Source organism: Anopheles ziemanni, chromosome 2, assembly GCF_943734765.1.
Source record: "Anopheles ziemanni chromosome 2, idAnoZiCoDA_A2_x.2, whole genome shotgun sequence".
Lineage (NCBI taxonomy): Eukaryota > Metazoa > Arthropoda > Insecta > Diptera > Culicidae > Anopheles > Anopheles ziemanni.
In genome coordinates, this window is record NC_080705.1 from 91,047,336 (window position 1) to 91,164,038 (window position 116,703).

Genomic DNA, 116,703 nt, shown 5'->3' on the forward strand with positions numbered 1-116,703 from the left:
CTTTTTGTTTTCATTCGCCCCTGGGCGAATGTGTGCGTGCGTGCGAATGATGGCAGATACATTTGAATTTCGACGCAACAAGTGAACCGGGTGTTCGCGATCCAGGAATGCGAAAAGGGATCGGCGTTCGCCAAGGATCCAGGAGAAGCTTGGAGATGTCTTGATGAGCATTTGGATTCTTGATCCTCTCTTTCTTTTGGCCGTACGAAGTAGTTTTCGATTAGCTCATCAAGTGAGAATGTTTTAAATAATCCCACATTTCAATTTCGAATACCTTTTACTAAATTGTGATTTAAAAAATAAATAATTGCATCATGGTAAACAATCAATTAGGTGGCAGCTTTTTTTTTACAACCCATTCATTAAATTTGCGTTCGTAAAATATTGCCAATAGCGATAATAAAATGGTGGAATAAAAATCGACCACAACACCGATGTACGAAGCACTCCAAGCCAAAACCCATCCACGTTCAACCCGTCGTAATGACAGTTAAATTTTGCCATAAAATCTTCCCAGTTGGACGCTAATCGGCTCAATCGGCTGATGGTCGGTTGCTGTTGCTGCGACGTATGTGAGATCAAGCACCCCCTCCCTCCCCCACCCAACGATCAGGCGCACAATGGTCCACCCTGGGGGGAAGGAAAAAAAGGGGGGACGGGATGGAAAACGCGCGAGATGAGCGCGTGTCAACGAGCGAACGTTCGCCGCGGAGATGCTGCTCACCCGTCCGAACGAACACACAATGTCACGAGCCCGGTGAGCCGATCGTTCGAAAAGCGGCCCGATGACGGCTCAGCGCCGGAACGGTTACTTAATGTCATTGTCAAGGATTTTTGCACCCTTCCCAAAGCCCACCCCTCATGTGATCTGTTCCTCTTTCGTCGTAAAACAGCGCGGGGAATGGCTCGGGGAGAGCAGGGGACGGAGCGCAACTACCTTATAATTTGACTCATGCTCAACACGAACACGATCGTGCCGGCGCAAAGTGTAGGGTGAAGAGCTTTATTACCACTCTGATCGTATGTGAGGTTGAGTTGGATTTTCTAAAACTTTAAACTCCGGGAAACCTTGAGGACAAACAAACATTATTTTAATGTCAAAAATCGTAATTGTAAGAATCTCCAAAATAATATAAGGTAGACAGAAGAGATACTAATAGCTTCAGTTCACATCAGACTGAACTCCGTATGAGTATGAGTCAACATAGCTGCTGATGAACGCGAATTAAATGTTCGTAGAGTAAAACCTAAAAATAAACCTATAAACACCAAGATGAGTCTCTCGCTCACCGCTCGATGTCTCACTCGTTGCACTCCAGTTCGCGCATCGGTGATTCGACGGTCGATACGCCCGGGCTTATGTCTCATTACGGACATCCTCCTCCCCCACCCATCACCCCCGGCTTAGTTTAGAACTCGCCACGTGCGCATCGTTTTTGTGCTGGTTCCCTTTTGGTTCTCCCCTATTTGCCACTGTGTGTTGTGTGCTAGACTTGTTTGTGTTTTGTCTGTGTCTTCTAGGGCCTGTAATGCAGCGTACAACTGGCGTTAATAGGCTGTTTGCTGTTGCGCAAAAACCGGCAGCAGTGGCCAAGAACCCCCCGACTCTCAACCCGACTGACCGGCACGAGCGAACCGAGATTGCAATCAGTTCCTGTATAGCCTCTAATCGTCGGATAACACTATGGTGGAAGGAAGGGAGAAGTTGAGTTGAGTTGAGAACCGATTTCCGGATGCGCATGGTGGAGTTAGAACGTACCACGTAATCGGGCTCCCAAACGCCGACGCGTAATGGGAGAATCGAACCGGAAAGTGATACCTCCAGGGTGTGTTTGGAGGAGGAGAGGGTACACGATATCGAGGCTCGGTCTATGGATCGGGTTACACGCGGTCGCCCCGCGAGAGGATGGAACCTGATCTTGTGCGCCGCCAATTCATCGGGCAGGAATGTGTGGAATGTAGTAGAATTCTTGGTGACACATTCAAATCACATGTCGTTGGACGTTCGTCGCCATAAATGTTCTACCTAATTAATGCCTATCAATTATATCCACCTCGACAACCAATTCTTGTTCCGATAGAACTCTGAAACCACCTTCGGAAGTCCGAAACTTCTGTGGAAGAAGACTCCTTAAGGATGGTGGTGTAAAAATTAATTAAAGTAATACACGTGTTCGTGTTTTCCCAATTACCCCGCGGCATAAAGCATAGAACAAGCCCATAGCATGGGCCAGTGTTGGGGGAAAAAATAAATCATCGCATGACGTCGACGTCGAAGCGAACGGACCGAGAGAATCGGCAGAACTCGCAAATCATCTTCATCCGTGTCGGGCTACAGAACCTTGAGGCCTAGAACTTCAACCGAACCAACCGATCGGTGCGGTGCCGTCATGCCCATGACGCTCGGAGCGCTTCCCACTTGGCCCGTTCTTTACTTGACCCTGACCGAACGGAATTGGACCTCTTCAGACACCACGTCCACTAGCAGAAGAACTACACGGGGAAGGCAAACAAACAGCATGTTCTAAGTAGCAGCTAATGATGGCGGACTTGAGCGAAGATGGGCGCACTGATGCAATGTTTGCCCGAGGTGTGCGAGGGAGTTGTTTTTCGCCTCGTTCACTTACCGCGTAAAGTAGTGCGTATACGGGATGCTGATGTTTGATGATGATGATGGTGATGGTGGATGATATCACACACCGTCGTCCACGTGGTAAATCCTTCAGTACGTGATTATTATGCACATGCTAATTGCTTATGTTCTTCCTCGTTTACCGTCGCTGTAGGACACACGAACAACACGGTGATGGGGACGGCAAAAAGGGCCGAAGGTTGCGATGATGATGATGTCGTCGCTATTCTCCACTCGTTGATGATAAACGTTGCACGGTTGCACGATCACTTCACCACTTCCTCTCAATTGCGTTCTAGCGTTGTTCAAAAACTCTGGCATTCGATTCGTTTCTGTTTCTCTTCGGTTTTAACTGCTTTCCACAAAACATACGAAATTTGTTTTCCACCTCACTTGGGGTTAAATTTCATCAACACCTTTTCTTTCTGCCTTTTCCACCCTCAAGGTTGCGTCAAACGTCATCCTTCAAACGTTCTCGGCACGCTCACACACTCGGCAAAATAATCACCTCCGACAACAACGAACGAACAATCAACAACCTTGCTCAACCACCTCACCACAAAACGCAAGGCAAGTTCCCGCGGGATCACTTCCGAAACGACGCACACACGTTTGGGCGCGTTTTATGGAAATAATATCCATAACTTCCCCCCCGGAGGGAGGGACTCGGGGTCGACGGGGGGAAAAACCTGCCCGCACACAAACTTCCCGGCCACAAAATCAAACACCGTATCCCGGTGTCGCAGGTGAATACGATCACGACGCGACCGATCTCCGATCTCGCCACTTTAAGTCGCAATATTTTCTGCTGGAACACGGCCGTCCATCCAGAAATTCCCGGTTTTGCGATGCAGCCGCTCCGCCCTCACCCGGAGCTGCCTCCGATGATGATGATGATGATGATGGTGATGTGTGCTAATCCGTGAGGTTTCCGCCAGGAACACCACTTCGTTCCTGTTTGACTTGTTTTGCTTGTAGCACTTCGTGCTGGCTCGTTCTTCCCGGATTGACGTATTCCTGTTTGGCACTTATGTCACTTGTTCATGCACATAAGAACGTTTAGAACTTACACTCGCACTTGTTTTTTTTTTTTTTTGCTTCCTTTGCTACTCCTCCAACGCTAAACACTCGGCGGCATGTGTTGATTGGCTTCTAAACTCCCGCCCTTTGGGTTTCTTGGTTTCGATTGAGATTCTTCCGTTTTTTTTTTCTGCGCAAACACACAAAAATTCATCACATAATATCACGACACGACAGATCACATGCACTGCACTGCCCTCCTGCTGCGTCCGACGGTGTTTTCCCACTGCTCGGCACGAGGTTCGCGTTCTAGGCGCTCGCGCAAGTCTCCGGTGCGCATTCCCCGTATCTGCACTTACGTAACGATTGCAGGCGTACTATCGGTGCGTCGGGGCAAAAGTTTGTTCAACTCGCCGTCCACTGCTGCACGTGAAAAGAAAAAAAAAGCGCACCAAGGGCTCACCAACGCGTGCTCACTATGCGAAAAAAGCGGGGGGAGATTGATCGATCGATGATCAGCTCAGCATCAGCGATTCATCTGCCACTGCCATTCATCCCAGTGAACACCACGCGGCGCTGCAGCGGATCGCGATCGCGCGATGTCGTTGCTCACACTCAATCTCACGCTTCTCACGCTCAAGCTCACTCGGTACCACAAAAAAGCGGAAGACGACGCTGCGGGTTTTGCGACAACGACGTCCTGCTCGAGGTTTGGCTTCGGTACGACTAAATCGCGGACGGGCCCGAAAACCACTGCTCGCTCCGGCCTGTTGGCGGTCAAGGTACGGGCCGGCCTTCCAACACACACCCGCTAGGGGGTGCTTCTTCAAACGCACACACCCGCACGCCGAGAGGAAGCTTTTTCGCCCTTCTTTCAAAGCCCGAGCCAGGACAAAGCTCTCTCTCCCTCTCTCTCTCTCGTTTGCTATTCACCTGTTGTTTCTGTTGAAAGAACCGATCGTACCGACCCAGCTGAGCGCATTGAGGGTGTGTTAGTGTATGTCTGTGTGTGTTTGTAACACACGAACACACACCCACACTACCACCAGCACCACCACCACCACCATCGAGCAGTCGTGGGAAGAACGAACGGTGAAAAAACGCGCCCCAACATCGTCAGGTTCAGGTTCAGGGTCTCTCTCTCTACAGAACAGCCACTAGCGCGCCTGTGTTGGTAAGGGGGTAGTTCCCACAACAATGCAACCTTCCGTGAAGCCTCTTCTTCCGGTGCCTTCATGTTAGGGGTTGTTTTTCGTGTTCTCTCCTTCGCTCGCTCGGTTGAGCGTTTTCATTCTACTTCCTTCCCTTACACACGCTTACGCTTGCGCTGTAGTCTCGATGGTGATGTGTGCGCACGATCATGCTACGGGCAACCCTTAGTGTTCCGTCCCTTTCCTCCGCACGATCATTGTCTCTCTCTCTCTCGCCCTTTCATGCCTTCGGCAGAAGAATTCATCCCGAAAATAACGGTACAGTCCGGGGAATACCTGTACGCTTTTCTGGACCTTAACGTGTGTTTGTGTTTCGGTGTGGTCCCGGGGTGGTAGGAGTTGATGCTTTTGTTCTTTGTGCAGCCTTCCCCACACCCCGCCCGAGAAACAACCCGCTCGGAGTTAGTGACAGTGCGTGTTTTATGTAGCATTGAACACACTCTTTTTCACTCTCTCTCTCTCTCTTTCTCCCTCTCTCTCTGTGTAGCATTTTTGTCAAAAACAGCATAAAACATCGCTTGTTGCGTGATCGCACAAGCGGAAGCGGGCGCCGTTATGCTCGATGACGACAGCATGACGACGAAGTTCATGGGAATTACCGCATAGAGGGTCGGTATGTTTTCGCTCCGTGCCCTTGTACGTGTGTCATGTGCCTTTGTGACCTTTCTCCACCTCCTCCCCTTGTTGGGAGTTGAAACCCTGCGTCCCGCTCTCGCACGCGGATTCCTATTGTCAACACCAACCCCCAGCGCGGGTTTGAAATTATGAAACCCATTGTTCCAAAGCAGAATGCGGTAATGGCAGCGTGAAACAGTGAATGAACCCCCTCCACCAGCTGTTCTAATGCCTGCCCTGGTGGGGGCCTGTCGCGGCCGCCCTCTTCTCCCCCGCCGTGAAAACCGTGACGGGAACGGGTTGGGATGCAGCGGTTAGAAGGGATCTAAATTATCGTAACGGGATTACTCGGCAAAGGCAGAGAGTCACGTACTTTTGCCACCCCGGTCCGTGTCGGATGCGACACATTCGCCACACACATGCCAAACACCCCCCTCCCGGGTTCCTTCGGACAGCCGTCCTAAACAATGGTCAAATCAGATGCTCTCCCTACGGAACCCAATCGGAAGTTCCCGATCTAGCGCCGTTCTGGATGGACCCGTTCGTGTGACCCATTGTGCCCATGTTCGGCCCATGTTCGGCAACCCAGTGGTTGGGTGGCTTGGGCTAACATGATTAACGGTCGCACCGATAATCGGTCACACCGGGAGCCGTTTCCGCGGTTCGCTTGTGCTGTTTTCGCATTGTTCTGGCTAATTGGATGGCGGATGATGTTCGGCGGGTGGAGGAAGCAGCAGAACTTGGATGGCCGACCTATACATCGACCGATAAGAATGACAGGTCCAGGAAGTACGCCGTGAGAGATGAGAGTGGTTCTAAAATTTATCATTGATAATGTCAACTCCCAATGAGTCGTTAACGAATGCTTATCATGCTGAGATTTTCGGAGAACTGATGACAATGTTTTTATCTAGTAAATCGTGCCTTTTATTACTGCCTTAGTAATAAGTACTTTTGACATTTTATATAAAAATTCTCTTTATTGTACAAAACAAAAGTAATGAAATTAAATTTTTCATTTTGTTACTGCTAAAACGATAGAAAGTTGTAAATACAAAACAACCATCAAGCGTCTTGGAAATGTCGATGCGCGTAAATAGTTCCCCGAAACGAGTCAATCAGAAACACTGACACGAATCTTAATGGAGCGCCTTAAATCACCCAATATCGTTGTGAGAAATCAATTTGGCAAATCATCATCATCAATATCGCACACGATCGCGCAAAATCTCTTTAACCCAATACCCATTTCTTACCCCCGTGTGGGGTTCCGCGGCTGGGTGGGTGGGTGGTGTGGGAAAAAACAGTTCAATCTTTATTAGTTCCATTCGGTCCGGCTGCCACTACTTTCCCCCACCAAGCCCACATCAACGCCCGATGCGACTTCCGAGCGGTTTCGCACTCTCGCTGCCCGCGCGAGAAGAGCTCCATCATCGAACGATGTCGCTGAAAGTGTACCCAAAAACAATCCCGGAAGAAAGGCAGGAAAACCCGCAAACGCACCCGAGTTGGGTTCAACAACCCCTCTGTAGCCACACACGGTACATGGAAAAACTGGAGCAGCGCGAGGTTCGGTTTTCTTACGGTCGGCCGTTCACCTTTTTCCGAAAAAAAAATCTCACTCAGATGAAGTTGGGGGGCGCCCCAAAAGAGCAAAACAACGGCCGAAGAAAGTAACCCACTCGGTTCGCGCCCGGCGGAAAGCGAAGGAAATTCCGTGCACTAAAACGGGAGAAAAACCAAAACAACATCATTAACGATGGGAATAATAATAGAACGGATGAATTATGCGAGCGAGTGGAAAACCAAGCGGAGAGAGAGAGAGAGCGGGAAGGAAAGAGTGGCCATAAATTTTCACCCCAAAAACATACAACGGCCCGATGACGCGGGGCGTACGCGACCGGGCGCGCGTTTGACTGATTCATTCATGGAAAAATGAACGAGCGGCAACGAAAGACTTCAACAGCCACGCAGGAAAGGAACCTCCGCGCGGGGATTCATAAATGAGTCATAGAATAAATCACAGCGAACGTGTTAGTGACTGACTAAAATGGAGCACCTTTGAACGCTTCGTACCTCGTTAGAATAGACAACATTAGAATTCCTATCGTCGATGCACTGCAAAAAAAAACAAGAGCTTCCCTTTTTTATTTTTTACTTCATCCACAGCACGACCTACTGCGTTCTGTGTTCCGCATCGTTGTTGCTACGTGTGAGGGCTTTTGTTGCGTTGTAAGTTCTGGATGTTTTTTTATCTCTTCTTCTCTCTGTCTACAATTGCACTTCACAAATACTCCGCGTTTGTGATTCGATGAACGATTAAAAATGCATCGCGGACGTGCCGATCGGAATCGATAGCGGAACTAGCTCGAGGTGCAGCGAAGAGCTCAAGGCCCAATCGCACCTTCCGTAAGTTCTTCTCGTGTCTCACCCTCGCCCTCTTTACCAATCGGCCGTTTGTTCAACGTGGGAGACCTCAGGGGAGTCACGAAGAGGATCTGTTTAGAATTGCGATGAGGGATCGGGAATGTCAACCAGATGCACCGCGGGGACCGGCGATGGCGATGGTTGTCCGTTTTAATTAGGCGCAGTCGCGTTACATAAACTGATAAAGCCGACTGATCTCCCAGCGCTCAACAGACTTGGCGTTTGCAAAAAGTCAATGAAATGGAAACTGGTTCCGCAGCTCTTTGTTCGGTGCTGTGCAAATGTGCATCGATGCATCGGAGTGACAGTGCGAAGGAGTATGCAATGAGACTGCCTTTTCTTAAGTAAGAACTGCGACTCAAGCGAATAGAAGTTCGAGTAGCTAATGTATTCCGAGTATTCGTTGTGGGCATATGATACAAGATTTGTTTTTACATTATTAAATGCCGCATGCCTTTTATGATATGTTAAATTCAATTATTGCTAATTAATTAAATAAACAGCTTATTGTTTCCTTCTGTTCTTTCCTCCATAATTTCATCACGTCTTTGGAAACTGTATTTATTGCCGGAAATATTTTCTTTGTTCAAGTTGATACATTTTTCCGTTCGTTGAGATCTTGTTCTTCGAAGTTATACCATGAACTTTATTTGAAACCAGAACTCAACTTCCTTAAGTTTTGTTCTAATAAATCATCAGAACAAACTGTTCTTGTACGCAAACAACTTTCACGGCCGTGCCATATGCAAAGCGAAGAAGAAAACCTAGCATCCATTCGGGAGGAAGAATGTTTCTAGTCATGGCCTTTTCTCATACCCGCAGAACACTCGCCTCCCCTTCCGGCCCTCGCCCCATGTCCTCGACCCTTGCCGAGGGAAACCAAAACAGCGGAGGGAAGAAAATACATTAACTCGCCTCTCACGTCCCATGCATTATTTGCTGTCGTAATCTAGGCCAACCTCGTCATTACGTACGGTAGCTTCAAACCGGTGTCGTCGTCGTCGTCATACGGTCGCCCTCGCCCCCGAAGAATCCTCCACGATGACCGGCGGTGGCCTTTTGCAAGAAGTTTGGAGCCCGGAGCAAGCGCAGGGCTTCTGGGCACACACTGCAGCTCCGCCCGCCCGTTCATCATTATGCATCCGTGCGGTTGTAAACTGTGGCACGTTTTCGGAATGCAAAATCGCTCATCAGCACTTACAGCGCTGGCGTCGTCGCTGTCGCCGGCGGTGCAGTCGTGGCTTGACTGAGAGACCTACTTATGGCTTTGGGCAGGATGCGAGGGATGGAACGAAGGCAAGGCCTAGGAGGAGCTGGAGAAGGGGTGGGAGGAGCTGGGACGAATGGATTCATGATTTGTCAGAGTTCATGTGCATGGAGAGTCGTCAATATTGCGAACCGTAAAATAACACATATGACATAAATAAACCACGAACAATGGATTATATCATCCCTTTGTATGACGTTCGGAAAATGGCTTCCGATTTAATGCACGCTTTTCGAACACCGAACATGTTTGACGGACCCCCGAAACTCTCACGGCCATCGGAGCTGGCGGAGTTCAACGAACTTTTCAGCTAGATTCACCTTCTCTTTTTTGTGTGTTCCATTTATTTTCTATTCCACTTCCATCGCACGCTTCTTCGCAACTACTAACCGAAGTGTCTCTCTTTTTACCACCCCCCTCAGTTTTCCACCACCCCTTCACCGAACCCCTTTGGCGCTCGTAGAATGCCCACAAATCACCGAACGCATCTCTCTGTGTGCGGTGCGTTTTCTCTACGATTTTCTTTTCCTCGTCGTGCGTCGAGGGCTGGCGTTGCTCTGATTTTGCGCCAGCCCGCCCCTCCGCCTTCTCCTGCCTCGGCACTGCCCGGCTGAAGGCACGCAGACCTTTCTTTATGCTGGGGCTATGCTGGGACCCCGCGGAATAGCGAAGCGAGGAAGACAAATGTACCGTTGGTGTGTTCATTTCTCCACCTCGCTTCGGGCTGGTTCTTCGTGGTGGAGAAATAGAAATAGACTGACGACCGTCGAGGTTTCCTTGGGGGACAGAGAATGTCTTCTGGGGTCTAGAATTGAGGCTGAACGGAGATATCCGGGTTGCTAAAAAGTTGTGTGTAATAATTCCTTCTGAGTTGCAAAACGCAAGAAAACCAATATTATAGACAACGTTTATAAAAATGTGTATACAATTACTTTTAAAAGTAATGTTCAAAATGGTTTTTTGAAAAGAATGTTACACCCGATTTTCTTTATGATGATCAAAATCCCCCAAATAATCATTGAAAAGTCAGTTACGTGCGAACTGCTTGGGTTCGCTGATACACTCACCAACGGCAGACCTGGACCTAGTGCCTAGCGCGCCGGATAAAGGCCCACATTTTCCCAGCGCGCGAGTTCATTGACCGCGAGCTCGCGCCTCGGGCCGAGAGTAGGCTAGTAGTGTTGGTGGTGGCTGCACCGCTGCAGTGCGCTGTATCGGCGGAATTAAGCTGTATAACGTAATAATCATTTCGAAAGTATGACATGCTCACCCGCCCCGTCCACGTCGCTCCCCTCGATCGTTCGTGCAGCTGTCGATGTTTGTGAGGCAGTGGAAATTTACCGCGAGAGCCGGCCGGAAAGGGGGTGAGTTTAACGAGGAAAATCTCTACCCAAACGCGACAGGGAGAAAGAGCCTGAGCGAGCCTGGGAGAAAGGGCAAATGGAAAGAGAAAAGAAAAACCAATAGTTTCATTGTAATGCCCTATTTACCGTTTGTTTTATGTGCGCAAGCGCGCGTTCGGTCGCGTAGCATAAGCGCGCCTGTCCGGCTCTTGATGGCGCTCGGGCCACCACACGGTGAACTTCTCCTTCCGACCAGGCCATTCGTAAACGTAAGCGGTTAAAGCAAGCCGTTGGAATGTAAGCGAATATGATTGGCTACCCTTTTTTAAATGTCTTCAAAACCTGATAACCCTGATAAATGACAAGAGATTAACGCTGGCCACGAAAGTGGATGCAATCAGTTTTGCAGTAGTACGAATTTCGGCGGGGAGGAAAAAAAAACCCCACCGCGTTTACAAGCCAAACCTGGTTGGGAAAGTTCGTTGACTTCAACCACCGTGCGCAGTGTTCCATATATCAAGCCCGAGCCCATCGCCGCAGAAGTGGAGCAGCCCAACCTCCGCTAGAGATTGTTGCGCATTTGGAAGACCCAAAACAGCGCCATACGAAGAAAGCCTAAAAATAGGCTCCAAAATCCAGAGAAAATAGGAAGCAACGTACAACAAAAGGGAAAAAGGGGGTTGGAAATTCAAAATATGAAATCTTATTTTTTGCGATCGATTTAATAGGAAAGGTTCGTTGCCTACGGGATCATAGAAGTCTTTCGTTTCGATCGGGTGCTTTATCCCATCAGGCGCCGGCTATTTGGAAGGTCAATGACCCACCAACGAAATGAAACATTTTTTGAAGGACACGAAAGGGTTCGTTGTTGCTGTTGGATTCCTTTTGCAATATGTTTTTTTTTCCTTTTTCGGGGCTTCATCCCCGGAAAAAGGGTTCTTGAACATGAACTTGAAAAGCCCGAAACCCTTCCACTTGCTTCCAAGGAACAAGGATTACATGCATGGCCACGATGGTTGCGTGAGCTGTCACGGAAGTCACCTCCGGGGCAGGAACGTCCTCGTGATGGCGCAATCTCCTCTGCAAACGGCAAGTGGCCGGTCCCTCCAAACCGGCTGCGGAACGTTACCCCCTCCCCGGGAGGTGAAATAACAACCGTTCGAATGCCACCGTTGCGAAGGAAATGGCAACTTGTCAGCTGGTATGGGGAGGAAGACGGAACCCGCGGGGAGGGGGGGACCCACGAGGGCTGCGAGGGCCTGTGCGCGTGAAAGGCGAAGCACGAAAAGAAAGCATGATGGCGTCTCGAGGCCGCGATCGCGCAACATGAATGCGCCGTGGTCTGCTACTTCTACTACTAGCGCGGTTAAAGCGCTACATATGTACAATAGATTTAGCACTAGGTAACTGGTTCAACAGCCGCGAGTAACCTCGTCCCGATGCGCTGGTGTTGGCCGGCTAGCTCATGCAGGTCGGTTATGTTGGCGAGCTTTCCTTTTGGAGCTCTTTCTCCATCTTTCCTCGCATCGTTCGCTCGTTCGCCTTCCTGGTCGGCTTTCTTCCGTTGCTTTCGAGCTTTCTTTCGCGATCGGGGGGAGATTTGTATGGTGGGGGGCCTGTTGGAACGGTGACGCCGCTGGGAAATGGCCGGTGAAAGATGGTTTTTCTCACCCGCCTCAATCACGTAACAGATATACCTGTACTATTGGTAATTGTAATATGCTTCTTGAGCTTCGTTTTAACATGTTTTATAATACCTGTTTTTATTCATTAAGTTTTATTTATTTTCTGTTACAATGATCAATGTTTAATTGAGTTACAATATAACACTTTTTTTAACATACTACGATTTTATTTACTTTAAAATGTATGAATGTCTTTTTTGTGGTTTTAGTTTCAATTTCCACCAGTCATTTCTTTATGTTTGATTTATGAAAACTAATTATTATTCCAAATACGTTATGGGTGTTATCAAAGTATTAGGTTAGGTTTATGATAGTTACAAAACTCTTTAGGTTGCATTTACACTTGGTGTAAGCATCATAATCGTTGTATCCATGAAGTGAAAGCTTCCATACAACTCCGCCACGTCAGACCATACATCTCAGAACACACTGGCGCTAATAGAACGTACCTGCCAAAATGTGAAAGTGATAAAATTCTCCTTCTGCTCGCTTCGGCCATTCGGAATGTTCTTAAACCGGAGGAGAAAAGCTTCGCCAACGATATAAATACGGCGCATGGGCGAGAGAAAAGAAACGAATACGCACATGCTACAGAATAAGCCACCGAAACCGGCGCAAAAGCAAAAAAAAACCTTCGCGCAATCGAAGGTGAAAAAAGCATCGGCAAACAATCGAACGGCGCGGGGCCGAACGAAATGGAAGCAAGGTTCAATGGCCTCGCGAAAGGAAAAAGTAAGTGAGCGGGTTTCGCAAATGTGCGTATCGGTGGGCCGGGGTGCGTCCTCAAGCCAGCAAAACAACAGCAAACCGAACAACAACAAAAAAAAAAGGTACACACAAGTATGGCAAAGGAGCTTCGGCTCCCAATACTGCAAAAGCGGCAGATAAAAACGAGCACAAGTTTTGCAGCCAGGGTATTTTTCAATCATTTTTACCGCATGATGGGAGCCTGCGTGGACGTGAAGAAGTAATAAACATTTTCGAAACAAGATGCCAATTGAAGATGTAAAAGGAAAAATTATAGCTTTAGAGAACACGTAAAATGAACTGGATGAAATGAGATATTATTTTAATACGAGGAATCGTATATGAGCCCCAAGTAATGTGCGTCTCAAGACATGATATTTAAAGATATATCAAAAATGTATTCATAGTTCAAAATTTTGCATAAAATTTAAAATTATAATGAACAAGACATCAAATATGGACATCTATAATTGTATACGATTATTTCTACTTTGTATATCATGTGGACTACCTAAACAAACAATTGTTTAAATACTCTTTCAACCATAATTGTATCACAATTACTTTCTATATTTCTTGTAGTGTCAAACGGTCGAAGCATTATTTTTACTGTACTTTTCAAACTTCCCGTTTGAACCCAGCATCCAATTATGTTTTCTTCAAATTACCTGCCCCCTTTAAAGACACCGCGGGCGAAGGATGTCCAGCGCAATTGAGTTTAAGATAAATGGCTTCTATTACTTTGCCAAACATTTATCAGCTCGCCCCATCAAGCCACACACAAACACGCATGTGTCAGAACAACATGTGTCAAAGGAAGGAAATTAGCCTGTCACTGCGCAGCTGGTATCCATCATTTCGCTCCAACCCTAGCCTTTCCGAAGGGTTGGAAACTCTCCTCTCCCCGCATTTGCGAACGAGCATGCCATGATCTGTCTTATTTTCCAAAGACTCGCGACGATCGCCGGCTTGCGCGAAAAACGTTGCGGTGTTAGTGGGTCGCTGTGCGGCTGTGTGAGCGCAAAAGCAACTCGCGAGCGAATCGCAATCGCGTTGCGTCGTCGTCCGCTTTATTATACAACCGCGCGGCTCATTTTTCAAGTTCGTGGCCATTGCGCGGCCTCCGTCCATGGCCGCAACCGTGAACCAGTGTTCGAAAGCGCAACGGAGATACTCGCGATGGGGAGATACATATGTGTGCTCTCACAAAACCGCGCACAGAGTTGTGGAAAATGGCTGGCGGACATAAAGTGGGCCCCAGGGGGTGGTCTATTTGTAATTGAATGTAATTATGTTGATTTTGCATGTTGTTTTTCAAACAGGATCAATTGTTGTACTCTTCAATAGCATAAAATATACAATTTACTTTAACTTTTCATTATTTAATTCTACATTAATATTGATTTAAGAAGTGGAATTGAATTTTCAAAACAATTTATAATGGTTTTTATCAAACATATTTATTCATTTTATAATCCCCAGCAAATTACTGTTTTGCACCTATGAAGGATTATTTTAATATCAAGTCTTGTTAATAAAATACTAAGTAGAAACTCCCTAACATAGTTTTGCTCAACACCGAAACCTGTCGAGCGCACATACCACATTCTGCTCGCTCGAAAACTACTCGCGTAACATCACACAATCGCTCGCAGATCTTCGACTTTGGTAATACTTTGGAATGTGCCAGTGGTGTTGGTGAATATTAAAGTTTTTCAGCTACCCCTCTCGTTCTATCGTTCATCTACGGTGAAATAATCTGATCTTATCTTACAACCCCCTTGACTCGATGAAGTCGAAGAAAAAGCTCCCCCCCGAGCTAGGGGTAGGTTTTGAGTTTTTGCACATACATAAGACGTTGAGCTTTACCTGACTTACTCTCGCGATCTCTTGCCACCAGGAGTCTCTCCGTGATGCTCGTTCCTTCCGCGGGCTGGAGAATGTGTGTTAGGCCAATGACCGCTGCACGCCGGAGCTTTGGCTTTGTTTATGTTACGCGGTTCCTTCGAACCGTCGATCACGCGCCCTTCCTCGTCTCACTTTTCGCGCGCTCTCTCACTCACTCACCAGTTCCGACAGTAGCATTTTCGGGGGGAGGGTTGAAGATTTTGACCGCCACTACATATATATATATTTATCTTCTTCGATTCGTTCTCGCATAAGCTCGCCACGCAAGCTGTCTTCGGTTTTATTTTCTTCTGCTTCCCACTTCACAACTGACCGTCATCGGAAAGCGTGTCAGAGAAAGCATGTGTATATGCTCATCGATGCCGTTCGGTGCTTTCGTCGCCGTTTGGTTGAAGAAAATGGGTATCGGTGACGCACGGGAAAATCTGAAACCGAACGGAAACAAACAACGATGGACAGTTCTTTCCAAGCATTCCATTCATTGTTCATGAGTTCGAACATTCACATTCGAAGCAAATCCATTGCGAATTTGCAATTTATAGAACTTCTCAAAGGAACGTTTATGTTCATACCAATACAAGTATTTATTTTTGTATTTTAAGCCTAAAGACAAATTACTTTTCCATCATTCCGTTATGTGAAAATAATGCATTCAAATGGTTTCTTGTTTCCCAACAAACATATATTTGCACTGTGTTCATTTTAAACTGGTTATCATTTATCACATCTTTGCACTTTTTCCTGATTATCAGTCGTTTCGGAACCCCTCCCTCCCCGCTCCGGCACTGGGGCAGATTTCTTGGCAAAATTAATCGCAGTAAAAGTGGGTGAACGGGCGAAATTAGCCGAGCTCATAAGCCGAGCGAAAGGAACGCGCGAAGGAAGTCGGATCGCGAAAAATGGCGGAAAGAGAAAAACCTCCGATACGAAGCTGGGCGGAAAACTGGGGGGATGGAACAGGTGCGGTGATTGGCGCTAGAAAGAAAAAGACAGGCTCGTCGGCCAACATCCGCGCCTATGTTGCGCGTTGCGTGTCAGCTTCCACGTCAACCCCTTCGCGCTCCCCTCCGCGGCTCGCCTCGTATTCACGTGCTGCTGTTGAATAAGTGCGGCCAGGAGAAAATTGTGTCATTTCCTCCGAAGCACCGCGCGTCCAACCACCACTACCGCCACCCGGTAGGCCCCACACTTAGTGCGGGTCGATGAACTTTTTGTGGGTTTTGGTAGACCTTGAAATAGGAGATGCGGGGTGAATCGAGGTGACTCGTGCGAAGAGCATCGAGCATGATTGATGATGGATTTGGGGAGCAGTTTACCTTTTTTTTTCTCTTCGCGGTGGAAATTTTTTGGAGGTCGTACATTGAACCCGGCTGGTTGCGAAAGTATCGTTTGTCGGTGGAGCTCGGTTTTAATTTCTTTTCGTTTCCTCTCGTTCACGTTCATATGGTCCATTTGTCGCCATTAACATTGGTGAACATCGTGAAACGAATATTATGCATAAGTTGACAAGAAGTACAAGCTGCAAACGTCTGTAATAAAAATGTCCTGGAAAGGGTTACAAATAATCATAAACAGTAAACGAAAAGTAGAAATTTATGATTGTTATTTTAGTTCAATTGTAAAAGTTCGCCCTACATGTTACAAATACCGGGTCACCTTGGACAAATGGTCGAACCCGAAATATATTTACTATTCAGAAAATGCTAAAGCTGTAAACCCTTTCTATCTAATATGCAACAACCCTTAACCCTTCCCCTAATGATGGGATGTAAAGCTCGCTTTCGGAAAGGGATCATCCAGATTACCAGATATTTTCTGATCCCGAAGATTGATGCAATCGCACCCCCGAAAGTTGCTTGCATATTTACGACCTAACGGGACGACAGTGAACCTTTCTTGCGTTCGCCACCCCTCCCGAGGGCCGAACAGGATAACGGTTCACTTTATGGTGCAACAACGGAGGTTGCAAGATGTTTTTGAGCGTCCTTTCGAAACCCTCTCCCTCCGGGATTCTAAGTGCAGCGAATGTACCCGATATTGGACGTGCAGCAATCCTTCAAAATTGAGCCTTTCAAGATGTTTTACTCCCTCCCATCCCATGCTTCGTTTGTCTTTTTCCGCAGCAAACGTTCTTTCCTACCCGCCATCGTTTGCGACGGGTTATAAAACTTTCTAAAAAGAACTTCTGCCTTCGCCGAAATTGTGGGAGGTAGTGAAGCAAAAGGAGAAAAAAGAACCAAAAATCATTGCACAGCAATTGAGCCATATGTGTTAAAAAACTGCCTTCCGTCTCAAGGTTATGCCCCGGCGACCTTGTGTCAGAAATAAAAAACAACATGCCTTCTTGTAGCACGTAGGATTTTTATACTGCTCATAAATAAGCAATTAGGCAAAAAAACCGACGCACGACAGTTTTTCAAAAACCGTTACCTTGAGAATATGTTTTACTGTGTCGAATGAAGGCAAATATGTGCTGAATGTTTGCAACGGTAACAAAGTAACAATTAGTCATGGAAGTTGAGAACATTTCAATACGAAAAAAACAACGGATAAATTCCATGCAACAATAAGACATAAAAAAGACGACCCTTAGAACTTCCTAATGTTATGCTTTTTCAGCCATCAGTCTGCAGCAAAAGTGTTTAAAGATTAAGAACAACAAAGCACCATGTATAAGAAGGTTTTCCTTCGTCTTATCAACAGTCTCGTCAGACGAAAGAGAAAAGAAGTAAAACCACTGATTACTTTCTTCGAGGATCTTCGCCGAAGCGTTTCGCTCTCCATTGCGGCGGGTTTGCGTTCGTGTGCGAGCACCGGTGGTCGGCACAGTCTACTTACTATCAGACGACGCGTCAGTTTTCACGTCCGGAACGTTGCGCCAGAAAAATCTTCTCGCGATCCGCGCGCTTCCAGAACGCACCGAAGCGCATCGGCGAGACGCCTGTTTCCAGCAAAAGTGTTAATGATCACTAGGAAGGAACGAAATTTCACTGAACCACCACATGCATACGTGCAGGCTTAGTGCATCGCGGCTCTAATAATGGCACCGATAGAGCGAGCTGCTGCTGCTTCCGATCGCAATGTTCCTATTTACTTTTCCAGCCTCGCCCATTCGTCCGTGGACGGTGTTTTCCACACGGATGGTCAACCAACCACTCCACCGCAACCGAGATTTCCCCCTCGCTAGATCTTGCTGCACTCTCACTGCAATGCCTTTCTTGCCCACAAACCTTAGCCGGCGCGGTCAATGACCGCCAAAGAAGAGACGCGAGTGATCTCGCCTTCTCTTTGTTTTATCTCCCAGCTTTTCATCCCCCAAATTCGCCAGCTTCCTCGCATTGTTTCCGTTTCGTTCGCACCTCTCGTTTCATTTCGATTGCATTGGTTTTAATTGATCGAGCGGTTTGTTTTCGGCGAACGTGATGGCGCGGCCGTCGGGCAGGGGTGCCGAATAGGGGGGTGCCGGTGATGAAACGGGTGTTTGGAAAATGGGCACAAGCGCGGTGGACCTCAGCCAGGAGCCCACCCGGTTCGCCGTTTCTCCGGCGAATGCTTCCTGCGAAGAAAGTGCAACGGTAAAGCAGTGAGTTTTTCAGCAAGGAAAATGAGAATACTATTTTTGCTGGTGGAGGATTGCGAAAGGAAAACTGGGTGAAAAACGAGTGATAGTTTGGATAGGTAGGTAGATTTATTTTAAAATAAATTGATGTGTATAAATGTTTCATCAAAAAGAATAAAATGGCTTCCCTTCGATAAAATGATTTTATAAAATATCAACAAAAAAGGTTTTAAAATTATAACACGCTGTAAATTGTCAAACTAAAATACTTGAAAATAAATCTAACTAGATCACACTAATTTCAATATGATTGAAAAATTAATCCGATCCTCAACTCCTACTTGAACCCTTTCCAATTTGACCTATTTTCAAAAATGATGCCGTTACTCCTTGGTTATTAACAAAGCATACCATATCCTGCTGGAAAAATCGGTGCATTAATTTTAAATATCGAAAAGTTCGAACACTCGAAAGGATTGATTTCCTGTCCCGACCGCTACAGGATGCGATAGCGAGCATCTGCCGCCACAAGGTGTTCATTATTATTTCAATCAGAATTCAAAGGCAAAATGGCGTGAATGGCAGACGAATGCACTGCTTCATTTCCATCTCGTTTATGAGTGCATCTCAAAAGCGTTCTGCTTCGATGCACCTTTCATCTCTCCCTTCACGAGGCTGCAGGCAAAATTTGTTATGTAATTACTAGCTCGTCACATCCTGCCCCGATCGATCGGATGGATCGAAAATCGTTCGAAAAGAAATTGCAGCTAGCAGCGCGATCGAATATCTTTATCGCGTTTGCACCCCAAAGGGCACTCCCATTATGCAACGCCAAGCGAAGGATCGAAAGGATGACGAACGGAGCAACATGATACCGAAAACTAAAGACACACACCGTTACGTACTTCCTTCGTGGAGGAGGAAACCCCACGACGCGAGAGGAGCAAATGCACATCTGCGAAAGTGGAAAATCCCGTTGCGCACGGAGCGAAAGCAGACGTCCTGATATCTGATTCGTGCCCGAGCGGGATCGTTATTATCGGTCCGATCGCTTCCTGCGTTCCGTATCATATTCTTCGATTGCCTTTTTTGTACGTGCGGGTATCGAAATTGAAGCAGGTACGCTTGATTTCCTTCACAGGATGCGCTCAAGCTGCATGGATTGTTGGACTTCTGAGGTGGAAATGGTTGATGGGTGTATTATTCTATCGGTTGCAACTGTTTCTCTTTTTTTTCGCGAACCACTACAGCATGGGAACACGTTGGATGCTACACACCATCTGCTGCTTACAGTTATCATTCTGCATCCTGTAAGTTAAAAAAATATTACATAAACGACTGAAACTTTGATTTAATTCATGGTTTTACAAGCGGCAATTCCAACAAGAATATAAAAATAATAAAAGAAAGAAATAAAAGCTTGAATGAACACCAAAAATGTCTAACTGCCCATTGGAGTTGAACCCCATAAAACGAAAAACCTTATACCGAATCAGAAGGCTTAAAATAAAGGATGTTTAAAAGCATTTATTACTTTGAAAAAAAAAACAATGTGAAGCAATTATTTACAATCATTTCCGCTCCTTTTTTGTAATCCTACCTGTAATGGACGATTAAAAGTCGTTCAAAGGATCATTCAGTCAAATTATACACATCTTCTGATTTCAACATTTGTTTGCCTGCGTAGAGGACCCCGAACCAACGGGTTTACTCACGGACCGGCGACTTCCAGCTAAAGCTTGGCTCAACTGCTTCCTGCTTCCCACCAATCAGTTTCAGTTCCATCATTAACGGCGCTTCTATTGCCGTTTGACTTTCCCACGGCTTATCCCTCGGGAGGGCACCCCCGACAATGTCGACCAGAATTGACAGAAGCCAAACACCGAATCAGCAGGCAAAAAAAGAAACAACCATCCATGAAAAAACGGGAAAATCGAAAGCTACCCTTTTTCGGTTGGTATCTACCCTTTTGAACTGTAAATATTGATGCTCGCCCCGGAGAGAAAAAAAGGATGAGATGTTGTAAACAGAAAAGGATTCGGTTTTCTAACGGTACCGGCAACGTGGCTCACGTGTCCCACGCATCGCTTTCCGCTTTCCAGGACAGTAGGGGTTTGCCGACAAGGACACAATGTACACATCCCGTTGGTCCTTTCGGGGTTCGATCCCTTTTCACGGTAGGTGACGAGGGTGTTAAATTGACGATCGAATCTGCTCGTTCTGCTCGCCGCATGTTACGGCTGGAAGTGTGATATGTTGATAGCGTCCCACGGATCTCACGAACGTGGGCAGCATCCGTTTTCCCACCGGCTTTTCATCTTGTGCTACGTTACATGCGCAATCAGGAACCATCGTTACATCATCAGATGTCGATCAGAATGAAGGAAGTCCACTTTTTCTTTCTGTGAAGAAGGAAGTCCACTTTTTCTTTCTCGAGACCGCTATGTCCTTTCGCTTCGAGACATGCCTGCTCACCTGTGAGATTTGATCACTGTTGGAAACAATGGAATTACCTTTTCATGAGCTTTTTTTGTGATGATGATCGTATCTTAAATATTTATAAAGGTAGAGTTTAACAAACAGGAGCTTGATTTTTTATATCATAAATAAACGATGAAGCATTTTATGCATCAAAAGTTAAAAAAAATCGAATATACACAGCTTAGAAAAATCATAAATCTACCTACAGAATATTACTCAACATTGGAATAATGAAACTAAACAACAGAATTGGAGTAAAAAAGTTTCATCGGTCATAAATGTCTCTGGAGAAATAAAATATATCAAGAAGTTGATGACTCTTTAAAAATTCATAACTTCCAGATAAATTATTACGAATGAAAACTTTTCGTCTGATCAAGTTAATCCATAGATAAGCTAATTTTCAAACCTCAACCTCAAATTTTGTACTTACATACATACAGAGCCATGCTGTTCAGCAAAGTACCGTTAGTTCATTCTTCATTTCTTTCGTGAAACATAAATTACCCAACGTCCTTTCTTGCAATCAAAACTATTTCTAATCTTTCTGTATCCTCCAATTTCACACTCACTCACAGTAACACTTGTTTCCTTGTTGTTTTTTCCCTACAAATACGTCCTCCTCGAGGTTTTTTTTCTCTCTAATTGCCCTTCGCTCCGCTTCTCTAAACCCCGAGGAAGGAGGTCTAAAAAATAGATTCATGTGGGATGTTTTTAAGGCCACCAATCCTAGAAGAACTTCAACATAACGACAAGCGAGAAACCCTCGCGCTTTCGTTCAAAGGTGAACGGTGAAAAAAATAAAGGTCTAGGAATTTCGAGCTCTTTTTTCTTCCTTGATTTCATTACATGTCCTTCGTTCAAATTACCACAACTGAAGGCACCGTGGGATGAAGGAAATCGAGAGGAATCATCGAAAATATTGAAATGAAAATGAAAAAAAACCGAATCAAAACGAAAAGACCGAATCAAACGCGACTGCATCGGGTTCAAATGTGCCTCTAGGTTTTTGATATCGTTTGATAGCTCGATGAAACTTGTTTCCCAGGTCGCCTGGCTGAAGCCTACAGAAAGAAAAATCTTAAAGAAAAGGGACACGGCAACATCAGGATTTTTTCCTTCCTCGATTGTCTAATTGCTAGGAAGAGCGCGAACATAACAACAACCGAAAAACTGGTTCGACAACTTCAATTTTTAATTTCGACCCAAACCAAAACCTACTCCCGGTGGCCCCTTTGCTATTAGTTTCCTTTCGTTCTTTCCACGGGATTCTCATCTACGGTCCATCGCGGCTAGGCAAGTGCATCCTTGGTCCGGACGAGGAAACCTCAACGCGCTAGGATCTAACATGTTCCATTTCATCTTTCCCCTTTCCTGCCGTTCTTGCGTTCTTGGCTCACTTCTGTAGCCAAGGCAGAGGATAATTCCATTAGAACCGGTTTTCTCGCTCCTAGGAGTTGATTCTGTATGCGCTGTCCTGCGGATGAAGCAATGGCCAAAGGGTTACCGAGCAAGGCACCCGAAAGGATAAGATAGTAGCGGCGCAGGGCTTAATGGATCCGAGGCTGCGGGTAACATTCTCAAAAGGATGGAATGGTGGAACAAATGGAAGAACCGGTATTTAGGGAGAACCTTTTGGGAGGTAGGTACCGAAAAAGGATGACGGAAACAATGTGGAAAATTCACTTTTGACGGTTTATTTTCGGATGAAACTGAAAGCTTTCGAACTGTAACATAGAATGAATTTGACGATGAATAAATGCTTTATTAAAATTAACTTTCAACCAACAATTGATATTTCATAATTTTACATTCAAATTTAGATTCATCCATCTGTTCGTCTGAAATGCTGAAAGACATAAGCCTCAAAGAAGAAATAATTTTTCCTTCACTTCGTTTCACTTAAAACTGTTTACCGATCATCGCCGGACGCCGGGTTGTTGTTGTTTTCCCAAAACCCCCCACCCCTATTTTGTGGCGCGTCTAAACGCTTTTTCCGCCACGGTTTGGATATTAAACTAATAACCCGCACCGTTATGTCACGACGTTACACAATCTGCTTCCTGCTCGGTGCAAATGGGCCTACGACACCGACCCTTGCGCTATGTCATCGGCGTACCATCTGGAAAACAACCATTATCGTCGCGTTGGTTTTCCTCCCTCCAGCACGTACAAATCATTAGAAGTTCCAATGTGCGGCCCCATTTTTTCCGTCCTTACTGTTCTTTTCCAAAGAGCTTGAAATTGAAGTTTAATCCCCAAATTGATCGAAAAAATACACCTCCGGTGAGGACGGTTCAATGGCGACCCTTGACAAAAAGGGGGTTCCCGATTGACCATTGATCTTTTAATGTAGCTTACTTCTGACCACCTTCCCTGGTGCGTCCCTCGTGCTCTTCTTCGATCTTTTGTCGCTTTGATGCCAATCCGTCAAACCGTTCGAAGTCGCTTCTAAGTTCCTTCCCATCACAACAAATCGTGCCTTCCGCCGGGCCACCACAACAACAACCAGCTTTACCAGTGGCAGTGGAGCCGGTTTGTAGTTTTTTTTCCTTCTCCAGTATCCCCCCCCCCCAAACCGCGACTTGCGAACAGTGGTCCGCGCGAGAGTGGTGAACCTGAGTTCATTGTTCCAGTTTCGCGACCGACCGAGGTGAGCCGTTTTTCTTGTCTCTCCGCTTGTGCTTTCTTTCCATTAGAGGCACACGGGCGATTGGCTCCCTCTTTCTGCTACCGGCGAGCAGATCGAGAGACCTTAGCCTTAGCCTCGGATAAGTCAAACCAAAACCCCCCGCACGGGCTGGCGAAAGGTATTCCAGCGACAACGGGCGGACAACCCCATCGAGCACTTAGCCTAGATGGGGGATCAGTACCCCAACCACCCCAACACGACAGAGGGCGAGGGTAGTGTAAAGTGACTTGTGCATTTCCTCCTCGACTCCTAGCTCGTAGTTCATGGTCCACGGTCTCGGTCGTTGTCATGTTGACTTACATTCTTCGGCTCTTTCTGCCCCGCACACATACGCCGAGCGACTTGTCGAGGGACCGCCGCGCAATGACTCCTAGTTACTCCCAGCGACTTTCTATTATGTAACCGAAGTACCGTTAAGTTCAAGTCTGCGGGTCTAGTTGCCGCCTAGAGTTTGCCTGCCCGGCAAACACCCGAGCTCTCTTGGTACTTTCGTGCAGCTGCAACGCCGTTCGGAAGCGACGGGCTGCACAGCTTCCCCGTAAGCGAAAAAAATCCCACCCCTTATGTGTGTGTGTGTGTGTGTGTTAGTATGTGGACGGGTGGGTTTTCGCCCGGTAAGGAAACTTGCACCGTGATCGAGCGAGTCGTTATAGGATTATAAAATGGTGAATTATATAATTTGCCTGGACGAAAGCCGGTCAGAGGACTTCTTTATGCCATCGGCCATCGGAATCGCGAGTCGAAGAAGGCGCGATCGAGACGAAGAAAGGTTTACCGTAAGCTTGGGAACGTTCGGTAGACACGCCGTTGTAAGAATTTATTGTCGGATCTTTTAAGAAAATGTTTACAAACAGAAGCGGATTAAGCAATCAGTTGAAGGCCCCAAAAACATGCAATCCATTTACAATTCATTTATATGTTTCCAAATTTATAAAATTTCAATTCTGATAAAACCACACACTATTAATAAAGAATCGAGTTTAAATTGAAGTACAATTTTCCTTAACGTTATTTAACTAAAATGTTTTCATCGCCAAAAGGTTGATTTTTAAAAGCATTATTTCATAACTAATAAAAAAAATGAGCAGGACATTACTTTTGCCAAGCCATGTCCGTTATACTTAATCAATCTTATATTTTAACCCAAAACGTCATCACGCATTTGATAAAACAAACAACTTTTTTGCAAAATAATAAAAATAATTTCAATATTGAACGAAAAAAAACAATGGCCCAATAGAAAGGGGCCCCCGAAAGTTCAGGGCGAGCGAACGAACCTAATGTAATAATTTTAATCAAGAATAAAAAAAAATCAATCTGTATTCGAATGAAACATATCTTTGACGAAACATTCCTTATACCTCAAGAAGATAATTATTTATGCGAAAAAGAAATGCCATTTCAAACACCAAACCGTTGATTAAAACTTTAACTGCAGAACGCCGACCACATGAACCTGCACCAGTGCCCGTAATTGTCGGTGCAGGTAAGTGCATTTTATCACGGCCCGAATGTCTCCGTGGAGTGCGTAGCGTATGGCCAAACCAGAGGCCAAATTAAAACAAATGTTTCCACGAAACTGCCATTTGTCCAGCGCTCATTAAATGTCATTTTCTCACGCGTCCATTCTTTCGTTGTTTCATCATCTTATGCTCCGATAGGAATGTGTTTCCCGGGGACAGATATTTTCACCCGTTCGCACACTGATCGCAAAAAAAACACCACCCGGTGCCCGGAACGTGGCGCAGGTCGATGAACCCATTAATGTTGCGTTATTTTCACTGTTCAATCATTAAAACGTATTTTAAACGCTGCCGCCGCCTTTTCGCTTTTTCCATTTCTCCCAATTTATCTATCTCTCTCTCTTTCGTGCCGCTTTTGTGCAAGCTTTTTCGTCAGTTATCTTCCAGTTTCGTAGTGAGGCAGCATCCCACCGAGTAGCAACCTGCCAACCGACCGGCACACCGTACCGGCATCGTATTATAATTTGCGCGAAACAAAAGGGAAATGCATAACATCTTGTGGTTGGGTTCTAGCGTCGCTCGATACCGTTCAATTAGCGGCCAAAGAATCCCAACTGAGCAGCGGAGCGAACGGTAATGTGAAGCGTGTGCCGATGAAAAACGGGCCCCAGAACGAAGCGGGGTGGGAAAGGATCCCGCAACCGAAAGGTTGCCCAGCCAAACAGTTAGAAATTTCGATTTCCGCCGAAAAGCATCACGCAGGGAAGGGGGGGGGGGGGGGGGGGGGGGGGGTATCAGGGGAGGGGAAGCTGTCGAATAAACAGAACCGACGCGTTGGTTGGGAAAAGAAATGGAAGGCATTTGCGCGCTTCGGAGGATGCCATAAAAATGCAGAACATCTGAACGTGGCCATTCTTGCTCAACCAAGCCTCATATCCCTTTCACGCGTGGCCATTCGTCTCCGTGCTGATTGTGCAAGAACTACGCCGCGGATGGCCGGACGCCGGACGCCGGGGCCATAATTGTTGATAATTATCGTCCAAAATATGGAAAATAAAAGTCGACAAAGAACGAAGATGCGCGGTGTTGGCATATCGGCCGGTGCAAGATAACGGACCACAAACCCGTCACCGCCGGACAGCCAACCCAAGCCACCCATCTCGACCCCGAAACGGCGCCCAAGCACCAAGCAGGGTTCCCAACTTTCCCTTCGCTCAAATCACTCGATACGACGAATGTGGAGCCAACTCGCTAATGACAGCGGGAAGTGGGAAAGAAGGAAAAGAAGGCCCTTCGGTCCAACCGGGCGCACCTTCAGCACCTTCACCACGCACACCTAATGAGTTCTAAAAGGAAAGAGAGAGGGGGGGGGGGGGGTCTTGGGGAGCTCGTGCAAGACATCTTTCGGGAAAAACGGGACCGTGGTTCGATCCGCGGTTTGTTGTTTAACCGTACTTTTTTTTTTTTTTGGACGTTCCTTTCTGCTGGTGTGCCCACCACTGTGTGTGTGTGTTTATGTGCGATTTGTACCGTGTGGCTTTAAAATAAAAACCGAAAGAGAAAAAACGCGAGCTCGAAAGAAAATGAGAACATTTGGTCGCGAGGTGAACGACCGGCGCGCTGAAGTGGTCGCCACTCGATCGCGGTGCGTTGTGAGCGATTTTTTTCGAATGGAGCGAATCACTTCCACACGCGCATCTTGGCCTCTTGCAGTGACCACTCCGGCCCCTTTCCTCTCGCACTCGATGGAGCACCAACACCTTCCAAATTAAGAGATGCTCTAGGTGAGGTGGAGGGAACCGTGGTATGGAAGACGCTTTATCGAAAACATATAATTGTGTCATCGGAAGTGGTGTTTGAAAGTGGAAAGAATAAATCATCGCCCAAACCAGGGAAGGGATGGACGCTTTAATTTATTACGCACTCGTTAAAGTGAAGAAAGTTTGGGGCGGTTTTACCAAACAGTGTAATTCAATCTGTTACAAAAAAAGTTAAAAGAACTGCTATTTCAACAATATTATTTTAAGAAAAAAAAAGAAAGAACAGAAACAGAAGTACAGAAATGTATCCTGAGTCTTGGTGCCTATGGAATAAGAAGATAATTTTGTATATATTTTATTATAACATTGGAGCTAAACCATAAAAAGTGTTTTCCCTTTTAAGTGTAACATAACTGCTTTTTATTTGTTGATGAAATCAAATTGTCAATGATAGTTTAAATATAAGACAGTAAATAGACTGTGCCAAAGTTGGTAAATTATATAAAACATTTGGTTATTTTATTTTTTTGAAAGTTGGCTATGCTTTCGTATGTACTATAGTCAGTATCAAACCTATTTGTGATAAATTTAATGATATTTAGTACTCTAAATGAGACATAATAATACTTATCGAAAAAGAAATCACTTGAAAAGGTATTCGATTCCATTTAATTCAAACACAGGCAACAAAAACTAGACAGACTTGTTCTAATTACAAGGCACAATTAACCAAAAAAATATTTGTAATATTAATAGTTCTTTCAACATTAATCAACATTTTTCTTTAAACGATTCAATATAGCCAGCGTGTCTTTCGTGTGTCTCTCAACCGAAGCATAACGACAATATTTGCTGCAGTCAAACGAAATGTTCATTCGATTACATTCTCCCCAATTGTGCGTGTGTTTAAAGGGCATCGACAGTCATAAAAAAGAACCTCCGTTCGCTTGTCCCAGAACACCTGGATGCAATTATACATTTCTCCGGGTACGGAACAATCGCCGTACTTCTCGCGGACCAGAACAACCAGGAAGATGATTGCAGCCCTGAACAGGTCCTCCCGGGGTTCTACACGGCACACGCAAAGACGGCGAACCTTTCCCGGCTGCATGTTACTTCCTCGTGCCAGCTCGCTTCCGCTCACGGTTCACCGGGTGGGAAAAAAAGAGGGAAAGAGATCTCGCGGGTCGGGCGACAGTTTTCAGTACGCCAGCAAGTTATTTTGCGATTGCCCCCATCCTTCCACAAGAAATCGGTGGGGGAAGGGGGGCGAGGAAAAGAAAGGGGGGTTAAATTGCCACCGCATAACACATGCACGATGCGATAATACACACGAGTCCGTCACCGCAAGTCGCGCGACGAGTCTTTTCCTTTTTCCTGTTGTGGCGCTGTTCCGATTCGATGATGGTCGGTGGGCCATCATGATTTTTTTATTTTTCAAAATTTCAATTCTCATGCTCATGCCCCATCCTCGCCCGTCTTATGATGCGATGCCCCCCCCTCCTCCCGCTTACTATCAAAACCCGTGCCGCGATCGTCAACCGGTTGTCGTTCGTTGGAGCGCGCGCCTTCGATTCCGGTTCGTCGCTTATGCCAGCGTCGAGTACCGTTGGAAATATAGGGTCTCTCTCTCCGCTTCACACCCTGCCACCGGTTTCGTGCTCCACCGCGGTGTGTGAGATGAGGATGGTGCACAGTGGGCTTTACTGTTAGGTTGGGGGGGAGTTGAGTCTAGGGAAACCTATTACGTTAAGAACAACCATTTTTAACAAATTTCCATCCGTTTTTGGCATACACTGTTTCATTTTGTATATTATGTTAGTTTTTTTTTTATTTATACACTTTTTGTTGGTGTTTTTAGTGAGATTACATAATTTTATGTAAGGAGTCTTAGTAATTTTATGTAAAACGTCTCCATAGTCCGGTCTTCTCCACCGAACTGTCGACGTGTAAACATTCCGATCGGCCAAAAATCTCCACCACCCATCGCTTCCATTCGGCGGCGAAGTTCTACGGCGTCGAGATTCCCTCCTAGAGCGGCCCACACCCGAATGCCTCGCCAGCGTCATCGCCTCACGCGCCGTGCTCACGCTCTCTCATCTTCCGCCTCGGCGGTCGCTTACGGTACTTTTCGTTTTCAATAGCGCTCGCGGCCCAGGCTGGTGGGGGGGAGGGGAGGCCCACACCGTTTAGCCTATTTTCGCACGGACAGTTCATTGACTTCTTCGCGCGGCCCGCGGCTCGCTCACTCGCGCGCGCGCGCCTGCTCACTTTCTCACCGGCCGGGGATGAGATTGTGTGCATACGCTGAAGCAACGGGACCAACATCGCTCGACTCGATCCGGTAGCCCGCTAGCGCTCGAGCACTTCCGTCCGCCGCGGCCACGGCACAGCTGGGGGGCCGAGGGAAAAAGGAAAACCATCGTCATCCCCTTTCCCGGTCGGTTTGCTGGAAAGGCGTCGATAAAGCAGGCCGAAGAAAGCACCACCAATACGGGTCCGGGCCAACCGGGGGTGAAATTGGGAATCAAAACAGAATTTTCTTTTCTGGAGCAATGAACTCTGGCGAAATGAGAATAAATGAAAGGTGCGGTCTCGTGCGGGGAGAAAAGTGAGTATACGAAAAAACAAAACGACGACACCGAAGAAAATAACGTAAATTTGCACCTCACGCACGAATCCATTCCGAGACGTTTGGTTTGTTCTTTTTTAAAAACAGTTGCTTTACACTCGAGAAGAAATAAATATATGTTGCTCGTTCCAGCAGAGATCTTTCGGGAAAATTCGGCCACACAATGTTGCCGGCGTTGGGAGCAGTAGGAAACAAACAATTTCAATTTCGGTATACGATCCCGCGCCGGAATCACGAGACGGTGCAGGTGGCGAAGCCGGAAGTGAGCCGCATCGTACGCAAGATGTATATGCTTCCAAACGGGATAACTTTTGCTCACTTTCTTCTCGTGCTGGCTTTTTTGGGGAGATTTATTTGCGTGGCTCTAATTGTAACCGATGCTGGTGCGCTTCACACCTTCCACTTTTTACCAGTCGATGAGTCACTTGTTTGTTACCGAACAATAAATCTCCGGCGCCACATCGAGGTGGGGAATTTAGCTGAATTATTATGTTTTTATGTTTATGTTTTAACTTTTCGAATTCATTTAGAATTCGATTCTTTTCATTCAAAAACTAATTTTTTTGGCGATTTTGTTTGTTTCTAAGGAAGATCTCTAGGGTAAGTGCTCCTTTTGTGGTGCTAGTACCACTAGTTGATGTAGTGGAATAAAATTCTAGCTCTACGACGAAATAAATACAATCGAGATATTTGTTCTTCTATGAAATGTTCCTTGATCTTCTGCGGAGTGTTCAAAAGGTAAAGGTTCCGTAATAAATTAAGGCTTCAAAATTAGTATTTTCCAAACAGGTTATACTAATATGCTAGATTTTTTAATGAATTTATCAAGCATGCCATGATTCCCTTAAGGCTATAAAAAAACTGCAAAATGCATTAGTTTTTGAGTAGTCTATGAGGCCAATGCAGTGGTCTATAGCCAAGAAAATACATTGGTTTATAATAATTTTGCCTTTCTGTTTAAAATATGCTTCAAAACTAGGTCACTGTCAAAATATATTCAGTAATTTCCAAGTACTACCACCACTATAGGAACACGATACCACAACTATAGGAACCATACCACAATTATAGGAGCAACCAACTCGGAAGTAATATACACTTTTTTTTCGTGTGTTTTCAATGGTTTACGGTAAAAATAGATGTTTTCTAGAAGAAAAGTCGTGTTTCGATCATAATTGGTACAACTATGTAAAATATTGTGTTTTTAACACTTATAAATTACATCATATTGTTAGTTACATTATTAAGTGCACCACTATTGGTACCGTTACCCTATTATGTTCTATTGATTTAAAGTAATTATCTTGGATTTAAAGCTGTTATATAAACATTTTGATTCGTATCAATAATCAACTTTGATTCTAGTATATTCGAGTTTCGTAAATCATTCAGTCATATTATTTGTTTCAACGTACGGCACTGTCGACTTTAGTCTTTTCTCGTTTATTGTTCCCTTTCCCGTTCGACCAATGGAGACGCCCAGTTTTTGTGCTTTTATTTTCTCTTCCATTAGCCCGAAGCGGTCCCGAAAAAAAACCTGTTGTTTGATTGTTATAAATTGCTGCTGATTACTTCGAATTGCCATTTACCGATCGAGGTACTTTTTCGTTCCGTCTCCTCCTCACTCCCGGGGCCGAAGTCCTTATGCCTTTGTTCTTTCGAAGCTTTGCAAGTATTACTTTCTCATTCGTTGCTTCGGTGCATATAATTTAAACTTTTCTGGCGTTTTGTTTTCCCTTCCTTCTGCTCAACCTCAGCTTTTCAACCTTTCAGAACCTTTCACTTGCCGTGCCAGGAGGAGTGTTAATGCGGGGACCACCAGGCACCCACTCACCCTCACGTTCTTCTTTTGCTCTGCGCGCTCGAGAACAGTCGGCGCGGAAGAATCTAAAACGAACCCGCAAAATGGAATGAAAAGAAAGCCCCCCAAAGAAATGGGCTCGAACGGAGGGAACCCGCGGCGCGCCGAGCACGAGCGAAACGAAAGCCATCGAAAAGTAACTGTAATGTAACAGTGAATTTTGTAACCGATATGACGACGAAGGAGGAAGCGGCCCCCCGGGGGAATGAGTGAAGGCAAAAGAGGGGTTTGATGCTGGGGACGCCACCGTCGTTTTCGTGCTCCTTAGGCAAAGCGGGTTTTACGCCGCTGAAGCAGCAAAGCAAAGATGCAGAGATCGCAAGATCGGGAGGCTGCTTTCTACCGATGGCACATTCGTTCTCCCTCTCTCGCGTTCGCTGCTTCCCCCCGGTAACCTCCATTCTTGCCCACCACCACTGGACGGAAAGGGACAGCCGGGAAGCGCGAGTAAAACGCACGAACGGGTTGGATGACGATGGAAATGGCTTCTGAAAGATTTCTGCCACTCGGGAGGTCGTTGACTTTTGGGCGATCGAATCGGTGGGGGCCCTGCAGCGGGTGCAGAAGTAATTTCATCTTCATCGAGAAGGGCGTTAGAAGCTGCGAGGGGCAAGTTCGCTGAAGCTAGACCGATCGGATTGCAAATTGCGGAAGGGGCCAAGCGGTTCTAATCGTTAGCTTAAAAGTTACGTTCTTGAACGGCTTGAACCTTCCGGGAAGCGGTCGATCTAATAGATCGGAATGGGGGAACGGACCTTCAAGCTACCGTGTCTTAGCCACGGAAACCGTTCCGTGCCTGCCTTGAGGCATGGTGCCGTGCTTGAGGAAGTCGTGGCACAAGAACATCCCGACTCTTCAAGGTGATAGGTTAGAACAGGCTCGATTATTCACGCCACCGCATTGGGATCGCGTTCCATTCCCGTGGTTTCGCGTTCTCGAAAACGTGACTCCTTCGAATCCACAAATCAACTGACGATGCAAATTGATGATTAATCATTTCCATACCGCGAATCCACCCGGCGATGACGGAACATCGACGAATGCTGATCGTCTGAGACGGCCGACGATGACGCCGGTTCCAGAAATCGAAATCGCCCGAGTCCCATCCCCCCGGCTCGGGGATTGGACAGGAAGTTAATGAACTTTTATCGAGACCTCACCTCATCATCATCGTCGATTGTAACGGTTCTCCTGTATTTGCTTGCAGCGTTCGTCTCCTATCTCGGCGGCCAACGATGACGATTACTTTCGGTCTCGAAGCGGTGACACTTTTCGGCTGAGATTCGGTTGTCTTGAAGACGTCAGCTGTGATGTAAACAAGCCGCGGATACCTAAGAGATATCCGATCGTTTGGAAAACATAATTGCTTATTGAACTAAATGTCATTTTGTCGTGTGATATGTTAAACATTAAAAAATACGTCAACTCACTTCTCACATTAGTTGTAAATAAATAAAAGAGAATTCCTTCACCATAAAAGTCGTAGATATAAGACGTAATTATACGTTGAAAATATGGTACACTAATTCAACAATTACAAATTTAATAAATGCAATATTATCTTTTTGATTACCGTTTTTGTGAGTCAATTTTGAATTTTATACTGCTTGTTGATTTTAGTGAAGAAAACATTCTGATTCAAACAAGATAAAACAACAGAATAAAGTCAAACTAATGCTTGAAGTGCCAAGAATATGACTTACGATTAATTTTTTCACGATTCCTTTTTTATTGTGCTCTTGATACCTTGTGTTGTGCTTTGTGCTTTTCGTATTTTCAACCATTCTCGTAGGATTCGCAGTCTATAAAACGGATACTTTCCAATGACCCAGTTTCAGAGATCCGGATTCTTAATTAGATAAAAACGATTGCATCAAATCAATCCAGATGGCAAACTGTTTTTTCTACATTCACGGTAAATTTATCCCCAAAGGTTTGAAAACGTTCAAAGAAAGAGCAAAGTTGTCCCGAAATCTTCCCACTAACAAAGAAAAAAGAACCAATTTTCCCCCTGGAGAGCAACAAATCCCCCGGCGCTCTTTTGAATGTTTAAGCCGTGCAAAGTTTGTGGACAAATTGTCGTGGAACTGTCCCGCCGGTCTAACGGTAGATTTCGAGCACCTAGTCCTAGTGTTTCCCGAGCCCTCTCGACCTACAGACGCCCAGAGCGAACAGAGCTTAGAACCAGTTTGCTAACGACAAGCTAGGCGATATTTTTTTCCAACGGGGGTGAAAAAAATCCCAAAGTCTTAAAATTGAGAATGGCAATCGCGATCGCGTCACCGAATGTGCGCCCCCGTGGGGCGGACGGTGAAATTAGTTTCGAGCTAGAAAGATAGCAAAAAAAACAGAACGTTTAAACGATGCCATGGGAGAAACAGAGAGAGAGATCACTAAAATCAGTGTCTCCCCCGAATCCAACACCCACATCCAGTGTGTCGGTTCCTTAGGAATGGTAAATTTATCGCCTGGCCAAAAGTGACGCGATTCGACGCGACTTCTAGCCTTTCGAAAGGTGGAAAAGACGCATGACATAAAGGAAGGCAGTAAAAACATCCAACCCGACCGACCCGATGCTATTGCGCTCGACGAGGTCATTAACATACTTTTCAGTTTCGTAATAGAAAACGCAACAGTACAATGATCCGTCGGCGTTCTGTCTCTTTCTTTCGCTTCACTAATCGTCGCTGAATAAAGAGAAATGTCGTTTAAAATAATCTTCTAAAGACAAAAAATCAAGGAATAATTAGGACCGCGAACCTTTTTGTAAAAAAATACAGACACTCAAGTAATACCGTAATATTACACAACAATTACTAAACATTACTAAACACAAAAGACCTCTTTATTAGTTCGATTTACTTTTAATCTAATTATAAAATTGAAAATAATTATGGATGTAGTGGATTAATTCTGGATACATGGAACAGAAGCTAGTGCAATATCTTCCCCGAATGGATTCACTTGACTCTAAGAAGCCAGTCTTACTGGCGCTTTTCTTTCCCGAACGGCTGGGAAAGTGCGTGTGCACGACATGTTTTTCCACTGACGTCGAGAGGTGCCTGAGAAATGTATAACAGCCGACACTCTGAGGCCAGACATCTAAGATGCCATCCCGCACAAGCCCGGAAAGTGTTGCAACTCGCGATGCATTCAGGCGCAATTACGAGCAGCTTCCGGAATTACATGTGTTGTGTTATGGTACGCGAGACGTTGATAAATGCACGGTTGGAGCTCTGTTATTAAGGTCAGTTGCATTATTACAGTTGCAGTTGCTTTCCCACTGCGTCTTCGGGTGCGTTTGTTAACTGCCGCTAATGAGTTTGTTGCACGTCGATGGAAGTGTCTACTAGAAGAATGGGTTAAGGATTAGTTACGCGTTGTAGAAAAGAAAATGAAAAGAGATTCATAGCTGTGGAGGTAAGAACAGAAGAAATTAAAACATATCTGTTATGAAGTGGGTAAAACCTTTGAGGTTTATATCTTTCAGTATCAAATAAAATAGAGAAAGTATACAATATAAAGTAAACATAAGCCTAGTTTATGAAAAACAAAAAACAAGATTAATGTATATTGAATTAATTAAAGAGGATATTGACCTCGCGAAGCTATTGAAGTTGTTCCACCGATATGCTTCCTTAACCCTGACAGCACAATAATGTTTATATTGTGTACCTTCTTTTCCTTCCCTTCCTGCACGAAGTTCTACTCGGCTGCACCTGGAACGCGATTGAGACGACTACCTTGACCACCAAAATGCATTTCCCGAAGAGGAAGAACTTCTTCCTTCCTAGAACGATGTCTTCCGCAAAGCCTTTTATTCATCATCATCTCTTTCTTCAAACGGCACGGTGCGTCCATCCAAGAACGCTGCCTTGCGTGCACTCAACGTTTGTATGCGTGTGCCAAGAGCGGCACACCAACGTATGTGCATTGCGCAAACGCAGCCACCTTGCGCTAGACACTATTATTAGTAGTTACAAGTTCAAGTTTGCGTTCGCTCAACCAGCAAAATCCAAACACACGCAGACGTTGGCGCGTTGCACTTCTTGCGTCTGCACCCCCTCCCCCCCCCTCCCCCTCCCCCCAAGAGCCATCACTATCAGCCGTCAAGTGCAACGAAGTGCAGTGGCGGAAGCTGTTTGCGTATTTGCGGATGGGATCTCGCATCTCGACTTGCGAATGAGTTCCAAGTGCAGCTCGTGACGCACTATCAGCTACTCGCTTCAAACTAGTTCGCTCCATTTGTTACAAATCCCTTAAGCGTTCTGACCTTGCTGGTGATATGTTTGAACAGCCGCCATGTCGCAGCACTTTACAAACCTCGAGGGATGAATATGGGGATGACAATTGCTTCTCGTTTCTCGTTGGGCTAATGAGGCGTCTTTGGAATATCTTTCCATATTGATACAACTTGTCGCTTCTAAGAATTTTAATGTGCATATACATTTCATCAAGTCTATCCTATTCTATGTGTTTTTCTAGTTGTATTATAGTTTGGATGTTAACATACGTAAAGTTTATGATCGCAATAATATTTATAGGAACTTTTTTCACATTCTTCGTAATCTACTCTCCTTCATGTTTCTCATCAAAGCAAGCAAATTTTAAAATAACAATTGAAATATTATAACGTAACTAACCGACATTAGTAACATTTTTCGTTTGCAATTTCACACTTTCAGGTCCCCCAATGTATTCGTGGTTGATGGAAAACTTTATCCATTCTTATCTCGCAAACAATCGGACTTGCAAATTTGCTTATGCTGTGCAATAAAAATGGCCATTTGTTCTCATCATAATCCTTTCTAACTAACATCAAAAAGAATATTAAATCAAGTCGGGAGGCAGTTCCGCAATAAAAACCTTCCCATAGCACGCCAGCCAGCCAGGAATGTCTCTGGAGATTGCTTCCCATGGAGACTTTTTTTTCATCTCACTTCGCAAAAATCTAGAGCCGGGCACGCTGGGGTGTGGAGGCCATAGCGGGAAGGTTGCATCGTGTGGCACCACTAAACCAATGTGGCCAAATGACTTTGTCCTAGTTTTTGCGGAACGGAATCGGACGCCGTCGAGTCCTTTTTGAAGGGGGGAACCGACCATGCTCCGGGCGAGATCACGATCTTTTGTGAGTGGGGCGTGTAGGTGTGTGTGCGTGTGTGTGAGTTGTTTCTGAGACCAGGCGCGACTTGCATTAGATAATGCAGCTGCAAGAAGTGACGTAAATTTCGAACGGCGGAGATATGCCTCGCGGAAGCTCCAGTGGCACGACCTCAAAAGGGAAACGACGTATTTGCAGATCGATTTTCGCTCAGGTTCGCTATCGGGAATGCAATCGTGCATCGTCCCGGAAATCCCGGATTCCTTCGGTCACGACTCCAAACGTACCGACCCTGCTGAAGTGGAGGATACTCTCGGAGGTTCTGAAGCCAAAATCCCATTCTTTTTCTTTCACCAACCCTTTCTCTCTCTCTTTCTCCTATCCGCTGTCGATCCGATTTTGGGGGAAAAGAAATGGGTCAACGCGCGAACGGACGTCAGCTGGGCCGCCGCTCGATCGACTGCGTCATCGGCGATCCGCGGAAAACCGTCGGCGCAACTGACCGACGAGCCACAAGTCCACCGCCCGAGTTCATTGACCACGGCTCCGGTCGCTCCATTTTCATTGCCACCAACACCAACGACGCCCCACGTTGCGCCCGATCACAACAACGACGACGACGACGATGGCCACGATGTAAAGCTCGCGTCTGAAGTGTTTCCTGGGCCCTTGCGCAGCATCAGCATTCGTGCTGATGATCCTTCCTTTTCACTCGATCCGCACGGCCAAACACTCACCTTTCACTTGCTCGCTCACGTGCGATTCGCGGGGCCGAGTGTATGGCGAATCACCTCCGTCGGATCGTGCTGATCTTGCTCGCACAACACCATTACAAGATTTCTTGTCTTATCCTACGATGGCGGAACGGGGTTTTTTTATAGAGAGAGAGAGGGAGGTGGGGGAGGAAAAACTAGCTTCCTCTAGCGAATACAGTAATGGTCCGTTTTGTCAAGAGAATGATACGTTTTATATAAAATAATTAGTCGTTAATCACATTGAACTATTTTAAGAACTGCGACTTCTGTAAAATTATATCTAAAAAATAAAAATTGTAAAATTATATAAAAATTATTTATTTTTATTATAAGGTAGTATAAATATATCAACTTCTAAAATAGAAAGTATGTACTTCTAAAACAAATCCAAGTATTACATCTAAAGAAAACACCTATTTTCGATAAAGGTTCGACCACACTGTAGTCATACATAACTGCGATTCGTGCACTCGTCTAGTGGCTTTTACGAACACATTCTCTGTCACCCCACCCGCCCCTTTCTCCCACCATTCACCAACCTCCCACTGACATTACAAGCACGCGAAGATTGCGCAAGGAGAAATGGCGGGCAGTACGGGTGGATGAGCACACCGAGTTCGTTCACCTCGCGCTGTCGGTTGACCCAATGAACGGAATAGCTTACACTAGGCGTCCCCATCACCCTCCACCTCCTCCTCCTCTCTCCCCATCCCCTTCAGTCCTCTCAGCATTGGAGAGAGCTTTGCTGCGGAGAGAGAAGGCGAGCGAGCTTTCGTTGCGGTCGGCGCGGATTTTTCTTGTTTTTCGCTCTTGGCACCGCGGGATATGGCCATTTTTCTTTCCGATTCCTCTTTCGACCTTTCTCCGTGGCGAACAGATCTAATGCTCCCCTGGGCCTGGGTCGTGGGCTGACCGCACGGTTCCCAACCCCATCGCCATCGCCAAACCGAAACCGGACCTAGACGAACGACTGCGATCCGTCCGGCCGGGGGGCTTCGAGCGGCGGCCATCTTTGGCAAGCGCCGTGGAGTGCGCTGCCAGAAAAGGTTAAGATCAAGTTTGATGCTGTAATAGCAAAAACCGCAGCACATTGAATAATTCGCGCCGAGGCAAGGGGTCCGGTATTATTCGTGCGCACGTAATCGTCCTTCGGCCGACAGGCAGGCTGTTACATGAAGGTTTCTGGATGAAATGTTTTTGCTTTATCGTAACCCTTTGCCTCGAACTCAAGGGCAAGGTTTAACGAAGTGCTCTTAGAGGCAGTTGATGGATTGTTTCGTTTCGATTTACTCGGCAAGAGATAAAAGGGTTTGGAAGAGGCCTTAAACATCGTTCTTCCTGTTTATTACTCAGGTCATGATGATCATGGAAAATTCACAAACATTTTCATTTACCGGTTGGCGATAATGTTTGTAGTTTAGCAAACTACATACCAAACAACTTTCTCAGAACGGAATTAAATCATGTAAAATAAATGAGACGAAAAGCGTAATGTAAATTCTTTTTGTCATGAAAATTACTTCAACCATCATCAACACTTATTTTTCTACGTTTTACTGAGTTATTATGGATTTTGATAAACTTTTTGTTTTGTGAATGAAAGTTTTCTGCGCACGTACGAGCAACAACAAACAACAAGAAATAACGATCGCAAGTCAATGCTTCCCCAAATAATCGAAATCCGTCATTTCAAACGCAGTTCAATGGCCCGCCAGCCACCTCCATTGGCGCGAGTGTCCTGATTTCCATCTTCGGTATTTTCCCTCCCAAATGGCGAGCTTCGATTTTCGGTGGGAAACGCAACGATCATGCCCCGTTCGCCCACCATTCGGCCCGGCGCTCTTCATCGATCGATCGACCAAGTTCGGCGAGCATAACGTGTTGCATAAATTTGCCCCCGAAAAACAACCACTCCGATCCGGCGCTGGGTGAGGGTGAGGAACGTTGGGTGGCGTCAGCGAAATGGTGTCAATGTACGAACTTGAACTCGAGTTCGTGTGGCTCAGTGTGTTGGTGTTGTCGCTCGCCAGCTCCGAGAGGTGGTTCAACTTTCGCGAGAAAAACGACAAAACAACCACCCCGGCAGTGGTGAGCACAAGATAAGCGATGCGACCCTGTCAAGATCAGATCAGGTCTCAGCAGGATCCCGACCCCGGATCGAACCCACCGAGGCGGAAGTATTGAGTAAAATCGGCGACCTGCCGATCGATCATCTTCATCGAACTCCAAGCAGTCGGCTTGACAAATTCCGCACGTAGTTGCCATCGGTAGAGGGCAATGCTCCCGCGCTCGGCGTAACGAATGCAGCAGTCCAAATGGTAAAGCGGACCGATTAATCTGCACTTGATGCATCTTATGAATTCGCTCCGTGGGCTCGACAAACGGCGACGTGGCCATCAATGAAGCGGTCATGCATAAAGATGCAGGCGCTCGGAGATAATTGGCAGATTCTTATGCAGAAGCCTTTCGGGAGAACCGTCACTGTAACGATGGAGCCCTGCGGGAGCCACATTTTGGTTCGGGAGAAGATTTACATTTCAAATGCGAACATTTATGATATGTTTGATCTTGACTATTGATGGAAATTGCTTAGTTGGTGTAAATTTTATTTACTTGTTCTATTTTTTAATTTTGAATGTACAGCTGTTGTTTGAAGTGTGAATTTGTTTGTAAAATAACCCTAAATGGTTTATGTTGTACAAATAACTAACAATGTAGTGTTGTAAAAAACTGTACCGTGTACTAAACAAAATAAAACTTAAGTGGAGTGTTCAAGTGAATTATGCTAGTAGCAATAAATTATACTTTAAACATCTTTGTGGTGAATCACGCATGACTCATTTCATAAAAGCTACCTGGGGCGAGGGAAACTTTGCTCCAAAACTCCCAAGTGACGCAGAGAAAAGTTTGCCGAAGTCGAACAAACAACACCACGTCATCAACCTCGTCTTCGTGTCACGACGTTTTTGATCATTTTCATTTTCAAAATCCCGTTCTTTTCCTACGCACAACGAAGAACTGCGGGCACATACACACACACGTACTTCCCCTCCATCGCAGAACGCACTCGAACGCATCTGAAAGCAAGAGGTTCCCTTCAAGTCTTGTAAGACGTTCGGTCAGCGGTTCGGTTTGTTGTTCGAATCACGACGGTTTTTTTAATGATTTTACCTTTCCTTGATGCACTCTACGTGCCTCCTTCTTTGCCCTAGGACATAGCTATTGGTGTCTCATTCCCACTTCTTCCCTTTTGATTCACGACTCGCCCGCGCAAGGAACGGACACTCCGGATTATGGTTCCTCTCCGGGTCCGTCGTCAAAAGTAGGTGAAAAGGTGATTGACTGAGCCGCGTCGAACATAAAGCATCGTGCGCTCTGACGTATTTCTTCGGGGATGGAGGACGGTTGGGCTTTAAGGTGCGGAGTTACCGCGGAGCTGCAGACCGCTTACGCATGCCATCGGGGTTCCTTCTTCAGGGGGAAACGAAGGGAGGAAGTGCGATGGTCGTGTCAGGTTTGTCCAGTTAAGATTTGTTGTTCAGAGGTTGAGGATTTTTTTTTTTTCGTCCGTACCTTCTATTTGTGTCGTCCACACCTAGCGATGACATTCTTTCTTCGGCCTTTGTTCGCGCATCTGTTCGATAACGGGCTCTACAGCGCGAGCTGATGGCGCTCGAGACCGTCAAAACACTTTTCTCAACCGTCTTATCTTAATTTATTCGGTATGCCCAGGATTTGTTGTTCACCGCCTGTTGTTGAGACATTTCATCGCTCAAAATCGATTGTGCAATCATGTTTTAAAAAACGATTTTTTAAGTGGATAATATTTTAAATCAAACTCGTTCTAAATAACCTCCATCGTTATTAAAATTTTCCAAAGATTGATTTGAAACTGCCTGTTTGATTTTCAAGCATAGTGTGTAAATAAAAAAAACTATAAATTACATACACTTTCCTTTGACAACCAAAACGAAAAAGTTTTAAAGTAAGTTTGTTCTGCTTTTACGATATTCAACCGTTTCAGATGTGCTGTGTGTTGCATATCCTCCAGGCGCAATTAGATGTTCGAAATAGCCATGTTCGAAAATGTTCGAATGTATTTGAAAATGCGCGGTTAAGCGGTTTTTCTGTTAATTTCACGGCCGTATCGCAATGAGTATCATTTAATGTTTATTAGGTTTGATTTTGGAGCAAACACAATAATTTTAAATAATCATTAGTTCTCCTTTCAAATTAAATGAAAATGATTTTTCGTATTTCTCATCACGATTTCTCTTTAGCAATTCATTTGATAAATCCAAATAAGGTGAACGAATTTCAAAACTCAACAAGTAGGCTTATGTGTATCTAATTGACATAAATACTTACTCATCAAACGTTACTCCACACCGTTTAAATGTATGAATCAGCTGTTGCTCTACATACTCACCCTCGCACCCATTAAACTATACAACAGTACCATATGCCCAATTATCAGTAGTAAACGTCTCATACGACAAAAACAATTTCTCAGACTGCAGTGGGATTCGTAAGCCCTTCAACTTCTGACTCGGACGGCTGGTCAGTCTTGAATTGAGTTTTGCTGGAGTAAGACGTGTCTGATATAGTGTTTCAGAGTGCAACGATCTCCAACGTTTGTGATAAGAAATAAGGAAGCGAAAGTGATTGCTCCGCCCGTGGAAGTGAATAAAGTAAATTTAGTCAAAAACTAAATAAAAAATCGATATCTATGACATAAACTATTCCACTTGAATAAATGAAAAACTGTTGTACTAATGTGCGACTTGATCAGTGAGTCTTACAACCAAAGAAGTGTCCTAGTACAACATTAAACATGAAACTGAGAGTGATTTGTATCCTGCTACTATGGTTAGCTTCCGGAGAGGGGTTTAATCTTTCCCCAACGCCTAGTTATACGTTCAAACAACCGGCATTAAAAACGTTTATAAAGCAAACGCGCAGTTCGTACTTTGGTTTTTCGATTAATCTACGCAACAGTGGGTAAGTGCAATTCAATTTAATGCATGCAATTCAATTGCTGCATGCAATTTAATTTAATCGCTCTAGACAATTTTCGCATGAGTAACGTGTGTAAAAGGAGTCATTCTAAATGATGTTGTCATTCACACACATTGTACGTGTCGCATCGAATTCGCAGACAATCACTTTTCGTCAAGTCGTTCTGATAAGCCGTTGAGCAGCGAAGACCAAGAACTATGACTAATACGTTGCGATAGTTTCGCACTGCCCTTTGGAGATCGTTGGTCACTTACACTTGTGGTAGGCACGCAAGAGGAGAGGCATTTTTTCAATGCTCAAACGCTATTTTTAGATAATTTACTTTACAGGTGTCAGATGTTGTTATGAAAAGTAGTATTTCTAGTGCCTTTAGTTTGAGTCCACATTTTGATATCATAATCTATGCTATTCCCAGAGTGTTTGTCGGAGCGCCAAGAGCCCAGTCGAACCTCGAATCACAACGAAATGTCAACGAAACCGGGGCCGTGTATCGGTGCAGCTTCTCCCCAAACACATCGCAATGTACGCCGGTCTACCTCGACAAGCTGGGAAATGTCCGCTACGAAAACGACAGCTACAGCCCTCACATTCAGTCCGAGAAAAAAGACTACCAGCTTCTCGGGGCTGCGGTGGATGGACTCGGCACCGATGACGATTGGCTCGTGGCTTGTGCACCAAAATTGATCGGTGATCTAGAAGAGTTGTACACGCTACACGGTATCTGCTATCTAACCGAAAGCACCAGGACAAGCATAGACGCAAAGACGGTGTACAAAATAAAACCTCTCCGAAATAAAGGTAAACAAGAAATTTTACAAGTGTTGTAGAAAGGAAACGTTTAGGTTTATTTCATTTGTTATCCTTTCAGCAAAACAATTGTATAAGCAAACATACTTTGTCTACATTTTTGGAGAACAGGGCTTAAGCGTGCACGTGACGGATGATGGAAAGGAGGTTCTCATCGGAGCACCTGGGGTCTGGACGTGGCGCGGGACAGTCATTCGTTACCGACAGCTACCGGGCGTGGTGGACGCGACTTTTAGAGGGAAAAATGTAATCCGTGAGCCTAACCGAGCGAATACCTTCACGCATGAAACTGTCGTACCGAATCTACGTCTACGTATAGACACTGACTCGTACCTGGGATACTCCCTCAGTTCGGGATACTTCCTGAACACCGAGAAGTTACTGTACGTGGCCGGTGCACCTCAATCGAAAGGTCAGAGTGGTGAGGTTATCATCTTCGACTACGTTAACAATCCCACCACGCAGGAGACGGACCTGGTCCGTTACCAATCGCTGGAGGGTCAACAGTTTGGCGAGTACTTTGGCTATTCGCTCCTGACAGAGGACTTCAATAGCGACGGACTGCCGGATTTGGCGGTTGGGGCACCGATGCATAGCCATTTGATGGAGCACGAAAATGGTGCTGTTTACGTGTTCCTCAATGTAGGGGGTCTTCAGTTCGAGCTGCAGATGAAGTTGTCCTCCTCCTACGAAGGAAGTGGTCGCTTTGGCACAAGTCTGGGAAAAATCGGAGACTCCAACCGAGATGGCTACGCTGGTAAGACCTCCCATGCGGATTCGTTTAGACATCAGTTCAAAGTGTCCTTGTTTTTAGATATCGCTATCGGAGCCCCATTCGAGGGGAACGGTGTTGTTTACATATGGCTAGGGTCAGTGAAGGGTCTGCAAACCAAGCCAAGCCAACGATTGGAACCACCAACGCATACCAGCCCCTTACAACCACCACGACAGCCAATGTTTGGCTATGCGATCTCGCGCGGGATCGACATCGACAACAATGGGTACAACGACATAGCCGTTGGAGCGCCGGAAGGAGAAGCTGTGTATGTCTACCGCACGTATCCCGTGGTCCGGATCGAGGCACGAATAAATTCGACCAAACGTGAGATACCGGCCGAGGGTGGTATCTTTGAAATTGCTTGCTGCTGGTCGGCAGAATTTCCCGCAGGGATCGCATTCAATGTTACGCTCCAGTACAAAGTCGATATTGACAAACTCATGAGAAGAGCGTCAGTGGCCAACTTTCAATCGTCTGTTAATGCCGCCCAGCAGGTCGTCTTACTCGGCGACCGTACTGTGTGCAAGCAATTCCTCGTGAATGTTACCGCATCGCACACTACGCTTCACCAACCCATCATCATCGATATGGAGTATATGATGTCGGAACAAGCGACTCCTCCAAAAGATGGACCGTTTTGTGATCACTGTGCGATTCTGGATCCGAACGAATTCACCCGTGTGCAAGAGTGGATCCCCTTCCGCACTGGATGTAGGACGGAAACGTGCATGTCGGATCTGAGAATTACCAACATCCGGTGGACTGACGTGCCATCACCATACTTCATCGGTAGCAGGAAAGTAGCCACCATCGAGGTGGAGATTGAAAACTCTGGTGAGAATGCGTTCCTACCTCAGGTGAACCTTACCGTTCCGTCGAGTCTGCAAGCCATGGCAAAGTCGGTTCCCGAGTGCGTTGTCTCACCCGCCGTTGATGGCCACATCGCCGTGCTGTGTGAGTTAAATAACCGTCTACCGCTTCGAAGTGGGGCAAAGGTTAAGCGCTCTCTACAGTTCGATATGACACACCTGGAAGACAGTCGGCGGGAACTCAAAGTTCGTGCGGTATCACTTACATCCAGCGAGGAGCAGTGGCCGAATGATAACGACATGGAGTACATATTACCGATCCGGGAGTCTAGTTTAATGGAAATTTTTAGGTAAGCTCCCCTATAAGAGTCCAATGATCCAAGAAGTTTATGATGAAAATTAACTTTCAGCAAAGTAAGCCCTCAGTCCGTGCATTTGGATCAGCAGAAAGGTATTGTGAACATGACCCAACGGGTGGAGGTCCTTAACAACGGACCCAGTACAATGCGCGACCCACTACTCTACGTGGACGTTCCTTTGACATACATCTTCGGCACCAAACGTTGCCAAATAATTGATCCCAAAGATGTTCGAGCGACAGGCACCTTCAATGACACTCCACTAAAGATCGACTGGATACAGCCTAACGAGGATTCAACCTTGCCAAAGTTTAGCTTTCACATCCAACACAACCCTGACGTCACGGAAAATACACCCATCGCAGAAGCCATAGATAATGAAGAGCTAGAGTTGGATAATTCTTGGATAGACGTCGCACGCGCAAAACGATCCAACTTATGGGTTCAACCGACAAGACAAGGGTTGAGCTCAATCCAACCGCACGATCTTCCGGCAAACCGGACTGTATTTTTCAACTGTGCCCAGAACAGTTCTGCGGTGGAGTGTTTACAGCTTCAGACACGCCTTGCTGCTATTCCTTCCGGTCCCAAACCGCTCCGGCTTGAGCTACATTACAAGCTCGACCTTGATGCCATCGAAGCATGTCTGCAGGAACAGGAAGATATATTCGTTGTGCAGATTTTGAGCGACCTAGGAAAGCCTTCCGACGGTGTCAAAGAAACGTTCGCGGTGGTACGCAACAATCCACACACGCTTGTGACGCGAACCGCCAACCGAAGTGCCCCGACTTGGATCTACACCACTTCGTCGTTAGGAGGGCTGATCCTTTTGGCCATCCTCACGTACGTTATGTTTCGCCAGGGTTTCTTCAAGCGTCAGCTGAGGGAGGATATGACTAGACTTCACCGCGAAGTAAGAGCCAAAAGAGCGAATGTCCAAACGTTCTTTTCTGATGTGTTGTATTCGGTGTGTCTTTTCAGAGTGTCGGCTTTAATAATTCAAGTGCCGTATCGGATGATATGGAGCAGGAGGACGTTTCTGCCATATGAATGATACTATATGAGAAACTTTCGCAGTTACCAGGTAATGATATTTTAAACAGGCAAAAATCATTCACTTTAGTTGCTTTAGAAAACCTTAAATGAAATGAGAATACGGCGAAATTCAATGGTCTCCCATGCTCGTACGCATGAAATATATTTGTCACTCTTGTTTACTTTCATGATCTAAATGTACTTCATAACATTGATAAAATGTCAGCGTAATGCTTCAACCGAAGGTTAATGCAATTTACCACGATCGTGTCCGAATGAATTTGTAAAACCTAGAACGATACAAAAGAGTATCCAACGTAAAAATAGACGCCTCATTAACATAATAATGTTTCCTCCATCTACAACATTCGTCCTCATACCATTCTCGTAACGCCGGCAAATTCGCATTATTATCCTTCCCACGGGCAGCAAAAGGGTTTCAAAAGTTCTAAATGTTCACCACACCTCCATTAGTTTGCAACGTGTTTATTGTTTCAACGACCTAGCTTTACATCGGCTTGCGTACGGTTTTTTTTTTCTCTCTCCAGTAACTTACGTTATCAACAAAACGGCGATCCTCATCCCGTCTCCCACAGGCCTTTGGGAGAGATCACTCCCTAGGTCGGGCTGGCGCCCCTTTATTGTTCCATTTAATATGTCTACGCTATACGTCTGCGCACCGAACAGCGCCATACGCCCCCTGTACTTTTGCATACTGATTTAAACTTCAATAATATTGTCACATTTTAGTACAACTCTCGTAGGACCATTGCCCGGGGCGCTGTATGGCGTCCAGGTGTCCGCTCACTGGTAGGTCGTTTTGCACAACGCTTTTGCTTACTTTATTTTTTAACAGTTTGATCCAAGGGGGTTTGCTATTACAATATTTATTTTCTTCATTTTCCATACTCCAAACTACACTGACGATGCCATGAGGCAATTCGAATTTATTACTTTGATTTGTTGAACGGTTTCTTTCCAGTTTCTATAGCTTCACCCTACCGAGGTGATGTATTTTTGGTACTCGATAATGGTGAACAACTTTCAAACATAAGCAAAACATTTGGGTCTTTAAGTACTTAGTATAGTGAAGGTTTGCTCTCCCTTTGCGTCTTTATGGGAAGTAAAACATAATCGAAACTAATAAACTACAGCACCTAGTTAAACCAAAGGACATAGACATAGCGTGCAAAAAATGTGTGTGTGTGAGATGGCATTAAGTGCCAACTACGCTTATTTCCATGTAGGCTTATGAATATATATATCTTATTGTTGAATAAAGGGATTTCTAGATATTCATCACTCTTGAGCTGCTGGGAGATTTTCTTTAAGTAACCTACTACTTCATCATTCATTCCACAGTGTTACTTCCTGAAATGGATGGTAAGCACACTTTCAATGGCAACATAGGGTATATAAAACATTTGTCTTTCTACGGACGGTGCGCTAAGCGCACAGCATTCTGTACACGAACCCTTAAATGGAATTTCTTGGATAAACTATGCCTACCCCTTCCCTTTATCTGTTGAACTGCATCTATTCTCCAGCGGAAAGTATAACGTTTCATGGCAATCGGCTTAAATCCGTTATAGAAAACCAATTTAACATTGATATGTAGGAGGAAAGGTATCGGTTTTCATCTGTTCATCGCTTTGTGTGTTATAGTTTTCTTAAAAAGGCGAAAGGAGAGTGATCCAAATACACCGAGCTTAGTTGGATTTGGCAAACATATCGATTGGATATCCAATTGAAAACATAAAGTGTAGCAAAAGCTAGCACTTTATTTAGTGCGTATATGTGTGTGTGTTATCGATTTAAAGTACTTTTTAAGTACACGCTTTCTTTTGGTTGGATAAATAAACATTTAAAAACAGAATCATTACGATAGACGCCTGAAAACCAATTTGGCAGCATTGCGCCAGGATCTACTACACTACTGTGCCAGCAGGCGACAAACCCCACGGCGAGCTACAAAAAACATTTACCTCTGACGGAGGGCACAACTAAAATCAGCACATGGTTTCATTGATGGGCGGATCGGTGTCTTCGTCGGTGCTGCTCTTAATGTTCGACGACAGCTTCGCGATCTCGTCCTGCACCAGGTTCGTGCTGATGCACGGTATCGTGGACGCTTTGCGTCCCTCGTGCATCGGCTCTTCCGTGCTGGTGGAGCTGCTTTCCTTCAACAGACTTAGCACACTCTTCGTCCCCAGTACGCTCAGGCTGTCGGAGAAGCGGGTAGATCGCGGTGGTTTGCTAGGGATTGCCGGAGCCGGTGTTGACGTTAACCTTTCCAGGCCGTCCGGAATGGATCCTCCGTTGTCTTTCGCTACCGGCGAACCCCCGGGCGTGCTTTTCTCTACGCTGAACTGTTTCCTAAGGAACGACGGGCGTGATTCAACCGAATGTTGTTGCTGCTGTTGCTGCTGCTGCTGCTGCGTGTGTTGCGTTGTGCAGCTTCCGATCGATGAAGTGCGCTTGGGTAGGAAACCGGTTCGATCGTCCACCGCCGGTGGAGGTACGGCGATCGTGGAGCTTGAAACCATCTCGATGACGGTCGAGTTGAGGCTCGTTTCGCCATCGATCGAGAGGTCATTCGTAATCGATGAGTTGTCGATGTTGAACGAACTGTTTGTCTCGTTCGAGCTTTGCTTAATGAACCGGTACGGCTGCAGCGAGTACTCCGTGTCGGTGCTGGAGTTCTTCTGCAGACTCTCGCACGACTTCTTGTACAGCCGGCTGGCGCCCTCGAACACCGAAGGGTTTAGGAAGGCGCCCTGCATGTACTGAGAGTTGCGCGGAGAGTTCTGGCTGGACATGGACAGCGGCGAGTTCTTCGAGTCGCGCAACGAGTTCCGGTTCGACGCGCCCTGCCGTTCGTTCTTCATGCCTGCGTAGTCCTCGTGACCCTGAGCGCTGTCCGCCAGCGAGACGATGTTCGACTTGGACGGCGTCACCGGCAACTCGATGGCCGTCTCACGGCGCAACATCTTGCGCGGACCGTGTTCGGTTTCGGGCCCTGCATCATCGAAGTACTCGTCGCTGTCCTCCAGCGAGCAGCGCGTTTGAAACAACGTTTCCATCATCATATAGTCGCTATCTTCACACTCCTTCAGATGCCGTTTTTCGATCATGGCAGCGAACTCGGGGTTGGAAAGTTCGTTGACGCTTTTCTTCTTCGGTGCCTCTGTTGAAAAGACGAGAACCATGTTCAATATTGATCCGAAATAGCAAACCAAATACTCACCTCTCAACGAGCTTGTGGGGGATGCGATCATGTGGCAAACGCTCTCCAGTTCATCCGTGATCGATGTGTACTCTGTGTGTATCTGCAGCAAAAGATGACGTCCTTTTGGAACTGGGCGTTGAATAGCTGCTCAAGCAGGACACAAAGGTTACACATGGGAACATCAACAGTATCAAAATACCACACACTTACGTTGATCGGTGCCACTATCCGGTTCCGATTGCGTCACACTTTGTTGCCGCTTTCCGAACCCCAAACCTGGTATCTGGCAGAGACTAGTCTGTGATTTGTTGATATCCAATCCCCCACCGGATGCGCTTTCGGAGTTTCTTCGTCCACCGACGCCGGTCCCGGGAGTGCCACCTCCGAAAGAACCACCCATCGAAACACCCACCCCTGGTCCACACATGGATGAGTTTCGCCGGCGTCCAGTGCGTTGCCGAAGTCCCTCGTAGTTTCCATCCATCAGATCGTCAACGGTTTCATCTCCAACGAGCGTCCTATCGTCGGCCCCTTCCAGCGGGGTGAGCGTGTCCTTACTCTCCGTGCTTGCCGTGTCCTGTCGGATGTTCAAGAACGGTGGTGGTGGCGGCGGTGATGGTTTAATGGCAACACCGAGCGAATCCACTGGTGAGAGTGTTTTTTGGACGCCACTACCGGGGAACAATTCCGAGTCCTCCGAGCGAATGGACAGCTTGCGATCGCGTTCAAATGGTTGAGAAGTCTGATGGAAGGAAGGTAGTATCATTATTAAAGTATGATTGTAGCTGTAAACCGTGTTCCCTTACCTGATCCGGTGAGCGTTCACCTTCATTCTCCTCCAGCACGGTACGAACCTCCAAATGTCGTCCTTCATCGAAGATATACGCATCCGGACGCACCTCTGTCAGTGACCGGTTGAACTTTCTCCTTTGCGTCGGTGGCGGCAACGTCGGCTGCATAATGTAGCTATCGCTCTCCGATATCGTGCGTGTCCGATGATCCACCGGAATGGGCGCAATACCGGGGGCACCCTCGAGTGCTACATTGCCACTAACGTTACCAGTCGAGCCCTGCATCGTACCGCCTTGCATCAACGTATGAGCCGCCATGAACCGATGTATCACGGCCAGATGAGACAGGATTTCGCCTGCCGTTTCCTCCACCTTACGCAACCGAAACTCGATGTTTTGCACGGCCGCACTTTGGATGTTTTCCTTCTGGTTGATATCTTCAATCTTCTGCGCCATGTGGTCTACCCGTTCGTCTGTGTTTTTGATACGTTCCTCAGTCGACTGCTGTAGCAGAATCTCCTGCTCGCGGAAGTATCCCTCCACGCATTCCTCCTCGTAGTCGTACAACCGCTCCATGTCCTCTTTCTCGAGGAAAAGTTTCAACCCGTTGTCGCGAGACTCCTGTAGACCTTTTGCCTTGCGGATCGCGTACCGAAGTAATGAATAGCAGTGACTGAGCGCGATCAGCGGAGGTGGCAGAACCGGCTTTTGTTGGTACTCCATGACCACCGTGAATCGTTGAAACATCCACACCTGATGCGAGACGGCATTCACCTCGATGAAGATGTTGTTGAACACAGCGATCAGTAGGTTAATGAGCAAAATATTGGCAATCAACAGATACATCGACATAGCGATTGGTGTCACCCAGTGTCCTGCGTTGAGTGAACAAGAAAACACGTTAGTTCAGTCGAGATTACAGAGCTCATCCTCTCTTACCCGTGACACACGGTGGCTGCGATGGATCTTCCCCACAAGGAGGATCGATGTCATCCGCAAACACCTCTCCGTACAACATGAAATATGGTTGATAATAAACTTCGCGTACCAACCGCCAGCTGGCATCATTGTTGGGAAAGAGAATCGCCTGTCGACTCACGCCGAAACTCATCAATACCACCAGTAACAGCACCACAAAGTAGATCATGTTCTTCACCATCTTGCCCATCATCGTCACCAATGGTCCTGAACAGAAAGACAGTGTGTAATTAAATATCTGAAATATATGAAATATCTAAGGCAAATCAGAACGATCACATACCCAAATATTTGTTTACGCCTAGAATATTCAATATCCGCAAGTACCAGTAGATGCTATCGACGCAGTATATCACCCGCCCGATGTCCATCGTGTATGGCCGCAGTCGCAATGCCAACCCAATGAGGAAGAATATTATGGCCGCCGCATCGCAGGGATTCCACATGTTCCACGCCCAGACAGAGAATTTGTGTCTATAAAGGAAAAAAAGACAGGTTTCAGTCGATGCTCGGTATATTCAATCGGCTTGTTTTCTTACGATATGGCCACCGGTTCAGAGGAAACTATCTCGCGAATCTTTTCACAGCCAAGCGTGGTAATGTAGGCGATGGCATACATCTCCTGCCAGCTGGGTGTTTCCTCCATCCGCACCAGCACGGTGTAGGTGAACATTACCAGAAAAAATACGTATGCCATCTGTTGAAAAACATAAATTTCCCATAACATTTCACACAAACAGTTCCCCGGCACCGGGAAAATACTCACCGAGTCAGCCCAAAACTTGGTAATGGGAGCGGTGTAGAACTCGTAGATCTTCTTCTTCAACTTCAACGGTCGCTGCTGCCGCACGTCGCTATCGAACAGATAATCCTTGTACTGCGTGTTCTCCGAGTCGGTTAGGGAAACCTGTGAAAGTGGTAAACGAAACAAACTTATAAGCATTCTCAGCTAAAAAAGCACGATCTCAACGAGCACAACCTGTTAATAAGAATAACCGTGCACAAACTGCCAACTGAATAAAATATAGTCTTGTTAGCTTACGGAAGGGCACTATTTTGCAACAGTAACGAAACTCCCTTTGGAACTATTTCTAACAATGATCGATTACGGTATTGAATTACATAACACAATGGTTTCAACCAGTACGTGAATTTGGAAATGTATTAATAAGAAACCCATCTTTCCATATTTTGAAAAAAAAAATGATAAACCTAAGATGAAGGCTAACATATTTCGAAATAAAACGCCATGCGATCAACAATATCTGAGCACATTATTGAGAACGAATACAAATCTACAAATTCATATCGAACACACTATGTTAACACATCAAACCTTTTGAAAAGAATATTTAAAAGAGCACACAATATTTTATTTTAGAGGTGCCAATTAATATGTAATAGATTTTTCTAAAAGTGCTGATTCATTCACTTTTCCAAAGTGTACAAAAAATAAAAACGTGAGCTGAAGCGCATTGACAAAAAAAAACATCTCCTGAAAACAGCAAGCGACTATACTCTATGAGGCCAGCGATTTAATGTAGTACACTCTTCCGACAGACTAAACAACTTGCATAACATCCGCAATAAACGACAAACAGAAACTAGCGTTCAAAAATGTCCACTCTAAGCGGAGCTAAAAGGAGAATGAGATTTTAAAAGTGATGGCGGACTAACTTTTGAGCTAAAGCATCCGGTCAGACCTACCTAAGGAGAATCAGAACGAAAAAGGGATGTTAACGAAAGCACGGAAACATGATTGCCAATTTCAAACCCGCTCTCTCCCCGGCTGGCGGATCGGCCCTCTGCTCACTTCCGGTTGGCGGTGTATGCTCGATGACAACGGTTCGATTGTAAACGTGCCATGGGAAGAGTAATGGTATACGAATGTTTGGCTGTGTCGCTGCCTATGGCGTTGTGCGTGTATATTAACAAAAATCTACGAGTAACGAAGGATGTTACCTAAACCAGTGTCCCGAGACGTCGGGGTTAACCGGCTACAGTTGGTTCCGATTGGATCGCTTACGGGGTAGCATTTAATTTTCTTTATGGAAAAACTTGTAACCTACTCTCGAAGGCCCCTTAAAATTAATTCAACCGATTAGACACGGGGACGCAGGGCCCAACTTTCGGGTACTGTTTCTATTTTCCTCCAACCTCACATAGCTAATACCTAATCCACCGTCTCCGATGCAAAAGTTTTCTCAGACAATTACCAACTCCACACAAACTCATGGGGCTGTGTGTAACAGAAAAGTTAACGAGTAGTTCGACCATGGACACGTTCGTTCTGAAAACGGCTCGTAAACATTCACTGAACATAGGGAAGACATCGAAAAACGTTTACATCGTTCGACTGTACAGGTGGAGCGGGAAAGTGGGAGGACTATATTCGAAAGCGGTGTGGGGAGTTAAGCATGGCATAGTCGAACTATTTACTACTGAAGACAGACTTGTCGGTAGAAGAATAGTATGTATCGCGATCATAAGAGTGATAGAAAGACACAGACTGGGAAGGAACTGGATACATGGAGGCCAGGGAACAACTAAAGCACAGAAACGTTGTGAGTAACACAGACTTGGAGGAGGCAGGAGCGAATAACTTTTTTTTTGCTAGTTAAAATTATCAATTTTCCTGTGATGAATTTTAATCTGAACGATCTGCAGTATATTTTAAAACCGATTCTTGATGAGCAGCAGTTAACATTGCTTTCCAATTTCGTTTGTGCAGCAATGAGGTGGAATGGTGATCTGTTTTGTTTTAGTTATTTTAAAACATAACAAAGAAAAACCCAAATAATCTGCTTGCTATTATTTATGTGTTGTGTGCGTCGTGTGTTAGTGGGCGAAAAGTGAGTTGGAATAAAATTGGTTTAATCAAAACTAGGGGCATATTTTAAAAACGCTGCCGTGACCGCTCGACGCAGCAGTGCGCCCCTATTGTTGGTCTAAGCGAATTATATTATGTGTTTCGTAAAGTTTCGCTAGTGGGAAAATGAAAACAACATAACACTACACAGTCTAAAATACTTAATACACTACGACAGCCACACTTACTTTTCCGTTCTCCTGCACTTTGGTATCTTTCATTGAGTACGTATCGGACAGAAGCGCCTAGAGATGAGAATACAACAGGATGAAGACGTTTCGGTACAGACGATTTCAAGGCGGTAAGAATAAGATGAAGCACGAAAGGGAGGGGACAAATAACGGGGAGGGAAAACCCACATAGGAGGAATCTTGCAGAAAGTATCACAATTTTACCCCTGTTTGGTGTGAAACTGTGAAAACCGTACACATCGTGATTAAACAATAACGACCGGCACCCGGCATGAAATGAGGTTTAAGGACAGAAACAGAACACGTACAACTCGAATCGATAATTGTGCTACGATAAATACCCGCCATGATGTAGTGTTTATACGCGGAATTGAAGTGCAAGTTGATCGAACATAACACAAATAAATTATTTTTAAAAAACTAGTAGTGGACTGAAACCTAGAAACATTGTGAATCTTTCTCTGCTCTAAATGAACAAAAAATACACAGTCGAAAATACCAATAAATCAAGACGTTTGTAGAAATGTGAACTTTCTAAACAAAGCACAGTACTAAACTAAATATTTCATAAGTTCTATCAAATATTATGTATCTATGATAACAAAAACTCCCGAAGCGACCGAAAACTCCCCATTTCATATAATTAACCCCAGTGCAGTAATATGGCGGACGATAAACAATGACGGAGAGAAAAGGGAAAATTATCGAAAGGGAGAAACAAAACCAAGGAAATTGTGCGCTATTTGTTAAACGTTTATACCTGTGGCGTTGGAGTTGCACTTTCGCTAGCAGGTTTCGTACTTTGAGTGGAGTTTACAAGAGCTTTCTAAAAAGGTATCAACACCACGGGAGGATGATCGTTTGATGTTAACCACACAGGGTGATGCAGTGTGATGGGCGTTAGTGAATTGTTAGTACATCGTAGGGGGTTTATGATTTCATCGCCCCCCAGAGGGATCATCATGATCAGCATCATCATCGTCAAAATGATATCAAATATGTAAAGTGAGGTTTTTGACGTTAACAGTGAAGATCATGTCAAACGGTAGGAGAGAGAGAGAGAAAGAGGGATAGAGAAAGAGAAAGATAGAATATTCAATACAAACGTGATCTTTTATACGATGGAAGTTCAAGATAAACAAATCAATTATCTGGATAATGTAATAGATTAGAGATATTTTCTCTTTTTAAAAAGAAGTTAAAAATGGAGCCACATGAAATCCACGCAGGGAGTACGTGTATTTGTTGGTTCTACCGCTAGTCACCTACCTCCGCGTCTGGATCCTTCTTATCGCGATCCTCGTAGTCTAAGTACTGATTCTCCAGGTGTTCCTCTTCCGTTTGCGGCATTTGCTGTAGCTCTTCTTTCGACTTAAAGTCCAACTTTCTTATATAAAACGGACACAGCAGCCCACAGATAACCTAAGTATTGGGAAAGATTCCGTAGCGAAATACTCTTCACAAAAAGCGCACCGTTACGAACCTTCAGATTGGTGTTTTTTCTTGTGCGCAGTCCGCCCATCCAGAGATCGGCCAGAATGATCTGGCTACAGGGATGGGCCAGTATGGCCCGATGGTTCGCCGCCACCGCCAGCGAGAGACAGCTCTGGCTTGACCAGGATTGCAGCTCGCAGGTGAGTAACCGCTGTGCCCGCTCGGCATCCTGCCGGTAGCAAAAGTCCAGCAGCTTCAGTCCTTTGCTCTCGAACTCCTTCGCGTAACTTCGCAGCTCCTCGTAGATTTCCGTGTCGAGGTCATCGTCGGCTGCCTCGTGCGCCATGGCTTTGTAAAGCTTGCAGGCAACCAGCGACTTCGCAAGTGCTTCCTCACCGTGCGTCCACATGAGCAGTGCCATCTGCTGCCGCTTCGTAAGCACGGCCCAGATGAGCAGCTCGTTAAACGGCAGCTCGAATAGCGCCATATCGGACGTCACCGGAAGGAGCCCGGCAACCAGGCTCATCGAGTTGATACCCGCCGACCGTTGAAAGGTGGACGGCTTCCGGTGCGTGTTGACGTAGCTGTTCATTACCTTCGCGTAAATCGGACGAAATTTCCGGCGCGTGTAGTACGACCGATACGCACCACCCATTAGCTTGTTTATCACCAGACCGATGTCGTGCAGCGTGTACACGTAGCCCTTCGGGATATGTGGCCGGACGTCGCGCAAAATGTACCCGAGTGTGTTGGCCGGTCCATGCTTGGTGTTGTACAGTTCCTCGAGTCGAGGTATCGTGAGGAACTTGCGCATCGACACTCCGTTCTCTAGTAAGAGCTTAACAAAATCGATCCGGTCGTGCTCGAGGGCCTGCATCATCGCCTCGTCTAGCGCCCCGTGGGGCCACTCCTGACCGTACACGAATATCTCCGAGCGGGCGATGTCGACCCGGTTCCACGTGAGTGCCAGGCTAAGCTGCTCTGGCGGGCTGAGGTGCTGTGATTTAAAAAGTGCAGTTAAAATCGTTTGGTCCAGTTCCTGAGTATTGCCCTCCGGTCGGTCCTGAATGCGGAACACCGTTATCTATGGTGGGAAGAAGGAAACACTGTTAAAATGCAACACCCTCCAAGCGAAAACCGCGCAGGATATACTTACCAAATTTTTGTTCTTGGTACACTGCAGCAACTCCTGGTACAGCTGCTCCGCCTGGTCCTGGCTTACCTCGAACGTTTTCTGTATCGTCGCAAGGAGATAGTCGTGCATCGATTCCAGCACCTGCTGTTCGCCGCTGTCCGATGCATACCTGCGACGAACCGGAAATCGAGATAGGAAAAGAAAAGGTGACCACTTTAGTGCCTTCATCCTTCGGCGGAGAGCCGACCGCCGACCGCGGCCAGCGATCTCCGGATGGGTTGGAGAAAGTCGTGTGCATTTACTTATGTACAAACGCGATTAGATCAGCAGCCCGGCCTGACCCATCACACACTACTACCGGTACCGGTGGGTTATCGGTGACGTACTCTAGCACAGCTCTGATTGTGTTTGTACCACCTTCAATTACCAAGCATACTACGGGGGTGCTCGAGTGGGTAACTAGGAAAGAAGAAAGAAAGAAGAGAAGAAGAGAAATCCGTGTAGAGAGATCGAGCAGAAGAGGCGGAAAGAGCAGGAAGCAGCACGAGAACGGGCAGGAACACGGAACGGTAGAGGTAGACAAGAATATGTAAAGGGGGAGAAACAAAAACAAAACATAAAACATTACATCAATTAAAACATAAACAGATATTATTTAAAATGTAACTCAGTTCGTCCTTCGGTGCTAGTGAGAACAACGTCAAAACATAATTCAATTACAACGGGGAAAACAACAATCATCCCATTCTCAACTAACGTTTACTGATAGAAACACATCACGAGGCATCGGAAAGGAAACCAAGGAGAGAGAAAGAAATACAAAGGAATAATTCGTTTGGGCGGAAGGAAGAATGAAAATAGTACAATCAAATAGAGGTTTGAAATGGAGATAGATTTCTGCATCATAGAGACGAGAGTTACAAGAACATTCAACAAACATTAGCCCGCACTAAAAGCTACTGACTGACAAATTTCACGTCCACGAGAAGATGGAAACCATTAGCTCAAAACGCCAACCTTCAGACCTTACGACTTCGCTAACGCAAACGATACTGGACAAGGGGCAATTTAAAACCCATCACTCATCAAAGCCGCAGGACGTTACGCCTACGACCAAACCAGTAACTGTACAAAACCTAAAGCTAGAGAAAAGCGCACATTGATACTTATATTATTTTGATAACAATCTTTGGTAAATGAATTAGATCAGTCGACAGCTTGCAGCCCACATACAACTGCTGAATCTGTTGCCAACGGTTTACTTAATTAATCACCCACATGAAACTAATCGAGAATCCTTGGGTGGGAAGGAAAACGGAGGAAAAGCAGCAGAAACAAAAGGGAACAAAAATTAACGAGACCAGCATCCGACACGGAGCTTCATTGCCGAGTTCCACCGGCGGGTTCATATATACCGAGAAGAATTGTTCCAGCTATCGTGGCTGGTGGAGGCGACAAAACCGGACGATATTGCTGGATGCTTGTACAGATTGCCAACGAACCGATTCGTCATTACCGAGGCATGGTGCACAAACTAATCAATCTATTTGCCCGTAGCCCTGCAGACGCGCATGGACAAACAACGGCGTTGGGAGATCCTGCTCTCCTGGTTTGCTCGGCGGCTCGGTCTTTACCGTCACGCCAGACGAGCCGCTTGATCCAATTAACCTATCATTACCGGATAACAATCTGTCCCTCGTAATTAGCGGCAGAACAATGGACGCGCGGGAGGAGTTCTAGCACGCTGTTTGCTGCAGGAACCTCGATACATTCCACCTGCGGACACTGGGTTGCGGATACATACGAAACACCGCGGGCTCAGAAGAGACGGTACTTAAACGGACTGCGGCATAGAGCCCATCAAAATAAGGGACCGACGACGGTACAATGTTTCAATTTTTCCCCCGCCCAAGGACCATCATCTCCGCCGACGAGATGAGGCTTCGATAAAGTTTCACCCCGGGCAACTCCGGCACAAAGATGAGGGTTGCCAGGTGGAGGAGGAGGAGGACGCAATCAACCCAATTTCGACAGACACCACTCAGTCCTGCCGCCTAAATGAGAGGATTATCGGGTAACCACTCTCGCAGGCAAAGTAAACTATTTAACCGAAACAAAACACAGGATAATGCGTGGAGCCGGAAAAAGGGAAAATCTTCACCAAATGAATCCGCCCCAGTAAACAAACCCTGGCCGCTTTTAGTTATTTTTTGAGTATTTTTTGCTTTGAAAGCTTTTTCCCGGAAAGCGGAGCTGAATGTCGGGCTGATTCTTTGTACTTTAAAAGGAATCTCCACAAAACCCACTCGACGGCTAGCGGCTTGTTAGGGATGAAGGAAGATATCCTTGAGAAAAAAAGGGTTCCCTGACATGGAATAAGGGAATCCGGATAGGTTATTGCCCTGGAGGTTAATGTTTTAACTTCACCTCCACGTTTGCCAGTGACGTGGGGTTGGAGTGCACCGTAACGGACGTGCCTCCTAATCATTCGCCTTAGCTCCTCTCGTAATTGGTGCGTCGTTAAAGTTAATTGTTCACTGCACCATCATCGGCTGGGCGTCTTTCTGTGAAAGTTTTACGTGAAAAATTAGGTCAATATTTGGGCAGCCAGGTATAGGACCGGTCGCTCATTAAAAAGAGATCTTGAAGCAGTAAACATCCGAATCCAGCGACAGTGGCGTTTTGAATGCATAATCCACATTGCAACAGGTGCTTTTAATGACCGTTTCGTTGGAGAAAATTTTCAAACAGATGATAAATTAATTAGACTTATTATAAAATAGACGAATGAGGTGTTTTTGATGAAGCGTTGTTGATATCTTTTCAATACAGATCGTGCTCTGACAATTTTAGAAGTACTTTTGAATAGGGTACTATTTAGAAGGATTTAATGTACAGGTCATTGGTTCAGTTTATGTTTTTCCGAAAAAGCATATGTCAACTCGGGGTTTACTTGTTGAAACCAATTAAATGAAGAAAAACTCCTAAAGGAAACATGCATTAAACTAGATAGATAGCACATGTGTCGCACGGGAACATCGATTACGGTAGCGAGAAGGGGGCCAACACATGGCGAAAGGGAATGGGGTGAGCTACGGAAAAGAAGACAGGCTCACACCTAAGTATATCACAACGGGGCCCCTCTACAATGGGCAAAAAGATAGCAAACGCGTCCAGTAGTTACCTTTGTAGTGAAAATTCATTAAAGATGACAGCATCTTGTCTGCAACGCGGCGCGCACCACGTTTTGGTGGAAGGTGGAACCGGCGGTTGAGTGGGGGGAGGGATAGTAATCGAAAAGAAGAAATCTACATCAACCACCTTTCGTGTCACAAACAATCGAGACGCGCAACGCGCAAATGAAATGTGGCGTCGTAGACGGAACGCAACTGGGAATATAACATCCAACTTTGCCGAAGCTTACGGTATGAAATATGACGGCTCGAAACATCTTTCAGGGCAGCAAGAAGGAGATAAAGGAAACGCATAAGAAAAAAACATCGTCTCTCCATCCACTGGTCGCTTTGGGCACAGAGCTTGTTTTCTTTTTGCTTAAAAAGTTGGCAGAATTCAAGCACTGCGAGACAGAAACAACACATTTTGAAGCAATTTATGTTAAAGTGCCCATTTGATGTCTTTCAGCTTGGTTTTAGTTCGTTGCGCAAAAAGAACAATTTATGTTTTGGCATGAACGCCGAAATTAGTTGCGAAGGAGAACCGCTTTTAACCTCACAGGCACAATATAGACAAACACCCCACTGGGAGTAAATTAAACTTCAAGATTTGTTGTTCACTTTAAAACACCTACTGACACCTGCCTGATGAAAAGATGAAACGAATCCTCTGTTTGACGAACTGATTTGTCATACGTTAGCTTCAAATTATGAATCAAGCCGCCAGTTTGCCACCGGCAAAGGAAGCTTAAAGATAAATGTTTCAATATACCCTCTCTAAATATTTGCTCGTGTGATCACGTGGTTGGAGGTCTGGATAACTGGAATTCATCCATATTTTCCGACAAAATGATATCTTCAAGCGATTATATATGATACGATACTAGCCTTAACGGGTCAGGGAAGTTACACGAAACAAGTGGGGGGAGTTTACACTGATGTGAAGAGATGTTCAAACATCCACCTGATTCTATTATGGTGCTAAAGTTACAAGAATCACTTAAAGGTATCATAAACAAATTACACGTAATTTGTGTTGAACCATTTTTTCACATGAGCGTTACATATTTGAAGTTATTTCTTACCATGTTTGGAAGCTTCCATCAAGACGTTATTTAAATAAAACCTTGCAAGCTTCCTAGTACAGAGAAAAAAATCACACGCTTTCCACGAAGCAATTGCAGGACTATTGAAACAAATTTATCACAACCTTCCACGGCTCATCAGGGTCGCGGATGTGTGGTTTCCTGTTCCCCAAGGACTACTTTTCCATGGGAAATTACATCATAAGAATTTACATTATTGCATCGAACGAAAAAAAAGGAACCCAGCTAGGCCATAACAGACCGTATGCATAGCTGCGGTTCCATTACGACGACGGGTAATTCTACCGTACCACCACGGAAGACAGTTAACCACATCACGCGCTAAGCGGGCGCCAAACCGCCAACCATTTTCCAACAATTTACTCCCTAGGAACGGCTCCATCTTCACCTAGCCTTACGGAGGACATTCGCCAAGGATCAAATGAAAAACGCATAGAAACCACCGATGTAAACTTCGTCATCCGAGTACGGAGATGACGGTGGGGATGAGCGCTCGCTTATGAAGGAACACGCATACACACGCTCTAACGGGGGCACATACGAGGTATACAGGCAACACCATCGTAAAAAGAGTGCGTTATAAGAAGCCACAACGAGACCGCGGCTTCTCCCGAGGTGGATTTGAAGGTGAATGAAAATTGATCGCCATGAATACGATTACCATTTATTAAAGCACATTCCTGCCGAGCCACCGGCAGCAGCGCGTGGAAAGAATCGTAGCAAATAGCCCTTCCCTTCGAATGCTGAGGGAAGACGACGTCGCGCGAATCCTCGTTTAGCGCTGCAGGTATGAAAAATTACCCATGATAATGATGCGCTCATAAAGTATGATTTTTTCTTAACGCCGTTCGAGGCATTACTCGGAACATCCGGAAGGATAAAAACCGATGGTCGATGCTCGGGAAGGGTTGTTCAAACGGCGTCGCACTAACACAATCCTGACACCATGGCACAACAGTGTACTGCACCTTCTGACTCCTGGCAACGTCTTGGCAAAAGGGATAACGGTGTTTGGCAGCATAAGGCCGAGCATACATACATCCGCTCACTTACAGCTCGACATTCTATGTTTCCCTACCCGGTTTTTTTTTCAGTCCCCCCTTATGAGATGCAAAGGATTTCATAAAGCTATTACGAACGCACAGCTTCTCCGGTGCGGGTTCTGTCCATGGTTTCGACGGTGTTCGCGGTGCGCACAGCTACACGCCACCATCCCGTATCAAGCTACTTACAGGGCTGCAGTTTCTGATTCGATATGTATTTCTCCAGCTTCCTCCGGAGGATTAGTTCCGCCCCGTAGCGTCCCTGGGAACCGTTGTCGACGAGGAGAAAGTAAGCGTGCCGGTTATTCAACACCGCCAGTTTCGATCTGTGAAAAGAGAGTAGTTAACGGTCTTATTAGAGTAGTGGCGGAACATGGCGCTAATAGAATCTACGCAACAGTGGCAGATTATCTATCGGCAGAGGGCACGGTCCGTAGCCTATGTTTTATACAATTCACATATTGATCTAAATAAAATTTACGTATTTGATGAATGTATGTAAAATGATACAGTACAAATAAAATAATATTTTTGTTTTAAACATGAATAATTTATCAGTTGGCAATGTCCACCACTCTTCACACTGTCCAACACAAATGGGTCAAAAATCTACATAAGCGCTTTAGCTTGAGCGGAGTCTCGCCGTGCGACTGCTTACCTGGGCGAGCTAATACTATGGCACGGTACGTCCCGGTTGTGTCCCAGCAGCTCATGGTTACGCTCCACGATGCCCCAGGGTGCGATACCGATGCTCACCACGCGCCCCGACCGCTGCTGGCCCTCGAGGAGAAGCGCATCGCCAACCTGCTTCGTTACACCTGGTGAAAAACGGGGAAATAGTTGGAATTGCAGTGCACGTACCGTGAATGCCACGAGCGCCCTCAAAAGCGCCTCGGGCGGATTCTCGATGTTTCGAAGAGTGTTAGCCCAAGCCGACCACAACAACGACACAAAGCAAGCTTTCGCCCCCATATCCTTAGCTCATCAATATGCTGAAAGTGTTCACCGGACGGATCTTGGCATGGACGGAATCAATGGGAGAGGAATCGGATGGATCAGCGAATGAATGGAAATCGCAGGCTCATCGGTCAAAAGCTGTGAGTCAACCACTACATCCACCCCAAAAGGTGTATCGGCGTTTTATTGGAAAAGGAAAAACCCCTTTGCTACCGATTTGAAACTTCAAAAGGAACCAGATTCGAAGAAACCCGATTTGTTCCGATTGCCAAACACATCGTGACAAGGGTAACGCTATCCAGACTAATCTGAATTGGTATCATCGCTGTGATAAAGCTACGGTAAACCGTATTTTCCTCGATTTAACCATCCTCTTCGTCCGTCGGCAATTTTCCACTCAACCGAATAACTCATTATTAATCCTTTCCCCTGCAGGAAGACACTTTGCAGCGGTGAGAGGCGGCCTGAATCGGGGCGCCGAAAGCTTTGTTTCTCATCAACCCAAACCACCGGAATTATATTAACTGAATTTCACCGGCTGCCGGTTGGGCGGCTCATTATTAGTTAGCGAAGATTGGTGATAATGGCTCCCGGGGAGCTCGCATAACAATCTGATGGGATTGAAAACTTATCCCCGAAGAATGTAACGCTTCAAGGTTCGAAATTCACTAACTGTGCTCTGATTATTACGTTGTTAATTTTTTTTATCTTTGCTATCAAATTAAAATGTGCGTAAAGTTTTAGGCATGTGTTTGAATATCACTAAGTAGGATCGCTTTAAACTAATTGAATTGGATAGTGTCATGATACATTTTCCATACAATCTGTCCGTACTTTAACCATTAAAATGAACAATTTATTAAAAAAAGAAGTTGAACCGCAATCACCGCAAGCCACCGCCTTAATTATTGTTTCCGTTGACGATGTCAATCGCTTGACACTGACTAATGGGACTGATTGGATTATATTGCATTTATGCTCCTACCACCGATGGACACCAAAGGCCCTCTGTACACAAAAATTGATTTCTAGGCATCGGCAGTGCAAACAAAATGGTACTAATGGGAGACAAAGAGGATGTTTGATGGAATTTCTCATGGAAAATTCAAATGGCAAGGTGGACCGGTCTGGCCAAGGGCCATATCAAATTACGAATATTGAAAATTGCTCGTCAAAATCGGAGTCCTGTCCTATCGGGCAGAAATGATGTGGGTTTGTTTCTGAACTGAAGCTTCGGTGGCCTGTTCTCTTCCGGAATCTGAGGACACCCGGAGCAGGAAGGTTACCTACCCGTGTTGGTTCCGCCGGTAAATATCCACGCCCCGGTCGTTTTGGCTGCCTTCAGCAGGCCCTTCCGGAGCACCTGGAAGAAAAGGGTGAGTGTCAGTGGTTTCGGTGCAAGAATGTCGTTAACAGCAACCGTACCTTTTTCAACTTTGGCTGCAGCTCGAAGTTTGCCTTGCCTCCCTGCACCGTAATGAGCAACTTCGGCAGCTCGAGATTCCATTCGCGCGTGAACAGTTGCACCAGCAGCTCCGGTCGTGTGTCGTACGATAGGCGAACGTACTAGAGGAGAACAAAATAAAGAGGACAAAAAAGAGGATGCAAATGAAAGAGATAGTACAAATTGTTGAACACCGACTACCATCACCATATCAATAGGAATCACATAGACCCGTAGACCAACGGGTGAGAAGAAGTTTGTCCTAGTTCTGGCAATCACCATAGAAATGAAATATGGAGCCATACGACCGAACCATTGACAGACGGAAACCACCGTCATGAATCCTGAGCATTTCGCATTATGCTGCCATTGGCAATTTGCTTGCTCCAAACGACATTCCGAACAACTTTCATCAACAGCAACACCACGGCGCGGTTAAACGAGCTCGTGACACCTCGTCTATTTACGCCAAACCATTCAAGCTGGAGGATGGTTGGAACAAACTTTCGTCATTAAAATTCCCCAAAAGATAATGCTAAGAAAAACTCTTACTCCAATCATAGCAATGCGTCTAGAATTGATTCATTATCTGATTCCGACATGTTCGTAAACTAAATCTGTTGAATGAGGAAAACGAACGTAGTTCAAGTTAAGCTTGTTTGATAAAATTAAGATACATCAACATGTGCGATAAAACAAATATGTCGATGTAGGAACTAGCAGAACAACTTAATCATCAATTTTCCTATTTATGGAGTACCATAAGCCCTCGATGAACACGAATATATCGATGCTTCTCATTGAAAAGTATTAGAAAGCGACCAGAGAAAAAGAAACAAAATAAAGCTTAGAAAGAATATCTAACTATTCTATTATATTTTCGACTTTTCGCAGCAGTTGCAGTAACACTTGTCAACGCAACCGAAAACCTTCTCTTAACATCACTTGGACTCCTCCTTAACGGGACACATTGAGCAACCGTTCGTCAAACTCTCGTAATCAGATTCGTGAAAAGGGTTTCACGAGTGGATTACGCTTTTCAAAGCTCTACGCCGGAAAATGGCTGCTTTTCAAAGTTTTCACCCATGGCAAGTAGTCTTAGACGAAGGAAAGAACAAACTAAGTGGGAACAACAACGAGACAAATCACTTCAAACGGTAAACATCCTACATCGTTCGAAGGGAAAGGGTCACGGATGACATGTGGACACCTTCATCTCGAGTACTTGACCGAGTCGTGACCCGGGTCTTACCTGCGCCTTCGTAGGATGAGCACCGCCCTGAAACTCGATCGTACCGTACGCATCGGTCGACTGGGCTCGGGTGTGCTTCTGGGGCAGCCAAACGTCTCCTGCGATGCCCGGTTCGATGCCCGGCACGAACTGGTGCGTCCTGCGCTCCTGACCACAACAGCATCTGCAATAAAAGAAAATTTGGAAGCAATTATTAAAAGTCATCCATTCTTTAACAAAAAAAAGTGGTTTGAGTGATTGCAAAGATGAAATAAAAACACATTTGATAAGTCGTTGCTCACGTAACTTTGCCTCTTCAAGAGTATTGGTTATGGAATATGTTTTGCAACATGCCATTCCCTGAGCATCGATTCAGATAAAAGGTAACACTTATACAATACGAGAACGTGATTGCCCCTTACTCTTACATAACCTCTGATTCATTCCGTTGAGTGAAGGAACATCAAAGTTACGGTCGAGTAACGATATGAAGCCTCTTTATAACTCAAGGACAAAAAAAAATATGTATCCTCCCAGTCAGAATCAAAAACCCTAGGCGACTACTGAAAGGTTCACTGGAAAATAGTAGGTGCCGGTGAAAGAAAGAGCCTTTCAACCGTAGGCAAGAGCAAACGATAGATTCATAATTTGTCATCTTCAGCTGCTGCTGCTGCCGCAAAAACCCAACCATACCGACCACGCGTCCGCCAGGATGGTAAATGAATAGATGTCGACACACTTTTCGGTACGCACAACCGGGCGCCTCCATTTTCCCTGGACCCGGCAAGGCAAGAAAAAGGCACCAAAAAAGGGTTCTGAGAAGGCAATTCGTAAAAGACCCACCGGAGGATAATATTTACAAGCACAGTTTTGGTTCACACGTCATGAAAAAAAAACAGGAAAATATTACCTCCCCCTTCCAATGTTCCAGCTCGTAAAATGGCATTCCTTTCTTCCATTCTGGGGTTGGGTAGCAGTCTCATAGCTCACAAACTAACCCGGACGTCCAGCCAAAACTCAACCGTAAGGGCAAGTTTTCCCTTCCCATTTCCCAGCAGCACTCCGCTTCATCGTCCACACGGATCACTTTCGACGACGGTTGCTATTTCGGGGCGCAATTTTCTATTATTATACGATCGAACGAACGACACCGTACTGAGCGTGGAATCCAGAAAGCGCCATGCTATTGTGCTCCGTTCCACCCTTCGGTTCGTTATCGGAATGCCAACGGATCACTATTTTCACGGTAATAAACCCGAAATCAAATAATTTCGACCACATCATTCATCCATCGGCGTTTGACGGTGCCTTTCTTCCTCCCCCGGGGGATAGGGAAAGAATGGAGGATTACGCACACCACGTATGCCCTAAAAGTTCCTTTAAGCAGTTCCTCCCAAGGGAGGAGAAAACTGCAATCGAGCAATCGATAGAACAAAACGAACGAAGGCAAAGGCAAAGTTTGCATCTCACTCTGGTTAGGTGATGGACAGTATTTTTCCTGCTCTAAAGAAACAAATTAATCTTTGGAATCAATTCATATCATTTTAGTGGAACATACATCATTTCCAGTAACATACATTTTCGAACGAGTCATCAATTGTGCTATTGATGGATATTCTTCTAAATTACGAGGAACATATAATAATTTGGGTAAAACTAACGAGTATCTATATTTAACAAAAAATAAATTTACTAAATCGCTGTGAAAAAAAATCTCCCGACTAAAAAAACGAGCAAAACATCCACACCAACTAAAGACACACATTAACCTCACAAAAACTTGACGGCAAAAGAGTGGCACGGTCTAGATCCGCTGGCTTATCACTCCCGAGTCAACATAGCCCTAACCCGGCTAAGCTTTTCGAGTGCCCCTCAGAAGCCTTATTGATTACTTTCTTGACCTTCCCACAAAAAGTTACGTCGCTTTCGCACTTCACTGACTACAACAATGATACCTTTCAGTTTCCCTTTATCTCTCACTAAGCCGACAAGTTCAAGAGCTCATGCGAAAAACGATTGAACCGGGATGACGAGAAAACACGATAAAGGTTATGAAACATCCTTTTATGTCAGGTAGAGGACTACGAGTGAACAAGAAAATTCAATAGAAACCCACACGCGCGCGCGAATCTATTGAGCGGAACAGGAAAAAATAGTAAATGACTTGCGTTTGTTTCGCCCACAAAACTGTGAATGTTTAGCTAAGTGTAAGGCTTGTAGCTTTGTGCTATTAAATGAAACATATTCTAACAGAACCGTTTTTATTTCAATTAACGTAACGCATGTAACAAACATGCCTTCATTAATTACTCTGTAATTATCACAAAAAGCAAGACAACTTGTAGCAATATTTTATGGAAGTAGGTCACCAGACTCCTGCAGAAGAAGGTGACAAACCCTACCCATAGGTAACTAGCGGTCATAGTTGTTCACACGTTTTTACCACGTCCTCAAAGAACCCGCTGAGATGAGGCCTAAGACAACTTGACTTAAGTGTCCTTCATTCCATACACCTTTTTCAGTCAGGCAACAAGAGTAGTACACGTTGAGGCGAGGGAAAAAAGTACACCTCAAGCTGCCGTCTAATTCAGCCGACTTGAGTAACGTGCTTCCGCACAGCCGGAGGAAGAAACAGTGATCCACCTCGAGCTAGCTGGAGAATGTTACCCATTCACGTCAAACTAAGGAGCAAGAAAACTGAAGTGTGCGAGTTTATCGCAAGCCAGCGAATGCTTTAGGAACGTTTACAGGTAATTGCTGGACACTAAAGCGCCCTAAGGGGTCCATTTAGGGGACTGGAACGCCACAGAGCACTCGAATGCATCGTTTAGCACATGTTTTAAAGCAATGCCACAGATGAAAGGAATGTGGTTGCATTAATCATAGCGATAATTGTAGCAAGTGTTTGAATTTCGTATACTTTCTGGTATGTTACCGAGCAAGCTATCATTTACGACAACTCCATATTTATGCGTTAATAGGTTACGTGTTCATTTTGTTCTGTAATCAAGAAATATATGAACATTAAAGTGTTAAATACTTAGCAACATCAGTTGTTTATATTGCAACACAATGGAAACTAATTATTTCGAACCTCTACGATATTGAGCATTGTATAAAAGAGGATATCAAACAAGATTCCCAACATTATATGGAGTTTGCATTTATTATACAACATACTCTGTTTTTTCAAGACTGTTTCAGTCGAAAAATGAAAACATATTGTTGAATTTAATGTGACCTCTACTTCTTAGCCCACCCTGAATGACACATTCCAATTCCTGTGCCATCCCCGGAGCGAAACTTGTATCAAATCATTAGCTTTTTATCTAGAACCTCTTATCCAAAAGTAGAAAAACTGTTTCCTTTCAAGTAATCCCAATGAGAAATAGAACTTTACTTCTACTTATCAGCACATACCATTAAAAGTTGTACGCTGATAAACCCGAGTAACAACATTCTTCTTTAATGCTTGGTACAGCAAAACCAAAGAACAATGATAAAAAGACAGTTGTTTTGATATAAAAATTAATTGTCAACACTTTTGCCAACACTTTCTCATTCGACTCCCTGCTGCCGGATACAAGTTTAATACAAGTAAATATTTCGCGGCTTCCGCTGATTCAGGAAAAATTTACAATCACAACAATGCCAAAAACATACACAATCAAGGCCCAACTCCAGCACAATGTCCTACACACACGAGTTACGAGTCCCTACAGGCTGTGGGGGGGGGAAACCTTTCCAAAGAATGTTGCAGGAAAAGTCAGGATAACTTTGGCCAAACTTTTTCCTTCCATTTTCATCTCCACGACCGCACATTTGCACCAATTTTCTCTACACTTTGCAAAAATCCTGTTGATGCTTCTCTGTTGCTGGCGTTTTGTCTTCAGACAACTTTTTTCCTGCTGTCATTTATTGTATTCCCTTTGTTGGGTCCATACTCTCTTGAACAATCCAGACTTTCACTTCGTCCTGGAGAAGGGAATATTGGTTTAATGTTCATTTGTTTCGTCAGTTCTTTCTCCTTCCCTCCCACCTTCTACTCTAACCCTGGTTTTTGCTTCTAACAAAGTGTATTTCCCTCAGGTGGCATGCTGAAGTGACAAACGATTCGAGACGAAACAACGAAAGCTTTTCTTTGTGCCATTCTTCGGCTGAACTGGATTGACTTGTTGCTGAAGAGCCGGTAAAAGGGTGTACGTTGGTCGCTGCGTTAAGTGAACATTTGTCAGCGACTTGGCCTTGTCACACAGTAAAGCCTTCCGTCGCTCCATTTTACTTTGGTAGAGAGGTCGTTTAAATGTACGAGCTATTGTTTGATATCGTGCGAAAAGAAATATTTTCTTTCGACATCTTAATTCGATAACGAATTCTCCTTGCAGAACTGACTGTAAATTGATTTAGAAAAGGTTTCCTTCCATTTCTTCTTTACCGTTTGCAATTTTAGGGATATTTTCACAATTATAAATCACGTTATTGAATTTAAAGCTAAAGCAATTAACAACCAACGAAACCGGCGTCTATAACCATAATCTAGGAATTTAACATTCAATCATAATACAATAAATATTTTCACTTCCCCCTCATGTTCTTATATTTAATTAAATAATGATTTCTCGACGAAACCAGGCAGCATGGAAGGAAATATCATTAGCTTCGTTTGCTTCTGCCTTCCACGCAAATTTAAATATCAAATCAACGCAACCAGCGTATTACCTTCCGCAGAAACCGGAGATGAAATAAATGAAGAAAATAAGGAATTTACAAAACCTATCCGAAGTCAGCCACCCTGAAAGAGACCGACCCCCCACATTGGAAATGCTAATTTGGAATACTATTTGAATTGTGCCGCCGTTGCCAGCTGAGCGAAAGCTTCCCGTCTTATGAAACCCACCCACGACGGGTCGTCTCGACCCGAACCACCACGGTTTATATATTTAACGAATTAAAATAATCATCCAAATGGAACGGAAATTAACCAGCACTTTTCGCCAAATTTCATTGCCGAACGACGCGGAAATGGGAGGAACCGACCGAGCCGGATGTGGCAAGGGGGCACCCGTAACTAGTTGTATTTAAGGACTTGTGCGCGTAAATTAATTGGAGCCGCCGTTCCGATGAGCACACGGTTTGAACAGAACACTCCCACGATTGAAAACGGTTCGAGCATGATGACATTTTGTGGTGGTGCGATTGGGTAACCTAAACTAACGGAGACGGTGTGTAATGAAGTGGAGAAGGTTCGGTGATTTTGATTTGTGCCACTCGCAGGAAGCCGCATTGATAAAGATTTGTTCATTAGTCTAATTAAACGTCGCTTCGTATTGACATACCATGTGGTGCTTGTTTAAATAAAATGCTAATTTCAAGCATAATTGTATAACTTCCTTACTTATGATTTTATAACTTTCTTACGCTGGAGTAAATAGAAAAAAAGCAAATACTTATAATGTGTATAACTTTCTTCCTCACTTGTTTGCTTCAACAAAAAGTTTGAAATTTATTCGATAGCTATTGTCATCGACCTCGGCACAATGAGCCCCATTTATTTGTCACAAACTCACCCCCCAAACTCAACCAGATGCCAGAAACCTAAACTTTCAGTTCATAAACCACCGGGCGTCTCCATCGCCCGTGCTTCCACCAAACACGTGGGAGTGGGCCCGTTTTTAAAACTCACTCAAAAACTCTTCTCGGTCACGAATTGGGTCGACCATTATCGGATCAAGTTAGTGCCATTACGGGTAAGCGAGCCCAGTCGAGATAACTTTCCCAGGGGACCTCCCACAGTACGAGGCCCGGCGGTCCGCACACAGTCGAATAAATATTTCAACGATCTCGTCCCCCACAAAAACGAAATCATCCATCAATTTCACCGGGACTGCCTTTTACCGACCGTAAGCTTGTCTTTCGGTTTTATTCGCGTGCAGCTCAGACGTACGAAAAAAGAGGATATAAAAGGTGGTGAAACATCTAAATTGAAAGAAATATCTGGGTGGGTTTGCCACCCCCACATCGTTCGGATATTTTCTGCGTCCAGCGCATTATCCAAAGCGCCCCGTGGGCATTCATTGATGCCATATTTTCCCTCGAGAGAGCTATTTTTTATAGCCCATTCATTTTCAGCCATAATCGTGGTGATTTGGTTGGGTATCGAAAATGAAACGAAGTTCACACAATATGGATTGGATTTCGTGGAAATAATATCATTTAATTTCGTATATTATAATTTTCTACACAGTTACTTTTTTATGTATTCCAATGACTACCGTTTGAAGGCTTGGTTTATGCAGATTTCAAGAACTCTAAAATATTCATCAAATTTAAATGTCTTTTTAAGATCGAATGCTCAATCGTCCCAACCGCTTAGCAACGTACCATTGCCTATCGATCATGTTGCAGATGCCCTTACACAACCGATGACTTCATTAAGTTGGCACAGAACACAAACATCCGAACCCTTTACTCCCACCAGGATGCAGGAAGGCAAATGTTCCCGGCGAAAATTATCGATTTTCAAATCGCCGACCTTCGCATGCACCAGGTCGCCAGTCACGTTGCGCTCAGGCCGAGGTCAGCCAGCTCCGGAGAGGGGTCAGCTTCACAGCCAAGCTAGGACCTGCCGACCGAAAGTAGGTCAAACTCGTAAACCGAAAAAAAGGCACGGCTATAACGACTACCGGGCACTGTTCGGAAGCTCAAGCACTCCGTTCCGGAAGAGTACTTGTCTCCCCCCGTTCGCTCAGCAAGTGGCACGTTTGTGGCGTAGTTTTTTGGCAAACAGTTCAAAACTTCACATTCAACGCACGGTGGAATTCCACGCTACGAGATCGTAACGACCTTAAGTGTAATGCAAACATTTGTTGGGGCTAACAGCGTTTGTTGATGTTGAACGTGAGCTAGTTAATTGAAGCATCTTATATATCGAATGAGTAATAAATTGTTGTGGAAAACTAAATTCAGCATACAATGGAATAATGTATGGAAATTGTTGGAGGCTGGAGCAGTGTACCGCCAGGTATAAACGCATGCCGATCATACGTCATCAGCGAGATGACGCGAGCTGGAGACAGCGTGGTCGTTCGCCCCTTTTCACCAGCGACACTCAAGGCGAACGCACGTACCTCTCCGCAGCCACCACTACCATAAGTATAAGCTAACGTTAATTATAATAAAGTACACCCACATAGAAGCACAACATTTTGGCGACGAGGATGGACGAAGAGTTTAAAAAACTTTTCGCGGAATTTATGTCCAAATTCTCAACAACGGATAAAACACCGACAACGGATACGCGTATTGAAACGTTGCTAAGGTCCATGACCGACTTCAATCCTACGCAGGACAAAAGCTACACTTTCGATATGTGGTACAGTCGATACGAGGACATATTCACAGTGGACGCTGCAAATCTCGATAACGCTGCAAAAACACGGTTATTACTGCGAAAACTGGGTAATGACGCGTTTCAGCAGTATTCAAATCATATTTTGCTGCTAGCGACACGAGACGTAAACTTCGAAGACACAGTATCGAAATTGAGAAAGCTTTTCGGTTCTCAAACTTCACTGTTCTCGAAACGTTACAACTGTCTCGCAATGAGAAAACGTGCTACGCAAGATTATACTGATTACGCAGGGTTAGTTAATCGGCAATGTGAAGAATTTGGCATCGGGAGTTGTTCAGTGGACGAGTTTAAGTGCCTTATTTTTGTGTGCGGTCTACACGAAGCTCAAGACGCCGAAATAAGAAAAGCATTGCTCGCAAAGCTCGAAGCAAACAAAGCAACCACTTTGGAACAACTCATAACCGAGTGCGGCCGAATAACAAATCTGCGACGTGATGTGGAATTAGTGGAAAAAAAATCAAGTGATGCTGCAGTGCACGTGGTTCAGCAACCGCGTTTCACAAAGAAAAAAACCGAAGCACCAAGAGGAGCGTTCTCGCCGTCGCAAATCGAACAAAAGGGCTCTACGCATCGAAAACCTAGAACGCCGTGTTGGAAGTGTGGAAAGTTACACTTTGTTCGAGAGTGTCCCTATCTCGATCACCGATGCAAAGAGTGCGATGGCATCGGACACAAAGAAGGGTTTTGTCAATGTGTGAAATCAAACCCAGGCAAACGTAGAAAAGGGAAGGCATCGAATATCAATACGATCCGCACGGTTAATCACATCAATGCGCAAAGCAGGCGTAAATTTATCAGTGTAATGATAAATAACGTGAAAGTGAAGCTCCAGCTAGATTGTGCTTCTGACATCTCCATCATCACGGAAGACAATTGGAAACGGATTGGAAGTCCACCTACAAAACAACCGACAGTTAAAGCTCGGACCGCTTCAGGACGGCCGCTTCCACTTCACGCGCAAATTGACTGTGACATCATCCTCAACGGAACCGAGCGTAGATGCACATTATTTATCACAAAAGTTGACAACCTCAATCTTTTTGGGTTGGATCTTTTAGAATCGTTCAACTTATGGCAAATGCCGCTAGAAACTGTGTGTAAAAGTGTGAGCGCAACCAGCGAAGCTCAGGAGCTGCAAACAAAGTATCCATCTCTCTTCGCAAACACACTCGGTTGCTGCACCAAAGCTGAAGCAAAGCTTTATTTGAAGGAAAATGTTCAGCCAATTTATCGCACTAAAAGACCAGTTCCATTTGCCGCTCTACAGGAAATTGAGGCAGAGTTAAATCGATTAGAGAATATGGGTGTCATATCTACAGTAGAATTTTCGGAATGGGCAGCACCAATATTAGCCGTTCGAAAGAAAGCAATCAACGGCCAGCCTTCGAAAATTCGTGTGTGCGCAGATTATTCCACTGGCCTGAACAATAGCATTGAGATGAATCAACATCCGCTACCATTGCCGGAAGAAATCTTCGCCAAACTCTCAGGCAGTACTATGTTCTCACACATCGATCTCTCTGATGCTTACTTGCAGGTTCCCGTAGAAGAAACATCAAAAAAACTGCTCACGGTAAACACCCATCGTGGTCTCTACGTGTTTAACCGATTACCACCGGGCATTAAATCAGCTCCCGGCACATTCCAGAAAATAGTGGATTCGATGATAGCCGGACTGGAAGGTGTGGAAACTTATCTCGATGATGTTCTGGTGCATGGCAGAACTGTCGAAGAACATCAATCCAGATTATATAAAACGCTCGACCGCATCCAAGAGTGGGGATTCACACTAAGATTCAACAAATGCTCATTTTTCGCGTCAGAAATTCGTTATCTCGGGTTCATTGTAAACCACAAAGGAATTCGCCCAGATCCAACGAAAACAGAGGCTATTTGCAACTTAACACCTCCTCAAGATCTAACAACGTTACGATCATTTCTAGGCGCTATTAATTTTTATGGAAAATTCGTTAGCAGCATGCATCAACTGAGACGTCCGCTAGATGCACTTCTGAAGAAGGATTCAAAATGGAATTGGAATAAGGATTGCCAAGAATCATTTGATCAATTCAAAGCCTTGCTTCGCTCAGACCTGTTGTTGGCTCACTATGACCCCAGTTTGGAGACAATAGTTGCTGCCGATGCATCCAGTCATGGAATAGGAGCGTGTCTCATGCATCGTTTTCCGGATGGTTCCATAAAGGCGGTGTGCCATGCTTCTAGAACATTGACGTCTGCAGAACAACGCTATGGACAAGTAGAAAAACGTGCGAAAACAGAAGAAGACTACGTCATAGCAGCAGTGCAATTAGAGGAAGAAATTTTTGCAAACGTGTCAGCAGTTTTCACAGCACTACCAGTGCTCAGCTTCAAAGATATTCAAGCAGCCACATCTAAGGACATGCTACTACAGGAAGTAATTCAATATGAGAGAACTGGTTGGCCGAATAACGCAAAAAAAGTGAGTCCAGAGCTCCGTCCTTTCTACGATCGTAAGGAAGGATTTTCAATTGTGAAAGAGTGTCTCATGCTAGGTGATCGCATAGTGATTCCAAAACAATACCAAGCTGCAGTGCTCAAGGAACTACACAAAGGACATCCTGGTCAGGAACGAATGAAATCAATAATGAGGAGTTATGTTTACTGGCCTGGAATAGATCGAGACGTCGTAAATTTTGTGTCAGCGTGCAAGGAATGCGCAGCAGTAGCGAAGGCACCATCGAAATCGCTTCTATCATCGTGGCCGCTACCCAGCAACCCTTGGCAACGCATACATCTAGACTACGCGGGTCCTTTCGAAGGTTCATATTTTCTTGTAATCATTGACGCATACAGCAAATGGCCTGAAATCATCCGCACGTCATCTATCTCAACGACAACGACACTGGATTTGCTGCATGAAACATTCGCGCGATTTGGATTACCAGAAACCATTGTATCTGACAATGGTACACAATTCTCGAGTGCTGAATTCAAGGAATTTTGCGATTCTTTCGGAATAATTCACTTGAGAACCACCCCATATCATCCTCAGTCCAACGGACAAGCGGAACGCTTCGTGGACACACTCAAGAGAGGGTTAAGGAAATTTTTGCCAGAAACTAAGTCTGTATCTAGAGCACTACAAACCTTTTTGTCTGTTTACAGATCAACGCCAAACAAATCAGCTCCAAACGGACTCTCACCTGCAGAAATTTTATTGGGGAGGAGGCATAGGACAACCCTGGACTTGCTCAAACCTTCTACACAGACGACATGCGAACAAAAAAGAAACCGCCGTATGGAAGATCAATTCAATAGGCATCACGGCGCTAAAAAGAGAGTTTTTGAGAAGAATCAGAAAGTCTACGCAAGTACTTTCAAGACAGGAAAACTATCGTGGTTAGCAGGTGTTGTGATTGAGCGAGTAGGAAACGTATTATATAATGTACTACTAGACGGAGGAAAACTCATTAGGGCTCACACTAACCAACTACGTACTCGCGACGATTTAAGGGAAATTACTAACAATAGGGATTTATCAGATCAGGATCTTACATGGTATACGCTCGTAGAACAGTTTCAATCAAACGAGGATACTCCAACGAGACCTAGTCAACTAGCTTTTCCCTCTCAAAACAATGACCCAGTAGATACGCCAGTTCAAGAGTCTGATCAAGCACAACCAGCGGCTCCACGTCGTTCCAGCCGTAACCGTTTCGCTCCAAACCGATATGGACAACAGTCTTCATAGGGGGGAGATGTTGGAGGCTGGAGCAGTGTACCGCCAGGTATAAACGCATGCCGATCATACGTCATCAGCGAGATGACGCGAGCTGGAGACAGCGTGGTCGTTCGGCCCTTTTCACCAGCGACACTCAACGCGAACGCACGTACCTCTCCGCAGCCACCACTACCATAAGTATAAGCTAACGTTAATTATAATAAAGTACACCCACATAGAAGCACAACAGAAATCATAACAGAACTTAAGCTAAAACGATCGCATTAGTTATCAATGTTTGAATCAACTAAATAAATGCCTCAACTTTAGTACTCACGAGTCTCCATTCTTGGTGCTTGGTATGAACTTGATGCATTCCCGTTTTTGAAAATTTGCCTCGATCCAGCTGCGCGCGGTACGCTGTTTCGGGGTGTAGGCCAACGATGCAGATGCATAGAAAAGGAGAAAAAATAGAGAGCAAAAAAGAATCAATCAGATATCCAGTGAACACAATATTCAGATTTCCTTCGTGTCGTGGGTGCAACCGTTTCTGTAAATATTGAAAATTCAAAAGATTTGTTTTATTTACAATGTATCAATACGTTTTTCCTAGGAAATTATTTATCTAAGCTGGGTAAGAGAAACATTATGGCTAAAGTTATGAAAACTAAATGTTGTTATCCGATAACATGTCTCCAATTACAGTGCTTAGTATTCAGATCACTTCACTCGCTGTTCACCATTCGCTTTCCGAGGTATGCCATATTTTTAAACTAAGCCATTTTCTTCCCGCTTTTCTGCTCGATTCTAAAATGGCTTGGCTCTAATATGACTTGCTTTACCGCTGGTGCATGCATCGAGATACGCGACGGAAACAAGGACCTGGCAGCGAGTACCCTCCTGATGTCGTTTATCATGAGGATACAGCTGGCCAAGGAGGCTTGCATCTGCATGTGCAGGTTAACGAGAAGCTCGAGCGGAATGAACGTTTCGTACGTGTTTTTCCCGACACTCTCTGCGAGCGTCAGCTCCGGCCGCAACGTTTGCTGGCCATGTCGCCGCTGACTCGGCGTGTTTGATTCGTTTTGATGAAACTTATTCAATTACATCATAACATGCTCGGCGAGGCAAAGTGTCTCTACAGGCAACAGGATCGCGTACATGAAGCAGTTCGATTCGATTTGCTAGTTCAATGGAAAAAAGGAACATAAAAATGTGTTCTGTTGGTTTGACGATACCGGATGGAGCTGCCGCTGCATTTTTCATGTGCTTTTCGTGAATATGAAATGAAAAAAGGGGAGCCATCTGAGGTGCAAACGCGTTGGGTTTCTGTCAGGCGATGTTGGTTGCTGCTGCAAGTGAATCGTGACTTCCATCAACATGTGCTCTGTATAATCTATGACTTTTATTATAACTATGCTACAAACATCAGCCATCTCTTCTATGTGCAGAAAACATTCGTTATCTACTAGCTTCGCATCTAAGCTAAGCACGGAATAGAATAGATCGTAGTAAAGTAGGAAGTAAAGATGTGCAGATAAACATTACAACAGCACTCTTGTTCAACCTGTTTTCTTATCAAAAAAGCATCGGTAATCTTCTAATTATCTATGAATTATGTATAACTAAAGCTTATTAAAGGCCAAAAACAGAGTAGAGCTAATGACGCTAATTCTATTAGGGAAAAAGATATGATTTTCGGTAACTATTTTGCTGAATTTAACAAAACTTACAGTCTTCGTACCGAACAACCCACTCTTTGCATAATTTTATCTGTTACATAAATTGTCGATATTATATCATTTTACCTTCTGCTCTCCTCATCTAGCCACATATATTGCGAAAATAACTTACATATTACCGCAGTGCCAATTGGTGGTAGTGGGTGGTGAGATTATAAGCAAATAAGAACAATTGTGATAAACGTATGTGCTAATTCAGTGCAATGAAGGTGAGAACAATTATTCAAAGATACGGACTTGTGTCATACATGCATTAAGAAAAGAGGAAATATAAATAATTAATCGATAAGGACTGCTTGCGATAATAATATAGGATGCGAGGTATGAAAGAAAGCTAAACTAAAAAGAGATAAACATTTTAAGCGTAGTTCAAAACATTCACATAATCTACCATTCGAACGAAGACTATTCATAAATCTACGTTAAAAATGAACTGGAGTACATAAAATACCTCCGAAAACGACAAGAAGTTAAGTTGCCACTGGAGTGCTTTTACTGCAGATTGAATTTCTACCGCTCGCCAGTGAAAAGCGTCGCGATTGTTGCGAGAGGAAAAAGATGTTTCGGAAAGGTGAGGCAAAAACTCGATTCATTCCCAGACCTCGCGCAAGCAGCACCGAAAGTCTCGTGCCTCTGCTGAAAAGGATGTTTCTTTAACCCTCTAGGGGGCAATGATCTTCAAAAACGCATTACATTTGCCATAAAAGCAAATGTACACACAATTGTTGTATCCCTGCACCGGCAACGGAGCCTCAACCGACATGAAGCGATGGAGTGAAGTAGGAAAAGTAACAAGAAAACTAGTCTCGCTTTGCTTCACACCGAGATTCCGACGTACAAATCTAATCAATTTCAATTTGCCTATTTGGAAACCGCGAGCTCTTGCCGGGGAGTGACACAACCCATCTTCGTTCGAGTAAAGAATGTTCGATTGGAAGAAAAATTGCACCGGGCTTTTGCGTAACAGGTACGAGGGATTTTTCAATCCGTATAAATTAAACTCTTGTCATCAACATTCAATGAATTAGTGAAATGAATTTGTTTCTTATCGAAACCATAATGAGAAATGGCTTAAACAGCAAGAGACGTCCTTGTAGGTTCAAATATTCTATTTAAAATCCAGTCCCTTACTAAATTAGAGTGCTGTCATTTTAAAAACTGCTTACAAACGTCAGACTACTTTAGTGGAATATTAAAAAAATCGGGAAATCTAGACCTTCCTTAGCAGTATCTACCTGCAAATAAAATTCCAACCTATTAAGCTACTCTCTGGGGTTGAGTGGCAGATTTCCAAAGTAAATATTAGAGCACGAAACGAGCAAGGAATGTGTCGAGTTTTTCAGCGACTAATATCAAATAAAATCTGGTCGCCATTTCGCGAAACCAAATTTTCTCCCGCCCCTGGACGACGTGAGCTGGGCTGGCTTTGCTATTCCGCTTTATTATATTCCGGTGCCATTGGACCGGTTTATTTCAATTTCCACTCCCCCGCCCCACGTTCGTTACCTTGACGTGGAAAACCTGGTACAGCGAGGCGACGTTCAGATCGAACGGCTCCACGATCGACGAGCGCGACGAGATGGACGAACTTTCGAAGTACAGTGATGGCGGTGGCGGCGAGGGCGAGAGTGGCGGGGTAGCCCCCGTCTCGGACGATTGCAGATTGCGTAGCTTTTCACGCAGCACCGGCAGCAGGGCCCCGACGTCCCGCGTTTCGTAGCTGGACGCATTTTTCTTCATCTCTTCGCTAGCAATAAACCGCGCTGGAAGGGAACTGGCCGGGGCACTTTCTCCTTTACTTTCGTCCAATGTCACTAACGCACACACACACTGACACAGTTAATCTGTGTACACGTCCTTGGCCGCATTTAGGGTCCAAGCCTGCCCCCTTCCCCCTGCCCGTTCACTGAGCTAATCCTAGCCTAAAGCAATTTTCTTTATACGCGTTTCGCTACCTCCCACGAAAAGGAAGAAAATCGGGAAACATCTCCACCATCATTATTTCCGCACCGTCACCTAAGACCGATTTCGGATAGCAATGGAATGTGAAACCATCGGCCAAAGACAAACGGTGGTGTCCGTGGCGTAATCTACTATCAGCGAAACGGCTGAAACGGTAAGTCATTTGCCATGGAGACGACGACAGAGACGACAATAACGACGGTTTTGGTGTGTTTAACATTACCCAGTAATTACGACTTCATTAGAAGTCGCCCTCGGACGCCGGCAAAATTCATCCTAATTTAGGGCAGGCAGGCAAGCGAAAATCCCCACCCACCCACCCGAAACGGTCCCGAAGGGGGGCGAGTGGGGGGCCATTTCGCAACGGGCGACTGAAGATGCATTTTGGGAATGATTTAGCAACCCCAGGGCTAGGCTCGGTCTTACCTCGGCCCCAAAGGAGAAAGGCTTTTATCATTAACTTTTCCAGTCCGGCTCCCACCTCTTGGTAGGAAGACCCTTTTTTATGCCCAAACCAAACATTTGCCGATGCTTGTGTTTACGGGTGATTCGGGGGGTTTTCCCGAGGCACTCCGATGCGTACTCTGATTTTCGGAAAACCCCGGTGCCGAAGGAACGCGCAAAAATAGAGTGCGTGTCCATGATAACCCGGATAAGCCGGGTTGAAGTAGATTTAGGACGGGGATAGCGTATCTCACCTCTGTAATTTCCATTGATCCAGGTGGATTTTCGCTAAGAAAAAGCATTCGCCAGTATTATAGAAGGATAACATGTTCATAATGCGTACCTATTAATCGAGCAATTACGTAATTAAACGCAAACCGATTTCAAACAACATGAACCTTCTAAGCTAATAACAAGAATCACAAAAATATGTTCAACAGAAAAGAGCAGTTCCATGAAATTGAGACTGTAACATCTGGAGTCAAGCACATGGAGACTCTTGTGAAAACATTCATCCCCGTTAATTCTTCACAGTAGTTTTTCTCTTTATTTTTCCATCCACCGCATCATCAACAGCAGCACGTGGACAAACTAGTTTCTCCCGAGCCAGTAGCACAAACTTCTCGCTAGCCCATTCAACTTTTCCCAACTTAAATTTACCAATTCCATCATCGTCATCACGCGTTCGCTCGTTAAACATCACCGGATACGATCAACGAAGCCACAGCCGGTTAACTTTACTACCCAAAGGAATGAGGAGAAGAAGTTTCGCTAATTTTCCCCCGACGAGCTGCTGTCAGCGGACGGGCGCGTGAGAGCTGAACTCTTCACAACTCTGGATAAGAGCAATGATGGTGTTACTTCAGCTTTACTGCACCACCCCGCTACGGATGTTCCTCTTGCGGAGACCTCTTTTGGTTCGCTTTGTAAAGGATATTATCTGTTGCAACCTTATCTTCCATGTCTAACTCGTGGACCCATCCATCATGACCGGGCGCCAGATTTTGGTCGCGTGGAGATATGCCTGATCTGTGTCGAGTGTGTGTTACATCTCGCGTGAGAAAATCGTTCGATTTGTGTGTCAGAAAACTTATCCGTTCTTCGGCCACGATCTTCGGCGGCGGTATGAAAAATTACTATTCCACTCTATTACACTTTGATGAAACTTCTTTTCCAAAGTGACCTCATGTTGGTCTTGTAAAGCGATCCCTCACGAGCTACGGCAAAATCATTCCACCGCTAATCACTCTCCCCACGGTCGACTCGGTAGAACACGATGAGTAACTGCACTTTAACACAACTGCCGTTGCCCCGAAATTGCACCGAGCGAAGTTTTATCTCCTAATCTAAGTTCGCTTTACTTTCATCGAACCGAGCGGCTGGTAATCACTGCATAAAGCGCAAACTTTTTCCATTATCCTCTTGACTGCCCAGCGAGATGAAGATCCAAGAAACAAAAGCTAAAAAGTACGCCATACACGGATACTTCTATCCGAAATTCACAACAGATCAATCAAAATACGAAACCAATTTCACAGCACATCACAAACAGCCAGTACAGCTTCCTCGTGAGCAACCCAAACCGACCAAGCGAACGTGACACAACTGAACGAAAACATTGTCTGCTCGCCAGTGTCAGCCACCATCCGGCTAAATGGGATGACGGTTGTATTAGTACCAGCTGATAAAGTTGCTACCGTGCTACAACAAACTGATAAACTGTGATGGTGAGATAGGCATGCGTTCAGTGCCTGTTGAGCTGTTGTGTTGTTATTTTTTTTTATCTCACTTCAATGTGCTGGCCACACTGAACCTACACAAGCGGAAATCATTCGGTGTGGTACAATCGATTGTGTCGATACCTACCATTTAATATCGTATTGTTGACCGGTGCCAATAAAACTATCAATTTCGTCAATGCAACTCACTCCTCTAGCGAAGCATTAGACCATGGACAAACAAATCCGAGTCGACACATGTTTTGAGGCACGTCACGAGGCGCTGTCATCATATCACTTCCCACTCATACTCTGCGCACGATCATACGGTGTGAGTCTAGTTCTTCACCCAACCCTTGCAATCCGCTGGGGGTTTTCTGTTTGCACCCCCCGTGTTTCGGTAGGAAAACTACAACGACACGGGAGGTGTCAAAACCCTTCGCCTGGCCACACCAACACACATGTGACAACGCGCTGATTGGTAATTAATTACAGCTGGTGCCGCTGGCCGGCTTTGGAGCAGCCTAACTTCCTAACGCTAACTGTGTCATGCACGTGGCGTAAAGCGATCCGGAACACAATGAACTGCGAACGCGATATCGGCACGCGGTAAATAGAGCACGCGATTGATAAGTAACGGTACATAGGGAACAGCATTAAATAAACAAACATTCGAGTTGAAAAACTTTATTTTTAGAAACAAACCTTCAATAAAAACAGAAAGAAAAATGTTTAATAATATTTTTATATTCGTCATCGAAGAAACTTATCCAACGTGAACACCAACTCAGTAAGAACCATTTCCCGCAACGTGTTCAATACTGCAAAAGCAACAAGCAGTTGGTTAAAATGTATTTTACGATCCTATCCACACTAAACGCCACGCTGGTACCAACGACGTTCGAAAACTTCGCGGATGATAGGAACCATCTGACTAAAACGTACACTTACCGGTAAATGAAGTACGAGATGGAAAGTGCCTCTGAAACAACCCTGCCACAATTGACCATATTGGCGCAACGTTCCGGCACCTTCCGCCTAACTCAAGGGTATTACACTTTACGAACGCTCGAAGGTGTCGGTGAAGAGGCTGATGATGCTCACTGTTAACACTCAACTGTCATTTGAAGCGATGGTCGGCTGTTTTGCTCATGAGAAGCGCTTCCAGTGGTTCACAACCAATGTGGAACACGTTTGATGAAAATTATATGTCAAGCGTGTTTTATAAAGTAACGTACACTTGCGTTGAACGCATTTCTATGAAAGCTCTCTGTGAAAACTTCAGTTGGTTGTATTTTACACATAAAGACACTCTAGAATCGCTGTAGCTTCACAGAAAATGGTCTAATGGCACAACTTCCCCACATGTGTGCTCACCACAGCATCATGTTAAGGGGTCCACTCTTGGCACCGGAAGTGGAGTGAACCTCAAACGACCATGGCAGACTCTTCTACCGGGTTTTCCAACAACTCCCGCGGAGCGCCCATGACGACGCCGCCATGGAAACCACACGACCACAAGTTCTCATCACCCGTGGTTGTCCTTCAGCGAAAGCCAACTTCTGCCGCAAATTCGTCCTCGTTCGCTCCGAACTCGAACACGCCCGGGTGCCTTCCGACGAAAGCTACACCGGTTCCGGGACCACCCGGTTCCTACTTACGTTTTGAACATTTCGGTTAATAATTCACCGAAGCACCTCCCACACTCGCACACGAAATAGTTAACCAAGCGGGAACCATCCCCCTCCGGTGAGTTTCGCTTCTCCGGTGACTTATTTTTGGGATCCAGTTTTTGGGGTGGCTCACTATTTATTCATGCCCGGAACGGATGGGTATCCCTTCGGGAAACTCCTTCAACCGTGCACCCACGTGCGTATCAGTCAAAAAGTGACACTCTGGACTCTGGGGAAATGTGCGGGTTCTAGTCGGGCGAGTTCACAATCATAAGCCAAAATATCACCGCAAAAAAAAAGTGATTAATATTCTGTCCACCAATCTTCACAACCTTCAGGTACTGTTTCCAGTCGAGCGCTTGGAGTAACAACAACTCCACACCGCTACGGTGATCGGTGAGGTGTGTTGTATTCTGCATCTCTTTTTGGTATTTTCTACCAACTGAAAGATGTTTTTACATTACAAGCCAATTTGGTGTTGCTCACGCTTACAAGAATGAAGCTCGAAAAATAGGTATTCGGTTATCTCCATGTTACACATACACATTTTTAGGCAAAAAATCTCACACGGCTGAGCATTCTTCAGCATCGTACGTTGTTTGGGCGAAGGCGTGTACAAGGTTTTACGAGCTGTTGCTGCTCTTGACGTTACGCATGCTTTAAATCAACAGCATGTTTTATCGCCTTCTGTCTGCGTTTTTGTTGATGGTTGGTTTTATGTTCCCCGCTTACATTGGCTTGAGGAACACAGTGAAGCACAATTTATTCTCTCGTATGTAGATGGGCTTTATCGACACGACATGAGCCTCCGACCCTTAGATCACCATGTTCACGGCAGAAGACGAACGAATGGCTTTCTAAAAGTTCCATCTACTTTGAATAATCGAACAAAACTTAAAAGCTCGCTTTAACTATAAACCAAACAAAAAACAATTACGATTGATGTTAGTACGCGCCATAAAGTCGTTAAGCGGACCCGTAGAAATGTTTGACAAGAACTATAAAACTTCTCGCCCGTTTTCCACTACTGCAAGCAATTTCAATACACTCCGCGGGGGGAACCAGCTAAGAAAAACATTTCAATCAAAAAAAAAAAAAACAGCTCACACAAACAGCTAATCGTTAAAAACTTTTTGTGAACTACAAGCAAAGAAAAAAAATAAACGAATGGAGTAAACTTGGTAACGGCGAAGGTATAGAGAACTAGAAATAACTTACCCTTGGCACGGTGATATTTATCAGCCCCCAGCAGATCTTCCGCAAGCCCCATCCTAGCTTTCCTTGTTTCTGATGGAGGTTTTTTTTATATATATTTTGCGTGTGTTTGTTTGAAAGTTTTCAATGTTTTCCAACCATTTCATGGTATTGTTGTAGTTTTGTTTGCGTGTTTCGATTTGTGTATAATTGATTATGTTCCCCAAAACGCGTCATTATATCAGTTCACATCGCGTTTTTTTCACCAAAGACGATATTTGAAAGATGCATAAAAATGCGTTACGTGTTTTATTTATGGGATTTTTATGTCAGTAGGTTTTATTGTGTTGTTATTTTTGTTATTAATCGTTAGGAATGCGAAACAATTCAGAATACCCATTGAAATCATCCACAGAGTAGAGACGGTACAAAAAAAAACAGTGAAACACAGAAGTATAGCAATGGAACAATTAAAAAGTTACAAACACGCGGAGAAAATGTTATATTACGGGGTGGATATTATGTGAGTTTGACAATTGGGTTATCGTTAAAAATTATGTGTCGGTAACCGGGTTGAAGAGAGCGTGACAGCATAGAAGAGAAGGAGTAGAAAATAGCGGAAGAAAGGAGAAAAACAGAGGAAAAGAGTTAGAAAATGTAGAGAAAGGAATAGCAAGGCGAATAGAAGGGTGCAAAAAAAAACTAAACGTGGTGAGATCAAAACGAACCAGTTTTGGTTCAACAGTGCAGCGCACAATGCTCAAGACAAATTTGTGCTGTTGGCGTATAGGAGGTATGTAAATGAATCTAACATGTCTACCATGATTATCCATCAGATGATGACATATTCGCTGTTCACAAACCGTAGCTCAGCAGCTCCGAGCGAGTTGTTCCGAACTTGATACGTCGAAACTTTTCGTCAGCATAGTTTTGCTGTCATATCCGCAGATGCAATAATTGAAACACCAGGCGCCCCCATTAGGAGATATCGTTAGAGTGACAGAACTTTTGCTCGTGCACAGCTGCGCTCGACAGCTTGCACGGAACATGGATCCGTACTTTGTTTCTAAACAGCTGAGCATGAAACGTTGAGCAAAGTTTACTGAATCTTTCGATATACTTCAACAAAAATTATACAAGCAAATGGAAATGCAAGAGTGTCTTAGATAAAAACGAACCTATTCGTTCTAAGTGAAGAGCAACAAATGGGTGGAAGAGACGGTGACAATGTAAGGTTTAAATACACTAGAATTATTGGTGTTTACAGCACCACACTCACTACGTTCTTGATTGGATTGGGTTGTTTTTTCTTCCATTTAAAATTCTAATTTCCACTAACAGCCCGCGCTTCATCGACGGAGCAAAAACTTTATTAATTACTTTACCTCCTGCGGACACAAACAAATCACCAATTCAAACCGTGGCGTACCAGTTCCACCGGTACGTCCCCCCCGGAAAGGGAAAAAGAAAAGCTGTCAAATTAGCGCTACGTAAAAGCCCTTTTAATTATCCCTTCCAAGCGGTAGCCCATGCGCCAGTAATTAAAACATGGCCGAGAGATTATAAACGATTTTTCGCGTTCCCTCTCTCTCTCTCGACGAACACACGCACAAATATACTCCTGTAAGCCTTAAAAAACCACACCAAACAACGTGCGGTACCCTTTCGGTGTGGTAGATAAAATTCATAACGAAAAATATTCTGCGGGAATCCATAACTTAGCACCCTCGGATGGCCGGTGCTCTCCCTTTTGCTTGCGGTTTATCGATTAGAAGTTTGCCTTTTATTTTTCAACTTCTTTGAGTGCCAAGGCCTAGGAGACCTCAGGAAGGAAACGAGTACGGTTCATCAACGTTCTACTCGAGCAAAACAACATCGGCCTGTGGTTCCCACATTGTGGTCGATGTGAAATTCTACATCGCCTGTTGCTGGGAACTAAAGTATTAATAGAGGCCACAACAAGAAACGGCAAAAAATCAAAAGCATCCTACCGCCAATCAGGGCAGGAAGCTATGTTCTGTCACAACGGAGTCGGACAAATACACACACCACATAACGAAGGCACGTGTACGATGATGGGCCGAAAAAAAAATCATTATAAATGTTACATCGATCGGACGAGAGCAAAATAGTTCCCGGACAGGAGCTCAACAGGTCCTCGGCCAGTGTGGCCTGGAAAGGACCAGATGATCCACACACACCCCGCGCACCACAAAAAAGCACCACTTGACGATACTTGACTTTTCCAAGAATGGCCGCCGTGCGGAAAGGTTCTACGAGCTGTTTATCTCTACGCTCTACCAACGGCCAAGCGGCAAACAACAGGGCGATCACCACGACGGTGTTTCTCGTCTTGTGAATAATTCATTAAACCGTAACATAAAGAGAAAGTTCCCTCCCCCCGCCTTCCCATTGCTTTCGTGGGCTGAATAATGTAATCGGATTCCCGTACGGCCGTCTTCCAGGAGCGGGAATCAATCGATTGATGGCTTAGGATCTTAGAACAAGGCCAACGATGACGATAACGATTCGCCTCACTTCTCCCAGAGCGTGGCGGCGCGGTGAGAAACGAAAACAAAATCATGCCAATAAAACGGTGCTCCCCGGGTGTCAAGAAAAAGACATCCTTCAGGATAGAGCACACCGAAGCACCGAAAAAAGGAAATTGCGTTACTACGTGCCCTGGCGGTAAGAAAATCCAAACCAAACGAGCGAACCGTTCGGATCAAGGAACAAGGGTAAATAATCATTAGTTTAATGCTAGGTTTGTTTGTCGTTCTAATTGAATTGCTTTACGAGTCCTTTGGAGCCGGCTCTTAAGGTAGCGCAACGCAGACGAAGGCAAACGAAGGCTTCCATAAACAAAGGATTCCAATGTGTATCCCCAGTTCTCTGTCCGTGTGAACGACACAGTTCAATGAGCGAACCAAACCAGGTACATCTATTCATCAAAAGCTGTCAACACGTAGAAAGCAAATTAAACTCGCCTTTATTTGTAGGATTGAGCTTCACACAAGTTTGCATCGAAGCAGATCAAATGTATCGATTATGCACAAAGGCAAACAATCCATGGAACTACTGAACCAAGACGCAAAGGTCCTATTGCGAACCATCAACTAAGATGATAAATAGGTTCAACTGTTCATTTTAAACAATTTGGTTATAAAAAACCATTTAACATCTAAAACTAAACAAACAACAAACGTAGGTTTCATTTATTTGAAAATCTCATGTTCCTTACAGGAGTTGAATCGCAGATCTCATTATAATGGAGGCGCCTGGTACCCAATTATCGCAACAAGGCCATTTCAGTTTGACCGCTATCAGTTTAAAGTTTTTCCAAATAAAAGATTTTCCACTTAAATTCCTAAGTTAAGTGGTCTAGGTTCGAATAATATAAATCTAAACTGTGGATAAAACTAAAATAGGAAAGAAAACATGGTTTATGCACATGAAAAAACGAAAATCTCATGTCATGTAGTTCGTGCAATAGATAACAATGTCGAACGCCATAAAGTAAAACCGACAGCAGATTATGTTACCCTTTAATTCACATCTGAACCCACAAGCCAATTAAAACCCCTCGGCAAGAAATGAGAAGCTACCAATGACACACTCAAGACGCTGGTTCGGGGATCTATGGTTAGTGGTTGGTGCAAACTGGAGAATGGTTCATGTATGGTAATTGATTTAATGCGTACGGGTGATGGGAAAGTGCGAGGGAAACGGAGGTACCAAGCGTGACTACGTGAAGCGTTTCTACAACCATGAATGTCACGTACCGGTTTAGCATTCCTCTTATGTTTAAGCATTTTATATCCGACGCGCGTTTTCAAGCCGATGACGGTTTGCTGACGGTCGGAAGGCGAGGATTAGATGGGGGATGTACGCGGATGAATGTATGGGGATGATGGTGGTGGTGGTGGAATCCTTATCACAACATCCGCCCCGGCACGAAGTTCGGCGGCTATTCGCTGCGGCTTCGAAAGTGGAGCAAAATCCGTGCCACGCTGGTTTTGGGATGGTTGAACGGCTTTCCCCGCCGTTTCCCGATAATCTTAATCGGATTTTTCGCTAAGATCTAATGCCACTTCATGCCAGCCTCGATTGTTAGTAGCATTTTTTCGAACCGATATTTACAGCGAATCTGCGATGCGGGAAAACATTTGTAGTACCATTTTCTCCACCAACTGATTAAGTGCAGCGTTAGACGGATGAATAATGAACTTTCTCGATGCGTACAAGGTGACGTTCGCGAGCGAGGGTGTTAATCCGACGTTAATGTAAAGTTAACGCTCTTAGAATGAGCGGAAGGGCGGGGTGGGGGGAGTAGTAGGGACGGCCACTATTTACAAAATGCTGTGCGTCATTCCATGAACAAGCAAGTGTTATAGTAGTAGCAAACTAAATTGGCGCACTTTTCTACTCAGCCAACGCTCATTTTCCGGCATCTTTCACCGGTCACGATAGTTTCCGTAGTTTTTCACAACACAACTACGCCACTCGCGAACCACTTGAACTGATGCACCTGATGCTTGACGCACGATGATCTATAGAGACCTTCGATAGGGGTTCCCACTATTTCTTCACTTATCGAAACTTTCCGATGAAGACATTTGTTAGTACTCTTTCACTCATGTTGTTTTGGTTATTTATTATTGATTTCACTTTTATAGATTGCGACGATTGTACGTAGATACGGCCACTGACATCCTTTTATAGGCAGGTAATTAACATAAAACTCCACGATTACGGTGATCTTTGACAGCGCGGCCAAATTAAACTTGACAGGACGACGACGCGAAACCTCGCACGTCGACGGAAACCAGCGACTATACAGAGCTACCTAACAGCGACACACAACACTGAGCCCAAGCCAAGATTCAGCGGCACAACACCGAAACACAAACAGATCGACGTCTGACATAATTCCTCCACCGATCATACACGCATACGACGACGGTTGCCACGAAGATCGCGAGCGAAATGGAAACGACCGTTCACTCACATCTTTCTCCGGCGCGAAACGCTTTCTCGCGAGTGTGTGCGAGGGAGAGAGCGAGAGAGACATCCGCGGCCGTTATGAATCGCGTGGTTTATTGTGGTTCCCGGCTCGAAAACTGCCAACCTTGCCGTTTTCCCTGGTCACTTCCAACACTGCGTCGCGTCGCGTCGTGCATGCAATTCGGTCCGAGTCGCTCGCCCATGACGGGCTGCCCCGCTGTCAATCGCGTCAAATTGCCTTTTGATTCGTATAAACACATTAAAAAATTAATCGAGCTGCGGCGAAAACGCGAACAATTTCGAGGGTTTGCTTCCACCCTCCCCCGTGGGTGTGTGTGGGCGATGCGGGCTGTCAATCAATTTGTCGGCCCACCCGAAGAATGGAAAGAAGAACACGCCACGACGCCGCGGGGTGCCGAAATTCGACGAAAGGCAAGAAAAGCTAGCAACACAACGCATATGACACACGCGCGACGCGCAAACACACTACTCCGAGCGCGCGGTACATGAAACACACGTAGACACAAACACACACAGCAGCCGCATGTCAACATCGAGATTTGGTCGTACACTCGTGCCCATAATTACCGGTTCACGCACGCGGGCGTTTGTCTTTTTTACATACTCCTCTCGCGATCCGTGCTCCGAATAACATTTTCAAAAACATCGAGATGTTAGCACAACACATTAAGGATCTGCAAAGGAAGAGAAAAGACCAACACATCGGAGGCACGGAAAGGAAAAGAAAAGAAAAAAAGAACACGGATCAAAATCAGATCGACCGAAGGTAACAATCGAGCATTCAAGCATACGGCACAATAACATAAATGATGATCAACGCAAAAATCGGTGGTGGTATGGTTGAAAGATCTCCATGACGCTTACGGGGATCGTGCAAGAGCAGAAAACGACACGATCAGCAAACAAAACAAATAAAAAATCACAATATATTTGTTTCATGCAAAAAGAACAATACATAACCGTGTAACAAAATAATATTTTCATGCAACTCTATAGTTTAGAACATACCAAAATAAGTGAACGAGAAACGAAAGGAATTAAAAACAAATAAAACATCGTACATTTCATGCCCCATCTGTTACAAAAGTCGTAGCAAGTTAGATTTTTTGTAATTACTTGTGAAGCGAACAAAATTGAGTCATTTGAGTAATTAAAAGCCACAAATAAAATTAATGATTTGTCGTACAAACGACGAAAAGGAAGAGACGAACGTTCCGTGTTAATAACATTGTCACTTTGAATCCACCGTTGTTGAACGCCGATGGCGTTTATGCCGTCTAATATCCCGCACGAAATAAGTCCTTAAAGCCGCGCATAAAAATCACGCCCCAGCAACGCCTACGCTAGGCACATTCCCAAAGCTGCGGGGAACGTCGAGCTGCTGCACGGAACATAACATTACTTCCAGACGAACTCTGCGCGCTCCATGTAGCAACCCAACCCCACCCACCCACTGGGAGCAGAAAAAGGGCGCAGATCCTTAGGCCGCAGTTTCGCAACATGTGGCGGTTTTATAAAACAGCTAATCAAATTTTCATTCATTTGCCTCGACGTACGCTAGCGCTTTGAACATGCGAACTTTGTGGTACCCATGGGTATCTAACTTTTTTCTTCCCAGTGTTTTTATTACATGCTACATCTAACGATGGATTTTTCAGGCGTAGAATGAGAAGGTTTTCCACCGGAAAATGCTAAGAGATTTGCCTTACACGTGCTTCATTCCAACCTTCGGCACATCAGTGGCACCTGGCAACAACAACCCACCCCAGCGTGCCCTTTTAATTTTTGTTTTATTGAGTGCCCGATTGTTGTCGACGCAAAATCCGGCACCGATTCGCCAGCGCGTGCAGCCAAATTTCTGCGGAAAAAGGATACAGCCCGTGTGGAGCGCCAGACGGTGGGAAAATCCATGCATAAATTATGCTCCAGCCATTGCAACCCCGGGAGACTGTTTACGAGCGCTTCAAAGGAATCACTGGCCAGCTTCGAGCGCCTCGAAGGCAGAAGGACGCCGATGAACAGGTGGGGAGAGACAAAACACACATTTTCCCGAGAAGGCTTACTCGGGTCGTAATTGGAGAAGCGTTGGAAAACTGGGGAAACGAATCAAACCGTTGGTGCGTAACGCGCGTATTCTGCGCGAAACTTTTGCACACTGAGCGATTTCGCCGTTTGCAGATGTTTGATTTCCCTTTGTGAAGAATTCTTGCGTAGACAACAACAAAGCAGGATGTTTAATATATTAAGAAACACACGGTCGACTTCTGCAAAAAAGCTAAGAAGTGCAAGAAGCCAGATTAATTTAATTGAACAATTTCGATACCCTTTTACTTTGTCCTTTCGAGCAATGTTCAATTGTGAATCTCAATTTACGGTGAACAACGTCAATTACTGGGCATGCAACACTGGACTCTTTAATTGATATGACCTTTAAAACCCCTTTGGCGCTTTGCTTAACTCTTAACTCGGGAAAATAACACCAGCTTTCGCTTGCCGAGGAAAAAGCATTTCATTCACAGGAAAAAAAAACTTATCCAAAAACCCAAGAAAAACCGTTCGTACAAACTCCAGCGCAAGAAAAAAGGGTCAAGATAAAAGGCAAGGGACGACCGCTGAGTTTTGCGATCCGGATTCCAGCTGGGTGATAATCTCCGACAACCGGGTGTCGTACATCGTTGCCATCGTCACCTTTTACGTAGTTGTGCCGGATTACGAGTTTCTACGCCCAGGGAGTGAAAGAGGTCAACGAGAACCACTCAGGTTTCCATCGGACAGCACACCGGGTGGGGGAAAATAAAATAAAAACTTTCATTCAAATCAAAGATACGTCCAAGAAAACGAACCCACCCGAAAGCAGTAATTGGGTGAGGTCATGCTGGACGAGATATTCAAAATTGTCGGGTTCGGTGGAAATTGGATTGAAAACCAATAGATAGCCCATCAAACCCATTGCCAACTCGGTGGTAACTGAGAGAGAACGGGGTGAAGCAAAAAAAAGGGAATGAAAACCTTTAAAAAGAATCCTAAGAATTAAAAAATGACCCGTATACCATGTCTTGAGCTCACCTAAAGCTTTAATCTGCAAGAAAATGGTAAACTGTGCTATAAAGTTCTTCAATATTTTCATTTTCAATACTGATACCATACACATGGCAACACATTGGCGTATCAAAAGTGCTATATGTTTTGGAATCCATATTTTGCTAGGCAAAAGCATAACAAAATACTACTGTGTCCAAAAAGTAAGGTGCAATTGGTACTCAAACTGTGCGCGTCAAAGATATTGGCGGATTGTTATTTTTTTATTGTTAATATATGTGTTTTTGACTTCTTCAGAAAATTTCATGTAAAAATATTCATCCGGATAGGAGATATGATTTTTTTTGTGGCCTACTACACGTATGACCCTCGATTGTCGTCCTCGGCCACATTTGGGGAGCAAAGAATTTGCTTAAAATTTTGTATGCATAACTAATTTTTAGCTGCGAATTCGTTGAAATAGCTTTTGGTGATGCAGTAGTGTCGAAAAAAAAAATGTTTGCGAGGGGTTTAGTGAATTCCAAAATGGCCCTCATGGCTACAATGGCCAAAAGGGCGTCGTGGGACACATCATCCTCAACGATTCCTTATTTGACGAAGCTCACGTTCAAAATATTAAGAAATCAATGTTAAATAATCGTCGATTGATGATTAGAGACTTCACCGATAATATTAAATTATCGAAAGTATCAGTAAATACCATTTTAGAGGAGGTTTTGGGCCTGGAACTCGACTGGTACCAAAATCGTGAAATGTTTTCGAAAAATGGCGTCGCGTTGAAGTGGGTGAAACAACGCTATCCGACTAAATTGTCAAGACGAAGTGCATTATTACTGTAGACGAGACCTGTAACTATGCTTAAGACTGTAAAACAATCAATCAGTCAAATAAATACCGTGCCAGGAATAAGCCATGACCAAAAAACTAGCCAAACGAGGGCCATACGTGTAGTAGGCCACAAAAAAAATCATATCTCCTATCCGGATGAATATTTTTACATGAAATTTGCTGAAGAAGTCAAAAACACACATATTACCAATAAAAAAATAACAATCAGCCAATACCTTTGACGCGCACAGTTTGATCACCAATTGCACCTTACTTTTTGGACACAGTAGTATGTTCAACAGGTAAGATGATCCGATTATGAAAAGGATTATTTGATGATTTTTTCTGCACAATAAACGATAAACGAAATATTCAAAGCATCAATGGAAAAAATTACCTTTTATCGAACATACCACCCCAATATCACGGAACAACAAAATATCAAGTCGAAAATCGAGCTGGGTTTACATTGCAAGTTCGATAAACAAGCTGCACCAACTAGGAAATCGACCGTTTCATCCCGAAACGGAACAGTAATCCGGGGAAACATGCCGTTTATTGCTGTATGAAGTGATAAAAAATACATATGACCAACACCATGGCATGAAAAATTTAAACCCGGTTGGGGTTTTCCATTGCCATTGCCCTTTTTTAAAACCTCTTGTTTGTGTTTGCAACCCGTTAATGACTCCATTTGGGTGATGTTTTTCTCCCAACTTTCTGATCACAGCCGGACCTGCATTTCAACAGTCTCTTTGTAGTTTTGTTATTCGCAGCTCCTTTGTTTTTCTCTCTTTGCTATTCATGGGCAGGTGCGCGAGTGTGTGTTATTTGCATGGTTTGGTTTACATACTTCAAATATGGAAACAAAAAACACATAACTCAGAATCACCCGTCCCTAGCACGTTGCACGAATCCTTGGTTTATTACTTTTTCAACATTTTCAACAGCCGCCACAACAACCGTCTGGAACGCTGCTGGAATGTAGTGCGTTGCGAGTGCTTTCATATTTGTTGAAGGATGAAAAACCACCCACCAAAACCGAGCATTGAGGCTGAATCAACCGGCCTCTTTTCCCCCCGACGAACCGCACATGTGGTGAAGGCTAAAAGTGCAGCATCAAAAGCCCCAGCCAAAGTGAAAGAAGAATATAGAACTGGGAAAATTTATTTTCCATTCAAAACACCAGCGTTGAAAAATGAGGATGTTGTTGATAATGCTCTGTTTTATAGCACACGCTGTTTTTAAAGCGAATAACAGGTAGTTTTACTTGTGAACAAAAAAACAGTAAACCGCACAAACATTTCGGTACGAGCTCGTATATTATGTGGGAAAAATTTGTATAATTTCGCATCCCATTCATTAGGACCCCAAAAACCCACGAGTGATGAAATGCAAATACGGGCTCCCAAAATAAAAAAAATCCAAACGCTTTTTCCATTTTCCACACATACACACACACAGCAACGGTCAGATGCGAGTGTGCGTGGAAAATTCATTCAATTACGTGAACAACCCACACCGCCTCCATCATCTACGAGGTACAGTTTCCCACTTGCTTTTACGAGTGGAAAATTCTCCCGGGGATTTCCGGTGCCGCTTGAAGTAGGAAAAAGCAGTTCCCTTCGTGTTGACCACCGGCGTCGCGCTAGACAAACACGAATCGATTTTCCAATTTTAAACCCACGGCCATCGTTGCGGATCGGGAACAGCAACATCCAGGTCCAGGTGAGGACGTTTGATGTTTGCCTGTAGTTTTTTTTTTGTTTTTTCTTTCTGTGCACTCGATGTCCGCAAAATTTTCCAACCCTCCACCATCCATGAGGGAGGGAGCGGAACAGCACAAACACATGGTCGGGAAAATTAAATGCTCTTTACAATACGGGCGGGAAAAAGCCGGAACTCCAAAGGACACGGGAAACGTGCCGGTGGAAACTTCCATCAAGTTCCACCCATCGTCAGGACGACTCACTCAGTCGGAAAATGAAACGGGGCGAAAAACGACAACGCAATGGCCGGGCACGAATAGAACGAAAAACGCGTGTCGGAGGAAAATCTCTGAACCATTGGATTGCATGCGGCGGGACATGCAACGCGTACCGTTTACCGCACGAACGGAATGGCACGTCACGAAATCGGGGAACGGACGGAAAAACAAACCTAGAACAGTATCCTTGGCCAGACATCGGCCCAATCCGTCGGCTTTCCAACCGTCGCCGCTGGAAATTGGCTTCCGTTCAAATGAAATCATTTCGGTAATTAAGTGTGAACCAACGGCACCGTGGCTTTTCCGTTTTTTTTCTCCGACATGTTGAATCTGCCACCGGGCACAAGTTCGTGTGTGACAGTGATTTTTTGCTTCCGATAGCACCCTCCCCGCTTTGGTTTTCCACCACCAAAAGCTGCCTGATGTTGGGAACGACTATCAAACGTTAGGCTTATCGGCGGATGGTTGAGATTTGAGAAGCCTTTTCCATCGAAGCACGGAGCGGAAACCAAAAGAAGCACTAACCATCCATCAAACTGACGACTGGACTGTTAGACACTCCTCTGGTTTACACTGTGTAGAAACACCATTCAACACCAAAGGTTCTATTTTGAAGTCGGTAGTTTTTCTTTTTATGATAGCGACAAGGTCGACTGCTTCGTCGGGTATTATCGCGTTTTCACCTTTTTCTCGGTGCCGTTCAAGCAGCAAAATCATGGATTCTCACGAAGGTTGGAATTTATTCTGTCTCAGATGTTGACTACTGACCCTGAGCGTTCCGAAAAGAAAATGTTCCTGCTCGAGAAGTGATTACTGCATGGCATGAAATGCTTTTACTTAGCATGATTTTTGACTACAAATGGATATGATTTGTTTCAAAATAGAAGTATCATTTAGGTACTGACAAGCAAAATAGATTACAACACGAAATGTTATGTCCTCACTCCTATGCACATGACACACATTAAACATACCATGTTGATCATATTTCAAATCGAACTGTACATTATAACCACTGGTGGAAACAACTTATAGTGGTCAAATAAAAACAAAACAATATCACCTAGCTTCAATTCCATGGCGCAAAGTTCAATGATTTTCAGCAGTTCCATCCATGTGTAATAAAAAAGGAAAAAGGAACATTCGCCGCATGAAGCACGGTTTTCGAGCGTGACTGGATTGAAAATATTCAAACGGAAAGCGTTGCGTGTCACTAGCATCGTAACGCCGCGGGAATTAAGATTAATGAGCGGGCACCATCCGGCACCGAAACAGCAGCACTGTGAATTCGGCCCTGGCTATCGGCATATTACGGCAACCTGCGGCTGCATTTTAAATTAATCTACGAACGAAAAACCGAACTGATACCGCTTACAGCAACATTACAGCACATTAAGCGAGGAGTGGGTGGAGCGATCTGATGGAGGTGGAGGAAGGAGAAAAAAAAATGCCGTGCGATAATATTTCACCTGCTGACCGGGCTTTAAGCGAGAAGTAGGGCGGCCAATTATTAATCACCCAACCGGAACCCGCGTGAAGAATGGGGCACATTTTTCCGTACGCCATGTCGAAGGACTCAAAAGGAGCCGAAGAAAGAAGCGATCGGTGGACCCGGGGGGTGAAGGGTGCGTGAAGTAGGGGGCTCGATTAGCCAGTTGCGTGTAATGTTCTCACGTGCGGAAAATGTTCTGTTCTACATAACGTGCTCGGGAAAAAGCTTGGTGGAAAAAGGTGGTTCGACAGGTGCAATGTGAGTCATAAGGATTGGGAGTCCTAAGGAAAATTGTATGCGGATCAGGACGAACGATCGATAAGTGTTTCCGTTGTGGATCACTTGCTATTGGCTTAACAGGGTATTTTTTCGCTGTTTTCTATCAACTGAACAGTGCGCGAAGCAAACTAAAGCTCTTCAAAGAGGTACTTTCAGCTATCAAAATATGCTTAAAGCTCTACGCGATATTTATCACATCGTTATGATCGTATCCAGTGATGCAATCTGATTTACGAGCTTAATTGGATTCGGTCATGCATTCATTCGATTTCGTCAGTGGCTGTGTGTGTGTGTGCCAAAGCGTGCTAATTGCTGGTTTTCAAACACTTGATTGATGTGTACGTTCTATACTCGCTGCAGACCTCAAAGGGGAAAAGTTTTCTGGCAGGTGAAATACAGATTAGAATGCACATACTTGAAGCCGATTTATTATACGAATCATTGAACAAATTGATTCTCCACAGCAACGAAGGTTCCGTCTACCGATCTCTGAAACCTGTTCTATCTCGCAAAAAAAAAGTTCAACATAACATGCTGCAGATACAGGGATTTTCAGATGATATCATAACAGTAGCAGTATTTATTCCAACTGCAACATATGATATTCCAATAGCGTCAGTAGATTTTATAAAGCGATCATGTTTATTATAACTGTGTCAGTTGAAATCAAAATCGAAGCAGTTGATATTATAATCCTCTTGGTACGGCAGCTTGAGCGAAGTACGCAACTAGCGAGTGTAAACGTATATCGTACGAATGACAGCCCAAGGTTGATGTACATAGCAGGCGATTTCATAACGAATCTCTCCGATTTCATTGGAACGAAACTGCTCACAAAATTAAGTAAAAAAAGATATGCAGTTAACATGACAAATAATCAGTACTGCTTGTTTAAAAATTCCTTTCGTTTTCTAATGAAATTAAAGCGATTCATGCAAGATGAACCCACCTGATATGTTGAACTACTTTCGAGTCTCATTCGTGTGACATACGTTTATACTTGCTAGTTACATACATCGCTCGATCTGTCATACCAACTTTATAAACATGATCAAGTTATAAAATCAACTGGTACTGTTGGAATATCATGTGCTGTAGTTGGAATAAATACTGCTACTGTTATGATATCATCTGAAAATCCCTGTAAATGGTACGTGTGAGGTGAATGCCGGCAGGTGATGGCAATGGAAATAAATGTACGTGTGTGTATAACTACCACTCCAGTCGAGCCAGCCAGCGTGTACTCCAATTTGTAAGAACAATCCCAAAAATGGTTCCATTTTCCACAAACCACCCGACCGACTGCTCCTACCGTTCCGTGCTGGTTTCGAGAAAAACCGTGCTCCGTATGTGGTCAACATCACCACTTTTCCCAACCCCCCCAACACCAATGCAGCCTGGGGATGAATTGGAATACCAAACGTTCTTCGAAACCGATAACATTCGCCACTACCGGCGCCAGTAGCGACTTAATTCAGTGCAGATGCAGCACGAATTGGTTCATTTGCAAACATATCGATGCAATGGGTACGCTCTTACGTGGCGAGCTCTGGAATTAATGGGAGCGCAACCGAGCGAGCAGCGTTGTGCTTGATTAGTTCTCAAATGAAACATTCTTTGGTGGAATTGAACATTCATTAAACAAATACGTAGTGAACCGCTAATGAGCGATCCAAAGTTTCATCCCGCTTTCATCAAATATAATTGGCATAGGAAATACTGGGAAGTAACAATAACCATACCCACTTTCATTGGTGAAAAGTATTTCCCATTAGCAGCAAATTACATTTCCACACTGCTGAAATCCCTCATGCACACGCAATTTGGAATTGGATGCCATGCAGCATAAAGTGATGAGAAAAATTAAGATGAAAAACGAGTAATGAGTGGCTTTTCAAACTGAATTAAATAGTTTTACCGGGTATTAGGATAGTATCAACAACTTTCATGCTACATCTGCGCATGAAGTAAAACCACGAAGCATTAAATATGGGATAATGAATTGAAAAAGCGATGTGGAAAATGTATGCTTTATAGAGGTCTTTGGAGCATAGCCATTTTGCTGTCTACATTGTGTTATTTCTTTCTTTTTTTTTTGGCTCGCAAACAACTTGCAACATCATCAACGGTATTAGACTTGACACATTAATTGAAACCGGGTTTTTGCCACCGAGAGCGCCTCCAACGCCCTAAAAGCTTTCGCGTCAATTACCAACCGTCTTGTCGCGACGCAGACTTGACGCTACCATGGAGCCCTAAGCAAAACACAATCACTTCATCATAACATTAACTTTTAACCAATTATTCACCAATCAGTCCACCTGCTTTCCGGCGCGAGCTGCCCCTCCCCCCATGGCGGTCGGAAGCGAGGAAGGCACATCAATCAACAACTCGACGCCGGGCTTTTCCGCCCAGGCTCGCAATCGACCGGTGCTGATTCATCGAAAGAAGATACCGAAGAGCTCAGCAGGACGGGACGGTCGGGAAAAATCTCCAGCATCGCGTAGACAGCACCAATGTTGATGATGTTAGCAAAGTGGAAAATTATAGAACAATTTACAACAGCTCTATCGCAAGAGCTTTTCATTCAACCTGTTGAGTGATATATGAGAGAGCCGTGTGTCAAACTCCAGAAATCTAGAGCAAAAAGAATTCTTGAACAGTTGTAAAACAATAAGACGAGCTTGCATTGTTATAAGTTTTCCAGACATATAGCTATTAGTTTGACTCCACAATGTTTTACATTATCACGGTAAGATTTAAGGATAAATTTATATCTCATAAATCTGCTAAATCCTACCAAGTTGCGTTGAAAATCGCCCCCCCAATATCGATGTAACTTTTCGTTCCGGTCCTTCTTCCTCTTCTAATGTTTTTTAGATAAGGGTCAAACAGGACAAGATGGAGCGCACCTGTTGAATGGAGGAATTTCCATTTCCTGGACCAACGTCCTTTTCCATTTCCGCTGCCGAATAACCGTTCCACAGGATCGTTAACTTTATCGTAATCGAATTATCACCTGGAGTATTTCCATCCCATCCGGGGATTTTGTTTTCGAATATCCGGAGATATCACCGGATATCTCTTTACTATCTCCCACGGTTATGGGAGCCCTTCGCCGATCCAGGTAGCGTCCAGGATCTAATAAATTGAACCATCATCGGTGCGTTTTGGCTTTCCGTTTAGCGTTCATATCCTTTGTTGATTCGCACATTTTTCTACTGCACGATTAAACGGATCGCAAAGGTAATCCCGGTGGAGCTCGAAAGTGGGAGCGAATTATTATCCAGCTACGGGGAAACTTCCTATAGGATAAGCTGGAACCAATACCATCCACCGATGCCGATGTAGCAAAATACTATCCAATAATCTTATTTTCCCTCAGTAACCCGAGTTCCATTTGCCTGCCGATGGGCTTTCAAGGTAAAGAATCAACGGTCGATTGTTTGAATTGGATTACCACGGGAAAAGTGTGGTGAGAAAAAAATCCACCGATGACGACATAGTGCATAAAAACGCGTCCTTCTGCGCAGCCGGCCGCCCGTTTTCGCTCGAATCTCGACTTCCCATTTCCATAATCGAGAGGAAATTGATCACATCGTCTGCAAAGCGGAACGTCCCGGATTGACAGAGACAGAAACGGTTGAGGCCCCCGGTGGCATTCGACAAATGAGTCGCAGCAGAAAGGGCTTCCGCTAAGGAACACGAAGGAAGGTTGTGAATCTCCGAGGCAGACTAACGGAAACCGTTTTCAACGGCTTCGGAATAGAGCCGTAATCAGTACAAATTGGTAATCAATTCACATGCTGGATAAAAGAAATGATACTACACGATATTCCGTGGAATTAGATGATGCTGCCTTTCTGGGCCTTCGGCTCCGGGTGCGTGATCCCTTACGATGTGCGAGGCGTAAGAATCGGAGGCATAAATGGCCCAAATCGAATCGATTTGTAATTACTGCCATGCTTCACTGAGCGGCTGGGCGTGATGAAATAATGAAAATGGACATATTTGCTACCGTTAACCGTGGAAAATAATTCGCTTCTTTAAAAGAATGTAGAAAGATGTATCAGGTATACCTAATGAAACAACGTATTTTCCGTACGTCATCTATCGGATCCAAGTATATAAGCCAATCAGAAGGCTAGACATATTTCAAATCAAGCTCTTACTCTACGGATGTTCAGTAAATTTGAGCTTCAAATAATACACCCTTAATTTTACCTACCACGTAGGTTCTTGAAAGTTCAACTAACTATGCAGAAACTCCACAAAATTCACATTCACCAGAAGACAGCGTACATTGACCCGAGAGACTGTAGTCTTCAGCCATGGTTTGTTTAAGGATAATCCGCGGATAAAACGACATGCTTTTCACAAACCCAACAAGCATTTTCTAACCACTTCCAATGCTAAGAACATTGGAAACGCTTCAAACACCTAGTGAAAAGTTCAATTAGAAAAACTGTTTACACAGTCTAAAATCCCGCAATCGAAAAACACCAGGCAAAAGGAACGAGTCATTCCAAATGGGAGGGAAAAACATCGACGACAGGTAGCTGGTTCCGGAGCTTTCTCCATGACACATTCCATTCACGGCATGCGAAACCGAATCATTCAAGTTGTTTCCAAAGGAAAAATATTTTGCCCGATTCGATGTGTTTGTGCTACGGAGTGGCATATTTGTTCAAGGACCTTCCCTCAAAGGAGCTGTCATTCTTGCAAATCAGTTTTCTAAAACCCAAATCCTTCCAAAAACCTCAGTCACATCCGACGCCAATCACGCAAGGATGTGGCAGGTGCAGGTAAAACCGAGCTCCACGTCGCTTCCGTGTGCCTGTGGCAATTCCCTCGATCTGCTATTGTCGGATGAACGGTGGAGAGACAGTATGTTTGGCAGTTTTGGACTGTGTGTCATGAGGAATATATTTTCCACATCACTTCACTGCACACCGAATGGAAAAGGAGCCCAAAGGAACAGTCACATATCGTGGCTGACGTGTGGGGAATCATCTAAAGTTTGGCATGGATTTTTTTTCACCCACACGAAAAGGGATGATTGCCAACATTCTTCATTTTGCGTCGGAGCCGCTAATGCTCAAAATAAAAAAGAAAAATCAAATATATCATTCGATTTGCAACGTAAAAAAGCTGTCCCGAAGCCTAGGATTATACAAAATCCCCCCGGGTTGCCATCATCGAACTGTGGAAAAGTAGAAAATGCTAGAGAATTTGTTGGTCACGGTTCAACGATTGTATTCTGATGGCGCACCGTGGAGCCATGATTCTCAACATCTGAGGGAGGGAATAATGATTCCGCTACTTTCACCCGAGGGTTTTTCTCGGTTAGAATATCGAGACAAAACAAAACTAAAAAAAAGAAGGAAAATGAGTGACACCGATAAGCGATAAGAGCGCCGGAACTTTTGTCGGCGCAAAGAAGAGCACACGAATGAAGCTCCTGTTCTATTTGCTGATGAGATAAAATTGCTTTCCGAGTGCCTTTTTCTTATGCCATTTCCTTTTCGGCTTCCCGTTTCCGGTTTTTGCTGGGGAGACAGTGGGTAAACAACGGAAAGACTGCTGAGAAAATCCTTCTGCTTTTGTTCGTGACCCCAGCGAGGACATCAGTTCTGAAAGCTTTAGTCTTCCCGGGGACGAAAAGCTAGCCTCAAAAGGTCGATGAAACAACAATCTTTTCGATGAATTTACCAGTTTATGGTACTTATTGATGAAATAAAAATTGCTCCAAATTTAATCAAAAGTACCGTAACGCACAAGGACCACGAAAAACTATGTTATCATGACTTTTAACAGATTGCAGCAGCTGGCAGAATTTTATGGGCAAAATGCGCAAGCTGATGCTCAAACGGCAGAATGCAAAACCGATAGGGACTAACGGTCCTTCACATATTTCATAATATACGCTGACCCCGACATCGGTCTTCGGAGCGGATTACCAAAGACGAACCGTTTTATATGCTAATAACTGCTCACGGTGTCCATGCTTGCTCTTGCTTTACAGCGTTCGCCAGAAAATCCCAAGGTAGAAAAAATCCCCTCCAAAACAAAGAATTACTTCATCTTACAGTCGCCTCGTTGTGCTTTGGTGTGCTGTCCTTACTTTACCCCGAACCCATCGTCATTAGAATGCAACGTCAGGCGCCGCTTAGTGGCGATGGTTTTACCGTCAGCTAAAGTGACATGCCGCAGGATGTTTATTATTGCTACTATCCCAAACACCACTAAGCTCATCTGGTTTAGCTTATAAACCAAATAATTATCATGCGGCTATACATAGATTGTTCCAGTGCTTAAAACGCTTGGTTCCTGGAACGTGCAAAACTAACATCAACAGTTTCGCAGGAATTTAATTTAGAATATTCACAAAAACAATCGCTTCAATTAAAGTGAGTCAATCAAAGCACTAAAGTGAAATGCCCCATATCAAACATCGCCAATATAAAGTCAGCCATATACCAAACAAAAAGAGATTTGATTGCAAACGGATAATCCAATAAGTCCGATCCTTCATGTTGGTTTGCCATTCGATTTGGTCAAACCCACGTTGATTAATTTTTGAAAATATTAAACAAACATATTAAATATTAACGCCTGGATGCCAAATGCTTTGCATTTCATCTCTTATTTGATTGTACAGGTAATCATGTAAACATAAAAATGAGGTATTTATCCATTGATTAAATTTAATTCAAACAAAACGACCCAATGAAAAACCCCGCTAAAATAATCCATAGAGAAAAGCTCGGTCATGAAAGAATTTCCACAAGCGAAACTTGTCCACTACATGACCTATTTGTCACGTGTTATAACTCATTTGGGACCTATGTTGTGGCGTACGAGTACATCAAACATAGCCCGCATCCAGCAAAAAACATTTCGTCGCAAAACCACAGGACAGTTCAGCCATAATGCGATTTTAATTGCGCTAAAATAACAGATTCAGGCCCTATAAAAACTTATGAAGGTTAATTTGTTTCGTTTGCCCTACGCCTTTTGCTGAAGATCGTTAATTCGAGGTTAAAGTACTGAACTAAATAAGGTTGAAAAATGTACAGTGGCAGAAATAACAGCAAACGAAGAAAACAGCAACTTCTAAAATCTAAACACTATGAACTTATAATATCACAAGATCAAACATTTTTACGTAATTTTCATTATACACAACAAAAATAAAATACAAGACACACTCAGCTCACACGTAAATCCAGTCTACAAAAAGGATGATCTAAATGAAGAGCAACATAAATCACTATACTACACATACATCATAGACACTCCGACCACATGGTGGTTGCCGTTGTCCTGCACGAAGGAGGAAATGCAAACAAGTACACCCCATGCTTGTTTTCCCAGCGCTGTTTTTATGACTCTTTGTGGGCAGATTGCATTTTCCTTCGTGAAGCTGCGTCTACCACACGTTGCAAAAACATACACACGAACACAACAACACAGGCATACACACTTTTTTGTGTTATAACTATCAACAGCACCATCAGCTAGGACTATTGCATGTTTTGATGAATATGGAGGGCGAACGTTACTAGAAAGGAATTTCTTTGCTGTTATGCCTGTGATACTCACATGTTTCATGTTTCGATGCTGCCAGTTGTTTCCGGGTTTAGTATTGCTGAGGCTGCTGTTCCTGTTCGTCCATGGCTGATGATGAAGGTTGCAAAAAATCGCAGCTGCCTGGGATGATCTAGTTTCTCATCGATGCCAGCAACGTGGGATGTTTCATTGCAAAGGAATCTAGATGCATTTCACGATATATTTTTTACACCAGGTATAACAAATTTTTAAATTCTTAAAAATAAATCACTGATTGGGATTTTTTTGCTATGAATGTTCAGTTGCTCTTAGACGATCCTACGCACTGGAGAAAAAATAGATAAATTTTTTACTTTTGAGTGTATCGTACCCTACGTTTAAACACTTTTTTTTCTTGATCACAAGTTGCCAATGTTTACGTTGATTTCAAGGTACTATATAAATTCCTCATGGAAGATTGAAGAGAAGAGTGCACATAATGATTTTGAAACAAACATTTGAATTCTTAGGTTAGAAACTTTTTGTTGTTAGAAAACACCGAAGTCTGCAGGTATACTAACAATGAACTATGATCGCAACAAATCACCCTTCACTCAAACCAAATTAAAATTCCACCACCCCCTAGGCGCCACCCCACTCACACACAACCGCTACACGCGTGTTTAGGAATGCGATCTGTCGAAATACAAACAGAAATTCGCTCCGCAATTCACACCCCTTCCGCCCTAACCACTTTCTAACGTTAGATGACATTAGAACTTATCGACAGCAGTTCGCACACATGCTAAACCCCCCTAGCACACCAGTAGAAGCCGTCTAAGGCAAGCAAACACACTTCGGAAGGTAAACATTATCATCTCGCACAGCATTGCATTAACACCGTTCTAATGCAGCGGCATGTTGCGAATTTGGTCGCGATGGAAACGCAAGCTAGTTTCACCTGAGCCCTAGCTGGTTCCTCGTGAATGACTTTGGTGTCTTATGCGCCAAGAGACCGTGAAGAAACCGCCGCGAAACGTGCCACACGCTGAGGTAATTGAACAAAGACGTCTGCAGCAAGCTGCGATACGAAACACTCTTTTTCTAGGCAGGCTTCACCTGGGGCTCCCTCACTTGCAGCAATATCACTTTGGTGTTGAACGCGTCATGCTGTCTGGCGACCGCGTTGAGAAAGTGCATCATCTTGCATTTCGTCGCAGGTCCGCCAATACACACTAAACGAAAAAATAACTGAAGCACTAGACAAGGATCGAACGAGAACACAGTGTGGAAAACCTTCGAAAAAGCGATAAAATATCCATTTCACTTATAGAAACTGATGCTGTAAGACACTGTGTACGCAAAACCAAGCATCTTTGCACGCTGAGACTGGCGTTTGAACAAAAACAAACAGGCGTACGAGCTTTCCCAATTTCTCTTTGTACACTATCCCGAGGCAGCGCAGAGTGCAGAATCCCCGGATCAGGATACACTTTTCCCTGTAGACCAGGTGGAAAAAGAGCAAAGAAAGTAATCACCTTCCGCTATCAGCACTTCCGGCTCTGAACGACCCGAATCCCAGCGAAGTTCCGAACAGACTGAACTAAACACGAAGGCACGTCAGAAACGTCACGAGAGATTCAGCCGAACGAGATGGAGATGGGCTGCTCACTGCGGAACGGACTTACGTTAGTCCGACGAAGCTAAAAGGAGCGGTATTTTAACCAAGCAAAAGTTGCATTGCAGGAAGATTTACAGCTTAAAAACCTTATGGATAGTTTAGCTGATGTATGAAACTTGACTCATGATAATTTTCCATCGAATTGGAGAACGTAAATTAATTATTTAGAAATAGATACATCTGCACGCTATGAAGCGGATCTAGCTCATATGTCCCTAATCCGCCATCTATTGTACATCCCTAACAACAGCTCCGGGATTTGTTTATATTTGCGTTTCTTTCTATTCTTATTGTTTCACTTCTAGCGAGGCGCGCGCGACACAACGTTTTCGAGAACTTAATTCCGGCATTTTTAGAAGCAAGAAAGTCATTACTTAACACAAACTACCAGTAATAACAAACGTTCATTTATGGCTTTTCGATTTGCTGTGTAGCTAAGGAAAGTTTTTGTTTTGGCAGCAATTTCACGCTCAACTACACAGCTCGAGGTGCACAAAATAGTTCAAAATCGTCTGTAGGAAGTGTTTGAAACCATCCAGTAATTGTGACATAAAGTGTAGATAATTTCCTGCGGTAAGTATCCATATTTTGGAAAGCAAGTTGTATTTGAAAGTTGCCGAGTAAAAGTACGATGTATTAAACAATAATTAGAAAAGTGATCGCAGTATTTGTGATCACACCATTCAGGTTGGTCATACATCCTGTTCGAGTTGCATTCGTTGGCGGTGAACGTTATCAGCCATCGTTTTCTTATCTGACGAACATGTTTACTCTGGCTATAGCATCTGGACTAGCCAGACGATGGACCCGAAACGCATAATAGCAATTAGAAGGTTCTATATGATGTCTATACAAAGCAGCGTGGCGATGCTGAATTGATCTAGGTTTAAGAGCTCAAACGATCTCTAATTGGAATCAATTTGATTGTCGTGGAGGGATAGCATCTCGAGGTCATTGTTTATTCATTAGACCCCGATTTTTAAAGCCTAAGAGCAACTTAACATGAAAAAAGGGAACTCTTTATTTCAATTTCACGAAAACATTGTTCCGATTTTTTCAGCATGGGTGTGTTGAAACAATCAATTAACATATTTTAATTAACACCTGGCTACACAAGAGAACGATAACATCAATAATCGATAATATTTTTACGTGTCAAACGTGCCCATATGAGTCATCAGCATGATGTGGCTAATTTTTATCAAACACACAAACATGACTAAACCTTACGATATTTCTAAACCTCCTCAACTTTAGCTTGTGATAGGGCATTAATTTTAAGCCGTGTAGGGCATATCAGCTAACAATTAAATTACATAACTGTGTATGACTCTTTTATAGCTCAAATCCGTGCTTTCGGAAGCAGCCGATTGGCGCACCCAGGAACCTTCACAAAAGTCTTCCAGAAAGCAGATACGGACCAACAGCTTAATAGTATGCAATTGAGTCCATGCAGGTTTAAAATTGTGATAAGACAGAGGCACTGCTTCAATGAGGTCAAAAAGCGTTAAATAACATTTAGACCATCTGATAATAGTCGTAACTTCACGGTCTTCATCTACCATTGCGCATGACGACTTGACTGTGGCAATGTTGTACAAATAATACTCTTTTAAGATAGACGCGAAGAAACAACGCTATGCCGAGCAAAGTTTTATATCGCTTCAGGTGTCTGATGTTGTCGAATTGCTTTTAATATTTATGAACCCGTGCGGCGTCTTTCTCACCGTGCCACGTGTTGCCGAAGCGTCGAAGCGAGTTATTGGAACCGATAAGCTATCATAAGCATTTCAGTATTTCAGCGCTGTCACCGAACCTGGCATGCCCACACAAAATTCCCAATACTTTCCGACTTTCCCGTGCGGTGAATTCGGTTGTCTTTTCTTGCCTTTTTGTGCTTCAATCTTCTGTTTTTCTTCTGCAAGACGTGAGAAAACGTCTTGGAAAGTTTCACACTGCCACATTGTCACATTATTGCAATCGCTTCACCAATGACGTCAATTGTGCGGCCACTACCTCGTCCATTTTCCAACCTTTCCGTCTTGGAACATCCATAGACACCTGGCAATTCATAGGAGCCGGAAAGGAACCGGCTTAATACCGCATTCTTTGGCGCGCAACGTCACGGCGTTTGAGGCACGTGCCAAACTCTGGCTTGCAATTATTATTACACCCCTGCAGTTGGTCGAGGCAGACTACCTCCAAAGGTGTGAAAATTCGACGGTGGAGGTAAAAGTTAAATAAAACAATATTATTGTGAGCATACGGTTGTTGCAGCAGGTCGCTTGCAGACTTTCCTTTCGGAAGGAGCTTAGCTCGTTAAATACTTTCAACCTTCGGCTACATAACTTCACGTTTCGTGCTGACGGATCCTTCTGGAGGCAAACATTTTCCCACGTTCTCCCATTGGATCACCAGCCGCTGGGCGGACATTGTTGAGCGCAGTAAAATATAGCGAAGAAAAACGCCTCTCCATAACCAGCAATGCCCCGAACTCCGGGTCGAAGGTTACCGTGCCGATGACAAATATCAACCACTTTTTAAAAGAAAACTGTCTTCCTTTCACGAGATATCAAATTTGCCAAACCCCATTACGGCCAAGGGTCGAGTAAGAGAACTGATGAAAATCTCAGCGTCTGCACGGGAAGTTTCCACCGAATCACCCGTTTCCGCCCGTAACAATGACTTATCAAATAAATAATCTAATATGTAGTTCGGCAACCGGCCAGCAACAGTAATATCCCCGCTATCCCGACCTTGATGGTGTTATGGGCTCTACTGGCTACTGCCGTCAGCATCCTGTCTGACTTAACCTACGAAGACACCTGGACACCACACGGCAAAATCCGTACGATGCAACGGGCAGGAAAAACTTTAGCGAAAATGGAGCAAAACGAGCCTAACTTCAATAGCGGAGGAAAATAGCCACATCCACAATGACACACGACTTGGTTAGAGTTCCAAATTGAATTTTTCTGTGGCCATTGCCTACCGGCAATCCGGCAGACTTCCGGTGCAAAGCGAGCCAAAGTGGGTTGAAGGAGGATAAAGAAGATAACCAGAGAAGAATATACTTTTTATCAGCCTTTGCTAGGCGTTCTTCTTCCATCCTACTGGTAGCCCATGTCTGTACTTCTTTTTTCGTATCTTTGCTATTGCGGCAAGTCTGTATAACGAGAAGGTTGAAATTCACGAACAGGATATTTATTGTTACTTTTCCGTCGAACTTTAACAATATCCTATCAGTTCAAGTTAATATTTTTTAGAATTTATTTTTGATTAATTTTCCACTAACGCCATGAAGCTCTGAGCCGCATGTACCGTATGGGAAATGACTCCTATACGTTGTACATTTTATGTTAATATCAGCAGCATATCCACTCCATTGCATATTCGACACGATGAGCTTCATTTGCACCACGATTCGTACACGACTATGTAGTTATCAATAGAATGCCATAGAACTCTAGGATGCTCGCTACATGCCTACAGTCAACATTGTGTGCAATTGGCAACAATGATTGGATTTTTCTTCTACGCACGTACTGTATTGTAGACGAATGTACAAAAAAGGAAAATATACAAAAAATGCAATTACACATGCAACATTACCCAAGAGCGATACAAATGCGTAGTAAACAGAAACAGACACTGTTGAATTCCAGGGTTTATCAAAACAACTCTTCGCAAGCTAATGAAGGAAAAAGCTCTGGAGCAGAAATGAACGTTCGAGCACGTAATGCTTGAAGCATAGAAAATAAGCCCGGTTAGTTCCAGGGGCAAGAAAAAGTACTCCAACATGTCGTTTTCAACTCGCATCGGTTTTAATCTACTCTTTGCAATCCGCTTTTAGTTCTTGCTCATCTCATTCCAACCGGATCCGGACGACATGCAGCGTATCCAGAACCCGGCAAAGGTGGCCCTTCGTCAACGGATCAAGGAAAAACTCCAAGCACTGACGGTCGAAGAGCGTGGTCGACAATCGAGTATCATTATCGAAAAGGTATGGCCGCATTTTCCGGACCGTAGAATGCCTATGTAAGCCTAGTTCCGGTGACCCCTCCGAGCCGGACACCGATCGAAGCAACGGAAATAGATAGATCCATTACGATTGCAGTTTTTATTCCAACCTTTTTTCATCGTTCTCGTTTCTCCACGCCCAGCTCACGAGCTTGCCGTTCTACGAGCAGTGTAAAAGGATTAGTGTCTTCCTGAGCACCGACACGGAAGTCAACACCCGGCCATTGCTGGAGCGGATGTTTCACCAGCGGAAGCAGGTAAGCAGGGCATGTGCTGTCTTCCAACTCCTCGCAGTAGATTTTTCTTTCCATCCAGTTTGGCTTGCTGGAGAATACGATATCTTCGGCGAGCGGCAAACACTCCAAAACGGGGCGTCAGTGTCACGCCAGCTCCATCACCGGGAAGTTCACCCAAAGCCAGCGAAAGGATGTGTGCTCACTTTCACAGCTGACACGAACCGGAACCGAATCTCGTTAGTGCTAAGACGATAACAATAATTTAAAAATGCCACCGAAAACCAAACTCTCTTACCCGCTGGCGTACCCGAACGAATTCCGACTCGCCTCAAGGACTTTAACGCACCCTGGTTGCCTTTGGAAGGTCCTTTTTTTCGTTAATCTCTGAGTAAAATCACGAGCGAAAGCTGGGGGCTGCACCAGAGAGTCTCCGAACATACCGGATCGGGTGAAATATGTTTAACCGTTGGCACATTTTCGGGCTGCCTGGATGGCATCTTTTCTTGCCTTCATTGTGTATGTGTGCCCCTTTCTGTTCACCCAAAAAGCGTTCAAAATCTTCCCACCGAAGAATCCACCCAACGGCGCCTTCCTGGGAAATGGGGGGAAAAAAGAAAATCGAATACGATAATTGCGCCAGCCGAACCGTGACATTTCTAATGACATTGGCAACCGGTTGTTTCCTTCCTCTCGCTCTCACCTCCAACCCTGCCCCTTCCCGGAAGGGGCAAGGGGCGAGAAAAGTTAAGTGCTAAAGCTGTTCGAACAAAACAAAACAAAAAAGCAACACCAAAGTTAAAAAAAAAACATCAGCGCTAAAAGGATGGTTTGGAAAACCCAAAAGAAGCCTCCATCGAACCTATTGCCATTGCTTTTGCTGTACCAACCGGGGACGGGGGGGAAATTCGGTCTACCGAATGTTGATTGAATTTTGTCCCGCCGATCGCATTCCAAACGGCCCACGAAAATAGGCAAAATATTGCGCTAGGAATCGATAATAATTGGAAAGACTAACGGAGAAGGGAAGCCCCAACTGCCGGAAAAAAACAAGACCATTAATTGAACAGTCTAATGTACGCAATTTGTGCGAAACAGCACAAGTCTTACAAAAAAGAAAAATAATATTTCTTTGATATTATTTCACAATTTCGATGTTCACCGTCCTTTTTTACGTTCCCTTCCTCGGGCAGGTTTTCGTGCCAACCTACAACAAGAACGCGATGAGAATGGTGAGAATCAATGATATGGAGGATTACGAAGCGCTTCCGAAAACTGCCTGGAATATCAAGCAGCCTCCGTTCGACGATGCGGCACGTGAGGATGGACTCGCAACAGGTGGGTAGTTCCCCGGCTCCAAGCGTCCTCCAGGGCATCGTAAATTCACCGTGCGCCACGCGTTCCTTCATCTTGCGTACGCATCATTCGGTTTACATCGTAAATAGGTCCATTTCCATATTTGTAATGCTTTTATCTAACCGACCATTCGCATAATGATTTTTGATATGTTCAATCTCGCACAATTGCGGGTTTGAAGAAACAACCGCCTTTAGGATATTTTCTTCACCCGTGCGAACTTTCTCAGCCAAGCTTGAGCTTTCGGTGGAAATTGGTCAAACATAAATTGCATACTTTCCGGCGGAAAGCCGTACCGAACGATCGTCTCTTCTCGGGGAAACTGATTGGGAAACATGTAAATCACGCTGCTTTCGCTTATCGATCTCTCTGCATGAATTACGGTTCCAATATCCTTTTCAACCGCAGGTCTGGATCTCATCATCTTGCCCGGGGTGGCCTTCACTGCCGGAGGCGGCCGTCTGGGTCACGGCGGGGGATATTATGATCGATTTTTACGGGAATACTTTGGCAAGTTCCCCAACACGGCGCAGGGCGCCACGCACCTCGTTGGCATCGGCTTCCGGGAGCAGATGGTGGACGACGATACGCTGCCCACCGACGAGCATGATGTTCCGATCGACTGTGTTGTGACTGCTGACTGAGGTGAAAGTGAAGTAATATTCAAAAATCGTTTGCTGTTCGATTTGCTTTTTATCGCTTACCTGTCTGACCAGTTTTTACGAGTCCTTAAAAGTATGGGATTAAACTTGTGCGTACGACCACTTTTAATATGTCCAAGGGGTTTTTACTTGCTACATTTCATATCTTTCAAATATCAAAATCAACTTTTCAATTCCTTTTATAGCTCAACTTTTTAAGTTTGTACACCGAATACTTCGTAGACAAGCGTAGAATGCAAACACATCGTCGTTACTTCGGTATAAGATGAATTCAAATTTTTCAATTAATAAACTTTTCCACACCTTTCACCCCAACCCACTTTCGGAGAAATGATGATAAATATGTTCTAACGCAAAATAAAACACAACAGGGTCTGCGATTTCGTTTTGTTTTATTCGTTTTCGTTCGTCTCGTTGACGCCACTCGAAGACGTCGATGCTGTGCAACCATCGTTACGGTTTTGTAATTATATCCTCGCTGTTCCTATGCTCATTATACAATTTATTTTCTATTTACATTTTACATTGCATCCGTCCGAAAACGTTACAAACCGAATGTCCCCCTCTGAGCTCTTGTTATTATCTTCATCGCCGGGAGGTTTGACTCCGCCAGCTTTGACGAGATGATTCTTTCGGTTCCTGCTTGCGGACTTCCATCGCCATGGGCAAGCATAACGTGCTGTTTGATTTCCACTCGACTCTCTTCGTCATTCCACATAGTACAACATAATGACTAAAATCACAAGATAAAAAAAAGTACTTTCTACGATATTCCTTCATTTTACAGTTGCCTTCTTGCGCACCACATTCCCTGTATTCTAGGATGGTCTTATTGGATGGTTTCGCCCTCACGAATTTGTTTTTCATTTTGATTCACTCGCTACTAGCACCGCACGTCGAAAGGGATGCGAAAAGGTTGCGTTAAATTTAATTAATCGAATTGGTAACTGAAGTTTTCCCTTTTTTCCACATTGCTTCTATTTACATCCTGGTGCAGCTTTGAGCACGATTGAAGTGAAACTTTTGTACACTTTCTGTTTACCTTGTGTATCTTATTGTCTTTTTAAAGGCAGTTTACTACAGTTGAAAGCATTCCACTAAAATTACTACAAATATAGTAATGAGAAGGAAATCTATTGCGTTTTACAGTTACCCTCGGGAGTGTGTAATAAAATTATCTTTTTACATTAAAATGTGTTTATACAGGTCTTACACGGCGATGGGATTCTCCTTCGTTCCACGTATCTGTCGCCTCGTGACCTAGAAGCCATCGAGCGATATATAATTAAAGAATATTACAACCGAATGGGTGAGCAACGGGATACGAAACATCCGCTGAAAAAGTATCGTATCGTAAAAACCATACCACCAGCATTTAAACGCACCAGCATTTGCTGAAATCATTCGTTTTTTGTCCCTTCTCCACCATGGGGTGTTAAACATCCTGTTCGATGTCGCACCCTCCTTCCCCAACGACTACCACTTTCCAATGGGGTCTGTCAACCCTAAAACTCTTCCTTCACTCAACTTCCGGTTGCCCAACGGCAAGATATTCTCCAGACGACGCAATGTTGATTTTTCTTTTCTCATCCTTTGTTCTGTTTTAATTATTTGAAATGTACTAGTGATATCGCATTGCCTTTGCTCTTGTCCTTTTCTTTTTGCCGACAAACTTTCCTTCCAACCCGACCCACTAAAGCTGCGCGATTTGCTCGGTGTGTGTGTGTGTGTCAATGAAGGGATGTTCAAGAGATACAACTTCGCACTCCGGCGCGTGTACGAGAAATGGTCTGACAAAATTCGGTCGCTTGGAAAAAATCGTCTTTTGAAAGTGCCACAAAGGGATTTAAAAAAGTCATCACTTCGCTGAATTGTTGGTTCGTGGGAATGCCGAAGAAAATGGAAAGGAAATTTACAACAAAAAAAAAAGCTGAAAACGTATAAAAGCACGAAGTAAAAACCACCATTCACTGCCATTTTGCAGCTGGCCGCGGTGGTGGGTGGCAAACAACGAATTCAATTTTGCTCCTGTATTTGGCTTTTCCGGTTGATTGGTGACGGCGAAGCGAGCGAGTGAGAAAATTGAGAGATTCCTTTCGAAAGGACTTTATCGCCTCTCGGGGAAAGGGAAAACGGAAAGAGATTATTCCAACCGTGAAAAAAAAAACTTGCCAAAGTGAAAGATTATTCTACGTTCGAACGATTAGGTTTCCCACAGGCGGACCAAGAGTGCAAGATTTGTACGACCGAACCCTTTTCCACTTTCCAACAGCATGCCACACGCTTTCAGCGTTTCCTCGCTTGCGAGGAAAGCTCCATGCACCGGGCGAAGGATAAGCCACCCTTATCCCGGGCACGGATCGAGTGGAAAAGCTTGAGAAAGAAATTAAATTCCTCTGGGAAATTATCAGCAGGTCAGAGGGCAGTGTTCGGGCTGGCGGTGGTTGTACCCGTTCTCAACCTTAACTTTAACAACCAATTCAAGACGTTACTAGGGACGAACGAAGTGAACACGATAGTCCTTCTCAGATGGAGTCGTTCTTCATTGTTTTCACCATACAAATCTGATGGGCGGGAAAACCAACCGTACACACACACACACGTGCACACAAACTAGTTGGCCTTCCATGGGAAGAAGCGCAAGGCAGTGATTTATTCAGGCGAATGGATGCAGGGAAAAGAAAAACCCATCCGGGCGTGTTTTCACTTTTCTAATCCAAGTCAGAAGAATTGCAAACAAGTCCACAAACTACGTCGAGCACCGGTGTGCAATCGTTGCAATCCACCGGGTGGTTCGTTGAAGGGGCAAGTTTGTTCGTTTGTTTTATCAACTTCCAGCCACGGTTATCCTGTTTATTCACCTCCAGCTTTTGCCGCTTACACCGAATTTGTCCGCACTGCTGCCGGGCAATCACGGTATGCAAACGAATGGAAAGAAAGTTTATAATTGTCCCAACGAGCTAACAAACAGAAAACAATCATCGGGCCAAGGCATGCTAATAAGATACCACTTTCATTAGCACTTGGTCTTTTTTTTTCTTGCCTGCCAAGAACAAACAAAAAATCATTTACCCAACCATTTCGAGCGTTAGAATTAAAAAACCATTCTCCAACACCCCAATTCCAAGTTTGATTCGACTAAAATTGAGCAACAAT

General features: G+C 44.6%; 3 protein-coding genes across 3 annotated transcripts; 2 read left to right on the forward strand and 1 right to left on the reverse strand.

Moving 5' to 3' along the window:
* Window positions 1-41,993: 41,993 nt before the first annotated feature.
* Window positions 41,994-45,981, forward strand: LOC131294723 (integrin alpha-PS3-like). Its single transcript, XM_058322768.1, has 6 exons — window positions 41,994-42,160; window positions 42,594-42,976; window positions 43,047-43,742; window positions 43,800-44,922; window positions 44,983-45,865; window positions 45,913-45,981. The coding sequence occupies exons 1-6, from the start codon at window positions 41,994-41,996 to the stop codon at window positions 45,979-45,981; spliced, it is 3,321 nt and encodes a 1,106-aa protein (XP_058178751.1).
* A 522-nt stretch (window positions 45,982-46,503) lies between these two features.
* LOC131294724 (transient receptor potential cation channel trpm) lies at window positions 46,504-105,798 on the reverse strand. The gene is made up of 19 exons (XM_058322769.1): window positions 105,650-105,798; window positions 76,999-77,081; window positions 65,569-65,731; window positions 64,298-64,438; window positions 64,163-64,235; window positions 62,574-62,733; window positions 62,105-62,241; window positions 56,896-57,052; window positions 56,615-56,762; window positions 55,508-56,542; window positions 55,294-55,446; window positions 54,022-54,078; window positions 51,731-51,871; window positions 51,504-51,661; window positions 51,248-51,438; window positions 50,926-51,171; window positions 50,002-50,861; window positions 49,406-49,937; window positions 46,504-49,342 (listed from the first exon to the last, which is right to left on the reverse strand). The coding sequence occupies exons 1-19, from the start codon at window positions 105,656-105,658 to the stop codon at window positions 47,976-47,978; spliced, it is 5,811 nt and encodes a 1,936-aa protein (XP_058178752.1). The 5' UTR covers window positions 105,659-105,798; the 3' UTR covers window positions 46,504-47,975.
* Window positions 105,799-111,165: 5,367 nt separating this feature from the next.
* LOC131281666 (5-formyltetrahydrofolate cyclo-ligase) lies at window positions 111,166-113,529 on the forward strand. The gene is made up of 4 exons (XM_058311012.1): window positions 111,166-111,279; window positions 111,440-111,553; window positions 112,723-112,867; window positions 113,294-113,529. Exons 1-4 carry the CDS (start codon window positions 111,166-111,168, stop codon window positions 113,527-113,529), a joined length of 609 nt encoding a protein of 202 aa, XP_058166995.1.
* Window positions 113,530-116,703: the final 3,174 nt, after the last annotated feature.

What these genes read in the sequence shown, in the direction of transcription:
- LOC131294723 (XM_058322768.1), top strand. Translation starts at nt 41,994, where the DNA reads ATGAAACTGAGAGTGATTTGTATCCTGCTACTATGGTTAGCTTCCGGA. An exon ending in AGTTTAATGGAAATTTTTAG is followed by an intron (nt 44,923 to 44,982) that starts GTAAGCTCCCCT and finishes ATTAACTTTCAG; the next exon opens with CAAAGTAAGCCCTCAGTCCG. An exon ending in TAAGAGCCAAAAGAGCGAAT is followed by an intron (nt 45,866 to 45,912) that starts GTCCAAACGTTC and finishes GTGTCTTTTCAG; the next exon opens with AGTGTCGGCTTTAATAATTC.
- LOC131294724 (XM_058322769.1), bottom strand. An exon ending in CTCATCCTACGAAGGCGCAG is followed by an intron (nt 64,439 to 65,568) that starts GTAAGACCCGGG and finishes GTTCTCCTCTAG; the next exon opens with TACGTTCGCCTATCGTACGA. An exon ending in GAAAAAACACCAATCTGAAG is followed by an intron (nt 55,447 to 55,507) that starts GTTCGTAACGGT and finishes CCCAATACTTAG; the next exon opens with GTTATCTGTGGGCTGCTGTG.
- LOC131281666 (XM_058311012.1), top strand. Translation starts at nt 111,166, where the DNA reads ATGCAGCGTATCCAGAACCCGGCAAAGGTGGCCCTTCGTCAACGGATC. An exon ending in TGTTTCACCAGCGGAAGCAG is followed by an intron (nt 111,554 to 112,722) that starts GTAAGCAGGGCA and finishes TTCCTCGGGCAG; the next exon opens with GTTTTCGTGCCAACCTACAA. An exon ending in TGAGGATGGACTCGCAACAG is followed by an intron (nt 112,868 to 113,293) that starts GTGGGTAGTTCC and finishes TTTCAACCGCAG; the next exon opens with GTCTGGATCTCATCATCTTG.